General features: G+C 44.5%; 2 protein-coding genes across 2 annotated transcripts; one reads left to right on the top strand and one right to left on the bottom strand.

Moving 5' to 3' along the window:
- The first annotated feature begins 9,884 nt into the window (after positions 1-9,884).
- LRRC38 (leucine rich repeat containing 38) lies at positions 9,885-67,079 on the top strand. Its single transcript, XM_077250246.1, has 2 exons — positions 9,885-10,631; positions 64,874-67,079. Exons 1-2 carry the CDS (start codon positions 10,004-10,006, stop codon positions 65,113-65,115), a joined length of 870 nt encoding a protein of 289 aa, XP_077106361.1. The 5' UTR covers positions 9,885-10,003; the 3' UTR covers positions 65,116-67,079.
- Positions 67,080-73,460: 6,381 nt separating this feature from the next.
- On the bottom strand, positions 73,461-89,184 carry LOC143768860 (cysteine-rich motor neuron 1 protein-like). The gene is made up of 4 exons (XM_077257484.1): positions 88,832-89,184; positions 87,245-87,424; positions 74,478-74,615; positions 73,461-74,169 (listed from the first exon to the last, which is right to left on the bottom strand). Exons 1-4 carry the CDS (start codon positions 89,115-89,117, stop codon positions 73,928-73,930), a joined length of 846 nt encoding a protein of 281 aa, XP_077113599.1. The 5' UTR covers positions 89,118-89,184; the 3' UTR covers positions 73,461-73,927.
- Positions 89,185-116,698: the final 27,514 nt, after the last annotated feature.

A 116,698-nucleotide genomic window follows, 5' to 3' on the forward strand; every position in this document is an offset into this window, starting at 1 on the left:
CTTTACCTCTGGGTGGCTCAGGAGTTCGGCGCTGGTATGGATGTTCAGGGATTGGCTTCTCGTGTGGATCAACTTGCTGCTAGAGTACAGGCTATTTCTGATTATATCGTTCAAACTCCGGTTTTAGAGCCTAGAATTCCAACTCCTGATTTGTTTCTTGGGGACAGGTCCAAATTTTTGAGCTTTAAAAATAACTGTAAACTGTTTTTTGCTCTGAAACCCCGTTCCTCTGGTGATCCCATCCAGCAGGTTAAAATTGTTATATCTTTGCTGCGTGGTGACCCCCAGGATTGGGCATTTGCCCTGGAACCTGGGAATCCGGCGTTGCTTAATGTAGACACCTTTTTTCAGGCGCTTGGGTTATTGTATGATGAACCTAGTTCAGTCGATCATGCTGAGAAGACCTTGTTGGCCCTGTGTCAGGGTCAAGAAGCGGAAGAATCATATTGCCAGAAGTTTAGAAAATGGTCTGTACTGACTAAATGGAATGAGGATGCCTTGGCGGCAATTTTCAGAAAGGGTCTTTCTGAATCCGTTAAAGATGTTATGGTGGGGTTCCCCACGCCTGCTGGTCTGAGTGATTCTATGTCTCTGGCCATTCAGATTGATCGGCGCTTGCGTGAGCGCAGAGTTGTGCACACTATGGCATTGTCTTCCGAGCGGAGTCCTGAGCCTATGCAGTGTGATAGGATTGTGTCTAGAGCTGAACGACAAGCATTCAGACGTCAGAATAGGTTGTGCTTTTACTGCGGCGATTCTGCTCATGTTATTTCTGATTGCCCTAAGCGTACCAAGAGAATCGCTTGTTCTGTTACCATCAGTACTGTACAACCTAAATTTCTGTTATCTGTGACCCTGATCTGCTCATTATCGTCATTTTCTGTCATGGCATTTGTGGATTCAGGCGCCGCTCTAAACTTAATGGACTTAGAATTTGCCAGACGTTGTGGTTTCCCCTTGCAGCCTTTGCAGAGTCTTATTCCTTTGAGGGGCATTGATGCTACACCGTTGGCTAAAAATAAACCTCAGTTTTGGACACAGCTGACCATGTGCATGGCGCCAGCCCATCAGGAAGATTGTCGTTTTCTGGTGTTGCATAATTTGCATGATGCTATTGTGCTGGGTTTCCCATGGTTACAGATGCATAATCCGGTGTTAGATTGGAAATCTATGTCTGTGACTAGTTGGGGTTGTCAGGGGGTTCATGGTGACGTTCCTTTGATGTCAATTGCCTCCTCCTCCTCTTCTGAAATTCCTGAGTTTTTGTCAGATTTCCAGGATGTATTCAATGAGCCCAAGTCCAGTTCCCTTCCACCGCATAGGGACTGTGATTGTGCTATTGACTTGATTCCAGGCTGTAAGTTCCCTAAGGGCCGACTTTTCAACCTGTCTGTGCCAGAACATACCGCCATGTGGAGCTATGTTAAGGAGTCCTTGGAGAATGGCCATATTCGGCCATCTTCTTCACTATTGGGAGCAGGTTTTTTTTTGTTGCCAAAAAAGATGGTTCCTTGAGACCCTGTATTGATTATCGCCTTTTGAATAAGATCACGGTCAAATTCCAATACCCTTTGCCTTTGCTTTCTGATCTGTTTGCTAGGATTAAGGGGGCTAGTTGGTTTACTAAGATTGACCTTCGAGGGGCATATAATCTTGTTCATATTAAGCAGGGTGACGAATGGAAAACTGCGTTTAATACGCCCGAAGGTCATTTTGAATACCTTGTGATGCCATTCGGACTCTCTAATGCTCCATCTGTGTTTCAGTCCTTCATGCATGATATATTTCGGAATTATCTTGATAAATTCATGATTGTATATTTGGATGATATTTTGATTTTTCAGATGATTGGGAGTCTCATGTGAAACAAGTCAGGATGGTATTTCAGATCCTTCGTGATAATGCCTTGTTTGTGAAGGGGTCTAAGTGCCTCTTTGGAGTTCAGAAGATTTCTTTTTTGGGCTTCATTTTTTCTCCCTCATCTATAGAAATGGATCCGGTTAAGGTTCAGGCCATTCATGATTGGATCCAGCCCACATCCGTGAAGAGCCTTCAGAAATTTTTGGGCTTTGCTAATTTTTATCGCCGTTTCATTGCCAACTTCTCCAGTGTGGTTAAACCCCTGACCGATTTGACGAAGAAAGGCGCTGATGTGACGAATTGGCCCTCTGCGGCTGTTTCTGCCTTTCCGGAGCTTAAACGCCGATTTACTTCTGCCCCTGTGTTGCGTCAGCCGGATGTTTCTCTTCCTTTTCAGGTTGAGGTTGACGCTTCTGAGATTGGGGCAGGGGCCGTTTTGTCTCAGAGGAATTCTGATGGTTCCTTGATGAAACCGTGTGCCTTCTTTTCTCGAAAGTTTTCTCCTGCGGAACACAATTATGATGTCGGCAATCGTGAGTTGTTGGCTATGAAGTGGGCATTTGAGGAGTGGCGACATTAGCTTGAGGGGGCCAAGCACCGTATTGTGGTCTTGACCGATCATAAGAATCTGATTTACCTCGAGTCTGCCAAACGGCTGAATCCTAGACAGGCCCGATGGTCCCTGTTTTTCTCCCGTTTTGATTTTGTGGTCTCGTATCTTCCGGGTTCTAAGAATGTTAAGGCTGATGCCCTCTCTAGGAGCTTTTTGCCTGATTCTCCTGGGGTCCTTGAGCCGGTCGGCATTCTGAAGGAAGGGGTGATTCTTTCTGCCATCTCCCCTGATTGACGACGTGTTCTTCAGGAATTTCAGGCTGATAAACCTGACCGCTGTCCAGTGGGGAAACTGTTTGTTCCTGACAGATGGACTAGTAAAGTGATTTCGGAGGTTCATTGTTCTGTGTTGGCTGGTCATCCTGGGATTTTTGGAACCAGAGATTTGGTTGGTAGGTCCTTTTGGTGGCCTTCTTTGTCACGGGATGTGCGTTCTTTTGTGCAGTCCTGTGGGACTTGTGCGCGGGCCAAGCCTTGCTGTTCCCGCGCTAGTGGGTTGCTTTTGCCTTTGCCGGTCCCTGAGAGGCCTTGGACGCATATTTCTATGGATTTTATTTCGGATCTTCCGGTTTCCCAGAGGATGTCGGTTATCTGGGTGGTTTGTGACCGGTTTTCTAAGATGGTTCATTTGGTACCTTTGCCTAAGTTGCCTTCCTCTTCTGATTTGGTTCCGTTGTTTTTTCAGCATGTGGTTCGTTTGCATGGCATTCCGGAGAATATTGTGTCCGATAGAGGTTTCCAGTTTGTTTCTAGGTTTTGGCGGGCCTTTTGTGCTAGGCTGGGCATTGATTTGTCTTTTTCTTCCGCTTTTCATCCTCAGACAAATGGCCAAACCGAGCGAACTAATCAGACTTTGGAAACTTATTTGAGATGCTTTGTGTCTGCTGATCAGGACGATTGGGTGGCTTTCTTGCCATTGGCCGAGTTTGCCCTTAATAATCGGGCTAGTTCTGCTTCCTTGGTTTCACCCTTCTTTTGTAACTCTGATTTTCATCCTCGTTTTTCTTCGGGGCAGGTTGAGCCTTCTGATTGTCCTGGGGTGGACTCTGTGGTTGACAGGTTGCAGCAAATTTGGGCTCATGTTGTGGACAATTTGGTGTTGTCTCAGGAGGGGGCTCAGCGTTTTGCTAACCGTCGTCGGTGTGTTGGTTCCCGGCTTCGGGTTGGGAATTTGGTCTGGTTGTCTTCCCGTTATGTTCCTATGAAGGTTTCTTCCCCTAAGTTTAAGCCTCGGTTTATTGGTCCTTATAGGATTTCTGAGATTATCAATCCAGTGTCTTTTCGTTTGGCCCTTCCAGCCTCTTTTTCCATCCATAATGTTTTTCATAGATCTTTGTTGCGGAAATATGTGGTGCCCGTTGTTCCCTCTGTTGATCCTCCTGCCCCGATGTTGATTGATTGGGAGTTGGAGTATGTGGTTGAGAAGATTTTGGATTCTCGTTTTTCGAGGCGGAAGCTTCAGTATCTTGTCAAATGGAAGGGTTATATCCAGGAGGATAATTCTTGGGTTGTTGCCTCCGATGTTCATGCTGAGGATTTGGTTCGTGCCTTTCATTTGGCTCGTCCGGATCAGCCTGGGGGCTCTGGTGAGGGTTCGGTGACCCCTCCTCAAGGGGGGGGTAATGTTGGGAATTCTGCTCTTGGGCTCCCTCCGGTGGTTATAAGTGGTAGTGCTGCTGTCTCTGGATCGCAGCATTCATCAGGTGTGTCAAATTTTTGCAATCCTGACTGGGCTATTTAGCGTTGCTTGACCCTTTAGTTAGTGCCAGTTGTCCATTGTTCCTGGAGGATTCACATCCTTGCCTGCTCTCTCCTGCTTTGCTGTTCCTTTCAACAAAGATAAGTTCTGGCCTTGATTTTTTGCTGTCCACATGCTGTGGCCTTATTGTTCAGTTCTTTTCCATGTTTTTGTCTTGTCCAGCTTGGTCTGAATAAGGATTTGTTTAGCCAAGCTGGTATCTCTGGAGATGCAGATATACCCTCCATATCTTTAGTTAGCTGTGGAGATTTTTGTATTTTCTGTGGTGGATATTTTCTAGTGTTTTAATACTGACCGCATAGTACTCTGTCCTATCCTTTCTATTTAGCTAGAAGTGGCCTCCTTTGCTAAATTCTGATTTCAGTCTGTGTATGTTTTTTCCCTCTCCTCTCACAGTCAATATTTGTGGGGGGCTGGCTATCCTTTGGGAATTTTCTCTGAGGCAAGATAGTTTTCCCTTTTCTATCTCTAGGGGTAATTAGTCCTCCGGCTGTGTCGAGATGTCTAGGGAGTGATAGGTACATTCCATGGCTACTTCTAGTTGCGGTGTTAAGTTCAGGGTCTGTGGTCAGTACAGGTACCACCTTCTCCAGAGTACGTCTCATGCTGCTCTTAGGCCACCAGATCATAACAGTTGTCACCTGAGAACCGGTGTCCAACAGAGCGTTCATGGGAATACCGTCGATCACAATGGGGAGAACAGGTCGTCCTCCAATATATTTGGCTCTCCAATTTTACGGGCCAGGTCATCCTACTCCTGAGGGTCAGCCCTCTGCCCCAGGGGTTGCTTGTTTAAATGACAGTACCTTGCAAGGTGGCCCACCTGGTGGCAGCGGCGGCAGATGGGTCGTCCGTCTTGATGAAAGCGATCTTCGTCTCTGCCTCTGGTCGGCGGAATCCTCCTCTGTCTCCGCCAGGGGACATCCTCCGGTCTGGAAGCGAGCTTGATCTTTTCTTTGGGGGCCTCCTGTAGAGACTGTACGGTCCGGGCTAAGGCAGCAACGCTCTTAGTCAGTTCTTGCATCTGGAGGCGTAGTCCTGCAGGGGAATCGTCTTCCAGGGTCTGGGCATCGGCCTCGGCGGGAAACTGGAGTATCCGGCGCCACCTCCTGGTGGTACGTGAGAGCTTGCCGCCTGGGAAGTACTGCACGGCCGGGCTGTCGCTCCTGCAGCACTTGGATGGCTTTGTCCTTAAATTGTGCAAAGGTCAGGTCAGGGTTCTGCATGGCCAGGAGGTGCAGTTGGGCCCTTTGGTGACTGCACAGGAGCCCCTCAATGAACCGCTCCTTCAAGAGTTTATCCTCATCTTGCATGCTGTTTGGATCATTCTGCTTGATGGCCCGCAGTGCCTCCTGGAGATTAAGGGCATAGTCCCGTAAGCTATCCTGCGGCCTCTGCTTGCACCCATAAAACGTCAATTTAATTTCTGTGGCGGTGCGGGTGTCAAAGGTGGCTTTGAGCTTTGCAAAGACCTGCTGCGCAGTTCTCTTATCCGCAGCGGGCCAGGACTTCACTTCTCTCAGAGCCGCTCCAAACAGTTGGCCCGTTACCATGTGAACTTTCTGAGGCTCTGTCAAGGGATAAAACTCAAGCAGGCTGCAGATCCCTTCTTTAAAGTCAGTTAATGTATGCGATTCTCCAGAGTATCGTGGGAGCCAGGCAGCTCCAGGTATATATGGCATGGAGAAGGGCATTATGGCCGCTGTAGCTGCGGCGGTGTCTGGCTGGCTGATGGGAGCGGCAAGCTCTGCGGGACCCGGCGGTGGTACAAGGCCTGAGGCTGCGCCTATTGCGGGGCCTGGGGGCGCTTCTGAGTCTGCGGCTGCGAGCGCCGCCACCTCCCCTCCGGGATCGGACATGGCCGCTCTCCCCCTCCGCTAACCTGGTGGAAGTCGGGGGGTTCCTTTCCGTAATCAACACCCGCCCTCTTGCTTCGCTCTCCTTTCGGCTGACTCCGCCCACGAAGCTACGGCTCCTCCCCTCGCGCTCCACGCGGCGTGGCAATGGCGGATTTTGGCGGTAAATAGCAATACACAGTCTTTGCAATAAATCACTATTCAAGCACAATTCAGTCACAGTTCCAAGGCACACATGACCTGATTCTCAGGCCTAAGTAGATCCTGTTCGTGACGCCAAGTTTGGAGCGGCCCCCAAACGCAGGGCAGCGGGTTACTCGGTACCGGGTCCCTCGGTCTCGGTTCTAGGGGTGTCACGGTGGCCCGACCCAGTCCGTGGCCCTGCTAAGGGGCGCCCAAATAAAGGTGTAGGTGAGAGTTTGTCAAGTGTTCGTGACGCCACCTGTGGTATTCGGTCAGGGTGACCGACGCTGCTAGGGGTCCGCTGGGGTGATGGAATGGCAGCTAGATGTTGTAACTTCCCAACTTGAGGTTGAAGAGATAAATAAATGCTAAGCTGTACGTACTTAGGATGATACTGCCAGATAGACGGATTGCTTAAAATTGTATGCAATAGTGGGGTGGGAGTGTGTGAAGCAAAAATACTGAATGGGGGTAAGGTGGGAACCCCTAGTTTGAAGTCTACTGCTTTGGCTGTCATTATACCGGTAATGGGTGCTCTGGGTGACATGATTGTGGAGATGGCAAGAGCTGGACATCAAATTTGGAGGGGGTTCTGGATGTGGTTTGCAATGCCCTTTCACAGAGCTGAATCAGGCTCTCATGGTACAAAAGGTTGGGGATCACTGATCTAGAAGATCATTTGTGAGGTCAGGCAGTGATGTTGGTGGAGAGGCCGGGCTCACGATTGTCATTCAAGTTCATCTCAACGATGTTGGGTTGGATTGAGGTCCAGGTTTTATGTGGATGGTCTCGTTGTTACCACCAAATGTCCCCAACCATTTTTTTATGAACCTTGCTTTGAGCACAGGGACACAGTCACATTGAACAGAAAAGTGCCTTCCACAAATGTTCCCACAAAATTGAAAGCTACAATGTTCCAAAATGTTTTGGTGTTCTCAAACTTTCAGATCTCCTTTTCCTTGGAATTAAGGAACGTAGCCCGACTCCTGAAGATCAACCACATAACATTATGCCTCTTCACAAAACTGTACAGCGGGCACAATGCAGTCAGGCAGGTACAATTCTCCTGTCATTCACTAAACCCAGACTCATTCGAGTCACTGCGGTTCCTTCCACTTCTCAATAATATCAGTCACAGGTTATGGGGGAAGATTTTGGAGGGAAGAAATGTCAGGAACAGACTTGTTATACCTGTAGGTCCTACAAGAGGATCACATTGGTATCGGTGAGCTGTTTACCACCAGACATTGTGTCATGTTAATAAAGACAGGCGACATGGCAGAGGACCAGATGACACACACCGGTGGCGAGGGGCCAGATTTCTACACCGGGAGGTGAGGGACTGGATGTTATGCACTTGGTGGCGAAGGGTCGCATGTTATACACTGGGTGGCGAGGGGCCGGATGTTATACACAGGGGGCAAGAGTCTGGAAATTATACACCAGGGGTGAGAGACCAGATGTTATACACTGGGTCACTGGGTGGTGAGGGACCAGATGTTATACACCGGGGGGCTGGATGTTATACACTGGGGCGAGGGACCAGATGTTATATACGAGGGGTGAGGAGCTGGGTGTTATGCACTCGGTGGCGATGGGTCGGATGTTATACACCAGGGGGCAAGGGGCCAGATGCTCTACACAGGGGGGCAAGAGGCCGGATGTTATACACTGGGTGGTGAAGGGCCGGATGGTATACACAGGGGTGAGAGGAGCCAGATGTTATACACCGAGGGGGCAAGGTGTCAGATGTTAGACACCGGGGGGGGGGGGGGGGGGGAAGGCCAGATGTTATACACAGGGGGATGAGAGGCCTGATGTTATACACTGGGGGTGAGGAGCCAGATGCAATCCACTGAGAGCTCTAGAGCTTCTGATTCTATTGTATTAGTGACAACAAGTTTCAACTACAGGCAGCCATTTTGGAGGAACTGTGGCTATTTTGTCACCCAGTCTCAGAAGACGCACCATACAGGCAAAACAATATACTCTGTGCTTAGTTGAATTAGAGATCACATGGCAACCTCCATGTCGGCTAGAAGTGCAAACTCCTCATTGAGTTTCCTTTCAATTAAATTGCGTCATCTGTCAACTCTAATGTCTGTAGGTTAGAAACAGGAGAAAGGCGAAAGTGAAGTAACACATAGTCGCAAGATCCGAATGCAAACAAGGTTTATTTAAAGTATGAAAACCCCGAGACACATCAGTTTGTGATGGAGCTGTATACAGAAAAGGCATGGAGAATTTAAAGCAAAGTAATTTGCTAATTGAGTTGTCAGCTCAGAGTTTTTCATTTAATACATTGTGATGAATGCAAATTTTAATCTAGGTTTACAAATTGTAGACATTCTTTTAAGCCGGTGCTGATAAATACGTTCAAGATGTTTTTGGGTTTTTTTTCCAGCGTTTACTGACCACCAGCCGGTAACATGTGGTAGTCATTAAATAGCTTGTATCCACTGGCCAACACGCCTTTAGAGGCAAATTAAACGATCTCGTATACTAGACCGCTCTGTGTGAATAGACTGCCATGGTTCTCGGCAGCGCAACTCCTGTTTACACAGTGCAATGTGCTGCTGAGAACGATGATCTTTTGGGCAAAGCAAAAGATCATTTCACCCAATGAACGATCATTTTGCTCATTCATTGGGTGATCGGCAACAATTTAAACTGCCCAATTGTCATAACACCTAGGGACTGTCGTTCACGATAATCGTGCAGTGTAAAAGGACCTTAAGTTTCCTTGAATCATGCTGTATATTTAGCTCTGCATATTCCAGTACCAATGCTGTGTTTGATATTCTAAGAAATCTCATGCTTGTGCTTCCGAGAACATCAGCAGGACAAACTGATGGGAGTCCGGATGCTACCGATTTCATGCCACTTTATGCTTTGCAAAGGGTGGAAATTTATGGCAAATTTCGAGGTGGAATTTTCACTATGGAAGGTTCTTGTGTCCCCATACCTTAAGAAAAAAGATCCTCCAATCTTTGATATAGACCATCTGTCAGCACCACAACAAGCAATAGCCCCAAGTCTGTTCTCGCGCACTAGTCAAGTAACAGTATGTGAAGTTGGGGTTGTTTGGGTGATTCCAGATGAACTTAGGGGGTAAAACATCAGATATAAAAAATACCTGTGGTCACACCGCCTCCCATCCATCGCAGTATCACGTCCTTCTTCTGCGGTACACCGCTGACCTCAAACAACATAGCGGAAAAGGTGCCGTTGTTATTCTACAATAGAGATGTCAATAACCAAATCCAATTATTTTCCACCCATTAATGATCATTTTCCGAACCCTGGGAGCTACGGATCTGTTCCGAGTCGCATCTTATAAATTATCAAGGCTTTGCTGTGTGATTCGTTTTATCACTTTTCTTCTTTAATTGCTTCGTACAAAGAACAATGTCACCACAGGTGATCAAATGATGCGAATGTGGACTTGTGGCGAGAAGAAAAGGATCCTTGGAACATGAGCAGAAGCGTGCAAGGAGGAGAGCTGGTCAGCAGCGAAGCACAGACTCAGGCTGCATTTCGACAATAGTGGAGATACATTTTCCATGCATAGAACATTCCCACTGTTTGTTTCCCCTCCCCCAAGTCTGCTGCTATCTGATCTATGATGATATGTGATCTCTAGGATACACTCACACACAAGTACCGGGCATTGCTGCTCAGCTATGCACCATGTCTCTGTCTTAGTACCACTCTCTGCTTTAAATCCTTTACAATGCTGCCATGCTTCCATTTCTGCATTTCACCTCTTTTTTGCTTCTGTTGTCTGCTCGTTTTGCCTCTAGGTCTTCTTTGCCCTTCTGTTTGTGTATGTTTGGACTATCACACAATAGACTGCAGGGACCAAGGACTTCCAAGCCTTCCCAACCTCTTTCCCTTGGATATAAGGAAACTCGTAGCAGCCAACAACCACATACAATCGATCCCGGGGGATCTTTTCTTATTTTACGCAGATCTGATCTATCTGGATCTCCGGAACAACTCATTGACCTCGTTGGAAGAGGGCACCTTCAGCAGCTCCACCAGGCTGGTGTTCCTGGATTTAAGTTACAATAATCTGACGCAGCTCGACGCTGGGATTTTTAAATCTGCGGAGAAACTGATAAAGTTAAGTCTGGGGAACAACAATCTTTCGGAGGTCCACGAAGATGCCTTCGAAAACTTGGAGTCTCTACAAGTCTTGGAACTGAATGACAATAACTTACAAAGTTTAAGTGTCAGTGCACTGGAATCCTTGCCATCGCTTCGGACTATCCGCTTAGAGGGGAACCCCTGGGCATGTGACTGTGAATTTGCCAACCTCTTTTTTTGGATTGATGAAAATTCTAATAAACTACAAAAAGGTGGGTGAAAAATATTTAGATTATTTATACTCATCATCATCGGTCTCGCTGTCTTCCAACGATGGGGTCCTAGGCTCAAATCCCACCAGGGACAACACCTGCATGGAGTTTTGTATGTTCTCCCATCTCCTCCAAAAATCATACTGATAAAATTAACTTTTTCTGACATTCATCCTAGTGTGGGAGTGATAGTACTGCAGAATAGGTGGGTGCTGTATAACTATGCAGAATAAAAATGGCTAGTTGTTACATAGTTATTGTTGAAAAAAGACACATGTCTATCAAGTTCTACCGAAGGATGGGAAAGGGTTAAGGAAAAGGGCACACGTGCTACCACAATGCATGTACCAGACCACCCTCCAAAAAACTAATCTTTCCCTCTTATCCCAATTTTGGATCCACTAGACCAAACATTCAGAAAATAACTTTCCACACTTACAGAAGAATGTAAGAAAATTCAAAACGTCCAACAATGTCATGACAATAAAGGTGGCTCCATCTGGTAGAGATGACCATTTTTATTATTTAATTAACATAGTTAAAGGATTATGTTACTCCATATTTATGTGAACTACTCTGATTATCTCATAAAGGACATCCACGGTCAAACTATAAATTTCCGTAATTATCAAAAGAAGCATATCCAAATGTCATGGCACGTCAACTACAAAAGTGATAGACATCGATTTAATGAAGCTAGAGAAAGGGATTACAACCAAAACCAAAAATGAAGGGGAACCAAGTTCTGGGTTTCACAAGAGAGGTAGCACAAGACGAGTCCCCTTCATAAAATTCTGCAAGAGTTGTGGAAATCCGGGATGAAGGCATAAACTAATTATTTTGAACTTCATGTTTGATTAATTATTACGAGTCTCTAGGTTGGGGAAAACATTTGGTAAGTAGTGTTGAGCATTCCGATACTGCAAGTATCGGGTATCGGCCGATACTTGCTGTATCGGAATTCCGATACCGAGATCCGATATTTTTGTGGTATCGGGTATCGGTATCGAAACAACATTAATGTAAAAATGTGTAAAAGAAAGAATTAAAATAAAAAATATTGCTATACTCACCTCTCCGACGCAGCCTGCACCTTACCGAGGGAAGCGGCAGCGTTCTTTGTTTAAAATTCGCGCTTTTCTTTCCTTTACTGAAGTCCCGGCTTGTGATTGGTCGCGTGCCGACCATGTGGCCGGGACGCAACCAATCACAGCAAGCCGTGACGTAATTTCAGGTCCTTCAGGATTTTAAAATTACGTTCCGGCGTTGTGATTGGTTGCGTCGCAGTCACAAGGGCAACGCAACCAATCACAGCAAGCCGTGACGTAATTTCAGGTCCTTAAGGATTTTAAAATTACGTCCCGGCTTTGTGATTGGTTGCGTCGCAGTCACATGGGAGACGCAACCAATCACAAGCCGTGACGTCACGGGAGGCTGGACACGCGCGCATTTTAAAATGGGCGCGTGTCCAGCCTCCCGTGACGTCCCGGCTTGTGATTGGTTGCGTCGCGATCAACCAATCACAAGCCGGGAGGCTGGACACGCGCGCATTTTAAAATTTTAAAATGCGCGCGTGTCCAGCCTCCCGGCTTGTGATTGGTTGACCGCGACGCAACCAATCACAAGCCGGGACGTCACGGGAGGCTGGACACGCGCCCATTTTAAAATGCGCGCGTGTCCAGCCTCCCGTGACGTCACGGCTTGTGATTGGTTGCGTCTCCCATGTGACTGCGACGCAACCAATCACAAAGCCGGGACGTAATTTTAAAATCCTTAAGGACCTGAAATTACGTCACGGCTTGCTGTGATTGGTTGCGTTGCCCATGTGACTGCGACGCAACCAATCACAACGCCGGAACGTAATTTTAAAATCCTGAAGGACCTGAAATTACGTCACGGCTTGCTGTGATTGGTTGCGTCCCGGCCACATGGTCGGCACGCGACCAATCACAAGCCGGGACTTCAGTAAAGGAAAGAAAAGCGCGAATTTTAAACAAAGAACGCTGCCGCTTCCCTCGGTAAGGTGCAGGCTGCGTCGGAGAGGTGAGTATAGCAATATTTTTTATTTTAATTCTTTCTTTTACACATTAATATGGTTCCCAGGGCCTGAAGGAGAGTTTCCTCTCCTTCAGACCCTGGGAACCATCAGGAATACCGTCCGATACATGAGTCCCATTGACTTGTATTGGTATCGGGTATCGGTATCGGATTGGATCCGATACTTTGCCGGTATCGGCCGATACTTTCCGATACCGATACTTTCAAGTATCGGACGGTATCGCTCAACACTATTGGTAAGGTGTCCATCCTCACTTATCTTACTTTTATAAATAATTGGCAAACCATTATCATAAATATCTCGATTAAAAAAAGATATGAGCTCACTGATCTCAGATACCCCGAAACAAGATGTTTGCCATGCTCCATCTGCAAAAAAGTGTCCATACCATTAAAACAGTCCACAATGCTAGAGTGCCAGGAGCCATGAGGAGAGGAATCCCAACTCTGGTTAGCAGTGAGGTAGTGCCGAGGTAGTGCTTTCAGGCCTTAATGACCTGGCTGAAAGGGATTATATTTTTTTTTCTTTTCCACGTGTCATTTTTAAAATGAAAAATATACATATACATGAGCAGCACTGTGGCTCAGTGGTTAGCACAGTACTATGTATAGGGCAAAACTGTGGCTCAGTGGTTAGCACTGTACTATGTATAGGGTAGCACAATGGCTTAGTGGTTAGCACTGTACTATGTATAGTGCAGCATGGTGGCTCAGTGGTTAGCACTAACTATATATAGGGCAGAACAGTGGCTCAGTGGTTAGCACTGTATTATATATAGGGCAGCACAGTGGCTCAGTGGTTAGCACTGTACTATATATACGGCAGCACGGTAGCTTTGCGGCACTGAAGTCCTGGATTAAAATCCTACCAATGACAACACCTGCTTGTATGTTATCCCCATGTTTGCTTGGGTTTCCCACAGGTTTTGCGGTTTCCTCCCACATTCCAAAGACATACTGATAGGGAATCTAGATTGTGAGCCCCAATGGGGACAGTGATGACAATGTATGTATAGTTCAGAAGAAATGAATGGTGATTCGTAAGTAAAATAAATTATAAATTCATTACATATGTACAGTGGCATGTAAAAGTTTGGGCACCCCTGGTCAAAATTACTGTTTTTGTGAACAGATAAGCAAGTTAAAGATGAATTCATCTCTAAAATGCCTAAAGTTAAAGATGATGCATTTCCTTTGTATTTTAGGCAGAAAATATATATTGTCGTTTTTTACATTTCAAAATTTATAAAACGGACAATGGGCCAATACAAAAGTGTGGGCACCCTGGGAGATTTGTGTGCTCAGATATTTTTGACCAAGGTTTTAGACCTTAATTAGCCTGTTAAAGTTATGGCTTGTTCACTATCATCGTTAGGAAAGGCCAGGTGATGCAAATTTCACAGCTTTATAAAAACCCAGCCTCCTCTAACTTGGTGCCAAAAAATAGCAGCCCTGGGTTCTTCTAAGCAGCTGCCTAGCACTAGGCGAATGAGGTGGAGGCCTACAAAGCAGGAGAAGGCTATAAAATAGCAAAGAGTTTTCAAGTTGCCCTTTCCTCAGTTCGAAATGTAATTAAGAAATGGCAGCTAACAGGAACAGTGGAGGTCAAGATAAGGTCTGGAAGACCAAGCAAAATTTTAGTGATAGCTGCTCATAGGATTGCTATAGAGGCAAATCAGAATCCCTGCTTGACTGCAAAAGACCTTCAGAAAGATTTAGCAGACTCTGGAGATGTCTGGAATTGACTTTCAGGATTGCTACTTCATATAGGTGGCACTAGAGTTCTAGTCTATTTCCTCTCTGAAGAGACAATCTGGAGATGTGGTACATTGTTTTTCTGTCCAGAGACACCTGCACAAATATGGCCTTCATGGAAGAGTCATCAGAAGAAAATCTCTCCTGTATTCTCACCATAAATTTCTGCATCAGAAGTATAAAAAATAACATCTAAACAAGCCTGATGCTTTTTGCAAACAAGTCCTGTGGACTGATGAGGTTAAAATAGAACTCTATGGCCACATTTATCCAAGGTACCGTATGTGTGGAGAAAAATTGGCACAGAATTTCAGGAGAAGAACATCTGGACAACCATTAAGCATGGGGGTGCATCAATCATGCTTTGGGGTTGTGTTGCAGCCAATGTCACGGCGAACATTTCACTGGTAGAGGGAAGAATGGATTCAATGAAATTTCTAAAAATTCTTGATGCAAACATAACACCATCTGTAGAAAAGCTGAAGATGAAAAGAGGATGGCTTCTACAAATGGATAATGATCCGAAACACACGTCAAAATTCACAATAGACAACCTCAAAAGGCGCAAGCTGAAGGTTTTACAATGGCCCTCACAGTCCCCTGATCTGAACATCATTGAAACTCTTAGACCTCAAAATAGCAGAAGATGCAAGACGACCCAGGAATCTCACAGAACTGGGAGTATTGAAAGACTCTTGTTTGGCTACAAAAAGCATTTACAAGATGTGATACTTGCAAATGAGGGTGCTACTAAGTACTAACCATGCAGGGTGCCCTAACTTTTGCATCGGCCCATTTTCCTTTTTGTAATTCTTAAAGTGTAAAAAATGATTATATATTTTTTTTGCGTACAATACAAAGGAAATGTGTCATCTTTAACTTTAGGCCTTTTAGAGATCATTTCATCTTCAACTTGCTTAACTGTTCACAATTACAGTAATTTTGAACAGGGGTGCTCAAACTTTTACATGCCACTGTATCACAAAAAATCTACAAATATTAGTTACCTACATGACCTTATACTTAAAAGTGTATTTTTACCCGAAAGATTGGAGCCTCAGTTACATGGGAAAACAGATCAGTACAGAGACACAAGTCAATAGTATACTGGATCTGATCTGGGTCTAGTACTCTTCAGCTCTGCTTTTTCTGGTGATCATGTGGTTGTCGGGACCAATAAAGCCGGAGACATTTCCAATGCTTATATTCATTACATAGTGTTCATTGAGAGCTATGTATCTGGCAAAAGAGAAGACAGAACCAGTTATAAACTGCTTCTGATTGCCCCTTGGGGTCACCCTAGCTTGCGAGTTTTAATCCCACTCAGTAGACTACAAGGGCGAGGGATTAAAGCACCATCAATTTTATCAATCTGTTTCATGTACCGACAGGAGAGATGATAAATCTATGATCACTGGTTATCTGGTTAGTGAGAACCCCACTGGTCTAAAGTTCTCTGTATGAATGAAGCTGTAGTGAGCATGTGCAACAACTACGTCCATATATGGAGGTGAGCAATGGCCGCACATGCTCACTACTGGTGCTTTCATACACAGGGAACCCTGTTGGTTTTCCAGAGATCAGACCTCCGGCAATCGAACCTCCAGTGATGACACGTTTTTCACCTATCCAGTGTATACTGTATGTGGTCTATTGGACATCCCCTTTAGCAACCATGAGATTTGCCACTTGGCTCCCATATAAGTGTTGAGAATTAGGTCCAGATACTGGAGGCATGAGAATTGTTTTTACATTAGACATTAATCACTTTCCTTTTGTTCCATTTTTACAATCCTAACCCATCTCTGGGTAATTAATTTACACTACAAAGACAAGTAGCTCGATGCTCAACGTCCTTGTACTTTGAAAATAGAATGAAAGGAGGACAAGGTGACGGTGCGAGTCTCGCTGTAGTCTGTGATACCTTTCTACCATGGTGGATCACGATGTTAACATTTGTCAATTTAGGACAGATTTGCAGAGTAGTATGCCAAAATGTCTATAGCCACCTTGCACATAACATGCTCGGATATCCTAACTACATGTTGTACCAAAGCCTTGGACGATTTGATTTGTGGGATTCACATACTATCTTGGTTCTGGACTAGATGGTGACTTGATAGAGTCGTTTAATTAATTATCGACAGTACAGACCAAAAGTTTGTACACACCTTCTCATTTAAAGATTTTTCTGTATTTTCATGACTATGAAAATTGTAAATTCACACTGAAGGCATCAAAACTATGAATGAACACATGTGGAATTATATACAATTGTTATTAATTGTTAATACAATAATTATACTAACAAAAAAGTGTGAAACAACTGAAATTATGTGTTATATTCTAGGTTCTTCAAAGTAGCCACCTTTTGCTTTGATGACTGCTTTGCACACTCTTGGCATTCTCTTGATGAGCTTCAAGAGGTAGTCACTGGAAATGGTCTTCCAACAATCTTGAAGGAGTTCCCAGAGATCCTTAGCACTTGTTGGCCCTTTTGCCTTCACTCTGCGGTCCAGCTCACCCCAAACTATCTCGCATCAAAGCAAAAGGTGGCTACTAGGGTTGAGCGACTTTTATTTTTATAGGATCGGGTCGGGTTTCACGAAACCCGACTTTCTCAAAAGTCGGGTCAAGTGAAATCGGCCGATCCTATAAAAAAGTCGGGGTTGGGGTCGGCCGAAACACGAAACTCAATGCAGTGCAATGGGATACTATGGTTCCCAGGGTCTGAAGGAGAGGAAACTCTCCTTCAGGCACTGGGATCCATATTAATGTGTAAAATAAAGAATTAAAATAAAAAATATTGATATACTCACTGTTGTGAATTTGGATTCTGGGCTCCCCCGGTGGCTACTGGTGGAATTGAACTGGTGTCTTCATCTTCTCTGTTCACCTGTTCCCATCAAGATGTGGGAGTCGCTATATAACCTTGCTGCTCTGTTAGTTGCTTGCCGGTCAACAATGTTATCAGAAGCCTCTCTGTGCTTGTTCCTGCTCCTAGACAACTACTAGATAAGTTGGACTCTTGTCCATGTTTGTTTTTGCATTTTTGTTCCAGTTCACAGCTGAAGTTTCGTTACTGTGTCTGGAAAGCTCTTGTGAACAGGAATTGCCACTCTGGTGTTATGAGTTAATGCCAGAGTTTTAAAGTAATTTCTGGATGGTGTTTTTGATAGGCTTTTCAGCTGACCATGAAAGTGTCCTTTCTGTCTTCTGCTATGTAGTAAGTGGACCTCAAATTTGCTAAACCTATTTTCATACTACGTTTGTTATTTCATCTCAACTCACCGCCAATACATGTGGGGGGCCTCTGTCTCCTTTCGGGGTATTTCTCTAGAGGTGAGCTAGGACTAATATTTTCCTCTGCTAGTTTTATTTAGTCCTCCGGCTGGTGCTGGGCATCTAGAATCAACGTAGGCATGCTACCCGGCCACTGCTAGTTGTGCGTTAGGTTTAGTTCATGGTCAGCTCAGTTCCCATCTTCCAAGAGCTAGTTCCTATATATGCTTATGCTATGTTCTCTTGCCATTGAGATCATGACAGTTTGACCGGCCTTCAAAGTGTTAATTGTTTGGGCTGAAGCAGGAGAAAAAGAAGTGTTGAAGGGAAATTTTTTTTTTTTTTTTTTTTTTTTCCCCCCCCCAGAGTTTTGCTGCCTAGCCCTTAATTGCTGTCTAGCTGCTTCTTACCTCCTCTTAACCCTTGAATGGCTCTGTGTCCACCTGTTTGTAATGGATCTTCAGAGTATAACTGCAGGTTTGAATAATCTCGCCACGAAGGTACAAAATTTGCAAGATTTTGTTTGTCATGCACCTGTATCTGAGCCGAGAATTCCTTTGCCGGAATTTTTCTCGGGGAATAGATCCGGGTTTCAGAATTTTCGAAATAATTGCAAATTATTTTTGTCCCTGAAATCTCGCTCTGCCGGAGACCCTGCACAGCAGGTCAGGATTGTGATTTCCTTGCTCCGGGGCGACCCTCAAGACTGGGCTTTTTCATTGACACCAGGGGATCCTGCGTTGCTCAATGTGGATGCGTTTTTTCTGGCCTTGGGGTTGCTTTATGACGAACCTCATTTGGAGCTTCAGGCAGAAAAAACTTTGATGTCCCTATCTCAGGGGCAAGATGAAGCGGAAATTTACTGCCAAAGATTCCGTAAATGGTCTGTGCTTACTCAGTGGAATGAGTGCGCCCTGGCGGCGACTTTCAGAGAGGGTCTCTCTGATGCCATTAAGGATGTTATGGTGGGGTTCCCTGTGCCTGCGGGTCTGAATGAGTCCATGACAATGGCTATTCAGATCGATAGGCGTTTGCGGGAGCGCAAACCAGTGCACCATCTGGCGGTGTCCACTGAGAAGTCGCCAGAGAGTATGCAGTGTGATAGAATTCTGTCCCGAAGCGAGCGGCAGAATTTTAGACGGAAAAATGGGTTGTGTTTCTATTGTGGTGATTCTACTCATGTTATATCAGCATGCTCTAAGCGCACTAAAAAGCTTGGTAAATCTGTTTCCATTTGCACCTTACCGTCTAAATTTATTCTATCTGTGACCCTGATTTGCTCTTTGTCATCTATTACCACGGACGCCTATGTCGACTCTGGCGCCGCTTTGAGTCTTATGGATTGGTCCTTTGCCAAACACTGTGGGTATGATTTAGAGCCTTTGGAGACTCCTATTCCTCTGAAGGGGATTGACTCCACCCCATTGGCTAATAATAAACCACAATACTGGACACAAGTAACTATGCGTATTAATCCGGATCACCAGGAGATTATTCGCTTTCTGGTGCTGTATAATCTACATGATGATTTGGTACTAGGATTGCCTTGGCTGCAATCTCACAACCCAGTCCTCGACTGGAGAGCTATGTCTGTGTTGAGCTGGGGATGTAAGGGGGCTCATGGGGATGTACCTGTGGTTTCCATTTCATCATCCATTCCCTCTGAAATTCCTGAGTTCCTGTCTGACTATCGTGACGTCTTTGAAGAATCCAAGCTTGGTTCGTTACCTCCGCACCGAGAGTGCGATTGTGCCATAGATTTAATCCCGGGTAGTAAATACCCAAAGGGTCGTTTATTTAATCTGTCTGTGCCTGAACATGCTGCTATGCGAGAATATATAAAGGAGTCCTTGGAAAAGGGACATATTCGTCCATCGTCATCTCCCTTAGGAGCCGTTTTTTTCTTTGTGTCAAAAAAAGACGGCTCTTTGAGACCATGTATTGATTATCGGCTTTTGAATAAAATCACTGTTAAATATCAATACCCATTGCCGTTGCTGACTGATTTGTTTGCTCGCATAAAGGGGGCCAAGTGGTTCTCTAAGATTGACCTTCGTGGGGCGTATAATTTGGTGCGAATCAGGCAGGGGGATGAGTGGAAAACCGCATTTAATACGCCCGAGGGCCACTTTGAGTATTTAGTGATGCCTTTTGGTCTTTCTAATGCTCCGTCAGTTTTCCAGTCCTTTATGCATGATATTTTTCGCGATTATTTGGATAAATTTATGATTGTGTATCTGGATGATATTCTGATTTTTTCGGATGACTGGGACTCTCATGTCCAGCAAGTCAGGAGGGTTTTTCAGGTTTTGCGGTCTAATTCTTTGTGTGTGAAGGGTTCTAAGTGTGTTTTTGGGGTACAGAGGATTTCCTTTTTGGGATATATTTTTTCCCCCTCTTCCATTGAAATGGATCCTGTCAAGGTTCAAGCTATTTGTGATTGGACGCAGCCCTCTTCTCTTAAGAGTCTTCAGAAATTTTTGGGCTTTGCTAACTTTTATCGTCGATTTATTGCTGGTTTTTCGGATATTGCTAAACCATTGACCGATTTGACTAAGAAGGGTGCTGATGTTGCTGATTGGTCCCCTGATGCTGTGGAGGCCTTTCGGGAGCTTAAGCGCCGTTTTTCCTCTGCCCCTGTGTTGCGTCAGCCTGATGTTGCTCTACCTTTTCAGGTTGAGGTCGACGCTTCTGAGATCGGAGCTGGGGCAGTGTTGTCGCAGAAAAGTTCTGACTGCTCCGTGATGAGGCCTTGTGCCTTCTTTTCCCGTAAATTTTCGCCCACTGAGCGGAATTATGATGTTGGGAATCGGGAGCTTTTGGCCATGAAGTGGGCTTTTGAGGAGTGGCGCCATTGGCTTGAGGGGGCCAGACATCAGGTGGTGGTATTGACTGACCACAAAAATTTGATTTATCTTGAGACCGCCAGGCGCCTGAATCCTAGACAGGCGCGCTGGTCATTATTTTTCTCTCGGTTTAATTTTGTGGTGTCGTACCTACCGGGTTCTAAGAATGTTAAGGCGGATGCCCTTTCTAGGAGTTTTGAGCCTGACTCGCCTGGTAACTCTGAGCCCACAGGTATCCTTAAGGATGGAGTGGTATTGTCAGCCGTTTCTCCAGACCTGCGGCGGGCCTTGCAGGAGTTTCAGGCGGATAGACCTGATCGTTGCCCACCTGATAAACTGTTTGTTCCTGATGATTGGACCAGTAGAGTCATCTCTGAGGTTCATTCTTCTGCGTTGGCAGGTCATCCTGGCATTTTTGGTACCAGGGATTTGGTGGCAAGGTCCTTCTGGTGGCCTTCCCTGTCACGAGATGTGCGAGGCTTTGAGCAGTCTTGTGACGTTTGTGCTCGGGCCAAGCCTTGTTGTTCTCGGGCTAGTGGATTATTGTTGCCCTTGCCTATTCCTAAGAGGCCTTGGACGCACATCTCGATGGATTTTATTTCAGATCTGCCTGTTTCTCAGAAGATGTCTGTCATCTGGGTGGTGTGTGACCGTTTTTCTAAGATGGTCCATTTGGTTCCTCTGCCCAAGTTACCTTCTTCTTCCGAGTTGGTTCCTCTGTTTTTTCAAAATGTTGTTCGTTTGCATGGTATTCCTGAGAATATCGTTTCTGACAGAGGGACCCAATTCGTGTCTAGATTTTGGCGGGCATTCTGTGCTAGGATGGGCATAGATTTATCTTTTTCGTCCGCTTTCCATCCTCAGACGAATGGCCAGACCGAGCGGATTAATCAGACCCTGGAGACATATCTGAGGTGTTTTGTGTCTGCTGACCAGGATGATTGGGTTGCTTTTTTGCCATTGGCGGAGTTCGCTCTCAATAATCGGGCCAGCTCTGCCACTTTGGTGTCCCCGTTTTTCTGTAATTCGGGGTTTCATCCTCGATTTTCCTCTGGTCAGGTGGAATCTTCGGATTGTCCTGGAGTGGATGCTGTGGTGGAGAGATTGCATCAGATCTGGGGGCAGGTGGTGGACAATTTGAGGTTGTCCCAGGAGAAGACTCAGCTTTTTGCCAACCGCCACCGTCGTGTTGGTCCTCGGCTTTCTGTTGGGGATTTGGTGTGGTTGTCTTCTCGTTTTGTCCCTATGAGGGTCTCTTCTCCTAAGTTTAAGCCTCGGTTTATCGGCCCGTATAAGATATTGGAGATTCTTAACCCTGTTTCCTTCCGTTTGGACCTCCCTGCATCCTTTTCTATTCATAACGTTTTTCATCGGTCATTATTGCGCAGGTATGAGGTACCGGTTGTGCCTTCCGTTGAGCCTCCTGCTCCGGTGTTGGTTGAGGGTGAGTTGGAGTACATTGTGGAGAAGGTCTTGGACTCTCGTGTTTCCAGACGGAGACTCCAGTATCTGGTCAAGTGGAAGGGATACGGCCAGGAGGATAATTCTTGGGTGAATGCATCTGATGTTCATGCCTCCGATCTGGTTCGTGCCTTTCATAGGGCCCATCCTGATCGCCCTGGTGGTTCTGGTGAGGGTTCGGTGCCCCCTCCTTGAGGGGGGGGTACTGTTGTGAATTTGGATTCTGGGCTCCCCCGGTGGCTACTGGTGGAATTGAACTGGTGTCTTCATCTTCTCTGTTCACCTGTTCCCATCAAGATGTGGGAGTCGCTATATAACCTTGCTGCTCTGTTAGTTGCTTGCCGGTCAACAATGTTATCAGAAGCCTCTCTGTGCTTGTTCCTGCTCCTAGACAACTACTAGATAAGTTGGACTCTTGTCCATGTTTGTTTTTGCATTTTTGTTCCAGTTCACAGCTGAAGTTTCGTTACTGTGTCTGGAAAGCTCTTGTGAACAGGAATTGCCACTCTGGTGTTATGAGTTAATGCCAGAGTTTTAAAGTAATTTCTGGATGGTGTTTTTGATAGGCTTTTCAGCTGACCATGAAAGTGTCCTTTCTGTCTTCTGCTATGTAGTAAGTGGACCTCAAATTTGCTAAACCTATTTTCATACTACGTTTGTTATTTCATCTCAACTCACCGCCAATACATGTGGGGGGCCTCTGTCTCCTTTCGGGGTATTTCTCTAGAGGTGAGCTAGGACTAATATTTTCCTCTGCTAGTTTTATTTAGTCCTCCGGCTGGTGCTGGGCATCTAGAATCAACGTAGGCATGCTACCCGGCCACTGCTAGTTGTGCGTTAGGTTTAGTTCATGGTCAGCTCAGTTCCCATCTTCCAAGAGCTAGTTCCTATATATGCTTATGCTATGTTCTCTTGCCATTGAGATCATGACAACTCACCCTCGGACGCGCCCTGGTACTAACCGGCAGTCCGGCAGCCTTCCTTCCTAAGAATGAGCGCGTGAATGACCTGCGGTGACGTCGCGGCTTGTGATTGGTCGCGAGCGGTCACATGGACAAGCCGCGACGTCATCTAAGGTCCTTCACGCGCTCATTCTTAGGAAGGAAGGCTGCCGGAAAGAAGCAGGGCGCGTCCGAGGGTGAGTATATTCCTATTAGGTATATACTCACCCTCGGAGGTGCCCTGCTTCTTTCCGGCAGCCTTCCTTCCTAAGAATGAGCGCGTGAAGGACCTTAGATGACGTCGCGGCTTGTCCATGTGATCGCTCACGACCAATCACAAGCCTCGATGTCACCGCAGGTCATTCACGCGCTCATTCTTAGGAAGGAAGGCTGCCAGTTAGTACCAGGGCGCGTCCGAGGGTGAGTATATCAATATTTTTTATTTTGATTCTTTATTTAACACTTAAATATGGATTCCGATACCGATTCCCGATATCGCAAACATATCGGAACTCGGTATCGGAATTCCGATACCAGATTCAGAAGATCGCCGAGCTCATGGCCGACCCCACACAGGGGTCGGGTCGGGTTTCATGAAACCCGACTTTGTCAAAAGTCGGCGACTTCTGAAATTGGCCGACCCGTTTCGCTCAACCCTAGTGGCTACTTTGCAGAACCTAGAATAAAAGACATATTTTCAGTTGTTTCACACTTTTTTGTTAAGTATATAATTCCAAATGTGTTAACATAGTTTTGATGCCTTCAGTGTAAATTTACATTTTTCATAGTCATGAAAATACAGAAAAATCTTTAAATGAGAAGGTGTGTCCAAACTTTTGGTCTGTATTGTATGTTAATGATAACCTTATGTTCAACTGAATATTCTTATTCCATAAGTAAAGGCTCGGCGTGCCGGCCAAGCTCCGGAGACATGTGCTAGAGGAGATGAAGGAACACTTAAGTCCTTCTAAGTACAGTGTAGTCAGATGTTCCTACTCATCAGCAAAGTTCCTTTTGCTTACGGAGAGTAATTACGGGGCTGTCATCTGTAGTCATAACCTTGGCTGGGACATGTGTGATGACTATGCATAGAATATACTGATATCGAAGCAAACGGCTCATTATTCGCTATGCTCCATCTGCAAATCGCTAGTATAAGATGATCATCTGTCGTTCTATGTCGTGAAGGAGTTGAAATACAGCTATGGAAGCAAACTCTCTCCTCTGTAGTTATTACAGGCAGATGATGGCTGGTATGAAGTAGGCTCAACTCTTGAGACTGCTTCATACCTTCTGAAAATGTACAGCATAGGTTATTAAGGAGTTAATATCAGCATCCCTAAAATACGAAAGTTCAACCATATTCTAAGGTATGTGTGAGCAATGAATATAGCAATTCTGAATTGCCTCACTGCCATATAAACTATAAATATGACATTAAGGTACAGTGTGATCAAATTGTGTGAGTCCATCTGCTGACAACCAGGTCGGCGCCCGTAGGGGACAATCTACAGTACAGACATAGGAGGTCTGCTCGGCCATTATGGAGGCAGTTCATTATCCCATATGTACACCTGCAAAAAAATTTAACAAACAGCGCACACAAAAAGCGGTTGTGTTTATTTGCTGACGAAGAGGGAAGCTAACCCTCGAAACGCGTAGGCAGCTTGTCTCCATCGCGCACCCGTCCCTGCTCTGTGTGACGTCACATCAGTCCCGCCCCCAATTCGTCACCGCGTCCTCAGCGTTGCTTCCAGCCGGGGCACGCGAGGCGCTGGTGTTCTCCCGCGCTCCTACTAGAACGCGACTCTTCAGGCAAACCCCTGGCACTGCCCGTACCACCAATTGCCGAGCGGTATCAGCACTACAGTTATCAATACACACACCGGATCACTCACCCACTGCAGGAGAAGCGCTTATTCCAGAAAGTACAGGGTGAGTGACGGATAGTTTTATTATTACCATTATTAATATCGCTGTTACTGCTGACTCTAAGGCTCTAGGGCAGTTTGTTCACACTACCACTTTATCACTCTCCTTACCAGCATCGGCTCACCAGATTGCGGCAAGCAAGCACTCCAGGTGCAGCCGCCAGAGCTTTATTGAAGCAAGTCACTTTTTAACCTGTGGAAGGACAAACACCAAAATCCACCTAAGAATATCTTGAGTGCAGTTTATACATTCTCACACAATAAGTAAGTGTATATACACATTATCCGTGATTGGCCATCTGCGCGATCCTGATAATATTATTATTTTTACTGACTCTATGATATTCTTTTTAGTAAAATACTACACTCAGGTGCAACCTCTCCCCTAAAGAAATAGATGGTTCCTATACATAAACTGACCTTTTAACAAGTAAGTAAGTTTTTGCTTTTTTTTTACCTTGGGTAAGCGCAGTGGTTCATATTATCTTATTAATTCCAGCATTCTGGGGTATAGTGAATGCAATAATATGTCATCCTTGGTGGTCTAAGCTATTAATTCCAGCATCCCTGGGAGTCTGGGGGATAGTGAATGCAATAATATATCATCTTTGGTGATTAAAAATATTAATTCCATAATCCCTGGTGTCCTGGGGGATAGTGAATGCAGTAATATATCATCCTTGGTAATCTAAAGTAGTAATTCCAACATCCCTGGTGGTCTGGGGGATACTGAATGCTATAATACATCATCCCTGGTGGTCTACATTATTAATTCCAGCATCCCTTGGAGTCTGGGGGACAGTGAATGCAATAATATATTATCTTTGGTGATTTAAAAAATTAATTCCAACATCCCTGGTGGGCTGGGAGATAGCAAATGCAGTAATACATCATCCTGGTGGTCTAGGATAGTGAATGCAATATTGCATTATCATTGGTGGTCTTAAGGTATTAATTACAGCATCCCTGGATGTCAGGGGGATAGTGAGTGAAATAATACATTATCATTGGTGATCTAAGGTATTTATTCCAGCATCCCTGGTAGCCTGGGGGATAGTGAATGCAATAATACATTATTCTTATTCATCTAAGGTACTAATTCCAACATCCCTTGGGGTCTGAGGAATAGTGAATGCAATAATGCATAATCTTTGGACGTCTAAGGTATTAATTCCAGCATCCCTGGAGGTCTGGGAAACAATGAATGCAATAATACATCATTTTTGGTGATCTAAGGTATTAATTTCAGCATCCCAAGTGGTCTGAGTATAATGAATGCAATAATACATAATCCTTGTGAGCGAAGGTACTAATTCCAGTATCCCTGGTGGTCTGTGGGATAGTGAATGCAACAATACATCATCCTTGGTGGTCTAAGGTATTTATTTCAGCATCCCTGGTGGTCTGGGGATAAAGAATGCATTAATACATAATCCTTAGTGATCTAAGGTACCGTATTTATTCCAGCATCCCTGGTGGTGTGGTGGTAGTGAATGCATTAACACAACAAGGATGAATGTCAACCTAACATCCAATTTGATATCCACCTCCACAGACTTCAGGTCTGAGCTTTCTTAAACCTGACATGTGTCTTCTAAGTCCAAGTTTGTCACTTTCCACCACTCGTGTCTTACAATGTGCTATCATTGGTTTGCCATGGGGATTCAGGTAAACCTCTTTAACAGCTAAAATCCAACTCTGCTATATTTGTAACTACATTTTTTCTCATTTTCACAGCGTGTTATAGAAAAGCAGCTGCAATAATCATTTTTGTGCTTGTACAGGAATGGGTCAGCCATCTGTCTCAGCCATGGATATATAAATCAGCAAAGCCAAGGGTTGCGGGATGGAAAATCATTACATTCCTGACGTATTATTACCCCTTTAAGTAACAGCCACCTTTGTATATAGATCCCAATTATATTATCCAATTATCTGAATGAAATTCCCAAGATTGAATGCCCAATAGTTACAAGTTGTATAAATCCCATCTCCCAGTGTCAGCCCACCGACCCTCACACAGGCCCCGTGATGGATGGATGTCCACCGACTCACTGGACATATTAATTAAACCAATGTTAATCACGTCCTTTAATGCTTCTATTCCTTGACAAACCACTGAGAACATTTTTGCTGTTACTTAAAAATGATTTATTTACTTTTCTGTTGCTTAAAGGGGGTCTTTCACTGGATTTTTAAATGTTAAACTGAGTCCCTACTCCGATTTCCACTGATCCACTGATTCTGGAACAGTTTTTCTTTTTCATCTGTGACCTTCCATTCTAAAGTTATGCCCCTTGGTAATAAAGAAGCAAACTTTCCCTTATAGCACAGAAGGTCTCTGTTCTGCATTTGCTTTTCCTCTGACAATGACCAATCACAACATAGAGAAATTCTGTGGTATACGCCCACTTTGCTAAACAGGAAAATTTGCACCATTATTACTGAGGGGTGTAACTTTGGAACGGAAGGTCACAGAAGAAAAAGAAAAAACTGTTTCGGAATCAGTAGAGCAGCGGAGATTTTTTTTTAAAGAAAATGATTCCCATCGTCAATAAAATTAGAAAAAAACTGAAACATTACTTCCATGTTTCAGACCAACGGGGGAGAATGGGAGCAGAAATGTTAGAGCAATGGGAATTTAAAATTTTTAGAATAACTTTTTTAATTTACTTGAATGAACACCCCCTACTTTCCAAGCAAATTTAGTCTTAATAATGGAGACCCCCTTTTAAGTCAATGTACGGTATGTCCCACCAGAACACCATTTTGGTTATTCTCAATGGGTCCCAAATTTTGTGTTAATCAATGTATAAATATTTCTTTAACTTAAGCACCTTTACACACAGTGTACTTTTAATGGGTTAAATTGCTATGATCAGAGGTATCTGCAGCAGTTACCAGTGGGTGCTGTGTAAATTAATGGGCACCTCCCGGGTATGGAGCAGAAGTAGCTTAAGAGACCGCTCCATGCAACTTCTCAGGCCGGGTGCAGAACTTTTTGGCACTGTGCACTTTACAACTCATGGGCTGCATAGCAGCGCTACAGTCTGCCACCTTTTGCAATGCACTACTGGTCTTTATTAATGGTAATATTCCCCATTTCATTATGTTCACAATTTTTTGCCGACACATAGCCCCCCACGATCATCCTCTATCACCTTCGTATATAAAGACTTCATGCATCCAGAATAACACGGCTTCATTTGCTGTGTAGTAGCCGCTGTTGAGAGCTGCAGATCAGCTCCTATACAAGATCTTCATTCACTCTTTACACCCAGCCATCAACAGAGCTAATAACAGGTGATTGTGGGGGGTGCCATTTATCGGACCCCCAATCTGGTATTGATGATCTATTCTAAGGAAAACTCATCTTTACCTTCATAATATCTCTGACTTGATTTGACATCTGTGTCAATGCCTGTCTCCTCTATTGCCAGGCGTTGCTGCACCTTTGTTGCGGGCAATGCGGGACAATAACGCTATGTAATTCACTGGAACTTCTGGTACTATCCAGGCAGGGAGAATGAGGGTTTAACTTTAGTGTCATATCAGTATTCACTGCCTGCTATTAGCCACCCATTTATACTCCTGAATCTCTTAGTCCTCTGCCAGTTATAAGCACAACTTGACCTGGTTCACATCCCATTTTCAGACTCCACCTTGCTAAGTTGATTCCTGTTGTTTGACCTCGGCCATTACTTTTAGCACTCTTTTACCTGACAGTCCTGCACCGAATATCAATGGTACTGACATCGTTTCATGACCATCCTATGCCAGCCCTATTACGGGGACCCAAAACAGGGGTTCCAGATCCCTGTGGAGGGGATAAAAGGTTAAGGCCGGACATTGGCGGACACAGACAGAAAAGGGTCCCTGTGCAAAGAGAATATATAGGGCCTTTACAGCCCAAGAACTCCCAAAAATGCAAAAATGAACCTGCTTTGGAGGCATAAATGGACCCAATTACCTCTTAGGTTGCACCTATGATATGTCAGCCTCAGTGGCCGGGGCAACCCCTCTACTCTGGTAGACAGAGTGCAAGTCTGTAAAAGTTCTATTTATTAAGAACAGCCAATCACAGAGTCCCCGAGGCGTGACACTTGATAAATGACATAATTCTGCCATGTTGAAGCCACCACTAGAGGGAGCTCTCCGCAATGTGGATTTATGCAGCGAGTGCCACATTAAGTGTTACAGCAAGCAGTAGGCATCAGTGCCAAGTTCTCTCTCATCCGGTGCTCCATTGTTGTAAACTGCTTCTTCAGTAGGTACATACAATAGACAGAGGCCTTTATCTGAACGTCTATATGTTGCAGATACTGATTATTCCTGTGTTTTCCTCCATGGGAACTGTCTGTTTTTCCAAAGAAACATTTATAGTAGATGCCATGAAATTCTGGAGCTAAATCGCCATTTAACTATACAAAAAAGATTCTCCGCATCGCCTTGGGTATAGCGAGCGCTCTGTGTTTCATATTCTGCTGGTGCAGACTTAAGACCCCTGTGAGAGATCAATTGCATGCAAAGTTCCGCTGAGCTGCAGTTGCCGTGGAAACTGTCAAGGAGATGTGACAAGTTTTATGTTGCTAAATCTTTTGATACATTGTTATTGCATGGTCCCTAATAAAGTGTCGGCTACAGAGGGGGAAACAAATAATCAAACTCTGGGAACAGTTTTAGGTTATGAAATATTTAATTATATCTATTTGGTTTGTTTTTTTTCTCCATAAAATATTCATCAGAGACACATGTAAGCATCTGTGCGGCCGCGAAGAACGCCAGACTTAAAGGGCTTGTTCATGTTCCATTCTGTCGTGTTTATTAGGAGGAGGATTGTGATCATCAGTTACATGGTTATTTAGGTAAAGGCAGGCGACCATTAATGCTTGTCTGTTTCAGATCTTAAGCTGACCATGCACATTAAGTCTAAGGATGTGAGGAGACTTAAAGGCCACGTAATGCTCCCTTGGAATTTAAATATGCAAATAGCCTTTTCAGAGAGGAAGAGGAAAGGAATTATTTTGTATGTATCAATCCTAAAAGTCAATATCGACCCTTTAATGAATCTAGGATAAGAAGCCAAACCAGAAACTAAATTTCACAGACACGTAACAATCAGAGAAAAACACGTCTGCAAATGTTGCGTGTGGTTTGGCTTCATATAGTAAGTCATGTGACAAGGCTCGTTAAAGGGTCAATATTGACTTTTAGGATTGCTACCTTCAATAGGTGGTGCTTGAGTTCCAGTCCTCTTCCTCTCTGAAAAGGCTACTTGCACATTTAAGTGTGCATTGTATGGCTGATAAGTCTCCTTCACCATTAAGGTACCGTTACACTAAACGACTTACAAACGATCACGACCAGCAATGCGATCGTTGGTAAGTCGTTGTGTGGTCGCTGGGGAGCTGTCACACAGACAGCTCTCTCCAGCGACCAACGATCAGGGGAACGACTTCGGCATCGTTGAAACTGTCTTCAACTATGCCGAAGTCCCCCTGCAGCACCCGGGTAACCAGGGTAAACATCGGGTTACTAAGCGCAGGGCCGCGCTTAGTAACCCGATATTTACCCTGGTTACCATTGTAAAAGTAAAAAAAAAACACTACATACTCTGATGTCTGTCATGTCCCCCGCCGGCGGCTTCCCTGCACTGAATGTGTCAGCGCCAGCCGGCCGTAAAGCAGAGCACAGCGGTGACTTTTTTTTTAACTTTTACAATGGTAACCAGGGTAAATATCGGGTTACTAAGTGCGGCCCTGCGCTTAGTAACCCGATATTTACCCTGGTTACAAGTGAACACATCGCTGGATCGGTGTCACACACACCGATCCAGCGATGTCAGCGGGTGATCAGCGACGAAATAAAGTTCTGACCTTCTAGCTCCGACCAACGATATCACAGCGGGATCCAGATCGCTGCTGCGTGTCAAACACAACGAGATCGCTATCCAGGGCGCTGCAACGTCACGGATCGTCGTCGTTCTCGCTGCAAAGTCTCTTAGTGTGAAGGTACCCAATGTGTATGGCAGCTTAATGTCTTAAAGAGATGAGCATTAATAGATGCCTGCCTTTACCTAAAACACCTTCCTTTCTACTCAATCTGCATAAACATTACATAACTGTCAGCCAAACGATCATACGACTGATCGCTATCTCTCGTGCTTCCCCCATACAGAGAAATGCTTTGCCAAACAGTCCTGTGATCTCTAAGCGCTTGGACCCAATGTTATTCATCCGTTTTTATACATGAACCGAATCTCTACTTGAAAAAAAAAATCACAACAAGCATTATTCTCCTCCGCATTTCGGATGAGACTTTTCTATTCAAGTCTATGGATGCCCCCCCCCCCCCCCCAAAAAAAAAAAAAAAAAAATTGGATCCCATAAAGATCAACCATATAGCATCCAGATTTTACAGATACATTGAAATTTTTTAATGTAGGAAACTGTATTTTGTCCTCTTAATGATAATAAATGTTGATGTAAAAAAAAAAATGGATGCAATATGGATGACATTGTGATTTTTTATTTTATGTATTCAGCCGAGTCATACCCTTGGATACTCTGTATGCCAGTTCTCACCATGCTTCCCTGTTTTCTATGACTTCTTTCATTTGTTCGATGTTCATTTCTGTGTAATTTTTATTGTATCCAGGCAATGAGCCTTTGATGTCCCATTTTTGCCAATAACCATTCCGAGTAGCATCTACTTATCTAATGAATTTGCCCTCATCACATGTCCAAAAGAGGTCCTTTTCTGTCTGGGGATCTCGCCTTCCAGGGACAACTCTGAGCTTATATGATCTTTGTTGGTGATCCTAGCTGTCCACGGGGTTTGTAGAAGTCTCCTCCAGTACCACGGCACAAAGTCATACACTTTATATGTTAGCATGGGGGACACAATAGTCGTGATCCGTCTTTGGCGCAGTTTGAGACACCCTTCCACTTCCATATTTGGACCATGCTCATCATGGTGCTTGATCTGTTGTCAAACTGCCACAGTCATTAATGAGTAACCCAAGAAAACGAAGCTGTCAACCTCTTCTACTTCTTCATTGTTGATCCTTATTTGGACTTCCTCGTTGGCGATAGTCATGATTTTGGACTCGTTGATGCTCAGGTAAAGTCACATCTTCTCACTTTCAGCTTCAGGATTATTTTTTTTTCAGGTCATTGTCGCTCTCTGCCAACAGTGTTGTATCATCTGCCTATCTCCGATCACTGTTGGTTCTTTTGCCTATTTTCAACACAACACTTGAATGATTGAAGTCCAACCTCCGTGTGACTACTTTTGCATAGAGATTGAAAAGAGAAGGAGGAGAACACATCCTTGATTTGTGCTATTTATTGATCTTGGACAGTTCTGTAAAACTCCATACCTGTCTCACACTGTAGCTTCTCGATCGTCGTAGAGTAACCGGAATAACCTAACCAGTTGTGCCGGCAGTCCTACCTCACTCAGGGCTTTCAAAAGCTTATCGTCCTCAGCACAGTCCAAAGCCTTGATATAATCAATGAAGCACAGGAAGAGATGTTTCTGGTACTCCTTCTTCTTCTGTATTATCCATGCGAGGTTTGTGATCTGACCAAGGATCCCCCGCCCTTTTGGAATCTAGTTGAGGCATCAAGGATAATAATATACATGAAAAATCGTTCACTTTTTCTGGATTTTTTATGCGCTTGTGTGAACTTAGCTTAAGAGAAAGCAAGTGCCAAAGTCATCTTATCTCCACACCACACAAGCAGGTTGGCTGTTAAAATTGAGGCCATATTATGGTTCAGCTTTGGCTGATATGGGACCATACCGTGGTTCTGTTCATCTTTAGACTTTAGGAAAATCTGGAAGAAAAATTAGGGTACATGCATCATAGTATGAATGTGCAGCGCCCCAGAGTCCTGGTCGTTGCAGTAATGTCGCTCTGCCGCTAAGGGGGGTGATGTTACGTCTGATTGCACTAAAGGAGTTCACCTGACCAGGTATCACTCACATTACACTTCACACTCCGGCCACCAGGGGGAGTGGTTCTATCTAGTAGGCCACTCCTCACACTCTGGTAAAACTGGGGGTTGGACAGGAAGACAGAGAGAAGTAACCGGGAAGAGCTAGTGAGAGGACCTGTCAGGGATGGGATCCTGGCAGACTCCTAAGAATAGCACAAACCAGTGAGCAACGGGGACACAGCAAAGAAGTGATAGAACCAGAAGGAGTCGTGCTGTAAGATCGAGGCAACATCCTTCTGAGGGGCAACAGTCAGTGGCCGGAACGCCGAGCAAGTAAGAGACTACAAGTATTACTTCAAACCACGGCCAGACAGCCAATTATAGGTTGGCTGTCTCACTAAAACACCTAAGCAGACAACGGAGGCAGCTGTGGGAGAGGGGCGACTCTAGAGTCCCGGAAGAACTCCAGGCCTACCCCGTCATACGGGTGCGTCCTACCATATCACCTGGGGGACGGAGAGAACGAACATCAGAGACAGACAGAAGCAGTTGTGAGGACTATCCCGGGGTGCTCAGCAGGGAAGGACTACAACACACAAGCGCTAGAAGGTAGACACTGATTCCCACCTGTGAAGGGGACTCCTGATGTGCCTTCGGACCGGCCGGTCTCAGACAGCCCGGTTAACAGTGCCCTGGATTGGACACCTGAAGCCTTCAGTAAAGAGGTAAAGAGACTGCAACCTGGTGTCCTCGTTATTTACTGCACCGCACCACCACCACCATCCACATCTATTATTGTACGCCCCTCAGCAGGGTCACGGACCGGGTCTAGCCACCGTGACAACCCCAGAGCAGAGACTCAGAGGCCCGGTACCGGGTACCCCTCGGCCCTGCGGCAGTGGGGGCGCTACAACTTGGCGTCACGAACAGGATCTACTTAAGCCTGAAGAATCAGGTCATGTGTGCCTTGGAACTGTGATTTACTGTGCTTGGAACTACTGTGACTTATTGCAAGGACTGTGTATTGTCATTTACCGCCAAAATTCGCCATTGCCGCGCACGGAAGGAGGAGCCTTAGCTTCGTGGGCGGAACCGGCCAAAAGAAGCGCGGAACGGAAAAGCGCGGTAAGGCGCCAATCCCGGAAGAGGAACTCCGACCTCCAGCAGGTTAGTGGGAGGAAGGGACAGCCATGTCCGAGTCGGGAGGAGAGGAGGTGGCGGCCGCAGCCGTGGATGCAGGGGCACCTCCGGTCCCCGCAGCGGGCGAAGCCGCGGCCCTAATACCACCACTGGCAGCCCCGGAGCCCGTTGCCCCCATCAGCCAGTCGGACACCGCCGCTACCGCAAAGGCTATAATGCCCTTCTCTATGCCATACCTGCCCGGGGCGGCCTGGCTCCCACGATACTCCGGGGATTCACATACATTCACTGACTTTAAAGAAGGGATCTGCAGCCTGCTCGAGTTCTATCCCCTGACAGAGCCTCAGAAGGTTCATCTGATAACAAACCAACTCTTTGGGGCGGCTCTGAGAGAAATGAAATCCTGGCCCGCCGCGGATAAGGGAACTGCACAGCAGGTTTTTGCAAAGCTTAAAGCCACCTTTGATACCCGCACTGCTACCGAAATTAAACTGACTTTCTATGGGTGCAAGCAGAGGCCGCAGGATAGCTTACGGGATTATGCCCTTAATCTTCAGGAGGCGATACGGGCCATTAAGCAGAGTGACCCTGACAGCATGCAGGATGAGGATAAACTCCTGAAGGAGCGGTTCATTGAGGGGCTCCTGTGCAGCCACCAAAGGGGTCAACTGCACTTCCTGGCCATGCAAAATCCAGACTTGACTTTTGCGCAATTCAAGGATAAAGCTATCCAGGCATGGCAGGAGCGACAGCCTAGCCGTGCAGCACCTCCTAGGCGTCCCGCTCTCACATACCACCAGGAGGTGGCGTCGGATGTTCCAGTCGCCGCCGAGGCCGATGCCCAGAGCCAAGAAGACGACTCCCCTGCAGGACTTCGCCTCCAGATGCAGGAGCTGACCAAGAGCGTTGCTGCCCTGGCCCGGACGGTGCAGTCCCTACAGGAGGCCCCCAAGGAGAAGATCCAGCTGGCCTCCCGACCGGAGGATGTTCCTTGGATGCGACAGAGGAGGACTCCGCCGACCAGAGGCCGGTCCAACGATCGCTTCCATGAGGATGGACGACCCATCTGCCGCCGCTGTCATCAGGTGGGCCACCTTGCAAGGTACTGTCCTTTAAACGAGCAACCCCTGGGGCAAAGGGCCAACCCCCAGGAATAGGACGGTCAGGCCCACAGCATTGGAGAGCCAAATACATTGGAGGGCGACCAGTTCTTCCTGTAGTGGTTGACGGCATCCCCCTGAATGCTTTGCTGGACACCGGTTCTCAGGTGATGACTATGCCTTATGTACTCTATAAACGGTATTGGGAGGACACCGATATTACTCGTGGCCCCGATGACGATTTCACCATAATAGCCAGTAATGGTCAGCCATTGCCACAAGTGGGGTATAAAGAGGCCACTATCAAAGTGGGGCGGGTGGAATTGAAAGCTCAGGGGATTGTGATTGTTGATATTGACCGCCGAGAATGTAATCCCATGATGACTATCGGTACCAATGTTATAGAAAATTGTCTTGCAGAAATTATTGTTTTGTTGCAACAGGTAGCCGAAACCGCTGGCCACAGCGAACAACGTGCCCTGCAAAAAGAAATCAGAGCTCTGATGTAGAGACAGCAGGTAGAGCTGACTGGTGGTAAGATTGGCCGTGTCACTGTGAGTGATTCAAACCCCATTGCGATACCCCCAGGAGTGAAATGTTAATATGGTGTCGGGCAGCCATAGGCCTCAGGGGAAAGGACTACCAGGCCTTGGTAGAACCCGTGTATTCAGACAATAGGCCTACTATTCTGACAGCCCGAGGGGTGGTCGACGTGCGCCAGGGGAGGGTGCCCGTACGTGTCCTCAATTGTGGGGAGGAAGAGGTTCATCTCACCAAGTATGCCACGCTCGCCAAACTGTTCACTGTCAACAATAGTGTGATAAGGACACCTGAACCCTTGGTCCCGTCAAACGTGGCGGAGGACAACGGTTCTGCAGGGCACACAAAAGATTGGTGTCGGGAATTGCATGTGGGCACTGACTCTACCCCATCCCATCAAAAACAAGGGGCTTACAGGGTGGTTCACGAGTACGAGCGGGTATTTAGCAAACACCCCTTAGATTTTGGACAGGTGAAAGGGATCCAACACCATATCCCCACGGGAGATCACCGGCCCATAAAAGAGAGATACCGCCCTGTACCCCCAGCTCATTACCAGTGTGCCAAGGACATGTTGCGAGAAATGAAGGAGGCTGGGGTGGTGAGAGACAGTTGTAGCCCCTGGGCAGCTCCATTAGTCCTGGTTAAAAAGAAGGATGGTACAATGAGGATGTGTGTTGATTATAGACAGTTGAATCGCATTACACATAAGGACGCATACCCACTGCCCAGGATAGAGGAGTCTCTGGCTGCCTTAAAATCTGCTAACTACTTCTCTACCTTAGATCTCACCAGTGGGTACTGGCAGGTTCCCGTGGCGGAGGCGGACAAAGAGAAGACGGCCTTCACGACACCGATGGGTCTCTGCGAATTCAACTACATGCCCTTTGGATTGTGCAATGCCCCGGGGACGTTCCAGAGGATGATGGAGTGCTGTCTGGGACACAAGAACTTTGAAACCGTGCTGCTGTATTTGGATGATGTCATTGTCTTCTCTAAGACCTACGAAGACCATTTGAAACACCTGGCTGAGGTGTTTGAAGCCCTGTCCAACTTTGGCTTAAAGGTGAAACCGTCCAAATGTCATCTGCTGAAACCTAAAGTGCAGTACCTGGGCCATGTGGTGAGCGCTGAAGGAGTGGCCCCAGACCCCGACGAGGTCACGGTGATCCAGGATTGGCCGAAGCCCAGCAACCTCCACGAAGTCCGTCAATTCCTCGGGCTGGTAGGCTATTACCGGAGGTTCATTAAGGACTTCACCAAGAAGGCCGCGCCCTTGCAAGACCTGTTGGTGGGGCAATCAAAGAAGACCAAAGGGAAGAACACTCCATTCGATTGGAACGAGGGGCTGGAAGGGTCCTTCACTTGCTTGAAGTCGGCACTGACGGGAGAAGAGGTACTGGCCTACCCCGAATACGACCAACCGTTTGTGCTGTACACGGATGCCAGCAATGTAGGATTGGGAGCCGTGCTGTCCCAGGTCCAGAAGGGCAAGGAGAGGGTAATCGCTTACGCCAGCAGGAAACTTCGTCCCACAGAAAGGAACCCTGACAACTACAGTTCCTTTAAGCTGGAATTCCTTGCCATCGTCTGGGCCGTGACAGAGAGGTTCAAACACTACCTGGCCTCAGCGAAGTTCACTGTCTTCACGGATAACAATCCGTTAACACATCTGGACACCGCCAAGCTCGGGGCCTTGGAACAGCGGTGGATGGCCCGGCTGTCCAACTACAACTTCACCATCAAGTACCGGGCAGGACACAAGAATGCAAATGCTGATGCCTTGTCTCGAATGCCCAATTTGCCAGAAGCAGAGGAAGACCCGGAGGCACTTGAAGAGGTGGAGCTACCTGCATTCCATCGCCCTAAAGCCACTCAGAACGCCCATCATGTGAGGAACAGGCACAAAAACCAACCGGGTGCCACGCTGAACCCCCTGCCCCACCATGGGTGGGCGGAAACCCAGGATGGTGACCCCGCGGTCCGTCGGGTGAAAGAGCTCTTGACGCAGGCAGGGTTGCATCCCGGCCCAGATGATCCACAAGAGACCCAACAGCTGTGGAAGGGGAGAAGCAAACTGTTTATCCATGATGGCAAGCTGTGCAGGAGAAGCATTGATCCACGTACTCATGAATTGGTGTGGCAGATAGTGGTGCCAAGGCGAGATGCGCCCATGGTTCTGGGAGCCTACCACGATGGAGCCGGTCACTTCGGATGGAGGAAGCTAGAGAGGCTGCTCCGAGGGAGGTTCTATTGGATTGGCATGAAGAGAGCCATTGAGAAGTGGTGTCGGGAGTGCGGTCCATGTAGCCTACGCCGGAAGGACCGTGACAGCCAACGGGCTCCCCTGCGGCCTATCATCACCAAACGGCCGCTCGAACTGGTCGCGCTGGATCATGTGAAGCTGACACCTAGCCGGTCAGGCTATATCTACGCTCTTACCATCGTAGATCACTACTCCAGATTTTTGGTGGTTGTACCTGTCAAGGATCTAACGGCCAGGACTGCCGCCAAGGCCTTCCAGCAGTACTTTTGTAGGCCCCATGGCTACCCGGAGAAGGTACTGACCGATCAGGGACCAGCCTTCGAAGCAGAAGTGTTCCAAGAGTTCTGCCAACTGTACGGGTGTAAGAAGATCAGAACCACACCGTACCATCCTCAAACCAATGGGATGTGCGAAAAGATGAACTAAGTGGTGACTGACTTATTGAAGACCTTGCCCGTAGAGGAACGGAACCTGTGGCCGACAAAGTTGCCTGACTTGGTGGATATATACAATCACATCCCAGTAAATTCTACCAACTGCACTCCAGCGTACCTAATGCGAGGAAGGTCTAGCCAGTTACCCGTTGATTTGGACATGGGAGTCCTAGTCCCCGAAGATACCTCACCGGATGCAGATTGGGATGTAGAAAGGCAGCAAAGGTACCGCAAGGTACAGGAGAAAAGCAAAAGCAAGAAAGGGACTACAACCAGCACGCTCCTGCGATTCCCCTGTCACCTGGTGAGCAAGTACTCAAATGAAAGAGGAGACTACACAAGCTCGATGACCAATGGGAAGCGGAACCGTATACCATCCTGCCATCCGATTTCGACAACACGAAGGTCTGTCTCATCAGCAAGGACAGAGGGGAGACCTCAACGGCGATATCCAGGGATCACCTTAAGGTCTGCCCTGATAAGTTGAGAGAGAGGGAAACGGCTCCAGGAATCTCCCCACCTGAAGAAAAGGAGAAGATGATCCACACTGTCCTTGGTGACTTTCCCCAGTCCTGGACTCAGATAAATCAGGCCATCGTGGTACCTGTTCTAACGTTCCAACAGCCGGACCCACCAGAAACAATGGTGGTACCAGATCATCCGGCCCCGCAGCCTCAGCCAGCTCAGCAGATCCAATCTGAAGATGCCATGCCAACCGCTGAACCGGCAAGTCTTCCCTCTGCTATCGGCGAATCTGTCGTACCCACTGTTGGTAGCAGCAGCCCTGAGAGCTCTAGCCTGCCAGTGCTACCCAGACTCACTAGAAGTGTAGCCAGAAGACAGTGCACTACACCAGCGGTAGCAAGCATAGCGGGCCCGGTTAGGTCAATAGCGACCACTGCGCTGCGAAGGTCCACACGCAGCACTCAGAATCAAACTCCCCTCCGCTACAAAACTTGGAGGTATTAATGAGGGCTGCTATTTAGTTGAAAATGTTTGTGTGCATATCTTCTGTTACAGGTTTTAAAAATGGACAGCGGAGTAATGGACAGTGAATTGCTCCAAAAACTTCTAAAAGGGGACCCCTTTGTTTACCCGGGGTCCCCGCTGTTTCAACCACTGAACTGAGAGTCATAAACTGTGCATGACCTAACCTTTGCAACGTTCAAGAAGTCCTCACCTCCCATAAGGGAGAGCACTGTTATGTTTAATTGTTTATAACCTTTCAAATTGTTGTGTGTTTCCTGTTAACATGTATTGTTGTTCTTGTTTTCCCAGTCCGGGAGTACTGGATTTAACCGGGGGGGAGTGCAGCGCCCCAGAGTCCTGGTCGTTGCAGTAATGTCGCTCTGCCGCTAAGGGGGGTGATGTTATGTCTGATTGCACTAAAGGAGTTCACCTGACCAGGTATCACTCACATTACACTTCACACTCCGGCCACCAGGGGGAGTGGTTCTATCTAGTAGGCCACTCCTCACACTCTGGTAAAACTGGGGGTTGGACAGGAAGACAGAGAGAAGTAACTGGGAAGAGCTAGTGAGAGGACCTGTCAGGGATGGGATCCTGGCAGACTCCTAAGAATAGCACAAACCAGTGAGCAACGGGGACACAGCAACGAAGTGATAGAACCAGAAGGAGTCGTGCTGTAAGATCGAGGCAACATCCTTCTGAGGGGCAACAGTCGGTGGCCGGAACGCCGAGCAAGTAAGAGACTACAAGTATTACTTCAAACCACGGCCGGACAGCCAATTATAGGTTGGCTGTCTCACTAAAACACCTAAGCAGACAACGGAGGCAGCTGTGGGAGAGGGGCGACTCTAGAGTCCCGGAAGAACTCCAGGCCTACCCCGTCATACGGGTGCGTCCTACCATATCACCTGGGGGACAGAGAGAACGAACATCAGAGACAGACAGAAGCAGTTGTGAGGACTATCCCGGGGTGCTCAGCAGGGAAGGACTACAACACACAAGCGCTAGAAGGTAGACGCTGATTCCCACCTGTGAAGGGGACTCCTGATGTGCCTTCGGACCGGCCGGTCTCAGACAGCCCGGTTAACAGTGCCCTGGATTGGACACCTGAAGCCTTCAGTAAAGAGGTAAAGAGACTGCAACCTGGTGTCCTCGTTATTTACTGCACCGCACCACCACCACCATCCACATCTATTATTGTACGCCCCTCAGCAGGGTCACGGACTGGGTCTAGCCACCGTGACAACCCCAGAGCAGAGACTCAGAGGCCCGGTACAGGGGACCCCTCGGCCCTGCGGCAGTGGGGGCGCTACAACTGTTTTCTTCCCTACACGGGTATAACTAAACAGTCTTGCCAAGGCTGCTTTTACAGAACCCCAAAAGTCAATATCCCCACTGGCTTATCAATGACAGCAACATCATCACCACTCCCCAGTTTCCCCTGTTCATCATCATCAGCCCCCGGTGACATCAACTTTTCTCTGCCACTTGTCACTTCTCCATCCCAACTTCTAATCATGCATTTAGAGAAATAGATAATCAGCAGACGCGCGTTTGCAGGAATACCTGTTCATGATAATCTTACCATATACTCATGCTAGTGATCACTCGAAGAACAAGCTCGAAAATGGCACGTCTAAATGCCCTATCTCTCGTTCTCCTTTCCTCTCTGATCATTACCATCGGTGAGGACCTTCTAGAGCAGACACAGTTTGTGGTGCTGTAAAGAGGAGATTGTGTCAGAGAGGACCTGGCCATCCCATTGTGCTCAGATTTTCTTCGATTATTGCATAAGGAGATGGTGAAATGCTAACTACTGAGGGGCCCTGCACACTTACTGAGCACTGAGGAGGAAATTTGTTTTTCTTGCTTGACTAATGTTTTGGACATCAGTGCTTCAAAAATAGAAAAGGTGGCACTCACCATCCATTAAAAATGTCCTTATTTTAGCATTAATGCTGGAGACAAAGCTGGATGTGCTGTGGATGACGTCCGTTTTGAGTGTAACAATGCTTCTACAGGTCCCAAACATTTCAGACCCTCACAGTTGGCATTTAACCATGTCGTCCTTAGGTTATAGGCAGAGAACATCAGAGCAATGCACCGTGAGTTTCTATTGTCCTGCCATTGTGCACACTGTAATAATGTGCTGCTGTAGCAAGACTGTTTTTTGCTGTCTAGCATCCCAGGAACCACTACAGCCGCAAGCCATGTAGCAGCTGACATAGCCATACTTATATCCCTGCTCCCCAAAAAGTAATGCTCATTGAGGTATCTTACATTTGTACGGAGAGCCAGGGGCATAACTATAGCTGCAAGGGTTGCAATCACATCAGGTCCTTGAGCCTAGGGGCCCAAAAGGTCCCTTTGGTCCATATATAAAGACTATTGATATTTAAGACCTGACGAAGGATTCTAAATCCGAAACGTGCATTGGGGTGCGCATTGTTTGGATCCTGGTGATGCCATAAAAAGGTACAGGTACTCCCATATATTTCTGGACTATCGGATTTTTGCACTCAGCACTTTATTTTGTTCAGTATTTTGCACATTGCACATAGCACTGTTGCACAGGTTTATAACCCACGTGTTTTACTGTGGGGAATATATCTTAAGCTCAATATTTTAATTATTGTAATAATTTTAATCATACACTGTTTATTTTATTTTTTCCATCACGTGTGATACACAATAATTCATAGTCCTGAATGAGAGCCCTGAGATTAACCCTTCCTTATGTGGTACACCCTATGCCTATTTTTTGTATATATCGGTGAATAATCTATTTATATATATATGTCACCTATTATATTGTTTTTATATTTTCCAACATGTGCACATGAAATATGCTATTACCAGCTTAAATAAAGTAATTTTAAAATATATAACCGTGCCATCAATTCCTTGGTATTTTGGTCTTAAACTCTGGTGGTTGGTACCTGTTAGTTATGTGAGTGGCCCCCACTCAAATTCTTTTGTTTGCACTGAGGTTCACTTTTAGAAAAATTGTTCTTTTAACACATTTATTTATATTGTAATGATATATTGAATTTTTCACTCCCTAAGTGCTAACAAATTTCTTGCCATATTTAAGACCTGCAATAATCGGGGGCCCACCAGCTGCAAGTTACGCCACTGCGTAGAGTGGGCCATCAAGGCCGATCATGCTCTTCCCAGGAAGATCTGGGAAATAGGTTCTTCCTCTTTGATGTTAGGAGTGGGGCAGGCCCCAGAATTTTTAGTAAAAAAAGGAGAGTTATGGAAATGAGTGGAAACTATTTGATATTGGTGGCAAAATCAGATACAATTTGGGGGACACTAAAGTTTTTGTTACCTAACCTCATCTCTTCTCTTTAATGGACCAAAGGGACTCATTAATTACAGGGTACTGTGCACAAAAGGCAGTGCCATGTGTATGACCCCTTAACCTTGTTTAAATTCCGGTATTGATTACTGCCTCTTGCGGTATAGCATTTCGAGCTTTGACTACTCTTACTGCAATGATAATGTTTCCTCCGTACATAAACGATGTTCCCTAGTCTCTTCTTGGGATGAATAATGTGTATATACACTGCTCAAAAAATGTAAGGAGAAAACCAAAATACCACATTCACGATATCACTGAATGAAATATTTCAGTTGAAAATCTTTATTCATTACATAGTAGAATGCATTGAGAACAATAAAACATAAAAATGATCAATGTAAATCAAAATTAATATCCCTTGGAGGTCTGGATTGGGAATGATACTCAAAATCATAATGAAAAATCAAATTACAGGCTAATCTATACCTCAAGACAAGGAAATGATGCTCAGTAGTATGTGTGGTCTCCACGTGCCTGTATGACCTCCCTAAAATGCCTGGGCATGCTCCTGATAAGGTGAAAGATGTTCTCCTGAGGGATATGCTCACAGACCTGGATTAAAACATCAGTCAACTCCTGGACAGTCGGTGGTGCAACATGGCATTAGTGGAAGGAGCAAGAAATGATGTCCCAGATGTGCTCTATTGTATTCAGGTCTAGGGAACGGGCGGGCCAGTCCATAGCATCAATGCCTTCTTCATGCAGGAACTGCTGACACACCTCAGCCACATGAGACCAAGCATTTTCATCCATCAGAAGGAACCCAGGGCCCTGTGCTCCTGCATATGGTCTCACAATGGGTCTCAGGATCTCATCCCGGTTCTTAATGGCAGTCAGGGTACTTCAGGCTAGGACATGGAGGGCTGTGTCACCCTCCAAAGAAATGCCTCCCCATACCATTACTGACCCACTGCCAAGCCGGTCATACTGGAGGATATTGCAGGCAGCACAACGTTCTCCACTACGTCTCCAGACTCTGTCATGTCTGTCACATGTGCTCAGTGTTAACCTACTCTCATCCTTGAAGAGCACAGAGCGTCAATGTGACATCTGCCAATCTTGATGTTCTTTGGCAAATTCCAATCGCCCTGCATGGTGTTGGGCTGTAAGCATAACACCCACTTGTAGACATTGGGCCATCATACCACCCTCATGGAGTCTGTCTCTGACAGTTTGAGAAGACACATGGATGTTAGTGGCCTGCTTGAGGTCATTTTTCAGGGATCTGACACTGCTCCTCCTGTTCCTCTTTGCACAAAGGGGAGGTAGTGGTCCTGCTGCTGGGTGTTTGCCCTCCTATGGCCCCTTCCACGTCTCCTGGTGTACTGACCTGTCTCCTGGTATCTGTTCCATGTTCTGGACACTGCGCTGACAGACACAGCTACCCTTCTTGCCACAACTCACATTGATGTGCCATCCTGGATGACCTGCATTACCTGAGAAACTTCTGTTGGTTGTAGACATCTCCTCACGCTACCTCTAGGAATGAGAGCAATGACAAAATGCAGATTTGGTCACCCTTGATCTATTTGGTCATGAAGTATATTATATATCATAGGAAGGCAGGGGCAGAGGGCACTTGGCACTCAGTTTTGAGGGCCCCATAATGTAACAATATCTTAGTTTCTCTCAACCTAAATATTGTGATGGGTGGAGAAGAAAGTTAGTTGAGTTATGCAAAATCACACTTCAATTTTAGTTCAGAGTTGTGTTAAACGGCCTGTCCTGTTATTTCTTTTAATAGGTCTCCAGCAGCAGAACAAGCCACTTTGTAAATTTTTGAGGAGATCCCATTTTGGAGCTAAGGCTGGAGGTCTGATGATCCCACAAAGCCCTGCTTGCATATCACTCTGTTGAGGTCACGTCAACAGGTCTAATGGTATACTGCCACAGCAGCACTGAACCATTGATGGGAAGTCAGCAAAGATGGACCTCCTCTTTGAGCATGATTGACATGGCATTCCGGCACATGCTCCTAACTAGAGAAGACTTACAATGTTGTCCCCATTCATAATGTACTGGCACAGCTTGGTACCTGTGTAATGTGGACAGCGCAGGATTAGCTTGCAAACCACGGGAGGATATGCTGAGGAAAGACTCCCATACCAGCTACTAGGTGTTTCATTTCTGGTTCACTTGCTGCTACTGCCTGTTGTCAAGTGTAATCTATCCATAGCAGCAGAGGCAGCGACACAGATTCCAGGAACTGTGGATGGGTCTTTGTTTCTTTGTTCCTGCTCTCCTGTCTGTCAAACTCCATACATAGAGCTGGTCATAGATGAGCTGTCACTCGTGCATTACCTCATTAAGCATGTAATTAGTTTTATAAAATAAAAGTACTACTATATACTGTAATTGTACCCAATGCAGCCACATGTAGGTACCAAGTCTGATTTCTACTTCAAAATGTAAAAGATTTGATCAACCCTCCTTGATTGAAAGCTATGTATTAGTCAATATTGTCTGCAGGGGTGGCCATACTGAATGGTATTGATGGAGACCTAAAACCAATAGTTTTGCAAAGACCTACTCTATACATGACATCCAGGACTGGCACCATGTGCCCTCCAGAAGAGAAAATCTTGAGGGTCCTCCTCCATCTATCTAGAACATGTACATGTCCACTAGTAGTCACATTGTAATCAATGTATTTTCAATAAGATCTAACAGGGTAATGGAAGATCATCCTAGCAGTCATGGATCCTAGTGGTGATTGCTCCAAAGTCACCTCAAAACGGACTGGTCATCTGCTGGATTTTGTGAGATTGTAGGGTCAGGAGCACCTGGGCAGGGTCCTTGCAGGATCTTCTCGTACTATTCCGGGACTGTGCAACCCTGATGACAACCTCATACACCACGATACTAAATGCTGTGTATCTCAAGCTCCGAAAACACATTTTAAGGTAAAATAATCAGAGGTCAAACTTGAAATCAGATGCAGGAAAAGACGTAGAAACAACAGAAGCCGAATCCTATGTGCAGCCTCGTACCTCAATTATCCCCCATAAACGGTCTTCTGTAATACAATTGTGGTTTATAATGACATTACATTTATATCTGCTCTGTGACATAGAGAAATTGTGGGAAAGATCATTTTCGAGCAATGAGTTGTTATTATGTCATTTTATACTGGAAAATTATTAATATTTAGTATATGGAGCAAGTGACTCCCACCCATGATGAGAAGGGTCCTTGTGTTTGTTTCCGCGCCTGGTGGTATTATTTGGGCACTTTATGATGGTTTTAATAGGCAGGATGGTATTGTTAGGATGATGTGTTATATTATTACAGGATAATTGTCACGTCCTCGGATACTTACCTGCCTTCTCCCATCTCTCGGCGCGCTCCCGACTCGGTCCCTCGCCGCTTCTCCTCTGTCTTTTCCGGGTCTCGGTTCGTTGTATCCTCGCGACCTGGTGGCTCCTCCCCAATTTGGCGGCGCCCATCGAGTATATCTTCCCGGCATCTTCCTAGGTAAGACACCTGTGCTTCTTAGGGTATTTCTTTGCATTATCCTCAGGCCCCTCTTTGTCTCTTCCGTTCCAGCCCTGTGTTCCAGCCGTTCCAGTCCTGTGTCTCTGCCGTGCCTGCCCTGTGTCCCAGCCGTTCCAGTCCTGTGTCTCTCCCATGCCTGCCCAGAGTCTCTCCCGTACCTGCCTCGTGTCACTACTGTTCCTTCCTTGTACCACTGCCGTGCTCACCCTGTGTCTCTGCCATATCTGTCCTGTGTCACTGCTGTGCCACACCTGTGCCTCAACCGTACCAGTCAGGCATCAAGTCTTGTCTCTCAGTTCTCCCTGCTTGTATCCAATACCTTTGGTCCTCTGTCTCTTTCCCTCTCCTCCTTGTAGTCGCCCCTTTGGCTCTAGCAGTTGTGTCTCCATCCCCCTTGGGCCTGCTCCTAGCGCTCCCTGTATAGGGGGTGGTTCCATCTGGTCCGCTCGCCCTCGGGGGCTCTAGAGCCACGACCCAGAGGGTCCACTCTCGGGTTCTTCCAGAATCCTAATAATAATATATTGTATGCACTATATAGCAACATTGTTTGGGCAATATGTTTTATTTCTGCTGCTTGAGCATTGCATATTAATATACATCCAGTGTCTTACAGGAACATTCTATCTATCTATCTATCTATCTATCTATCTATCTATCTATCTATCTATCTATCTATCTATGTATCTGTCTATCTACAGTAGCTTGCGAAAGTACTCACCCCCTTTTCATTTTTTTGTCTTGCTACCTTTCAACCTGGAATTTCAATGTTTTTTTTTGGAGGGTTGGATCAGTTCATGTAAAGAACATGCCTACAGCTGTGAACATTTGGTTTCTTTTTATGGTGAAGCAAACAACAATTTTGGACAAAATAACTGAAAATTTCTGCGTGCATAACTATTCAACCCCCAGTACTTTGTAGAGCCTCATTTTGCATCAATTACAGCTGCAAGTCACTTTGGATAAGTCTCTATGAGGTTTCCACATCTTGCCACTGGGATTTTTGTCTATTTCTCAAGACAAAACTGTTTCAGCTCCTTCAGGTTAGATGGTTTCCTTTGGTGAACAGTAATCTTCAAGTCTGACCACAGATTGGGATTAAGGTCTGGACAATGAGTATGCCACTCCAAAACATTTACAGGTTTCCCCTTATAGCACTCGAGTTTTGTGTTAGCAGAATGCGTTGGGTCATTGTTTTGTTGCAAGGTGAACCCCCATCCCAGTTTCAAATGACAGACTGAAACAGATTTTACTGAAGCATGCCTCTGTATTTCGCACCATCCATCTTCCCCCTCAACTCGGACCATTTTCCCTGTCTCCACAGCTTGATGCTGCCACCATGTTTCACTGTGGGGATGGTGTTCTTGGGGTGATGATCTGTGTTGTTTGGGGCCAAACATAGAGTTTACCTTGCACACGTAGGTTCCATTTTGGTCTCACACAGCACCTTCCTCCTTACATTTGGGGAGTTTCCCACATGTGATTTGGCAAACTCAAAATGAGTGTAACAATTTTTGTGTGTAAGTAAAGGCTTTTTTCTGCTCACTCTTCCATAAAGGCCACCTCCATGGAGTGTACGCCTTATTGAGGTCATATGGGCACATACTCCCTCCTTGCCCCGGCTGAGAATTTTGGTGGGCGCCTTCTCTTGGCAGGTTTGTTGTGGTAATAACATGTTCTTTACATTTGATGATAATGGATTTGATGGTGCTCCGGGGATCATCAGAGATTGGGATATTTTCTTATAACCCCATCCTGACTTGTACTTCTCAACAACTTTGACCATGACTTGTTTGGAGATCTCCTTGGTCTTCATGGTGCTGTTTGGAGATCTCCTTGGTCTTCATGGTGATGTTTGGAGATCTCCTTAGTCTTCATGGTGTTGTTTGGTGATCTCCTTGGTCTTCATGGTGTTTGGTTAGTGGAGACTCTTGTTAATTGTGTTGCAGCTAGTGTTGAGCGATACCGTCCGATACTTGAAAGTATCAGTATCGGAAAGTATCGGCCGATACCGGCAAAGTATCGGATCCAATCCGATACCGATACCCGATACCAATACAAGTCAATGGGACTCAAGTATCGGACGGTATTCCTGATGGTTCCCAGGGTCTGAAGGAGAGGAAACTCTCCTTCAGGCCCTGGGAACCATATAAATGTGTAAAAGAAAGAATTAAAATAAAAAATATCGCTATACTCACCTGTCCGACGCAGCCGGGACCTCAGCGAGGGAACCGGCAGCGTTGTTTGTTTAAAATTCGCGCTTTTACTTGGTTACGTGAATTCCCGGCTTGTGATTGGTCAGGGCGGCCATGTTGCCGGGACGCGGACCAATCACAGCAAGCCGTGACGAAATTACGTCACGGCTTGCTGTGATTGGTCCGCGTCCCGGCAACATGGCCGCCATTAACCAATCACAAGCCGTGACGTCACGGGAGGCTGGACTTGCGCACTTTTTAAAAAACGCGCGTGTCCAGCCTCCCGTGACGTCACGGCTTGTGATTGGTTAATGGCGGCCATGTTGCCGGGACGCGGACCAATCACAGCAAGCCGTGACGTAATTTCGTCACGGCTTACTGTGATTGGTCCGCGTCCCGGCAACATGGCGCCGTGACCAATCATAAGCCGGGACGTCACTGGAGGCTGGACACGCGCGTTTTTTAAAAAGTGCGCAAGTCCAGCCTCCCGTGACGTCACGGCTTGTGATTGGTTAATGGCGGCCATGTTGCCGGGACGCGGACCAATCACAGCAAGCCGTGACGTAATTTCGTCACGGCTTGCTGTGATTGGTCCGCGTCCCGGCAACATGGCCGCCCTGACCAATCACAAGCCGGGAATTCACGTAACCAAGTAAAAGCGCGAATTTTAAACAAACAACGCTGCCGGTTCCTTCGCTGAGGTCCAGGCTGCGTCGGACAGGTGAGTATAGCGATATTTTTTATTTTAATTCTTTCTTTTACACATTTTTACATTAATGTTGTTTCGATACCGATACCCGATATCACAAAAATATCGGATCTCGGTATCGGAAATTCCGATACAGCAAGTATCGGCCGATACCCGATACTTGCAGCATCGGAATGCTCAACACTAGTTGCAGCCTCTGTGGCCTTTCAGAAAAGGTAAAGTGTATATAGTGACAGATGTGTGACCCTTATATTGCACACAGAGGGACGTCCTGTCACTAAGCATGGGACTAATGAAGGGAATTGCTAACTCCAGGAATCTATCTATCTATCTATCTATCTATCTATCTATCTATCTATCTATCTATCTATCTATCTATCTATCTATCTATCTATCTATCTATCTATCTCCTATATATCCTGTTTATAATTTTTCATCTATCTATTTATCCATCTATATCGCTCTTCTAAATATTTATCTTTTTTTCCTATCTCACACCTATCATTTAATTTTCCTTTTTAATTTGTATTTTTATGACTATTTTTGCTGGACATTATAACTTATATTTATTTTCTCTTTTATTTTTGATAATATCAGAACCATTGGACGTTTCATATTAATTCATAAATATTTTATAGTAAATCGCTCTTCAAATATTTATTACAGTCCCCGTAAAGTTCGCCGATTTTTTTTTTCTGTATTATTTTCATGGGTATTCCTTGCATACACAAATACTCCAAGGTGGAAATTGCACCTGGTTAGCACATACGTCCTCAGGTTGTGTGTCTGTTATTGGATCTCAGCCCGATTCAGGCAGTGGAGATGACCTGCAGTACCTGACACAACCCATTGGCAGGGGTGGCGCTGTTTTTGGAACATTTATGCTAATATTTCTCTAATTCTGAACAACTTTTTTCATGAGTTTTTAAATGACATTCATCATTCTTATGCCGTCACAGTCGGCGTACCTGAGTCCCAGGTAGAGCGGAGCAGATTTGTATATAGTGTGGATGAAGGAGAAAAACAGACTTGGTCAGAACTACAGGTCTGGAGATTGCTGCAGGGAATGGAGGCCAGACTGGTGAATTATTGATGCTGGACATGGCTGTTCTGTCACATCTCGAGGAACTTTGACTTCTTTTATTTAATTACACCGCTGTTCTCGCACCATCAGGGAGCGGAATATATATAGAAAATTTTCCTGTACTGTACATTACACATCTCTGCAGGCATCAAGAATTTTTAATATAAAATATCAATCATTACATAAAATATAGGCGGATCAGACACTTAACCCTGCCGTACTGTTCACGTCCATCTGACCCCCCCAAAAAAGTTTGCGAAGCTGCAGATTATTTATTATGAGGATCTGCAAATTGTTTTGGGGTGAGTTTGTTTATGGGTAGGTGTTGCTATTATGAGTGTTGTTTTTTTTTTTTATTCTTAGTAACCCGATGTTTACCCTGGTTACCAGCGTAAAAGTAAAAAAAACAAACAGTACATACTCACCTGCGCGTCCCCCAGCGTCTGCTTCCTGACACTGACTGAGCTCCGGCCCTAACAGCACAGCGGTGACGTCACCGCTGTGCTTTCACTTTCACTTTAGGGCCGGCGCTCAGTAAGTGTCAGGAAGCAGAGGCTGGGGGACGCGCAGGTGAGTATGTACTGTTTGTTTTTTTTACTTTTACGCTGGTAACCAGGGTAAACATCGGGTTACTAAGCGCGGCCCTGCGCTTGGTAACCCGATGTTTACCCTGGTTACCAGTGTAAAACATCGCTGGTATCGTTGCTTTTGCTTTCAAACACAACGATACACAGCGATCGGACGACCAAATAAAGTTCTGGACTTTATTCAGCGACCAGCGATATCACAGCAGGATCCTGATCGCTGCTGCGTGTCAAACGAAACGATATCGCTAGCCAGGACGCTGCAACGTCACGGATCACTAGCGATGTCGTTTCGTGTGAAGGTACCTTTAAACAACACAATGTAATTCCAAGTCAATCACACCTCTGTGAGATAAACCTGTCTAGTTGTGATGCAACACCGATTGTGAATCAATTTCTCCTGCTGTTTTGTAAATGGAACAGATAACAGGTAGAAATGATAGGCAATTAGCAAGGCAAGCCCTATAAGGGAGATGTTCTGCAAGGGGTGACCACAGACCATTTCTCTGTTCTCATCCTTTTTGGCTGTTGTTTTAGTCACTTTTGCATTTTGTAATTGCTCTCACCTCTAGAGGTACTGTACAGTAGCATGAGGCGGGGTCTACAACCCACATAACCCCAGACGAAGCAGTGGGCGAAACGCGCGTAGGGGCGTGTGTCGGCATCATGGAGAGGGAGAAGGGTAAGATCTGGATATGAGACTAAGTGTTCTCCCTGCATTTTGTGAATATTGGGTCATTGGACCGTTGAATAGGCTTTGTTTAGCAATGCAGTGCAGGAGTGGACCTCTCTAATGATAGGAACAGTCAGATGAACTAAAATTAGTGGTTACCTAGTATTGGTATTCATGTGATTGTACCCTTGTTTCCTCCCTCTCCATTATGTGATACGTAGCGTGTTCCTTTTGGTGCACCTGTACCCAATATTTGAAGCACTCTGTAGCATAATATATTCTTTACATGTATTTATGGATTTTTGTTGTATGTCTAGTGTATAATTCAATAAATTTATATTTTTTATGAGCTTGTTTATACTTCATTTTTTGAGGTTGTCATCTATATAGGAAGTATCTCAGGGTATTACCCTAATTGGTTTTTGGTGATCCTGTTAGGATCGATTTGTGATTATGGTTTCTGGACCTGGGTCATTGTTTCTAAGTGGCTCATGTAGTGCAGCTCATCCAGGATGGCACATCATTGCGAGCTGTGGCAAGAAGGGTAGCTGTGTCTGTCAGCGCAGTGTCCAGAGCATGGAGCAGATACCAGGAGACAGGCCAGTACACCAGGAGACGTGGAGGAGGCCGTAGGAAGGCAACAACCTTGTGGAAACTTCACACTAGACCTCAAGCGGCTTGGATTGTGGCCTCTCCACTCTTCCTCCAAACTCTTGGAACTTGATTTCCAAGGTCTAGTATGAAGTTTCCACAATCAGTGATGGTTTGGGGAGCCATGTCATCTGCTGGTGTAGGTCCACTGTATGTTATCAAGACCAAAGTCAGCGCAGGTGTCAACCAGGAAATTTTAGAGCTCTTCATGCTTCCCTCTGCCGACAAGCTTTTTGGAGATGGAAATGTCATTCTCCAGCAGGACTTGGCACCTGTCCACACTGCCAAAAGTCCCAATACCTGCTTTATAAACAATGGTATCACTGTGCTTGTTTGCGCTCTTAACCACTAATCCGGTCTTTCTAAGAAATGCTAATTCACATAAGTCACAGACCAGACACATGTATACCGCTGACCTTTCCTCGGTTTCTAAGAATCCGTCATCTGGGAGCAAGTACAAAATCCAATCCCAGGTAAGGAGAAACCCACGTTTCTCACATTTCCCTTTACAATTATAGGTAGACATCTGAGGAAGTAGAAAATCTTAGCACCTACTGTAGTCGTGTGCAGTGTCCCCTTTCCTGCAAGTCAATATTTTACACTGGTCCTCTCCTTGAAGTTGTTAAAAATGTAGTTGTTAGCCCTATCACTTCCAGGTAGAGTTGGATGACGACCAATATGGCTGTCAATGGAGCAGATCCATTTATGTTATGGTTCTCAATGGCAAGAGAACATAGCCCAGCAAACATAAGTACTAGCTCTTGGAAGGATGGAAACTAAACTGACCATGAACTAAACCTGCCGCACAACTAACAGTAGCCGGGTAGCGTTGCCTACGTTTTTTATCCCTAGACGCCCAGCGCCGGCCGGAGGACTAACTAATCCTGGCAGAGGAAAATATAGTCCTGGCTCACCTCTAGAGAAGTTTCCCCGATAGGCAGACAGAGGCCCCCACATATATTGGCGGTGATTTTAGATGAAATGACAAACGTAGTATGAAAATAGGTTTAGCAAAATTGAGGTCCGCTTACTAGATAGCAGGAAGACAGAAAGGGCACTTTCATGGTCAGCTGAAAACCCTATCAAAATACCATCCTGAAATTACTTTAAGACTCTAGTATTAACTCATAACATCAGAGTGGCAATTTCAGATCACAAGAGCTTTCCAGACACAGAAAAGAAACTACAGCTGTGAACTGGAACAAAATGCAAAAACAAACGAGGACTAAGGTCCAACTTAGCTGGGAGTTGTCTAGCAGCAGGAACATGCACAGAAAGGCTTCTGATTACAATGTTGACCGGCATGGAAGTGACAGAGGAGCAAGGTTAAATAGCGACTCCCACATCCTGATGGAAACAGGTGAACAGAGGGGATGATGCACACCAGTTCAATTCCACCAGTGGCCACCGGGGGAGCCCAAAATCCAATTTCACAACAGTACCCCCCCCTCAAGGAGGGGGCACCGAACCCTCACCAGAACCACCAGGGCGATCAGGATGAGCCCTATGAAAGGCACGGACCAGATCGGAGGCATGAACATCAGAGGCAGTCACCCAAGAATTATCCTCCTGACCGTATCCCTTCCATTTGACCAGATACTGGAGTTTCCGTCTGGAAACACGGGAGTCCAAGATTTTTTCCACAACGTACTCCAACTCGCCCTCAACCAACACCGGAGCAGGAGGCTCAACGGAAGGCACAACCGGTACCTCATACCTGCGCAACAATGACCGATGAAAAACATTATGAATAGAAAAAGATGCAGGGAGGTCCAAACGGAAGGACACAGGGTTAAGAATCTCCAATATCTTGTACGGGCCGATGAACCGAGGCTTAAACTTAGGAGAAGAAACCCTCATAGGGACAAAACGAGAAGACAACCACACCAAGTCCCCAACACAAAGCCGAGGACCAACCCGACGCCGGCGGTTGGCAAAAAGCTGAGTCTTCTCCTGGGACAACTTCAAATTGTCCACTACCTGCCCCCAAATCTGATGCAACCTCTCCACCACAGCATCCACTCCAGGACAATCCGAAGATTCCACCTGACCAGAAGAAAATCGAGGATGAAACCCCGAATTACAGAAAAAAGGAGACACCAAGGTGGCAGAGCTGGCCCGATTATTGAGGGCAAACTCCGCTAAAGGCAAAAAAGCAACCCAATCATCCTGATCTGCAGACACAAAACACCTCAAATATGTCTCCAAGGTCTGATTCGTCCGCTCGGTCTGGCCATTAGTCTGAGGATGGAAAGCAGACGAGAAAGACAAATCTATGCCCATCCTAGCACAGAATGCTCGCCAAAATCTAGACACGAACTGGGTTCCTCTGTCAGAAACGATATTCTCCGGAATACCATGCAAACGGACCACATTTTGAAAAAACAGAGGAACCAACTCGGAAGAAGAAGGCAACTTAGGCAGGGGAACCAAATGGACCATCTTAGAGAAACGGTCACACACCACCCAGATGACAGACATCTTCTGAGAAACAGGAAGATCCGAAATAAAATCCATCGAGATGTGCGTCCAGGGCCTCTTCGGGATAGGCAAGGGCAACAACAATCCACTAGCCCGAGAACAACAAGGCTTGGCCCGAGCACAAATGTCACAAGACTGCACAAAGCCTCGCACATCTCGAGACAGGGAAGGCCACCAGAAGGACCTTGCCACCAAATCCCTGGTACCAAAGATTCCAGGATGACCTGTCAACGCAGAAGAATGAACCTCAGAAATGACTTTACTGGTCCAATCATCAGGAACAAACAGTCTACCAGGTGGGCAACGATCAGGTCTATCCGCCTGAAACTCCTGCAAGGCCCGCCGCAGGTCTGGAGAAACGGCAGACAATATCACTCCATCCTTAAGGATACCTGTAGGTTCAGAGTTACCAGGGGAGTCAGGCTCAAAACTCCTAGAAAGGGCATCCGCCTTAACATTCTTAGAACCCGGCAGGTAGGACACCACAAAATTAAACCGAGAGAAAAACAACGACCAGCGCGCCTGTCTAGGATTCAGGCGTCTGGCGGACTCAAGATAAATTAGATTTTTTGTGGTCAGTCAATACCACCACCTGATGTCTAGCCCCCTCAAGCCAATGACGCCACTCCTCAAAAGCCCACTTCATGGCCAAAAGCTCCCGATTCCCAACATCATAATTCCGCTCGGCGGGCGAAAATTTACGCGAGAAAAAGGCACAAGGTCTCATCACGGAACAATCGGAACTTCTCTGCGACAAAACTGCCCCAGCTCCGATTTCAGAAGCGTCGACCTCAACCTGAAAAGGAAGAGCAACATCAGGCTGACGCAACACAGGGGCGGAAGAAAAGCGGCGCTTAAGCTCCCGAAAGGCCTCCACAGCAGCAGGGGACCAATCAGCAACATCAGCACCCTTCTTAGTCAAATCAGTCAATGGTTTAACAACATCAGAAAAACCAGCAATAAATCGACGATAAAAGTTAGCAAAGCCCAAAAATTTCTGAAGACTCTTAAGAGAAGAGGGTTGCGTCCAATCACAAATAGCCTGAACCTTGACAGGATCCATCTCGATGGAAGAGGGGGAAAAAATATATCCCAAAAAGGAAATCTTTTGAACCCCAAAAACGCATTTAGAACCCTTCACACACAAGGAATTAGACCGCAAAACCTGAAAAACCCTCCTGACCTGCTGGACATGAGAGTCCCAGTCATCCGAAAAAATCAAAATATCATCCAGATACACAATCATAAATTTATCCAAATAATCACGGAAAATGTCATGCATAAAGGACTGAAAGACTGAAGGGGCATTTGAAAGACCAAAAGGCATCACCAAATACTCAAAGTGGCCCTCGGGCGTATTAAATGCGGTCTTCCACTCATCCCCCTGCTTAATTCGCACCAAATTATACGCCCCACGGAGATCTATCTTAGAGAACCACTTGGCCCCCTTTATGCGAGCAAACAAATCAGTCAGCAGTGGCAACGGATATTGATATTTAACCGTGATTTTATTCAAAAGCCGATAATCAATACACGGTCTCAAAGAGCCATCTTTCTTAGCTACAAAGAAAAAACCGGCTCCTAAGGGAGATGATGAAGGACGAATATGTCCCTTTTCCAAGGACTCCTTTATATATTCTCGCATAGCAGCATGTTCAGGCACAGACAGATTAAATAAACGACCCTTAGGGTATTTACTACCCGGAATAAAATCTATGGCACAATCGCACTCCCGGTGCGGAGGTAATGAACCAAGCTTAGGTTCTTCAAAAACGTCACGAAATTCAGTCAAGAATTCAGGAATCTCAGAGGGAATAGATGATGAAATGGAAACCACAGGTACGTCCCCATGCGTCCCCTTACATCCCCAGCTTAACACAGACATAGCTTTCCAGTCAAGGACTGGGTTATGAGATTGCAGCCATGGCAATCCAAGCACCAACACATCATGCAGGTTATACAGCACAAGAAAGCGAATAATCTCCTGATGATCCGGATTAATCCGCATAGTTACTTGTGTCCAGTATTGTGGTTTATTACTAGCCAATGGGGTGGAGTCAATCCCCTTCAGGGGTATAGGAGTTTCAAGAGGCTCCAAATGATACCCACAGCGTTTGGCAAAGGACCAATCCATAAGACTCAAAGCGGCACCAGAGTCGACATAGGCACCCGCGGTAATAGATGACAAAGAACAAATCAGGGTCACAGATAGAATAAACTTAGACTGTAAAGTGCCAATTGAAACAGACTTATCAAGCTTCTTAGTACGCTTAGAGCATGCTGATATAACATGAGTTGAATCACCGCAATAGAAGCACAACCCATTTTTTCGTCTTAAATTCTGCCGTTCACTTCTGGACAGAATTCTATCACATTGCATATTCTCTGGCGTCTTCTCAGTAGACACCGCCAAATGGTGCACAGGTTTGCGCTCCCGCAGACGCCTATCGATCTGGATAGCCATTGTCATGGACTCATTCAGACCCGCAGGCACAGGGAACCCCACCATAACATCCTTAATGGCATCAGAGAGACCCTCTCTGAAATTCGCCGCCAGGGCGCACTCATTCCACTGAGTAAGTACAGCCCATTTACGGAATTTCTGGCAGTATATTTCAGCTTCGTCTTGCCCCTGAGATAGGGACATCAAGGCCTTTTCCGCCTGAAGCTCTAACTGAGGTTCCTCATAAAGCAACCCCAAGGCCAGAAAAAACGCATCCACATTGAGCAACGCAGGATCCCCTGGAGCCAATGCAAAAGCCCAATCCTGAGGGTCGCCCCGGAGCAAGGAAATCACAATCCTGACCTGCTGAGCAGGATCTCCAGCAGAGCGAGATTTCAGGGACAAAAACAACTTGCAATTATTTTTAAAATTTTGAAAGCAAGATCTATTCCCCGAGAAAAATTCAGGCAAAGGAATTCTAGGTTCAGATATAGGAACATGAACAACAAAATCTTGTAAATTTTGAACTTTCGTGGTGAGATTATTCAAACCTGCAGCTAAACTCTGAATATCCATTTTAAACAGGTGAACACAGAGCCATTCCAGGATTAGAAGGAGAGAGAGAGAGAGAAAGGCTGCAATATAGGCAGACTTGCAAGAGATTCAATTACAAGCACACTCAGAACTGAAGGGAAGGGGAAAAAAAAAAAAAAAAAAAAATCTTCAGCAGACTTCTCTTTTCTCTCCTTTCTCTGTCAATTAATTTAACCCTTTGGGGCCGGTCAAACTGTTATGGTTCTCAATGGCAAGAGAACATAGCCCAGCAAACATAAGTACTAGCTCTTGGAAGGATGGAAACTAAACTGACCATGAACTAAACCTGCCGCACAACTAACAGTAGCCGGGTAGCGTTGCCTACGTTTTTTATCCCTAGACGCCCAGCGCCGGCCGGAGGACTAACTAATCCTGGCAGAGGAAAATATAGTCCTGGCTCACCTCTAGAGAAGTTTCCCCGATAGGCAGACAGAGGCCCCCACATATAGTGGCGGTGATTTTAGATGAAATGACAAACGTAGTATGAAAATAGGTTTAGCAAAATTGAGGTCCGCTTACTAGATAGCAGGAAGACAGAAAGGGCACTTTCATGGTCAGCTGAAAACCCTATCAAAATACCATCCTGAAATTACTTTAAGACTCTAGTATTAACTCATAACATCAGAGTGGCAATTTCAGATCACAAGAGCTTTCCAGACACAGAAACGAAACTACAGCTGTGAACTGGAACAAAATGCAAAAACAAACGAGGACTAAGGTCCAACTTAGCTGGGAGTTGTCTAGCAGCAGGAACATGCACAGAAAGGCTTCTGATTACAATGTTGACCGGCATGGAAGTGACAGAGGAGCAAGGTTAAATAGCGACTCCCACATCCTGATGGAAACAGGTGAACAGAGGGGATGATGCACACCAGTTCAATTCCACCAGTGGCCACCGGGGGAGCCCAAAATCCAATTTCACAACACATTTATGCCCTGCAGCGTTAGGTATAAAAGTTGACACTTAAAGGGATTGTCCACTTCTAATTTAGCTTTTTACTACTGCTTCAGATGCCTCCTGGCTTCCTCTACCAATAGGAGTCTTCAGATGACCACTGCAGCCAATCAACAACTGTTGATTGGCTACACCAATCACATTCCATTTGAGCCGAAAAAAAGCTTAGGAGTCTTTTTTTTCCATTTTATGACCACTGTAGGCCCGTTTTTTTTCTTTTAACGTAGTGAAAAACTCAATTTAAGGAGACAACCAATCAAACATGGACAACATCACTAAAGGTCTTTTAGATTACTGCGTCTCCAAGAATAGACGAGATGGTGGTAAAAATGAGAACTAAATAAAGATGTAAATGATAAAAGTCTGTCTGCCTTCAGCCACCACTAGAGGGCACTAATGATTTAGTATTGAGTTCAATGCATGAACAGTAGCATGATCCAAAGCGCCCTCTGGTGGTGGCTACAGCAGACTGTTATATATCAGTGAAAATGAATCAGTGAAATGATGTTATCCGTGAAAATGATTAGGTCTGTACAGAAATGAAATGTACGTTAATCTTTCTTATCAGATACATTTTTTTCTCCTCATTTGAGCCACATCTCCTCCATCCTCTATGTACCAAACTCATCATTTACTATGAAAAACTGCCCAAATCTGTTTTGATTAAGACAATCTGTCTTGTGAGACTGAGGGATCAGACTACAGCTGTCTATTAAAGTCTGGAGAATTGGGGAAAGAGAAGGTGTAACAATCAATGTCTCCTTATCTGAGGAAAATGGCATCAGTGTTTGACAGAGAGGAAAAGAAACAGTTTCTCTACCTTCTCCAGTCTGTCAATCCATGAACATCGGATCGCACTCGAGTGTCATCCGAGTGCTTCCAATTTTTTTCACAACCCATAGACTTGCATTGTTGATTTTGATCTGACACTCAGATCAAAATCGAACATGTCTCTGATTTTTTTCTACTGACCACTTGGTCCATTGAAAAAAATCGGCCCCAGAGAATATCACAGGTAGGAATATAAACCATGGACAGCACTCTTAATTGGCCTTGTACACGAGCCCTAAGAGGCAGAGAAATGCACTGATATAGAGCTGCTGTTTTCTAGAAAGTGTTTTATCTCCACCTCGATGCTTGATTCACAGTTACACTGCTCAGTACTTTTGTATCATGTTCTCCATGCTGCTGTATCTCAACATATGCTACATAGAGACAAAAAAGTGAGCAGGAATGTCTCATGTATCTGTGTATAGGTGACATCATAGCAGCAAGTCTCCTTCCACCAGCTCAGAGACAACTGAAAAGTAACAGAAGAAACGGCAAAGTGTAAAACTGGGGATAAATGCAGGATACAAGTCATATAATGACCAGAAGGTATTATTCCTCCTGTACACCCATGACAATGTATTCTGAGAAGTCTCCTGAAATGACGGCTACACTTTAAGACTTTTGGGCTTCTTTAGGATTGAGGTTTGAGAAAGTCGCTGCTGAGCTGTCAGTAAATTGTAGAGGGCATGTCGCAGGAGAACAGAGGACAATCCCCCCCCGGGAAGCTGTGTTACACTTTCCTCACGTTTCTCTGCATCCATTTATAAATAGTCATTAAATGATGATGAAGCCGAATAGAATCAGCGCCGAGTCACACAATCCCCGGATCCCCGGCTCTACGTCGCCGTGAGTATTAATCAGGAATGTGGTTTGTGATCCCCATCCCTGTGTTATACAGATGCCAATAAATCCATTATTCCAGAATCCTTCAGCTGTAGACACTAATTCCCTTATATCAGATATCGGGATCGATCCTGCTGCCAAAGAAATTCTAGCATGGAGAATCGGGTGATAATTAAAGGACACAATCCATGTGTCATACACCGCCCCAAAGGTCCCGCATTAGGAAAACACATGTTAAAAAAAATGTGTCTTCAGAAAATTAACTTTTGCATAAATCGGGATTTTGTGTTATTTATGCGCAGCACAAGAAATCTGGAGCCAGTCAGACGTCTCACTGACGGTATTGCATGATGGATAAGTATCTGCCTGTATTTCTCAGCATTGAGGACACAGTAGAGGGTCACTGGGGCTATTTTACAATCCTACTCCTTGTCCTTTCAGTAAGAGTTTTCAGCAGGTTCGTTATCATCAGAGGCAGGAATGCAATGATACAATAGCACCTCTGTGCACAGCTGATAATAAGATAAGAGTTTTCACCAGGTTCATTATCATGAATCTCAGAGCAGAATTTTATTAAATAGAGTCATTTTAATGATAATTAATTCATGAAAACCTCGAGGGGCATCCCGAGGAAGCACTACTAGCGAAACGCGCGTCGGGGCCTCTGTCCACGTCTGGTTAGTAGGTTGGTATTACTCTATATTCATTATTTGTCCCATATCTCTGATTTCTTTTGTTATATGCATGTTTCTATGCTAAAGGGTGTAATTTGTGGCTGTAGATTCTACACATGTTCTTATTGAGCTAGTTGTGGCTCCCTGTATTATATTGTATGGACTTGATTTTTTCACTCCATATCGCACTTGCGTATGTTTGCGAGTCTACATCTAATTCCTTATCAACCTGCCACTGCCTTAATATCTTCTTATATACAATTCTTTGAACAACATTAGAGGGACATTCTTTAGTCATTATGACTGCAGTAATTGTATTCTAACTCCGCCGTGGTATCTAGGTGTCACTATCCCTGTCATTAATCTTTTTTATGATTTTTTTTCATGAATTATTTATTATTAAAATGACTCTATTTAATAAAAATCTGCTCTGAGATTCATTTTTTTTGTTTTGGGTAATACTTCATTTTTGATGTGATAGAGCTATCATATATTTTTTTCTGGTTTAATTCATTATCATCAGAGACAGGAATGTAATGACACATTAACACCTTTATGCACAGCTGATAACACAGGCAGTAAGAGTTTTCACCAGGTTCACTATCATCAGAGGCAGTAATGCAATGACACAATAGCACCTTTATGCACAGCTGATAACACAGGCAGTAAGAGTTTTCACCAGGTTCACTATCATCAGAGGCAGGAATGCAATGACACAATAACACACCTACACACAGCTGATAACACAGACAGTAAGAGTTTTCAGCATGCTCATTATCATCAGAGGCAGGAATGCAATGACACAATAACACCCCTATACACAGCTGATAACACAGACAGTAAGAGTTTTCAGCAGGCTCATTATCAGCAGAGGCAGGATTACAATGACAGGTAACACCTCTATTCTCAGCTGATTACACAGGATTCACCTATTACAATAGCTGATATCACATCTCCCCTGCTCCTCCTCCATTCACAATGACCCTTGCACACGCGCAATAGATGCGTCAATATAAAAGATAGGGTCAGAGTATGATCATTGCTGCTAATGTACATGTGGATTTCCTGAAGCAGCAGGAAGTTTCAGTCTAGACTAGCCCTAGAGGCCAGTGTGAAAAGTATAAGATTTCCCATTTTTATTATTAATACAGATTGTGATATGAAAAACAATTGTCAAAAATGGCAAAAATAAAAAAGAAATAATGAATGAATTTAGCACAAAGAACTGATTGAAACAAGAGGTCATTTTCTGAAGACACATTCCCTTTTATGTAACAAACATTATCTATAGGACTAGCAGTCTAGCAGTCTGTACAGTGGTTTTTTGTGGGTGATAAATCTTCTTTAAAGGATTGAATCAGGATTTTGATTCAGGAATCAGGATTTTTTTGCTAACTACTTGCTTGTTCTACCCAGCGCCGGAACAGAATGGTTATTGACCGCTCCTGCCGACGATTCAGCTGCTCACCATCACCAGAGCAGCTCTTCCAGGGTTTTCTGTTGACAGGATGTGACAGCTGACGTCATGCTGATTGACAGCTGGCTCCCTGCAGTTCAGCAATGGGGAGTCGACTGTCAATCAGCATGACGTCAGCAGAGCAGAAAAGAAGCAGCTGCTTCTCCCAGCTCTTTCTAATGTCTCATGGATGGATCATGACCACTGCAGTCAATCACTTGATGGAAAAGAAAGCCAGTAGACCATCAGTGGGCATTAACAGCAGTACAGAGGTCTGGCGGAGGTCCGGTAGGTAAATATCATTTGTTCTATCATTTTAGAACATATATGGGTTCCTTTTTAAACTAATAAAAGCTTCACCCCTTTAAAAGGAACTTTCATTAGGTTTTTACTTATGGAAATAGTGGCATGGCAGTGTAGCCGCTTGGCCCCCAATAAAAACGATGCCTTATTTGTAAAGATCCGATGTGCCAGGCGGGAGATATAAAGTGTAGAAGTCATATTCAAATCAGGCTGGAAGTGCCCAGGGGGCGTGCCAGTGCACTTTGAAAAAGCAGAGTAAGAGTATTGACACGCCCCCTGTGCACTTCCAGCCTGATTTGAATAAGTCTTCTACATTTTATATCTCCCGTCTGGCACATCGGATCTTTACAAATAAGGTATCATTTTTCTCTGGGGGCAAGTGGCTACGCAGCCATACCACTACTTCCATTTCTAAAAATGTGCAGACAAGTTCCCTTTGAAGCCGTGTCCACTCTGCATCATGGCTTCTTTTATAACAGAAGGCACAACGCTCTGACATGTCTACTGCACGATGGATACTGACACAGCTCAATATCCCGAAGAATTATAATGTGGAACGTTGAGTTCTGCAGAGATGTCACTGACAGAAAAAGAAGCTGCAAATGTGAACAGAGGCTTGGGGTGTGTTCACACAATGGATTTTACAGTGTCAGCGCTGTGCATGAGATTTTATAAAATGGCTGTTTATGCTGCGGATATTAACACTTGGTAATGCAAAAGGTGAAGTCTGTGGATTTTCACTGCTGTATCCCCACACTTGAATGTGGAGATTAATGCTTTGAATTTCCTCCGAAATAAGTCCCATGTGACTCTCACAGATGCAATGGGGCCACCGCCATACTCTTCTTTCCTTACTCTCCTACCTAAAAGTGACCTCTGGTGGTGGAAGGACAGTACTGCACTTTATGATGGTCATGTAAGGATATACTGCCAAACAGAACACCCTGAGAAATGTGAAAGATGATGAATATTAAGTACATTTTTCGAGACGAAAACTCATGAAAAAGGTGACATTAAGTTAGGTATCATATTGTAAATTAATGGCCATAAATGCTAATATATATATGTGTGTGTATATATATATATATATATATATATATATATATATATATATATATATATATATATATATATATATATATATATATATATATATATATATATATATATATATATATATATATATATAAATATACAGTATATATATATATATATATATATATATATATATATATATATATATATATATATATACCATAGTTGCGTATTGATTCCTTCAGATATCTCAGTACCCATCAGCGAATATTCATCATCCTATTACACACATTCTGCATACTCAGCTGGTATTTTGACGTATGGCCTTGGACCTTGTGGGTTGTGTGCTGTCTCGTGTTTGCCCGTTGGGTTTTAAAGACGACCTTGTCATAAATAAGTCATTTTTCTTATCTGGTGTAAATGCCGCCGTTCTCCTGAATCCAATGTTGTGTCTCTTTTGTTTCTACCCCTCTCCGTTCCTGAGATATGGCCCTTTCTTCCCTCTCGATAAATCTAAGTCTTGTTAGACAAGTGGGAGTGGTCACCATAATGACTTCCTGAAAGAATTTGATGACCTGCCCAATTGTATAACAAGACTAGAATTATATGTCGGAAACAGTGGATGTATCTTGGGAACGGAGAGGCGCAGGAACAAAAGAGAAACATCGCCGGATTCAGGAGAACAGCGGCATTTACACCAGGGTGAAAAAATAAAAATACACATTTATGGGTTTTTTTAAAGAGATAGGTGATAGGACCTAGTGACGCACCTGATTTGTGCCACATTAAGCAAGTATATTATGCATATGAGAATGTGGCAAACATTGTGTGCACCAAACATAGACGTAGGCTCTTATATACCTGACGGAAGGCAGGAGAGTGTCCTTTTACCCTACTTTCTTGTGATCTTTGCCATCTCAGGAGTCAGATACCTTACACAGAGCAGCAACCAGATTATATTTGTTTTATAGCAATAGCGCCACTATTGTCCACTGGCTGTGTCTGGTATTGCAGTGTGACTGTAATCACTTACATGGGAATAAACAGCTTTACAAGGCACTAAACAGCTTTACAAGGCACAGCCATTAGATGAGAGTGGTGCTGTTTTGGGAAAAAAATTAATTTTTTTTTCCTAATCTTTTACAATTCTGCATATATTAAGGTAAATTTAACCGTTTCCTCCCCTTTTTTCTCCACTTTTCTCAGGTGTCGAAGAAATTCAGTGCACATTAGAGGATCGGAAAGTCTTCCTTCACGAGCTGTCAGACATCAGCTTCAGCGAATGCAAGTTCACCTTATCGCTGACTGATTTTTTAATCATTATCTTTTCTGGAGTCGCTGTATCCATTGCTGCCATTTTTTCAAGCTTCTTCTTGGCTACCACTGTGCACTGTTTCCAAAGGTGTGCCCCGAGCAAGGATGAGGATGAGGACGATGACGATTACTAATAACCTGGCGATGACCTGGACTTTACCTTGTTGGACCACAAACATCCACAATGGGTCACTGGTTGTATAGGGTGAATTTTCTCCATTTCAGAATGACAGGACTGGTTACCTAGGAGGTCTACGTAGAAGGTAACTCCACCCGAAAATACATAAAAGACCAACTATTTTGTTTCTGGTGATGAAAATCTCCAACGGGGTCTAAAAGTGTTCACGCACTTTACGGAGCATCATGGGCCTCTTCAGTTTGGGATGATGCCAACTACTTGAAATGTCTTCATGGCATGTAGGAACATTTTTTAAGATGGATTTCCCCTTTAGTTCCTTAAGGAGAAACCATATTTCAGTGTTAAACGCCAACTCGAATGGCTAAGAAGAACCCTGTTTTGCGACGATGAGGTACAAGAACCCAAAACAGACCTGTCCAGAGATAGTCTACGCTCTTCAACTGACCTTGGTATATCGAATATAGGTTGTGGTTCCAACATCATCTATGGCCAGATAATAAAAGTATATAAGATAGGTGCCCAAACCTCTGGTACCACCACCATTTCTGAGAAGGAGATGCTCAAAATCATGTCCTCTTACTCGTGATCTTATTTAACTCCATGGAAAAGGGTAATGCTTTATGGGTTATCGAAAAGGCCAGAACATGTGGGCTAATAAGTTCTGGAAGTGCTTCCTGGATCTGATTTACACACAAGCATAACCCTTTCCTTAAAAAAAGGGTTTGTGCACATGAGATCCTTTCCAGGCAAACCTGCCAAGTTTTGTCTTTGGAGTGGAAAACACCTGAAGAACGGTCTGCTCACTTCTTTTAGCCATCTGGCTTCTTTGGCAACCTGAAGCCTTTAAAAAATGCTCAAAAGCCTGAATGGATGAATAGCAAGCCATTTGTACAAACAAAATGCATATGTTCATTCTTTTGAGCTTTTTTGGGGGAACATTTAAAGATGTGTCTCAAATTGGAAATCAAACAGGTAGGTGGCACACCCAGTGAGATATAGTTTTGAGAAGGGTCCTAGTTCTTCTGGATCCAAACAGTGAGCTCCTGTAGGCCAATAATAGACAGAGTGAAAAACAGCACACCTAAAGGCACTTGGAGATGCTTCAAATTAGGATTTATTGTCAGTATTTCACATCCATTGGTTAGAACGTGGTAAGTACAGTATTATGCTAACGTTTCGGGTGAAGACCCTTCATCAGACGTATAGGCTATGTTCAATGGTGGGCCACCAGAAAAAAACGTTGTGTGAATATACCCCAATGGAAACCTGCCTGTAGCCCGGCCGAAAAAAGCCCTTAAAAAACGTCAAAATGAACGAACATATGCACAGCCATGTCAAAACTATTGTTGTGTCTTTTTTCACTTTTTTTTAACTGCTTCAGTCTTCGAAAGCCGTGAAGCAGCCAAAAGTAGTGACCCGACCATTCTTCAGGTGGCTTCCACGAAGAAGCCCGAGCTAACCTATATGTGACATGAATAACAAAAAAAGTCACAACAAAAAAAGTCACAACAACGTCTCAAGAAGCGCCAGAGAAGAAGTTTCAGGAAAAGGAAAAGTTTTCCTGAAGTTTCCTCTGCTTCAAACAACGATGTGGGCTCACGGCGCCGGCATCTGACGGATGTCATGTGCACATTCACTAAGACTGGATTTTCACATGGCGGTAGTGGGGCTGTAGTGTCCCACACGCGGGACAAGCTGATATAAAGCAGCAATTCACAGTAAACCATGCACTTTCCTCCGCAGAGATCTACCGCCTCACTTCCACTATGTGAAAACACAGCTGTAACATTACGACTGTTAATCCTTCTGCAATAGGGGTTTAGCCTGTGACTACTTTCTCGGAAATATGCAACTGAGGAACCTTCCAAATCACTTCCATTGTGCTTACTGTTCTTACTGTAGTTCTTCTGATAAAATCATTGCCGACTTCCCAATTAATAAAATCATTTTTTCATTCTTATATTAGTCCAAAGCTTCCCCCAGATTCGTCTCTAGTGCCCTGCCAGTGCAGTGCATATTATGTGATTTCATCCATCTCTTTGAACGTTTAGGTCATTATTTATATCTTATAATATGAAAAAAATACAAGAGATTCCTGCAATGGCTTTGCTTCAATGAGAAATCCCAAATTTTAATTCATGGATAATTAGCGAGTGACAGCCCCATAACTAACTCATCATTTATTTTTCACCTTCCACATTATTCATCTTTTACTAATAAAGATGCCAGCTGACTGTTAAAGGGGTCTTCTGTGAATAAACTATTGGTGGTCATCAATGTTTGATGAGTCCGATGTCCGGATGTTCAATATGAGGGAGCAGGTGAATGAGGATGAACTGCAGCGTCAGGGTCAGCCGCTGTGCTTCTAACATTTATTCTAATGATCAATGGATGTTAAACCCCACCGATCAGACAATGAGGGACTTTCCTCATAATAGGTATTGATATTTTAATGCCCCCCAAAAATCCTTTTCAGAATGCAGCCATTAAAGACAAGAATTGTCTTCCTTTTTACAAGATCCAGGTAGTCATAGTTGATCTGATCCATCAAGGTCCATTATGACCAGTTTTATTACTTTTTTTTGCTATTGACTTTTGATGGTTCTGTCCAGTTTTTCTTTACTAACAGTCAAAAAGAACCGACCCCCAACACAAGAAGTGATAAAGGATTTGTGCCAAACTCTATAGTTATCCCTTATTATCCATATGATAGGGGATAACCTAATGATCGCTGGGGGGTGCACCCATGTGGACCCCCTTTGGTTCCCTGAGCTGATCAGAGGTGGAGCGTGCGTACCTACACTACATTGTTGTTCTATGGGACTGTCTGAGATAGCCGAGAACAGAGCTTGGCTATCTCCAGTAGTCCCATGTGAGATCCTATGGATCGGGGATACCGTTAAAACTTGGCACAACCCCTTTAAAGGGAATGTGTTGTCAGATAATGACCTATCGAGTTTTTGCCTTCAATGCGATTTTTAAAAAATGTTGGCAAAATTTCACACTAGCCACTATGGTTGCAGGAAGAGTTTTCAACATTTTCATTATCATCAGAGGCAGGATGACAATGACAGGTAACACCTCTATACACAGTTGATAACACAGGATCCACCACGCACCGCTCATTAGATGCCTCAATACAAAAGATATCTCTGTTCATTGTGGCTAATGTGAATTTCCTGAAACAACAGCAACTATTAATCTAAAAAAGCCCTGGAGGCCAGCATGAAAATTGCAAGAATTCTAATTTTATTAAAAATAATCTGACATGGAATACGTATATAAATATATATATATATATATATATATATATATATATATATATATATATATTTGTTTTCTTTGCTATTTCTTTTTGTGTGTATATATATATATGTATATATATATATATATAGATATATATCATTATATCATTAAGAACTATATATATAATATATCTAAAAATAACATTAACAAATATTTAAAAATAATGTATTTAACACACTCACAAAAAATATTTAAAAATTAACCATCGTTTTAATTTTGATTTCATAAATCATTAGTAAATAAAAAACGTTGTCACATAACTTAACTGAGAAATTGGCTCTTTTCACTCTCAATTTTTGGGTAAAATCTGTGAAGTCTGTTTTCCGTGAAGACAGATTTTCCCATTATTGAGATAGAAAATGACAGTTGGTGCTTATAATATTCTATGGAGAGGGAAGAGGAGGAGCTAAAGGAAGACACAGACATTCTCCTCCAAGTTCTCGTGAACCAACGGTTACACTTAGGACATTTTCTGATGACACATTCCCTTTATCTGAGCCTCGCTTAGCTGAAGGCAAAATCTCCACTTGTAATTTTGGGATGTTCCTCAAAATGATGTCCTGGCCTCATCGTCGCATTTTCCTACAGACGTCATCAAGCATAAATGGGAGCAGTGGGAGAACAATATGAGCTTATGGTTGTGGCCAGTCGTCACCAGCCGTTCACCGATCCTATGGGGAATATCGAAAATACTTTTACAGAAAAGCCCAGATATCCTCCATATATTTAAAGAATGCCTGTCTCCATTCTGCTATGAAATAATCAGCGGATTTAAAGGTGTTGCCTTTATTTCCAAAACCAGAGCCACTCTTGTGAAAGGGCATATACCCTATAGTAAGTAAATAAGCAAACAGTAATAGTTGATGTATATAATATAGGGTACTTGGTTAACGTTATTTTGATCAAATCAGATCTCTTGCTGTGCACTGATGAAGGGCAGTATCCCGAAACACATGTCTGCAAATTGAAATTCTCATCAGGCTTTTATCCTAAGTCATATTGCAAGGCTCGTTAAAAGGTCGATATTGACTTTTAGGATGGCTGCTGTCAGTAGGTGGCGCTAGAGTTCTAGTCCTCCATCTCTCTGAAGAGACAATTTGCAGATCAAAAAGTCCATCCCACCGTGAAGAGGTATACCTAATCGGGACGGCCCTATCCTGTTTGTAGTATTAACCTTAATTTAATCAGCCGGCTTCAATATGAATAAGGGCAGAGCAGGACTGAGGCCGACTGTGCAGCCACCTGTCCGTGGGAAGTTATGTAGATGAAATACCTTCCTCAAAAAGTAAAAGAAACTACAGCAAAACCAAGGAAATGAGCCGGAGCATAAGTTGGTATATGTGTAATGTGTAAGAGCACATTCACACTGTGGTCATTTCACAGACAAAACACAAGAAAAAAAACAAAACAAAATGAGCACTTACCCTATAGTAACTTATGGTTCTGGCTTGTTTCTTTGGTTTTGCAATACCGGGCACAGCCTAAAGACAAGAGTGGCGCTGTTTCCTGTCCTTTTTATTTTTCTAATCTCAGACAGCTCCTTTAATTAGATTTCCGTGAATGAGCATATTAATACTGATTAATATCAAAGTGCAAATAAAATCATTACACCGATATTAATTGTAAGCTTATTGAATACATAAGTATTAACTCCCTATTACTGTGATCGTCAATAAGATTAATTAGTGAATGGAGTCAAATTAGCCTGTGATAAGTGACGAGTCAATTTAAAGGGGTTGTCCTTGTTTAATTTTTTTTTTTTTTTCTTACTTAACTGGGGTTAAAAATAATTTTTGCAATTGGGTTTCATTAAAACATGTTGCACTGTTTGGCTTTTGCAGGCTTTTTGCTTTCTTGCGTCATTCAACTTTGTTGTTGTCAATGGTCTTAAATCAGCTGAGAGAAGCTCGGAAAAAGACATATTACCAACTCTCCCGTCAGCACGAGATCACTGATAGAATCTCGTAAACTCATTCTGCAGCCAGCATTATATACACACAGAAACTATAGAAGCTAAAAGGGTGCAACATTTTTAATAAAATCCAAAACTTATTTTTCGCCCCAAATACATGTATTTAAGAAAAAAAAATTCACAAAGGTGAACAAACCCTTTTTCAATGGTAAAAAATAAACTAGAGTGTACCCCTGAACAGTGTAAGGACACTCAAAGGACAAATTTTGCAGCAGCATGCAAATGAGAATAGACCATTAGGCTGGGGCTACACGGCGACTTTGGCCCCAATACCTGTTGTGTGGGCAAAGTTTGATAGGTGTCGCTGCTATGTGGCGGCACGATACAAGTGAATGGGGTCGTCTTGTGACCCCGAGGATACTGCAACGATGACAAGAAGTCCGATGTGGTTGGCATTTTTGCAACTTGTTTGTCACTGTCACAGTGCCCTTGGGGTTGCAATGCGACCCTAGTCACTTTTATTATACTGTAATGAAGCAGCAACATATAGCAGAGTTTTGCTGTCCAACAAGTGTCACAACCAAATTCGCAGTGTAGCTACAGTCTTAAAGTTTCAGAGTGTACCGCAATGAGCTGTGGGCCCATGTACAGGTCTGTTGGATCAGGGTCTAGAATCTGTCTCTTCATCCTTGGGCTCTATGTAAGTTGATGCTCCAAAAGGATGAATCATGAATATATGGGCGAATAGTTTTATAGAGGGCGATCTATTCAAAGACTCTCATTCTGGCAAATCTGACCCCTCTTATTGGTTGGCCTTTAATAATAAAAATTAATAATACATGATAGAGACTCTATCTCTAACCCAAGCCATAACTCTACATCTAACCCAAGTCATAACCCTAATCCCATGCCTAACTCTATACATAGCCCTAGCACTAACCATGGCTCTAACTCGAACCTTAACCATGGCCGTAAATCTACCCCTAAACCCTGAACTAAACATAGCCATAACTCCAGCCCTCTACCGAGGCCTGACTCTACCCATTGCCCTAGCACTAACCATAGCTCTAACCCGAACCTTAACCATAGCTCTAAATCAACCCCCAACCCCAACACTAAACATAGCCATAACTCCAGCCAGAATCTCAGGCTTACCTCTACCCATTGTCCTAGAAATAACCATAGCTCTAACCCTAGCCCTAACCGTATCCGTAACCACAGCCCTAATCCCAGACCTAACCATAGACTTTATCATAGCACTAACCATTGCCCTAACCGCAGTCCTAACCCCAGGCCTAACTCTACCCATTGCCCTAGAACTAACCATAGCTCTAACCTCAGCCCTAACTACATCCATAACCCGAGCCACAACCATAGCTCTAACCCCCAGCTAACCATAGCCCTAACCCCAGATCTAAGCATAGCTTTAACCCTAGGACTAACCGCAGCCCTAACCCTACCCCTAACCCCAGAACTAAACATAGCCCTAATTCCAGCCCCAGCTCTACCTTTAACTCGAGCCCAAAGAATAACCCTAACCTTAGTTCATAGAGTACCATCCATCTAGACTTACAACCCAATGGGCATGAATATTTATGCATTCAATTAATTTCTATTTCATGTTTATCATAATGTAAATCACTTTATGGAGATTTGTTTGTCAGTAAAGAACCATTTCCTGTTGATTTTTGTAAAAAAAAAAAAGCCTCATTACATCTCTGGTGAATCAATGAGGTTACTCAAGAGTAACGTAAAGTCCAAGGGGAGGGCGTAGATTTTTTTTTATAGACAATGAATGTCTATTTCTAAGGGAAACAAGTGGCGTCAGGTTTTCTTTGAAGAACTTGTCTATTACTCTCGTGCCATGTGTGAGATATTTAAACAATATTTATATATGAGAAATGTTTTGTACTACGACCCCCAGTATTTTATTCCCCTGTTGTGTTATCCACGTGTTGTATATGTTTATATTGCACAATGCAATCTTGTGTGATTGTCGTTCTCTGTATTTATTACTTCTGGGGTCACAAATATGTTGTACATATTTGTCTGACTTAATTTAATAAAATCATTGTCTGTTCTGTGTATGTTGTGGTGACTTTCTTGTGTATTGTGTATTATATATTTAATTTACAATTTCCCATTTTCCTAAATTTCTGTTCCATCAAATTAGATTCCATGTATCTGATTTTATTTACAAATCTAACATACCATGAAATAAGTATAGGGATTGTCCAAGATTAGAAAAATATTTTTTTTTTCAAAACAGTGCCACTTCTGTCCATAGGTCATATCTGGTATTACACTGTAATTACATTTAAAGAGAGTGTATCACAAATGTATTATTTTTTCTTTTTTTATATAAACACTATCATACTATTTAATTTTATAATGTATAATAATATTATATTTGCAGATGAAAGTAAGCAAGGTAATCAACAAAAGGGAGGATAATTTACCGTATATACTCAACTATAAGCCAACCCGAGTATAAGCCGACCCCCCTAATTTTGCCACAAAAAACTGGGAAAACTTAATGACTCGAGTATAAGCCTAGGGTGGGAAATGCAGCAGCTACTGGTAAATTTAAAAAATAAAAATAGGTACCAATAAAAGTAAAATTAATTGAGACATCAGTAGGTTAAGTGTTTTTGAATATCCATATTGAATCATAAAATGCTCCATACAAAATACGTCCCATATAATGCTCCATATAAAACATATATGCCCCATATAATGCTGCACAAAGGTTAATAATGGCCCCATAAGATGCTCCATAGATTATGCCCCATATGCTGCGATTAAAATAAAAAAATCACATACTCACCTCTCGTCGCTCAGGCCCGGCACTTGCGATATTCACCTGTCCTCCTCTGACTGTTCAGGCAGAGAGCGCACACTAACTACGATGTTATGAGGATGTCACACCTCACAACTTAGCCATAGAAATAGAGCGAAAAAATTCATAAAACACTGAAAAGAAATGTATTTGTTCGCAAAGAACTTGATTTGAACTTGCTCAATACTGCGACGTCGATTCTCCACTGATCAATCCGCTCACCTCTGCTCCGCAGTGCTTGCCATTTGTAAAGAAGCAGTTAACTGCAAATCAAATTTTTCATGAATTTTCAACAAAGCTGATGAATTTTTATTTAGAAAAGATTCGCTCATCTCTACTGTTAATGCTTCTACTCATTGACAGCTTCCAGGGGAATAAGTAAGAAACTGAAACACAAACTATATTAGAAAGCTGCAGAACTTTGTATCATATAATTATTAAAGTTTTATTGACTTGTAGAAAACCTTACAGATCATTGAATATATCTGAAAGCTAAGAGGTGATGACAAAGGGTGGTCATGATGTGTGACCCAAGGGTCTAACATGCGGATTACCCATCATTCCAGTGAAGGTCTGGGTTGGAGGACACACAGATGACCTTGTATGAATGCCAAAAATTAATTATGGTGCAGGCTTGTACAATGCTAAAGACATTCTATTATGTAAGCATTTCATGTATTCTAATTCTTTGCTCTCCTTATATTTCTGGACCCGCCCAGGAGGAGCCCCACATGTGTCCTTTTTCTCGGTTTATAACAAACACAGGAATTTATCGCAGCATCTTCCAGGGATACCATCTGATTCCCAAGCCATCACTTTTCTTCTTCCGTCCGGACACTTGGAGTTGCATAAATTGAAGTTGCACGTGCACTTGCTGGGTATAGTTGGACAGCACTGCCCATAAGGAGTATGGGGTTTTGTGGCCACAGAATCACGTGGACACTTCAGTGGCTCTTCTCCAGGACAGGTCACATTGGCACACAGCCTCTCTCCTGTAACAGAACAGATGTAATTATGTCCTAACTAACCCCTAACATTTCAAAAATTCATAGTTGGTCTTATAATAACCAAAATTATAGATACTGCCCATAGTGACCAACCCAATCCCCATCTTGTTTTGCAAATTTGGGAGTGAAAATTTTGACCTGATTGATACTGTCGGTAATTACCCCATTAAACGATTAGAGAGCCTCCATGAGAAGGTACAGAAGCGTCCTTCTTACTTGACCATCCGTCGTAGGGTAATATAGACCCATACTTTGCATGAGTATGTACCTCAGGTAGAGAAGTAAAATCATACTTATCACTTTGTGGCAACTCTTTTCATCCTTGTATTCAAATTTACGGTCACATACGCCACGTTCACATTTACATTCGCCGTCCACAAGGTCGCAGCCATAGCTGGTGCAGCGATATACAAACAAATGATCATAATCGGCTAAAATAAAAAAAAGAGGAAATAAAACACATCATATATAAAAATTGGTTTTATACCCCCTATTCTTTTTGGAGCAGAAGAATCACACAAGAACAGTCATGCCTTCTCGTCATCGGGGGGATTTGCTTATTTTTGAGTTTTTAAAAAAATCATTTGTTAGACGTTTTGGATTATACGGCATCTGCGTGTGATGATGTAACCTCTTTCTTCTTGTGTTCAATACTCTTCCCCTGTGTCATTTCTCATTATTACACATAACAATTTATGGACATCTGTGGTTTGATTTCTTTGCCCGTTTTGGATTAGATGGGTTGTTTCTGACATCTGGTGAGAATTTCATGTCAATAGCGCCGTTAGAAATATATTTACTTAGAATATTGATGGCGTGCTCATTACTTATTCCACCTGCTGTATTTATTTGCATTATATTACAAAAATGAGTACACCCCTGACATTTTTTTAAATATTCTATTTTATCTTTTCACGGGACAACATTGAAGATATGATGCTGAGCACGTGCACTCAACTTCTTTGGTCGACCATGGTGAGGCCGGTTCTGAGTGGTACCTGTCTTGTTACACCGCTGTATGGTCTTGGCCACCAAGCTGCAGCTCAGTGTCAGGGTGTTGACAATCTACTTATAGCCTCAGCCATCTTTATGTAGAGCAACAATTCTTTTCTTCAGATCCTCAGAGCGTTCTTTGTCATGAGGAGACATGTTGAACTTCCCATGACCAGTATTAGAGCGTGTGAAAGCGATAACCCAAATGTAACACACTTTCTCCCCATTCACACCTGAGACCTTGTAACACTAATGAGTCACATGACACCGGGGAGCGAAAATGGCTAATTTGGCAATTTCCGTCTAGTGGTATACTCAATTTTTGATGTCAGCGGTTTAGACATTAATGGCTGTGTGTTGAGTAATTTAAAGGGCACTCCAAAATTTGCACTTTTATACAATCTGTACACTGACAGTTTTTCATTGTATCAAAGTGTCAGATCTTTAGTCTTGTCCCATGAAAAGATATAATAAAATATTTACAAAAATGTCAGGGGTGTACTAACTTTTGTGATATACTGTATAGACAGAAAACTGAATGTCCCGTATTAAGCCCAAGAAGGATGAGATCCAAACTGACATCTTGTGTAGCAGTGAACGCATAGAAGTACAATATATTTTAATTATTGATCAACAGGGACTGGATAAAAAAAAAACCTGAGCAAGTAATAATTGAGTATCAGGCTCACACTTGTAAGTAATGGACAGTATGCAAATATAGTGTCTCGTATATGCTGTTGACAAGGATTAGGGTATGGACACCTAGAGTCTTTTGACGCTAGTCAGTTTTGTGAACACACCCTTGAAGGTATGTCCATTTTCAGGTGGATTCCGCCTGGAATCTAGCTAAAAAAAAAAGCCGCCACTAGGGTTGAGCGACTTTCATTTTTTTAAGATCGAGTAGGGTTTTGGGAAACCCGATTTTGTCCAGAGTCGAGTCGAGTGCAGTCGGCCGATTATCGCTAAAAGTCGGGGATCGACCGAAACACGAAACCCAATGCAAGTCAATGGGGAAGCATAGTCGGCAGTGAGTGGAGGCCAGGAAAACACCTACAGTGCCCATTTTAATGCCAAAAACATCCATTCTTGTTTCTGAAGCTTGTCAATCTTAATTAACTTTATAATAATAGTTGGGCATAGGGAATTGGGGGTCATTTGGCAAAAGTTGTGGGGGGAGTAGGGCCGGCTCAAGTTTTTCGTGGGCCCAGGAAATGCGGACTACGTCACGGCGGTGTTGCAGGGAAAGGTAATTATTTAAAAGTTGCAAGTGCTGTGATCCTGAGCAAGCAGGGGGGGGGCCCACTCGTTCGCATTGCCACTGGCACAGGGCCCCTCAAAGTACGGCGGTGTGTTTGCATGGCGGGGGCGCCTCCCACCAGCAGCGACACTTTTGCGTACTCTGAGGGGCCCTGTGCCAGTGACGTCGCCAACGAGTATGCCCCCCCACCTGATGAAGGAACCTGCACTTTCATCTGCACCTTCCTCTTTGTCCCTGTGTAAGGTGGTATAACATGCGGGAAGGGGAACCTTACTTTCAGCAGGGACAGATTCTGGCTGTGTAGAGTACAAGGGGAATGTAGTGGTCTCGGTCAATGTACCAGCAGACTCATTTAGCAGTGGCTGGGCAATGGGCAGGATGAGGAGGAAACAGATATAGGGCCAAAGAATAAAGTAGGCTACATGCAGTTCAAAATTGGTAACAGGACTAAACAGGCGGCATTGCTTTGTTCAGTGGAGTAGCAAACCCAAGAGCAGCAGACACTGTTTCAAGGGCCTAACCACACTAGTAGGCCAAATGCAGTTTAATATCTGATAGTATAGGGCGAAAGCCAGAATGTGGAAGCTCAGCTTTGTTCAGTTGAGGACAACACCAGGGAGGGGCAGACACCTTTAGTAGGCCGGAAAAGCCTATTGCATTTTTTAAAATGGTAATTTGGAGCAGAAGGTTGAAGCTCAGCTTTATTTAGTTGAGGGCAACACCAGGGAGGGGCAGAAGCCGTTAGTAGGCCCTAACCACCATTTTTTTTTTAAAACCACTTAATGAGAGCCGGAAGGTTGAAGCTCAGCTTTATTTAGTTGAGGACAACACCAGGGAGGGGCAGAAGCCGTTAGTAGGCCCTAACCACCATTTTTTTTTTTTAAAACCACATAATGAGAGCCGGAAGGTTGAAGCTCAGCTTTATTTAGTTGAGGACAACACCAGGGAGGGGCAGAAGCCGTTAGTAGGCCCTAACCACCTTTTTTTTTTTAAAACCACATAATGAGAGCCGGAAGGTTGAAGCTCAGCTTTATTTAGTTGAGGACAACACCAGGGAGGGGCAGAAGCCGTTAGTAGGCCCTAACCACCTTTTTTTTTTTTAAAACCACATAATGAGAGCCGGAAGGTTGAAGCTCAGCTTTATTTAGTTGAGGACAACACCAGGGAGGGGCAGAAGCCGTTAGTAGGCCCTAACCACCATTTTTTTTTTTAAAACCACATAATGAGAGCCGGAAGGTTGAAGCTCAGCTTTATTTAGTTGAGGACAACACCAGGGAGGGGCAGAAGCCGTTAGTAGGCCCTAACCACCTTTTTTTTTTTTAAAACCACATAATGAGAGCCGGAAGGTTGAAGCTCAGCTTTATTTAGTTGAGGACAACACCAGGGAGGGGCACACAGACAGACTCCTTTAGTAGGCCTGAAAAGCCTATTGCATTTTTCAAAATGGTAATTTGGAGCAGAAGGTTGAAGCTCAGCTTTATTTAGTTGAGGGCAACACCAGGGAGGGGCAGAAGCCGTTAGTAGGCCCTAACCAAAGTTGAAGGCCAAATGCAGTTTAATTTCTGATACTATAGGCCGAAAGCCAGAAGGTGGAAGTTCCGATTTAGACAGTGGAGCACAATTTGAATTAGGGACTGCAGACAGACTTAGTAGGCTGTCCCCTGTGGACCATGCATCCACCACATTAACCCATTGCGCCGTAATGGACACGTAATCTTCCGTGGCCATGCCTACAGGTCCATGCGTCTGTTGTCAGGTGCACCTTTGTACTCACAGATTGCCAGAGTGCATGGACAATGCGGTCTTCTACATGCTGGTGGAGGGTTGGGATGGCTTTTCTCGCAAAAGAAGTGTCGACTGGTTAGCTTGTAGCGTGGTACAGCGTAGTCCATCATGGCCTTATTAATAGTAAATAAAATATATAACTAGGCTCTATGAACTTTTAAATAGGTTCCAGGGGTACACGGGCAGCATTGGTGTGGTCAGTGGAGGAGTATTGCAAGTAGGGGCTGCAGACAGGCTATCAAAGGCCTAAAATAACAAACAGTAGGCAGTCATGGCAGTTTTACATCGGTTACATGGATACACAGGCAGGCACTCCAGGCAGCATTGTGGTCAGTGGAGGAGTATTGCAAGTAGGGGCCGCAGACAGGCTATCAAAGGCCTAAAATAACAAACAATAGGCTCATTGCAGTTTTACAGCGGTTACATGGATAGACGGGCAGGCAGCTTGGTGGTGGTGAGTGGAGGAGTATTTAAAGTAGGGACCGCAGACAGGCTTCAAAGGCCTAACATAAGAAAATGGGCTGGCTGTAGGCACTTTATAATTGGTTCCAGGGGTACACGGGCAGCAGTGGTCTGGTCAGTGGAGGAGTATTTAAAGTAGGGACCGCAGACAGGCTATCAAAGGCCTAACATAACAAACAATAGGCTCATGATGGCAGTTTCACAGCGGTTACATGGATACACGGGCAGGCAGCTTGGTGGTGAGTGGAGGAGTATTTAAAGTAGGGACCGCAGACAGGCTATCAAAGGCCTAAAATAACAAACAATAGGCTCATGGCAGTTTCACAGCGGTTACATGGATACACGGGCAGGCAGCTTGGTGGTGGTGAGTGGAGGAGTATTTAAAGTAGGGACCGCAGACAGGCTTCAAAGGCCTAACATAAGAAAATGGGCTGGCTGTAGGCACTTTATAATTGGTTCCAGGGGTACACGGGCAGCAGTGGTCTGGTCAGTGGAGGAGTATTTAAAGTAGGGACCGCAGACAGGCTTCAAAGGCCTAACATAAGAAAATGGGCTGGCTGTAGGCACTTTATAATTGGTTCCAGGGGTACACGGGCAGCAGTGGTCTGGTCAGTGGAGGAGTATTTAAAGTAGGGACCGCAGACAGGCTATCAAAGGCCTAACATAACAAACAATAGGCTCATGGCAGTTTCACAGCGGTTACATGGATACACGGGCAGGCAGCTTGGTGGTCAGTGGAGGAGTATTTAAAGTAGGGACCGCAGACAGGCTATCAAAGGCCTAAAATAACAAACAATAGGCTCATGGCAGTTTTACAGCGGTTACATGGATACACAGGCAGCTTGGTGGTGAGTGGAGGAGTAGTGCAAGGAGTGTCTGTCCCAGTACTCCCAAAATATAAATAGATGTTAATGTCTCGCAAAACAACCAAAACAAAAAAAAAAGGTGGCATACTTAGGTACAGGGGTGGGCTCATCTACTGAGTTTCTGACATTGTAATTTGGCAGTAACTATTTAATGGTGCCAATATAGGACACAGACACAGACTACTTTAAGTTGCATCATAGATGTCTACAAATTTGTATTGTCAGTGCCAGACATTGAATGATGTCAGCGAATAGACTAAAGATTGGTGGAGCTGTGCGACATAATTTTGCACGTGGTAGAGCACATTTTGAGCTGGGGTAGGGGGGAACTCTCTTGAGGCCGGCGGGACCGCCCCAGGGCCCCTCATGTTACAACGGTGTGTCTGACGTTGGGTGCGCACCACCACCGCCAGAGACACTACATTGTACTATGAGGGACCCAGTAGCAATGCCGTCAACCAAAAGCGAGCACACCCACCTCTTCAGACAAACAGCAGTCTCACGGGTGCTTGCGCCAAGTCGCGATACCACGGCCCCGTGTGGGGAGTTTTGCCATTTAGGGAGGTGTAAACATGTCGTATGCTGTACAATCAGCTGCAGCAAATTAGACATTAGAAAAGTAATTCACAGGCAAGAGCTTTTCATAGGAAAGCTAGGTGTCGGCCGGGCAAGGTGGGGCAAAAGATTTCGAAATCCAGTTGTGGTTCATTTTAATGAATGTTAGATCGTCAACATTTTGGGTAGCCAGACGAGTCCTTTTTTCGGTTAATATTGAACCTGCAGCACTGAATACTCTTTCTGATAGGACACTTGCTGCCGGGCAAGCAAGCTCCTGCAATGCATATTCTGCCAATTCTGGCCAGGTGTCTAATTTGGAGGCCCAGTAATCAAATGGGAATGACGGTTGAGGGAGAACATCGATAAGGGATGAAAAATAGTTAGTAACCATACTGGACAAATGTTGTCTCCTGTCACTTTCAATTGATGCAGCAGTACCTGTCCTGTCTGCGGTCATAGCAAAATCACTCCACAACCTGGTCAGAAAACCCCTCTGTCCAACGCCACTTCTGATGTGTGCACCCCTAACACTCCTAGTCTGCTGCCCCCTGGAGCTTGTGTGAGAACGATCACGTGCGCTGTGTGCTGGGAATGCCTGAAGCAAACGGTCAACAAGAGTTGATTGTTTGGTTGCTAATATTAGTTCCAAGTTCTCATGTGGCATAATATTTTGCAATTTGCCTTTATAGCGTGGATCAAGGAGGCAGGCCAACCAGTAATCGTCATCGTTCATCATTTTCGTAATGCGTGTGTCCCTTTTTAGGATACGTAAGGCATAATCCGCCATGTGGGCCAAAGTTCCAGTTGTCAAATCTCCGGTTGTGATTGGTTGAGGGGCAGTTGCAGGCAAATCTACGTCACTTGTGTCCCTCAAAAAACCAGAACCCGGCCGTGACACGCAACCAATTTCCTGTGCCCCCGTGAAAGTTTCCGCATTAAAAATATACTCATCCCCATCATCCTCCTCGTCCTCCACCTCCTCTTCGCCCGCTACCTCGTCCTGTACACTGCCCTGACCAGACAATGGCTGACTGTCATCAAGGCTTCCCTCTTCCTCTGGTGCAGACGCCTGCTCCTTTATGTGCGTCAAACTTTGCATCAGCAGACGCATTAGGGGGATGCTCATGCTTATTACGGCGTTGTCTGCACTAACCAGCCGTGTGCATTCCTCAAAACACTGAAGGACTTGACACATGTCTTGTATCTTCGACCACTGCACACCTGACAACTCCATGTCTGCCATCCTACTGCCTGCCCGTGTATCCTCCCACAAATAAATAACAGCACGCCTCTGTTCGCACAGTCTCTGAAGCATGTGCAGTGTTGAGTTCCACCTTGTTGCAACGTCTATGATTAGGCGATGCTGGGGAAGGTTCAAAGACCGCTGATAGGTCTGCATACGGCTGGCGTGTACAGGCGAACGTCGGATATGTGAGCAAAGTGCACGCACTTTGAGGAGCAGGTCGGAGAACCCAGGATAAGTTTTCAATAAGCACTGCACCACCAGGTTTAAGGTGTGAGCCAGGCAAGGAATGTGTTTCAGTTGGGAAAGGGAGATGGCAGCCATGAAATTCCTTCCGTTATCACTCACTACCTTGCCTGCCTCAAGATCTACTGTGCCCAGCCACGACTGCGTTTCTTGTTGCAAGAACTCGGACAGAACTTCCGCGGTGTGTCTGTTGTCGCCCAAACACTTCATAGCCAATACAGCCTGCTGACGCTTGGCAGTAGCTGGCCCATAATGGGACAACTGGTGTGCAACAGTGTCATCTGCCGATGGAGTGGTTGGCCGACTGCGTTCTGTGGAAGAGCTGTAGCTTCTGCAGGAGGACGAGGAGGAGGAGGAGGGGGTGCGAACGCCTACAGCCAACTGTTTCCTAGACCGTGGGCTAGGCACAACTGTCCCTAAATTGATGTCGCCTGTGGACCCTGCATCCACCACATTCACCCAGTGTGCCGTGATGGACACATAACGTCCCTGGCCATGCCTACTGGTCCATGCATCTGTAGTCAGGTGCACCTTTGTACTCACAGATTGCCTAAGTGCATGGACGATGCGCTGTTTAACATGCTGGTGCAGGGCTGGGATGGCTTTTCTGGAAAAAAAGTGTCGACTAGGTAGCTCGTATCGTGGTTCAGCGTACTCCATCAGGGCTTTAAAAGCTTCGCTTTCAACTAAACGGTAGGGCATCATCTCTAACGAGATTAGTCTAGCTATGTGGGCGTTAAAACCCTGTGTACGCGGATGCGAGGATAAGTACTTCCTTTTTCTAACCAGAGTCTCATGTAGGGTGAGCTGGACTGGAGAGCAGGAGATCGTGGAACTTTCGGGTGTGCCGGTGTACATGGCAGACTGAGAGACGGTTGGAGACGGTATTGTTTCCGCCGGTGCCCTAGATGCAATATTTCCTCCTACTAAACTGGTGATTCCCTGACCCTGACTGCTTTTGGCTGGCAAAGAAACCTGCACAGATACTGCCGGTGGTGCGGAAAATGGTGGCCTTACAGTGACGGAAGGGATGTTGCGTTGCTGACTAGCTTCATTGGCCGAGGGTGCTACAACCTTAAGGGACGTTTGGTAGTTAGTCCAGGCTTGAAAATGCATGGTGGTTAAGTGTCTATGCATGCAACTAGTATTTAGACTTTTCAGATTCTGACCTCTGCTTAAGCTAGTTGAACATTTTTGACAGATGACTTTGCGCTGATCAGTTGGATGTTGTTTAAAAAAATGCCAGACTGCACTCTTCCTAGACTCGGATCCCTTTTCAGGGATTGCAGACTGAGCTTTAACCGGATGGCCACGCTGTCCTCCAACAGGTTTTGGCTTTGACACGCGTTTTGGGCCAGATACGGGCCCGGCAGATGGAACCTGTTGCGATGTTGATGCCTGCTGCGGCCCCTCCTCCACCTCCGCTTCTGAACTACTGCCGCCTGCACCCTGTTCCCCCAATGGCTGCCAATCGGGGTCAATAACTGGGTCATCTATTACCTCCTCTTCGAGCTCGTGTGCAACTTCGTCTGTGTCACTGTGTCGGTCGGTGGTATAGCGTTCGTGGCGGGGCAACATAGTCTCATCAGGGTCTGATTGTGGATCTGTACCCTGAGAGGGCAATGTGGTGGTCTGAGTCAAAGGAGCAGCATAGTACTCTGGCTGTGGCTGTGCATCAGTGCACTCCATGTCAGAATCTACTTGTAATGGGCATGGCCTGTTAAATGTTTCACTTTCTAAGCCAGGGACGGTATGTGTAAAGAGCTCCATGGAGTGACCCGTTGTGTCGCCTGCTGCATCCTTCTCTCTTGTTGTAGTTTTTGCTGAGGAGGACAAGGAAGCGACTTGTCCCTGACCGTGAACATCCACAAGCGACGCGCTGCTTTTACATTTACCAGTTTCGGAAGAGGAGGCAAAAGAGCTAGAGGCTGAGTCTGCAATGTAAGCCAAAACTTGCTGTTGCTGCTCAGCCTTTAAAAGCGGTTTTCCTACTCCCAGAAAAGAGAGCGTTCGAGGCCTTGTGTAGCCTGACGACGAAACTGGCTCCACAGCTCCAGACTTAGGTGGAATATTTTTATCCCCACGACCACCTGATGCTCCACTACCACTACCATCATTACCAGCTGACAATGAACGCCCACGACGACCTCTTGCACCAGACTTCCTCATTGTTTAAAAATCGTAACCAAACTAACTTTATTTGTTGCTGTCAAACAACTTACACGGTGAGCTATAACTTCAGTATGATTTCAATATCCCTTAACAGGTTGGTGAGACCACAAGGAAAATCAGGCACAATGTTACACACTCTGTTTTCTGTGACACCAAATCACAGAGATGACACACACGCAGGACTGTCACTCAAGCACTAATGTCAATATTAATCTCCCACCTAATTTATTTTTTTTTTTTTCTCTGTGAGACTTTAGAAACCAAATAATATTTAAAAAAAAAACAAAAAAACAAGGCTTTCTATGGCCCACTGAATGAGAGATGGCACGCACAGGAGTGGCACACAAGCCCTGACTGAGGCCAATATTTTTCTCCCACTGATTGATGTAGTGTTTTTGTGTTGAGGTTGATTTTAAAACACAAATGAAGGAAAAAAATAAAAAGGCTTTCTATGGCCCACAATTAGAGAGAGAGGTGGCACACCCAGGAGTCAAGACTGGCACACAAGCTGAAATGGCAATATTACTCTCCCACTGTTTTTTTATGTATTTTTTTTTTATTTTCAGGGAGACTTTAGAAACCAAATAATATTTAAAAAAAAAACAAAAAACAAGGCTTTCTATGGCCCACTGAATGAGAGGGACAGAGGTGGCACACCCAGGAGTCAAGACTGGCACACAAGCTGAAATGGCAATATTACTCTCCCACTGTTTTTTTATGTATTTTTTTTTTTTATTTTCAGGGAGACTTTAGAAACCAAATAATATTAAAAAAACCAAAAAATAAATAGGCTTTCTATGGCCCACTGAATGAAAGGGAGAGAGGTGGCACACCCAGGAGTCAAGACTGGCACACAAGCTGAAAGGGCAATATTACTCTCCCACTGTTTTTTTATGTATTTTTTGTTTTTTCAGGGAGACTTTAGAAACCCAATAATATTTAAAAAAAAAAATAAATAGGCTTTCTATGGCCCACTGAATGAGAGGGAGAGAGGTGGCACACCCAGGAGTCAAGACTGGCACACAAGCTGAAAGGGCAATATTATTCTCCCACTGTTTTTTTAGGTTTTTTTTTTTTTTTTCAGGGAGAATTAGAAACCAAATAATATTAAAAAAAAAAAAAAAAAATAGGCTTGCTATAGCCCACTGAATGAGAGATAGCACACACAGCAGTGGCACACAAGCCCTGACTGAGGCCAATATTTTTCTCCCACTGATTGATGTACTGTTTTTGTGTTGAGGTAGATTTTAGAACACAAATCACGGAAAAAATAAATAGGCTTTCTATGGCCCACTCAGTGAGAGATGGCACACACAGGGATGGCACTGTAGCAGAAATGCCAATCTTAATCTCCCACAAAAAAAAAAAACAAAAAAAAAAAAAAAACTGTCCTACAATTACTATCTCCCTGCAGTAATGTAAGCCAGGTATGGCAGGCAGCAATAGGAGTGGACTGATGCACAAATTAAATAAAAAGTGTGGAAAAACAGAAAAGATAGCTGTGCAGAAAGGAAGGAACAAGAGGATATGTGCTTTGAAAAAAGCAGTTGGTTTCCACAGTGGCGTACACACAGCAATACAGCTATCACGGAGCCTTCTAGGGCAGCCCAATGAGCTACAGCGCTGAGGGGAAAAAAAAAAAAAAATAGCTTCCACAGTCCCTGCACACCGAAGGTGGTGTTGGACAGTGGAAATCGCTGCAGCACAAGCGGTTTGGTGGTTAGTGGACCCTGCCTAACGCTCTCCCTGCTTCTGATGAAGCGGCAGCAACCTGTCCCTAAGCTCAGATCAGCAGCAGTAAGATGGCGGTCGGCGGGAACGCCCCTTTATAGCCCCTGTGACGCCGCAGACAGCAAGCCAATCACTGCAATGCCCTTCTCTAAGATGGTGGGGACCAGGATCTATGTCATCACGCTGCCCACACTCTGCGTTCACCTTCATTGGCTGAGAAATGGCGCTTTTCGCGTCATTGAAACGCGACTTTGGCGCGAAAGTCGCGTACCGCATGGCCGACAAGCACAGGGGTCGGATCGGGTTTCATGAGACGCCGACTTAGCCAAAAGTCGGCGACTTTTGAAAATGATCGACCCGTTTCGCTCAACCCTAGCCGCCACAGTGCCCCGTAAAATGAACATAATGCACAACCATGTCAAAAAGACATTGCTGTGCACCAGTTCCATCTAGTGTCACTATTTTTAACCACTTCTGGGTTTGTAAACCTTAAAGTAGTCTAAAGGAGTGACACGTTCATTCTCCAGGCAGCTTCCGCTAGGAAAGGAAGTGTCCCGCTCTCTATACTTGAAAGGCAACAAAACTGCCGACGAATCCATCTTGTCACTATTTTTAACCACTTCTGGGTTCGGAAACCTTTAATGCATCCTGTCACCCCCAAAATCAAGGTGAGCTAAGCCCACTGGCATCAGGGGCTTATCTACATCTGTAATGCTGTAGATAAGCCCCCGATGTATCCTGAAAGATGAGAAAAAGAGGTTAGATTATACTCACCCAGGGGGCGGCCCCGCTGCGGTCCGGTCCGATGGGCGTCGCGGTCTGGTCCGGGGCCTCCCATCTTCTTGTGATGACGTCCTCTTCTGGTCTTCACGCTGCGGCTCCGGCACAGGTGTACTTTGTCTGCCCTGTTGAGGGCAGAACAAAGTACTGCAGTGCGCAGGCGCCGGGAAAGGTCAGAGAGGCCCGGCGCCTGCGCACTGCAGTACTTTGCTCTGCCCTCAACAGGGCAGACAAAGTACGCCTGCTCCAGAGCTGCGGCAAGAAGACAAGAAGAGGACGTCATCGTATGAAGATGGGAGGCCCCGGACCGCGCCGCCCATCGGACAAGAACAGAACCGGAACCGCCCCCAGGTGAGTATAATCTAACCTGTTTTTCTCATCTTTCAGGTTACATCGGGGGCTTATCTACAGCATTCCAGAATGCTGTTGATAAGCCCCTGATGCCGGTGGGCTTAGCTCACCTTGATTTTGGGGGCAACAGGTTCCCTTTAAAGTGGTCAAAAAGAGTGACACATTCATGCTCCAGGCAGCTTCCGCTAGGAAAGGAAGTGTCCCGCTCTCTATACTTGAAAGGCAGAAAATCTGCCGACGAATCCGCTGCAGGAAAACGAACCTGGTGACGCACTTACAGCTTCTCAGACTCACGCTGTATTTCCAATCAAGTAGCACCTTCCCCCCAGGCTGATGGACAGGTCGTTTGCTCTGGTACACTGGTCACTGACCTGTCAATCAGCCGGTGGAGGGTTTCGCTAATTAGGAAATACAGCGTGAAGCTAAGAAGCTGTAAGTGCGTCATCACGCAACAATTCACTTCCAGACTGAGCTTCAAAACACAATTTTTCAGAGCTGAAACAGAACTTTGGGATCATAAAAAGGATTGATTAGTTTATATTTTAAAAGGATACACAATCATATAAATCATTCGGGAGGTAAAAGTTGATGATGGGTTCCCCTTAATAAACTTACGTGTATCATATTTGGGATCACAATATAGAGGGTCGTATTTGGACATGCTGAAGTCTGGTATGCATGTACGCTTAGTGATACAGTCACACATCCCCATGACTTTATAGCAACCAGACTGCTCCGGACAGTTCTCATCATCATCTTCAAAGTAAGCTGTTGATCTTCCGTAAGCAGGCATATCTGTAGCAGAGAAAAATAAGAAGGAATGATTTGGATGTACATTGCACATATTCAGTACTGTGCAAAAGTTTAGACAGGTAGAAAAAATACTGCAAAGCAAGAATGCTGTCAAAAATAGAAGTGTTAATAGTTTATTCTTTATCAATTAACAAAATGCAAAGTGATGAACAGAAGAGAAATCTAAGTCACATCAATACTTGGTGTGACCCAACCTTTGTCCTCAAACCAGCATCAATCTCCTCGGGACACTTACTCAAAATGGGGTACTTTGTAGGATTATAGTCAGGAGGAGTATGACTAACCAATTATACCAGACAGGGAATAATGACACTCATTTCATGTGTAATTAACTGAAACAGAAACAGCTGTGTAGGGGTGATGAACAGACAACGTCTGCTACAAAGGTGAGGTTGTGGAAGACAGTTTCATATTACACGTTATACACAATAGCAAGACTGAGCACAGCAACAAGATACAAGGCAGATATACTATAGCTCCCAACCATCCCAGATTTGGGGGGAATGTCCTGCAACAATCCCTGGCAAAAATTATGGAATCACCGGCCTTGGAGGATGTTCATTCAGTTGTTTAATTTTGAATAAAAAAAGCAGATCACAAACATGGCACAAAACTAAAGTCATTTCAAATGGCAACTTTCTGGCTTTAAGAGACGCTAAAAGAAATCAAGAACAAAGAATGTGGTAGTCAGTAATGGTTACTTTTTTTAACCAAGCATAGGGAAAAAATTATGGAATCTATCAATTCTGAGGGAAAAAATTATGGAATCATGAAAAACAAACAATCAAAAAAACACTCCAAAACATCACTAGTATTTTGTTGCACCACCTCTTGCTTTTATAACAGCTTGCAGTCTCTGAGGCATGGACTTAATGAGTGTCAGTACTCATCAATCTGGCTCCAACTTTCTCTGATTGCTGTTGCCAGATCAGCTTTGGAGCCTTGTCATGAACTATTTTCTTCAACTTCCACCAAAGATTGCAATTTGAAATGACTTTAGTTTTGTGCCATGTCTGTGATCTGCTTTATTCTGCAAAATTAAACAACTGAATGACCATCCTCCAAGGCCGGTCATCTTCATTTCTCCGTATCTCATTCTCCCCATTACCAACAGACACCATGACTATAGAAACAAGAGCCTTGTAGATTTGGTGTAGTTAAGACAATAGAGGGAACATCAGTTGGGAAATGTTCAAATTGTCCACAGCGCCTCACATGGTCTTCGGAGTCACTACAGCTACTGGATGAGGGTCCGAAACACAACGTGTTACCTCTATTGTCTGAGAATTCCCTAGAAGAAGAGGGTGCCCCCTAGATACCTCGTAGACATCTACTCCCTTCTCTATATGTTCTTGTTACTTGTCTACTACTCCATTACAATAATTTTACCTTTGCAGACTCCTATGTTGGGGATTTCCACCAGTCCCGTGCCATTGATCGCTGCACATTTATAGCGATTCTCACAATAGCCATATTCCCAGTCCGAGCCTCCACAGATCTCTCCTTCTTGCTTGGCACAATGTCGACAGCACCCACATGGATCTATGGCTTCCCTTCCAGGGCAGGGCGTTATCATTGGTGGACATTGTCTTTCGTGGCATGCTGTGCAGTTGTAGGCCGACTCTGCCGGCTGGCAAAAGGATGAAAAAAGAAATACCAAAAAGAAAAGCAGCATTGTCACTGACTTGTTCTGGAGCTTGGTTTTTCTGCTGATGGGAAGCTTCTCTGTCTTGACTTCACTAGTAAAATGTTTGGCCTGAAGAAGCCTTTAAAACCTAAAAAAGTATCATTGCACAATAGTTGGCACAGTAAGAACCACGGGGGACACTGACCTGACCAAATACAAACAAAAAGGAACAAAGTGCAGCCACTAATCTGTGTTTTACTAATTATTCCCAGGACCTATCTCATGATATTCTCTGTACTATGTATTTTTTTAATATATAGGAAATATTAAAATAAACTTTCCCTCCAAATAACGTTTTCCAGGGCACAGATTAATCCTCATCCAGCAACGTGGTTCAGATTTATTAGAAAGTTTGATATTAAGTTGCATCATGTTCATCCAATGCATGGAAGAGAAGGATGTGATTGAAGGGGAGAAGTATGGATAAACATTTTAGAGATTTGCTCCTTCCTACACTCCTAGAAGAAGGCAAAATAAAATAATGCATGAACCAAAAAAAGGCAAATTTTGCCTCCTGATCCCGAGTGTCAATCAGACTGGATCGACATTCCGAGCAAGAATCCTAAACATTTACATAAGTGATGAAGCTTTTTTTTAAACCATTGAGTGTTCCCGTTGTGCCCGGCTCCTGAGGTCTTCTGTTCCACAGATTAACACAACTCATGCTGAAGATGTATTGGAGATTGAAGCTCTTTTCTCCAAACAGAAGGTTCAGTGGTTATGGAAAGTATTCAGACCCCTTTAAAATTTTCACTCGTTGTTTCATTGCCTCCATTTGGTAAATTCAAAAAAGTTCATTTTTTTCTCATTAATGTGCACTCTGCACCCCATCTTGATTGAAAAAAAAGACAGAAATGTAGTAATTTTTGCAAATTTATTAAAAAAGAAAAACTGAAATATCACATGGTCATAAGTATTCAGACCCTTTGCTCAGACACTCATACTTAAGTCACATGCTGTCCATTTCCTTGTGATCCTCCTCGAGATGGTTCTACTCCTTCATTGGAGTCCAGCTGAATTGGGAAAACAACGTCTGTAGAAGCCAAATGGTGCAACATTTTTTTATGAGATCCAAGAATTATCTTTAGCTCCAAATCCATGCATTTAAATTAAAAAAAGGTCCCAAAAGTGAACAATCTCTTTAAAATTTTGGATCACTCTTTTACTTTAGCCATATTTCTAACATGAAATCAAACATCAAAGACAACAAATCCCCTAGCCGGTCCAGGTATTTGATGTGTTATTTCTCAAGCCCATCTGATGTAACTAGTGAAGTCCTATCAGCTGCTGGAGACAAGTGTTTGCTCTTTTGAGGGATTTAGTTCAGGTGGTTGAAGGATTCTGAGACTGCTAAGAGTTAGGCCGGCCTCACACTCAGCGTATGTAAATACGGTCCGTTTTTTACGGCCGTAATACGCAGAAAAGTCCCCAAAATAGTGGTCCGTATGTCATCCATAGGCAGGGTGTGTCAGCGTATTTTGCGCATGGCATCCTCCGTATGTAATCTGTATGGCATCCGTACTGCGATATTTTCTCGCAGGCTTGCAAAACCGACATCTAATGGATTTATGTGCTCAAATGTTCGTTAAAACATATATACAGTATATATATATATATATATATATATATATATATATATATGTCATTGAGACACATATATATATATTCTGTATTTATATTTAATTCAGCGCGATATATGTGAAAAGCCGGTAATTCAATTGCCGGCTTTTCATTTCTCCTTCCCAAACCCGACATGATATGAGACATGGTTTACATACAGTAAACCATCTCATATCCCCTTTTTTTTTGCATATTCCACAGTACTAATGTTAGTAGTGAGTATGTGCAAAATTTGGGCGCTGTAGCTGCTAAAATAAAGGGTTAAATGGCTGAAAAAATTGGCGTGGGCTCTCGCGCAGTTTTCTCCGCCTGAGTGGTAAAGCCAGTGACTGAGGGCAGATATTAATAGCCAGGAGAGGGTCCATGGTTATTGGCCCCCCCTGGCTACAAACATCTGCCCCCAGCCACCCCAGAAAAGGCACATCTGGAAGATGTGCCTATTCTGGCACTTGACCACTCTCTTCTCACTCCCGTGTAGCGGTGGGATATGGGGTAATGAAGGGTTAATGTCACCTTGCTTGTAAGGTGACATTAAGCCACATTAATAATGGAGAGGTGTCAATTATGTCACCTATCCATTATTAATCCAATTGTATGAAAGGGTTAAAAAAACACACACATTATTAAAAAGTATTTTAATGAAATAAACACACAGGTTGTTTTAATATTTTATTGCTCTCTCAATCCACCTGAGGACCCTCTCTCTGCAAAATAATAAACCAACAATATACATACCTTCTGTTGATCTGTCACGTCCCACGAAGTAAATCCATCTGAAGGGGTTAAATCATTTTACAGGCAGGAGCTGTGCTAAAGCACTCACTCGTGCCTGTAAACCCCGGGTGCTGAAAGGAAAGCTGGGTTATCTGTAGTTACCTTGAGTCGCGGTGAGGCGCCCCCTGCTGGATGAACTCATATGAACTCGAGCGTGGGAACTTTTCCAAGGCTCCAGTTCATGAGGACATCCAGCAGAGGGCGACTCAATGTAAGTACAGATCACTCTGCTTTCCTTTCAGCACCCGGGGTTTACAGGCACGAGCGAGTGCTTTAGCCCAGCTCCTGCCTGTAAAATGATTTAACCCCTTCAGATGGATTTACACGCTACACGGGAGTGGGAAGAGAGTGGCCAAGTGCCAGAATAGGCGCATCTTCCAGATGTGCCTTTTCTGGGGTGGCTGGGGGCAGATGTTTGTAGCCAGGGGGGGGGCAATAACCATGGACCCTCTCCTGGCTATTAGTATCTGCCGTCAGTCACTGGCTTTACCACTCTGGCAGAGAAAATTGCGCGGGAGCCCACGCCAATTTTTTCCGCCATTTAACCCTTTATTTTAGCAGCTACAGCGCCCAAATTTTGCACATACACACTACTAACATTAGTAGTGTGGAATATGCAAAAAAAAAGGGGATATGAGATGGTTTACTGTATGTAAACCATGTCTCATATCCTGTCGGGTTTGTGAAGGAGAAATGAAAAGCCGGCAATTGAATTACCGGCTTTTCACTAACACCGCTGCGTATTTCTCGCAAGTCACACTGCTGGTCCATGTGGAATCCATATTTTTCTCGCCCCCATAGACTTTCATTGGCTATTTTTTTGCGCAATACGGTGACAAACGCAGCATGCTGCGATTTTCTACAGCTGTACAAGACCGTATATTACGGATGCGTAATATACGGCTGATAGGAGCTGGGCCATAGAGATTCATTGGGCCGTGTGTAATGCGAATTTTACGGACGTAGTTTATGCGCTCATACTTCCTTAAAACTCGCCAGTGTGACGCCGGCCTTAGACATCAGCACATTTTTCATAGTAATATGTCTGTATAAAAGCTTGTCTCCCAATAAAAATTATATATATTTTTTTTTAAATGTACCAGTTATGAGAAATCTAATGTAGAAGCCATATGCAAATCCAACTGGAAGTGTACTAGAGGCGCCTCAATGCACTTGGATAGCTTCTTCTAAGACATGCCCCAGTGCACTTACCAAGTAATTTGCATATGGTTTTTACATTACATTTCTTACAACTGGCACATCAGATCTCTGCAAAAAAAAGTCACTTTCATTGTGGAACAAGCATCTATACAGCCATACTACTACTCAAAAATGTAAAAAACTTCTGTTTCGTTTAATTATATAGTGCTGGTGACCACTAATGATGTGTAAAATAGTAATAATCATAGTCATTTTCAGGTTAGTTAAAATCTGTTAGAATCTGATAGCAGAACGATTTGTAACCTGCAAATTGTGCACATTGTCATTAAGATATAGTATGAATCTGTAGGGCTGGTTCACATGATGCATTTTTGATGCTGAAAAAAGTAGCATTCTACACTACCAGCAAAGTGAATGAGATTTCTAAAACTTCATGCACAGGCTGCTGTTTTTTTTTCCTTACAAACATGAACATTAAAGTGTTTTTTTTTAAATCTGCAGTATATGAATGGGGGAAAAAAATGAAAGTAAAAACACATATATTTTCTGCAGTGTTTTTCCTGTCAACACTCGGTTCTTACAATGTCGGATTGTCACCTCTTCAGTCTTCTGTACCTAAGTCCAAAAGCTGGTGATTGAGAAAAGCTGACGCTCACCCAATAATGAGTGATGAAAAATCTGCTGAAAATAGTAATATAATGTTTCCATAGTGTTAACAAAGTATTTACTCTTGTTGTTAAACTGAGCCAAGTTTACGCATGATCAGGGGTGCCAACTTGACTTTTTATTTTTTCTGGACAGCTTATCAAAAAATCACAGACATACAAAGTTTTTTATGGACACATTGGAAAACCATAGTAAATGATTATGATTATAAGTGATCCATGTCTACAGGGTGATCAATGAGTGGAACAGGCGGCCACGAGAGGTGGTGAGTTCCCCTTCAATGGAAGTCTTCAAACAGAGGCTGGACAGACATCTGTCTGAGATGGGTTAGTGAATCCTGCATTGAGCAGTGGGTAGGAAATGATGACCCTGGAGGTCCCTTCCAACTCTAACATTCTATGATACAGCCCAGAATTCTGATATGTAGACATCAGTTGCATTCACAGAAAATTGTAACATGATAATTAGAGTCCAAAATAACCTTCAGCTTAAAAAAAAAAAATCACAGACGCTTACATTTTTTACGGACAGGGCAAAAAAGTGCCTTATTTTCATGGACTGTCCTGGAATTTCTAGCCAATTGGCAACTCAGCCCTTTAAGTTTTATTAACACTTAGAAAACCTTTCAGATGATTGAATTTGTCTGAGAGACACAACAAGGTAACCAGACAGGTCAGTCATGATGTGTGACCTAAAGGTATATGCAAATTGCCTCTTCAGAGATGAAGAGGACTAGAACTCTAGCACCACTTATTGGAAGTTGCGATCCTAAAGGTCAAGGCTTGCCATAGGACTTAGGATAAAAGCCCAAACAACAATTTCAATTTGCAGAAACGGGTCATCCTCGTTTAGATGCTGCAGCAGCTGACCCGTAGAAGAGCTATACCAGCTGTCGTCATAGCCTGCACACTACTATCTTCACACACACCTGAGCCATGAAGGTTTTATTATGTGACTGAATAAAGGACAAATCATTTTAAGGATTGGTGAGTGCTGCCTTCTCTTCTTTGTCATATGGACTGCATGTCAATGGCTGGAAACAAAGAGAAACTTGTAATTAACTCATGAAAGAACAAAGTTACATTAAAACCAAGCACACCATAGTTTTTCTTGTGAAATTCTCAATAAGTTTGATGTGTTACATGACCCTCTTCCCATTGGAAAAAATAAAGTTAGATCTAAAATGGCCGACCTCAAAATGGCCGCCATGGTCACCACCCATCTTGAAAAGTTTTCCCCTCCCATACACTATAGGACATAGTACTCTATTCTATAGGAGATTCTACTCCAAGTTCTCCTGAACCGACAGTTACACTTTTAACAATACACATTTTCTGATGACACATTCCCTTTATGTGAGCTTCGCTTAGCTGAAGGCAAAATTTCCACTTGTAATTTTGGGATGTTCTTCAAAATTAGGTCCCTGCCTCATCGTCACATTATCCTACAGACATCGTCAAGAATAAATGGGAGCAGTGGGAGAACAATATGAGCTTATGGTTGTGGCCAGTCGTCACCAGCCGCTCACCGGTCCTTTGGGGAATATCGAAAATACTTTTACAGAAAAGCCCAGATATTCTCCATATATGTAAAGAACGCCTGTCTCCATTGTGCTATGAAATAAACAGTAAATTTAAAGGTGTTGCCTTTATTTCCAAAACCGGAGCCACTCTTGTGAAAGGGCAAATACCCTATAGTAAGTAAATAAGTGAATAGTAATAGTTGATGTAAATAATATAGGGTACTTGGTTAACACCATTTTGATCAAACCAGATCTCTTGCTGTGCACTGATGAAGGGCAGTATCCCGAAACCTGTGTCTGCAAATTGAAATTCTCATTTGGCTTTTATCCTAAGTAATATTGCAAGGCTCGTTAAAAGGTTGATATTGACTTTTATGATCACTGCTTCCAATATGTGCCACTAGAATTCTAGTCCTCTTCTGCTCTGAAGAGACAATTTGCAGATAAAAAAGTGCAAAGTCCATCCCACGGTGACAAGGTATAGCTAATTGGGATGGTCCTATCCTGTTTGTAGTATTAAAACATTACCTTCAGGATATGTGCACACGTCAGGATTTCTTGCAGAAATTTTCCTGCCAGAAATCCGCAAGCGTTTTTTTTTTTGCCTTTTTTGCGCATTTTTTGTGCGGTTTTTTTGCGGATTTTATGCGGATTTTTTGCATTTTTTCCCTGACACTCCAATTTCATGGGAAATCCGCAAAAAATCCGCAAAAATAATGAACATGTTGCTTCTTTTTCTGGAATGCGTTTTTTTTGCGGAAAAAAATGAACATTTGCACAAAAAATGCGGAATGCATTCTAAATGATAGGATGCATAATGTATGCGTTTTTTATGCGGTATTATAGCGTTTTTATTGGGGAAATCCACAAAAAAACGCAAAAAATCCAGAAGAAATCCTGACGTGTGCACATACCCTTAATCAGCCAACCTCAAACCTCAATGTGAATAAGGGCAGCGCAGGACAGAGGCGGACTGTGCAGCCACCTGTCGGTGGGAAGTTATATAGATGAACTGCCTTGCTCAAAACGTACAAGAAACTTCAGCAAAACCAAAGAAATGAGCCGGAGCGTAAGTTGGTATACGTGTAATGTGCAGGAGCACGTTCACACTGTGGTCATTTCACATGCAAAACCCAAGAAAAAAACTAAATGAGCACATACCATGTAGTAACTTATGATTCCGTCTGGTTTCTTTGGTTTTGCAATACCGGGCACAGCCTATAGACAAGAGTGGCGCTGTTTTCTGTCCTTTTTATTTTTCTAATCTCAGACATTTCCACGAATGAGCATATTAATACTGATTAATATCAAAGTGCAAATAAAGTCATTACACCAAGATTAATTGTAAGCTTACTGAATGCATAAGTATTAACTCCCTATTATTGTGATCGTCAATAAGATTAACTAGTGAATGGAGTTAAATTAACCTTTAATGAGTGAAAGAGTCAATTTAAAGGGGTTTTCCACTTTTATTTATTTTGATTTTTACTTAAATGGTGTTTAAAATAATTTTTGCAATTGGGTTTCATTAAAAACATGTTGTACTCTTTCGCTTTTAAAACAGGCTTTTTTATTTCTTCCTCGTTCAACTTTGCTGTTGTCGATGGTCTTCCTTGGAACATTTTTAATAAAATCCCAAAATTATGTTTAGCCCCAAATACACGTATTTAAGAAAAAAAAATGTTCCCAAAGATGAGCCTTTTTAAACGGAAAAAATGATCTAGAGTGTACGCCTGAATAGTGTAAGGACAATCAACGGACAAATTCTGCGGGAACATGTGAATGAGAATAGACCATTAGGCTGGGGCTACACGGTGACTTTGGCCCCAATACCTGTTGCGTGGCCAAAATTTGATAGGTGTTGCTGATACGTGGCAGCATGATAAAAGTGAATGGGGTCGTCTTGTGACCCCGAGGATACTGCAACCATGACAAGTAAGTCACTAGCACTCCGATGCGTTTGGCATTTTTGCGACTTGTTCGTTGCTGTCACAGTGCACTTGGGGTCCCAATGCGACCCCATTCCCTTGTGTTATACTGCGATGAAGCAGCAACAGCAACATATAGCGGACTTTTGCAATGCAAATGTCGCAATAAAGGCCTCGTGTAGCCACAGCCTTAACGTTTTCGCGTGCCGAAATGAGTTGTGGGCCTATCTACAAGTCTATTGGATCAGGGTCTAGATTCTATCTCTTCATCCTTGGGCTCCATCTAAGTTGATACTCCAAAAAGATGAATCATGAATATGAGGGTGGATAGTTTTTATAGAGGGCGATCTATTCAAAGAGTCACACTCATTCTCGCAAATCTGACCCATCTTATTGGTTGGCCTTTTGTAATAAAAATTAATAATACTTGATATAGACCCTAGCTCTAACTCCAGCCCTAACTCTACTCTTAACCCAAGCCATAACCATAACCCTAACCCCAGCCCTAACCTCAGGCCTAACTCTCCCCAGAGCCCTAGCACTAACCATAGCTCTAACCCCAGCCCTATCTCTACAACTCTACCCATAACCCAAGCTCTAACCATAGCTCTAACCTCAGCTGTAACTCTATCCATAACCCGAGCCCTAACCATAGCTCTGACCTCAGCCCTAACTGTACCCATAACCCAAGCACTAACCATAGCTCTAATGCAGCACCCCCACTGTCGCAGGGCCGAGGGGTACCCGGTACCGGGCCTCTGAGTCTCTGTTCTGGGGTTGTCATGGTGGGTAGACCCGGTCCGTGACCCTGCTGAGGGGCGCCCAAATAATAGATGTGGATGGTGGTGGTAGTGCGGTGCAGTGCCGGTCGCAGTAAATAACGAGGACACCAGGTTGCAGTCTCTTTACCTCTTTACTGAAGGCTTCAGGGTCCTCAGTCCGGAATACGGTTAACCAGGCTGCGCAAGTCCGGCCGGTCCGATGGCACCTCCAGAGTTCCCTTTGCAGGTGGAAATCTGTGCCTACCTTCTAGCGCTTGTGTGTTGCGGTCCTCCCCTGCTGTGCTTACGGGATAGTCCCCACAACTGTTGTGTCTGTTTCTCGTGTTCCCTCACAACTGTATTATGATGTTCTTCTTCGTCCCCCAGATGATATGGCTAGGACGCACCCGTATGACGGGTAGGCTCGGAGCTCTTCCTGGACCCTAGTGTCGCCCTTCTCCTAGTATGCCCCCCATGTCTTCATAGGTGATTGGTGTGAGACAGCCCGCCTATAGCTGACTGTCCTGCCGTAGGTTTGAAGTATTGCTTGGAGCCTGATACTTCCTCGGCGTTCCGGCCACCGGCTATGCGCCTCAATAGGATGCTGCCTTGTCTTACAGCATGACTCCTACTGGTATTCTCCTTGTTGCGTTGATCTCGTTTCTCACTCAGCACAATGAACCTCGCTTCTTGTCCTTTCTTGGGGTACCGCCGCTATATCGTGCAGGCGCGGTCCCGTAACGTTCCCTCAGTTCGCTAGGCCTCTGTCAGGATCCCACCCCTGACAGGGACCACCTGAATCTTCCCCTGCAACACCCTCTGCCACAGGATGTTGCCTGGTTCCAACCCAGTCAGCTTCTGTCTAACTTTCTGCCTAACCCCCAGTTTTACCAGATTGTGAGGAGTGGCCTAATACATAGAACCCTTAGCTCCCCCTGGAGGCCAGACTGTGAAGTGTATTGGTGACTGTGATACCTGGTCAGAAGAACTCCTTCAGTGCCATCAGACGTACCATAGCCCCCCTTAGCGGCGGAGCTCCAGTACTGCAACGACCAGGACTCTGGGGCGCTGCACTAACCTCAACCCTAACTCTACCCATAACCCGTGCCCTAACCATAGCTCTAACCCTAGCCCTAGGCCCCTAACCATATCCATAATCCCCACCCTAACAATAGCCCTTACCCCAGACCTAACCATATCCTTGATCCTAGTACTAACAGTAGCCCTAACAGCAGCACTAACCCCAGCCCTAACCATAGACCTAACCTGAACCTTAACCATAGCCCTATCTCTAGCCCTAACCCCAGCACTAAACATAGCCATAACTCTTGCCCTAACCCCAAGCTTAACTCTACCAATTGTCCTAGCACTAACCATAGCTCTAACCTCAGTCCTAACTCTACCCATAGTGCGAGCCATAACCATATCTCAAACCCTAAGCATATCTGTAACCCCAACCTAACCAAAGCCCTAAGCCCAGCCCTAACCATAGCCCTAACCCAAACCTTAACCATAGACGTATCTCTACCTTTAACCCTAGCACTAAACATAGCCCTAATTCCTGCCCTAGCTCTACCTATTTCCCTAGCACTAACCATAGCTCTAAACTCAGCCCTAACCCAAACCTTAACCAAAGCTGTAACTCTACCCCTAACCCCAGCACTAAACATAGCCCTTATTCCAGCCCCAGCTCTACCTTTAACCAGAGCCCAAAACATAACCCTAACCCTAGTTCATAGAGTACCATCCATCTAGACTTACAACCCAATGGGCATGAATATTTATGCATTCAATTAATTTCTATTTCATGTTTATCATAATGTAAATGACTTTATGGCGATTTGTTTGTCAGTAAAGAACAATTTCCTGGTGAAGCAATGACGTTACTCAACAATAACGTAAAGTCCAAGGGGAGGGCGTAGATTTTTTTTTATAGACAATGAATGTCTATTTCTAAGGGAAACAAGTGGCGTCAGGTTTTCTTTGAAGAACTTGTCTATTACTCTTGTGCCATGTGTGAGATATTTAAACAATATTTATATATGAGAAATGTTTTGTACTACGACCCCCAGTATTTTATTCCCCTGTTGTGTTATCCACGTGTTGTATATGTTTATATTGCACAATGCAATCTTGTGTGATTTTCGTTCTCTGTATTTATTACTTCTGGGGTCACAAATATGTTGTACATATTTGTCTGACTTAATTTAATAAAATCATTGTCTGTTCTGTGTATGTTGTGGTGAGTTTCTTGTGCATCAATCATATATACAGTACAGATCAAAAGTTTGGACACACCTTCTCATTTAAAGATTTTTCTGTATTTTCATTACTATGAAAATTGTACATTCACACTGAAGGCATCAAAACTATGAATTAACACATGTGGAATTATATACTAAACAAAAAAGTGTGAAACAGCTGAAAACATGTCTTATATTCTAGGTTCTTCAAAGTAGCCACCTTTTGCTTTGATGACTGCTTTGCACACTCTTGGCATTCTCTTGATGAGCTTCAAAAGTTAGTCACCAGGAATGGCCTTCCAACAATCTTGACGGAGTTCCCAGAGATGCTTAGCACTTGTTGGCCCTTTTGCCTTCACTCTGCGGTCCAGCTCACTCCAAACCATCTCGAATTGGTTCAGGTCTTGTGAATGTGGAGACCAAGTCATCTGGCGTAGCACCCCATCACTCTCCTTCTTGGTCAAATAGCCCTTACACAGCCAGGAGGTGTGTTTGGGGTCATTGTTCTGTTGAAAAATAAATGATGGTCCAACTAAACTCAAACCGGATGGAATAGCATACCGCTGCAAGATGCTGTGGTAGCCATGCTGGTTCAGTATGCCTTCAATTATGAATACATCACCAACAGTGTCACCAGCAAAACACCCACACACCACCACACCTCCTCCTCCATGCTTCACGGTGGGAGCCAGGCATGTAGAGTCCATCCGTTCACCTTTTTTGCGTCACACAAAGACACGGTGGTTGGAACCAAAGATCTCAAATTTGGACTCATCAGACCAAAGCACAGATTTCCACTGGTGTAATGTCCATTCCTTGTGTTCTTTAGCCCAAACAAGTCTCTTCTGCTTGTTGCCTGTTCTTAGCAGTGGTTTCCTAGCAGCTATTTTACCATGAAGGCCTGCTGTACAAAGTCTCCTCTTAACAGTTGTTGTAGAGATGTGTCTGCTGCTAAAACTGTGTGGCATTGACCTGGTCTCTAATCTGAGCTGCTGTTAACCTGCGATTTCTGAGGCTGGTGACTCGGATAAACTTATCCTCAGAAGGAGAGGTGACTCTTGGTCTTCCTTTCCTGGGGAGGTCCTCATGTGAGCCAGTTTCTTTGTAGCGCTTGATGGTTTTTGCCACTGCACTTGTGGACACTTTCAAAGTTTTCCCAATTTTTCGCACTGACTGACCTTCATTTCTTAAAGTAATGATGGCCACTCGTTTTTCTTTATTTAGCTGCTTTTTTCTTGTCATAATACAAATTCTAACAGTCTATTCAGTAGGACTATTAGCTGTGTATCCACCAGACTTCTGCACAACACAACTGATGGTCCCAACCCCATTTATAAGGCAAGAAATCCCACTTATTAAACCTGACAGGGCACACCTGTGAAGGGAAAACCATTCCCGGTGACTACCTCTTGAAGCTCATCAAGAGAATGCCAAGAGTGTGCAAAGCAGTCATCAAAGCAAAAGGTGGCTACTTTGAATAACCTAGAATATAAGACATATTTTCAGGTGTTTTACACTTTTTTCTTAAGTATATAATTCTACATGTGTTAATTCATAGTTTTGATGCCTTCAGTGTGAATGTACAATTTTCATAGTAATAAAAATACAGAAAAATCTTTAAATGAGAAGGTGTGTCCAAACTTTTGGTCTGTACTGTATGTATATCATTCTTTATAAACATTATCATAATATTTATTTTTTGTAATGTATAGTATTATATTTGAATATGAAGGTAAGCAAAGTAATCAACAAAGAGGAGGATAATTTAATATTATGGAGAGATTTAGGTAAGGTGGAGACTTGGACTGAGACAAAGCAATTGAAGTTTAACGTAGATAAACGTAAGTTCATACATTTATGCAGAGAAAATAAACCGTACAATTACGTACAAAATGGTAAAACCCCGAGTAAAATTGTGACTGCAACAGAAGGTGTTTGGGTGCGCAATAAAGTCAATTTCAGTGATCAGTGATAGGCAGCTGCTGCCAAAGCAAATAGAATCATGGGATGCATTAGAAAAGGCATATATGCTCATGACAAGAAAATGTTTTTGCCTCTATACAAGTCACTAGTGTGGCCACTGTGTAAAATGTTATAGAAAGTTGTATAAAAACAGAGGCAGGGAATGCAGCAGCCCCATGTTGTGGTGAATCTGGATAATGAGAGGAACTGAACAGTGCCAGGCAGCTGCTGCCAAGGCAAATACAATCATTGGATTTGCCCATGGCAAGAACTAGTGCGGCCACATTTAGAATACTGTGCACTATTGTATTAAAAAAAACGTATAAAAGCAGAGGCCATTTTGCAGTGAATCTGGATAGTGAAAGGATGTCACACCTCACAACTTAGCCATAGAAATAGAGGGAAAAAGCCATAAAACACTGAAAAAAATGTACAGTATTTGTTCGCAAATCATTTGAACTTGCTGGGTACTGCAAAGTCAATCCACACATCTCTACTCTGCAGTTATTGCCATTTATAGACAAGCAGTTAACTGCAAATCCAAATTTTCATCAATTTTCATCAAAGCTGATGAATTTAAATTTAGAAAAAAATCGCTCATCGCTAAGGTTAATGTTTCTACTCATTGACAGTTTCCAGGGCAATAAGTAAGAAATTGAAACCCAAACTATATTAGAAAGCTGCAGAACTTTGTATCATATAATTATTAAAGTTTTATTGACATGTAGAAACCCTTACAAATCATTGACTATATCTGAAAGCTAAGAGGTGGTCACAAAGGGTGGTCATGATGTGTGACCCAAGGGTCTAGCATGTGGATTACCCATTGTTCTAGTGAAGGCGGGGGTTGGAGGACACACACATGGCCTTGTATGAATGCCAAAAATTAATTATGATGCTGGCTTGTACAATGTTAAAGACATTATATTATGTAAGCATTTGATGTACTCTATTTCTTTGCTCTCCCTATTTCTAGACCCGCCCAGGAGGGGCCCCACATGTGTCCCTTTTCTCGATTTAGGTCAGACACAGAAATTGGCAATGGCTTCTACAATGCTAAAGCCATGATATAATCAGAGAAGCCTCACATGTTTTATGGAAATTTGGTCTGGATAAATCTATCCCTGTGTGTGCTGCGGCCGTTCCTAATTAGACTGAGTATTTTGAGCGCTCAAGAATGAGACTGCACACCACTGTGACAATAACATTCCACCAATACTGATGATTTATTGTACATACATGGTTTTATAATTGCATATAGAAAGGAGGTTGTTATGGGTGGTTAGTTAATTATCATATTGTCTAGCTCCTCTGTTATTGGTTATCTAAATATATATGGAATATTGTGATTAATGCACATATGAATGCTGATTAAGCAACTAAAGTGTAGCTGTCTGCATCTAGGACAAAGTTGAGACATCTGATCATCACTTAATACATCTGGTGCTGTTCCGCTTTTGGCTGGAAATCCCCGAACAGTCTGTCTGGCTTATATCAGTTTATGTCAGCCATTTTAAGCAATTGATTATAGTGTATATATTAGCAGTGGATATAGGAGTATATATACAAGTGAGATCTATATGATATATATTTCCATCACAATCCCCCCTTAGATATCACTTGCCCTAATACTAGCCTCCTGTCCCAAAGAGCTGCAACTATTTTATGCTGCCGGTGAGCTGACGCATGCCTAGCGCATACAACCCCCTCCGTACAGACTTTTCGTAAATGGGCAGTCAGGAGATCTGTCCCTTACGGGGGTTCGTTGCAATCAGTCTCTTAGTCAACAGCATGTGTAGTCAGCGGTGTGTATTCTTTATCAGGTAGGTCATCTATCCGGTCAGGCAGGGCATCCACAACATCATTCTGGCTTGGGTGTCATCCTCTGGTAGGGGAGCTTTCTTACAATGCGATGAGTGGATCCAAGTGGATCTTCCCTCCAGCTTCACAGAGGTTGGTGTCATCAGCGGCACTTGGACAGGACCATCAAATCTGGGATCGAGTGGTGTTCTGTTTACAAGCTTTTTCACCAACACCCAAACTCCTGGCTTCAGGGAGTGTGTACTGGACACTGAATCTGGATCTGGCAATGAAGAAAAAAACTTGAGAATGGATATTAGCAAGTTTCTTGGTGAGCTTAATTACATAAGCAGACAAAGTATCATATTGCATAGTCAGCTGCTGAGGGAAGAATACCCCTAACCTGGGACTAGACCCAAACAAAATTTCATATGGTAACAGCTTTTCTGGACCTCTGGGAGTGTGCCTAACACTAAGTAGTGTGATTGGGAGTGTCTCCTGCCATGGTTTGTTTGTCTCTTGGGCAACTTTCAACATCCTGTTCTTAAGAGTCCCATTCAGTCTTTTTACTTTCTCATTACTCTGGGGATTGTAGGGAGTGTGTAGGCCTAAATCTGACCCTACTGCTGACCAGATTTCCCGTGTGAGATTTGCTGTGAATGCGGGTCCCTGGTCACTCTCTATCACTTCTGGGACCCCATATCTGCATACTATCACTGAGAGTAGCTTCTTTGCCGTAGTCTTTGCTGACTGGTTCTTCACTGGGAAAATTTCTGGCCATCCTGAGAACACGTCCACGACCACAAGGGCATATTCGAATCCCCCACTTGGCGGCATCTGGATGTGGTGTATCTGGATGCTCTGGAAGGGGTACAGTGGTCTGGCAAGATGATGTGTGGGAACTTTCCCCATTCTCCCAGGGTTGCATTTCCCGCAGGTCAAACAGCTGCTAGTGAACTTGGCTGTTAGGTTGGAGATCCCTGGAGCGAACCAGTAAGCACCAATCAGATCATTCATATGTGTCTTTGATCTCTGTGTGGGCCCATGTGGCCACTGGACCACCATAGGGTACATGCTTCGGGGTAAACAGGGTTTGTAGTCCATTGTGTATACCCTTCCTTCTTCATGTGTTGCTCCCTTCCGCATCCAGCATTCCTTCTTGTCCTTTTGGGGCTTGCTCTTGCAGCTTTTTGAGCAGATCCCAGGACGTCATGTGGTCAGGTTTCTTGTCTTCAGTCGTCATGTAGTAGCCGTCCGGCTCTAGGACCTCTCCCACTTCTCCATATTGTCTTCCTTTGGCTGCTTCTTTGGCTGCCATATCCACCATGTTATTACCCCGTGCCTCTACTGTGTTCCGTTTTCCATGTGCTTTGACCTTTGGAGTGCGTGCAGCAAGTCCTTGATGGCTCCATGATGCTACACGCTTGTTCGGCTTGCTGTGATGAAGTCCCTTGCAGCCCAGATGGGTCAAAAGTCGTGTGCTATGCCATGCGAGTACCTTGAATCAGTATATATGTTCACAGTCTTGTCTTCTGCCATCTGGTAGGCCTTCGTCAGCGCTATCAGCTCTGCTTCCTGGGCTGACAGACTAGGCGGCAGACTTCTGGACCACAGGATCTCTTGATTGCTGGTCACTGCACATCCCGTGTGGAATCTTCCTTCATCATCTGCAAATCTGGAGCCATCCACATAGAGGATCAACTCTGGGTTGGTCAGTGGCTCTTCTGCCACCTTGGGTAGTCCTGCTGTTTCCTGTTGCATGATTCTGAAGCAATAATGGTCATCTGTCCAGATTTTGATCAGAATTTTGATCTGAAGGTCCATATCTGTATCCCCCCTTGGGAGTGGGAGTAGAGTGGATGGGTTGAGGACTGTGCATCTGGATATGGTGACATTGTCGGGCAGGAGTAGAAAGCACTAGAGGCAAAGATGCCTGGCGGTGGAGAGATGTTTTTGCTGGGTTAGGTTGAGGATTGCTGATGCTGCTCTCATGCAGGAGGGGCTCCCCTTGCAACTGGATCCAAGCGAGCTGAAAAGTAGCCTAAAGGTCTCTGCTTTCCCCCCGAAGCTGCGTCAGGACTCCAGTAGCAAGGACTTCTTTTTCCATTAGGTATAGACGGAATTGCTTCTCGTAGTCAGGTAGGCCTAATGCTGGCACTGAGACTACAGAGCCTTTTAACTTCTTGAACGAACTGAAGGCTGCATCTGTCAGGAGGAATGGGGTTACATTGACGCAGTCATACAGAGGCTGCATTAGGACTGAGGCATCAGGGATCCAGGCTCTGCAATACGAACCTAGACCAAAGAAGGCCTGTAGCACCTTTGTAGTTGTTGGAGGAACCATCTCCTGCACTGTGGTCTTCCGGTCATCTGTCAGGTGTTTCATCTGGTAAGCAATACAGTATCCCTGGAACGTAACTCGCTTCAGACACCACTGGACTTTGTTCTTTGAGACCTTGCAGTGCTGCTCCACCAGGTAGAGTAGGAGAGACAAGGAATGGGCTTTACACGTGCCAAAGTCAACTGCACAAAGGAGTAGATCGTCCACGTATTGTAGCAGGGTTACTTCTGCATGTTCTGTGACCCAGTTGGTGAGGAGTGTGGACATTGCTTTGGTGAACTGTGAAGGGCTGTTCTGGGCCCGCTATGGCATCACTGGTCATGTGTGCTGTGCCCCCTGATGTGTGAAGGCAAACAGGAACTGGTCATCCGGATGAAGGGGAACATTGAAGAAAGCATTAGCCAGGTCGATCACTGTGAACACTGTTGCTGTGGAAGGCACACTTGAGAGCAGAGTGTGCGGATTCGGCACAATTGGGGTTTCAAATACTGTAGTGTCATTCACAGCTCTTAGGTCATGCTCCATTCTGAACTTGGCTGGTTCTCCTTTTACAGTCTTTTTCTTGACAGGGAAAAGTGGGGTATTGCAAGGAGACGTGCAGGGGATAGCGACCCCTATTTCCAGGAACACCTTCAATTGGTCTGACACAGCTTGACTCTGGTCAATGGACAGGGGATACTGGGCCTTACGAGGATATGGAGTGCCTGGCTTGAGTGATACCCGCACTGGGGCAACTTGAGGTTTTCCCACGTCCTGGGGTCCCTTAGACCATAGACTTTCTGGTACTACATCCAGTACCTCCTTGGGTAGGCCTCCGTCGGTTGTTTGAGGTTCTTGTAGGGCCGCCAGCATGAATCTTCTTGGGTCAGGGATGAAGAAAGTGTCACAGTCCCATTGTAATAATTATAGGGGATAACTCAGGAGACTCTTTGCATGGAACAAGACAACTACAGGACACAGTTTTATAAGTGGTAAAGTCTATATTATCACACGGTGATTCACACAGGTGCAGAGAGAAACTCAAGTCCACAACACTTGGTGTAAATAATAAACGCAGCTTAACAGTCTATAGGGAACTTCAGAGGAAAATGCAATCACGCAGAAAGTCTATGAAGCACAATTATTCTTGAGGATATCTGACACGAATAAGTCCTAAATAAGTCTAGTTCAAACACAGATAGATATGCTTATAAGGCAGTTCAAGCAATGTCTTATCTCAACCAGGAAGGCCTGGGTGATAATCTCAGGTTTAAGCAGAAGAGCAACAGCTTACATGTCCAGCAAATGCAGATGGAAGTAAACACGAGCAGCAGATGAAGGAGGATTACTGGAAACTGGTGTATGCAGCAGGAGCTCAGAGCAGAGTAGCAGGATGACCACACAGGTTCACAGGAGCAGGTATATAGCCAGGGAGCCACCAGGGTCAGGAGCTGGATGCAAGGCAGAATACTCTAGCACAGACTGAAGGTTGGGGTTGAGTTTTATAGCAGGAAGACACAGTGCACATGAGACCAAAGATGCCATCTTGGAAAAGGGCAGTAATGCACAAAAGGTAATAAAAAATGTTCAGAGTCCTGACACCCATCTTCCTGGAACACTGTGGTCGCCTTCAGCTTCTGCAGTAGGTTTGCTCCCAGCAGATTGAGTGACAGGTCCCTGACACCACAAACTGGGACAGGATAAAGTGTCCTGGCTGAGTGCACATGCTCAGAGGCTTTGTAAGCTGAGAATGTCTGATTTGACCATCAATGCCCATGCGAGACAGAGGATGCTGATAGGCAGGTGGGATCGGGGAGTTCCACAGGTCTCATCACACTTCTGGCTGCACCAGTGTGCAGAAGAAAAGATCTGATAACGCCATCCACTTTCAGGGTAATTTGAGGTATTGGTCCTGCAGATGGGGTTTTACATGTCAGGAGCGTAGTGTCTTGCGGATCTGGCTTGCCCCTGTCTTATGGGCGGAGATCTTCACTGATTTCTGTACTTCTTCCTTGACCTGTTCCTCTGGGCAGGGTCTTGGGCTGCGGTGGTGCTCTGCACTGGTTCTGGAAATGGCCAAACTTGCCACAGTTGTAACACTTGCCACTTCTTCTGTCTTTGTAGGGTGGTTGCGCTTCCAGGTTAGTGGTCACCATGAGAAGGGCCATCTTCTGCACTCCTGGTTGGGACTCAATCCCTTTGGCTACTGTGGACAACGGCATGATGGGCACTGTAGCAACAGCGGGGTCTGGCCTGCTGATTGAAGCTGCGGGCCCTGCGGGGCCTGGTAAAAAGATGGGGCCTGCAGGTGCGTTCGTGGCAAGGCCCGGGGGTGCCATGAGACCGGCGGCTGCATCCAACCCGAGGTCTTGGGGCATTACAGGGGCTGCGGCTGCATCTGCCACCACTTCTTCCCCCTGGTATGACATAGCTTCTCCTCTTTCCTAACCTTATTGAGGTTGCTGTCTCCACTCCGGAGTCTGCAGCGGTTCTTCTGGTGTGTCGCTCGGCACTTTGCAGCGTCTTCACTTCTGACTCCCAGCGTTCTCAGCAGCGCGGCACCCGTTTCCTTATTCGCGCTCTTCCAGCTGGCTCCTGTTGTGAATTCCCTTCTCGGACTCCCTCCTGTGGTCATGAATGGTACTTTGGTTAGTTCTGCTCTTGGACTCCCTCTGGTGGCTTCGAGCGGAACTGCTGGTCACTGAGGTTGGCTTTATCAGCTGCTCTCGTTTATTGCTATGCTGGCTTCCCTATTTAACTCCACTCAGATCGTTACTTCTTGCCAGCTGTCAATGTCTTAGTACTGGTTCAGATCTCTCTTGGACTTCTCTGAGGACCTGTCTACTCCAGCAGAAGCTAAGTCCTTGCTTGTTCAATTGTTGTTACTGCTTCTTGAAAATATTTCTTAGTACTGCTAATTTCTAGTCCAGCCTGCTATCATGATATTCCCTTGCTAGCTGGAAGCTCTGGGGGTGCAGAGTGGCACCTCCTCACCGTGAGTCGGTGTGGGGGACTTTTTGCATACTCTGCGTGGTTTTTTGTAGTTTTTTGTGCTGACTGCATAGCTCTCTTTTCTATCCTCTGACTATTTAGTGAAGTCTGGCCTCCTTTGCTAAAATCTGTTTCATTCCTGCATTTGTGACTTTCCTCTTAACTCACAGTCAATATATGTGGGGGGCTGCCTTTAGCTTTGGGGAATTTCTCTGAGGCAAGATAAGGCTTCTATTTCTATCTTTAGGGGTAGTTAGCTCTTAGGCTGTGAAGAGGCATCTAGGGAGAGTTAGGTACGCTCCACGGCTATTTCTAGTGTGTGTGATAGGAGTAGGGTTTGCGGTCAGCAGAGTTCCCACTTCCCCAGAGCTAGTCCCGATTTCAAGTTTACTCATCAGGTCATTCCGGGTGCTCCTAACCACCAGGTCCATAACAGTACAGCTGGCCCACAAAGTGTTAATGCATCTCAAAAGAGGGATAAGAGAAGTTCTGAACCCATTTTTTTTTCTTTGCAGTGTGTTTTGTCTCTCTGTTCCCCTTAACCTCTGGGTGGTTCAGGACTCAGGTGTAGATATGGATATTCAAGGTCTGTCCTCTTGTGTTGATCAACTCGCTGCAAGGGTACAGAGCATTCAAGATTATGTAGTTCAGAATCCTATGTTAGAGCCTAGAATTCCAATTCCTGATTTGTTTTCTGGGGATAGATCTAAGTTTCTGAATTTCAAAAATAATTGCAGACTGTTTCTTGCTTTGAAACCCCGCTCCTCTGGTGACCCCATTCAGCAAGTGAAAATTGTTATTTCTTTGTTGCGTGGTGATCCGCAAGACTGGGCATTCTCCCTTGCGCCAGGAGATCCTGCATTGCTTAATGTAGATGCGTTTTTTCTGGCGCTTGGATTGCTTTATGACGAACCGAATTCAGTGGATCAGGCAGAGAAAATCTTGCTGGCTTTGTGTCAGGGTCAGGATGAAGCGGAGGTATATTGTCAGAAGTTTAGAAAATGGTCTGTGCTTACTCAATGGAATGAGTGTGCCCTGGCAGCAATTTTTAGAAAGGGTATTTCTGAAGCCCTTAAGGATGTTATGGTGGGGTTCCCCATGCCTGCTGGTCTGAATGAATCAATGTCCTTGGCCATTCAAATTGATCGGCGTTTGCGCGAGCGCAAGGTTGAGCACCATTTGGCGGTGTCCTCTGAGCAGAGGCCTGAGCTTATGCAATGTGATAGAACTTTGACCAGAACTGAACGGCAAGAACACAGACATCAGAATGGGCTGTGTTTTTACTGTGGTGACCCCACTCATGCTATCTCTGATTGTACTAAGCGCACTAAGCGGTTCGCTAGGTCTGTCACCATTGGTACTGTACAACCTAAATTTCTTTTGTCTGTTACTCTGATTTCCTCTTTGTCATCCTACTCGGTTATGGCATTTGTGGATTCAGGCGCTGCCCTGAATTTGATGGACTTGGAGTTTGCCAGGCGCTGTGGTTTTTTCTTGGAGCCTTTGCAGTATCCTATTCCATTAAGGGGAATTAATGCCACGCCGTTGGCCAAGAATAAACCTTAGTACTGGACTCGGTTGACCATGTGCATGGCTCCTGCACATCGGGAAGATATTCGCTTTCTGGTGTTGCATAATTTGCATGATGTGGTCGTGTTGGGTTTGCCATGGCTACAGGTTCATAATCCAGTATTGGACTGGAAATCAATGTCTGTGTCTAGTTGGGGTTGCCAAGGGGTACATGGCGATGTTCCTTTGGTGTCAATTTCTTCTTCCACTCCTTCTGAAGTCCCTGAGTTTCTGTCGGATTACCAGGATGTATTTGATGAGCCCAAATCCAGTGTCCTACCCCCTCGTAGTATTTGTGATTGTGCTATAAATTTGATTCCTGGTAGTAAGTTTCCTAAGGGCCGACTTTTCAATTTATCTGTGCCAGAGCACGCCGCTATGCGGAGTTATATAAAGGAGTCCTTGGAGAAAGGGCATATTCGCCCGTCTTCATCACCGTTGGGAGCAGGGTTCTTTTTTGTGGCCAAGAAGGATGGTTCTCTGAGACCCTGTATAGATTACTGCCTTCTCAATAAAATCACGGTCAAATTTCGTACCCTTTGCCTCTGCTGTCTGATTTGTTTGCTCGGATTAAGGGGGCTAATTGGTTCACCAAGATAGATCTTCGAGGGGCGTATTACCTTGTGCGTATTAAACAGGGCGATGAATGGAAAACAGCATTTAATACGCCCGAGGGCCATTTTGAGTACCTGGTAATGCCATTCGGGCTTTCAAATGCTCCATCTGTGTTTCAGTCCTTTATGCATGACATCTTCCGAAAGTATCTGGATAGATTCATGATTGTATATTTGGATGATATTTTGGTCTTTTCGGATGATTGGGAGTCTCATGTGAAACAGGTCAGAATGGTATTCCAGGTCCTTCGTGCTAATTCCTTGTTTGTGAAGGGGTCTAAATGTCTCTTCGGAGTTCAGAAGGTTTCCTTTTTGGGCTTCATTTTTTCCCCTTCTACTATCGAGATGATCCTGTTAAAGTTCAGGTCATTTATGATTGGATTCAACCTACATCTGTGAAGAGCCTCCAGAAATTCCTGGGCTTTGCTAATTTTTACCGTCGCTTCATCGCTAATTTTTCTAGTGTGGTTAAACCTTTGACTGATTTGACAAAGAAAGGTGTTGATGTGGTGAATTGGACCTCTGCGGCCGTTGAGGCTTTTCAGGAACTGAAACGTCGTTTTTCTTTGGCCCCTGTGTTGCGTCAGCCAGATGTTTCGCTCCCTTTTCAGGTCGAGGTTGATGCTTCTGAGATTGGAGGGCTGTTTTGTCTCAAAGAAGTTCTGATGGTGTTATTTGTATTTGAACTTGAAATAAAAATTTATTGAAACAAAAAAAAGAAGTTCTGATGGCTCTGTGATGAAGCCATGTGCCTTCTTTTCTAGAAAGTTTTCGCCTGCTGAGCGTAATTATGATGTTGGCAATCGGGAGCTGCTGGCCATGAAGTGGGCATTCGAGGAGTGGCGACATTGGCTTGAGGGAGCCAAGCACCGCGTGGTGGTCTTGACGGATCACAAAAATCTGACTTATCTCGAGTCTGCCAAGCGGTTGAATCCTAGACAGGCTCAATGGTCGCTGTTTTTCTCCCGCTTCGATTTTGTGGTCTCATACCTTCCAGGTTCTAAGAATGTGAAGGCGGATGCCCTTTCTAGGAGTTTTGTGCCTGATTCTCCGGGAGTCCCAGAGCCGGCTGGTATTCTCAAAGAGGGGGTAATTCTGTCTGCCATCTCCCCTGATTTGCGGCGGGTGCTGCAGGAGTTTCAGGCTGATAGACCTGACCGTTGCCCAGCGGAGAAACTGTTTGTCCCTGATAGGTGGACTAGCAGAGTTATTTCGGAGGTTCATTGCTCAGTGTTGGCCGGTCATCCTGGGATTTTTGGTACCAGAGATTTGGTGGCTAGGTCCTTTTGGTGGCCTTCCTTGTCACGGGATGTGCGTTCTTTTGTGCAGTCCAGTGGGACTTGTGCTCGGGCTAAGCCCTGCTGTTCTCGTGCCAGTGGGTTGCTTTTGCCCTTGCCAGTCCCGAAAAGGCCTTGGACGCATGTTTCCATGGATTTTATTTCAGATCTTCCTGTCTCTCAAAGGATGTCTGTCATCTGGGTGGTTTGTGATCGCTTTTCTAAGATGGTCCATTTGGTACCCTTGCCTAAATTGCCTTCCTCCTCTGATTTGGTGCCATTATTTTTTCAACATGTGGTTCGTTTGCATGGCATTCCGGAGAACATTGTGTCGGACAGAGGTTCCCACTTTGCCTCTAGGTTTTGGCGGTCCTTTTGTGCTAAGATGGGCATTGATTTGTCTTTTTCTTCGGCTTTCCATCCTCAAACAAATGGCCAAACCGAACGAACCAACCAGACTTTGGAAACCTATCTGAGATGCTTTGTTTCTGCTGATCAGGATGATTGGGTAACCTTCTTGCCATTGGCTGAGTTCGCCCTTAATAATCAGGCTAGTTCTGCTACTTTGGTTTCGCCTTTTTTCTGCAATTCTGGTTTTCATCCTCGTTTTTCTTCGGGGCAGGTTGAGCCTTCTGACTGTCCTGGTGTGGATTCTGTGGTGGACAGGTTGCAGCAAATTTGGACCCACGTAGTGGACAATCTGACGTTGTCCCAGGAGAAGGCTCAACGTTTCGCTAACCGCCGTCGTTGTGTTGGTCCCCGACTTCGTGTTGGGGATTTGGTTTGGTTGTCTTCTCGTTATGTTCCTATGAAGGTTTCTTCTCCTAAGTTTAAGCCTCGTTTCATTGGTCCTTATAAGATTTCTGAAATTCTCAACCCTGTGTCATTTCGTTTGGTCCTTCCAGCTTCTTTTGCCATCCATAATGTGTTCCATAGGTCGTTGTTGCGGAGGTACGTGGCGCCTATGGTTCCCTCCGTTGATCCTCCGGCTCCGGTGTTGGTTGAGGGGGAGTTGGAGTATGTGGTGGAAAAAATTTTGGATTCTCGTATTTCGAGATGGAAGCTTCAGTGCCTGGTTAAGTGGAAGGGCTATGGTCAGGAGGATAATTCCTGGGTTGTTGCCTCCGATGTCCATGCTGCCGATTTAGTTTGTGCCTTTCATTTGGCTCATCCTGATCGGTCTGGGGGCCCTGGTGAGGGTTCGGTGACCCCTCCTCAAGGGGGGGTACTGTTGTGAATTCCGTTCTCGGACTCCCTCCTGTGGTCATGAATGGTACTTTGGTTAGTTCTGCTCTTGGACTCCCTCTGGTGGCTTCGAGCGGAACTGCTGGTCACTGAGGTTGGCTTTATCAGCTGCTCTCGCTTATTGCTATGCTGGCTTCCCTATTTAACTCCACTCAGATCGTTACTTCTTGCCAGCTGTCAATGTCTTAGTACTGGTTCAGATCTCTCTTGGACTTCTCTGAGGACCTGTCTACTCCAGCAGAAGCTAAGTCCTTGCTTGTTCAATTGTTGTTACTGCTTCTTGAAAATATTTCTTAGTACTGCTAATTTCTAGTCCAGCCTGCTATCATGATATTCCCTTGCTAGCTGGAAGCTCTGGGGGTGCAGAGTGGCACCTACTCACCGTGAGTCGGTGTGGGGGACTTTTTGCATACTCTGCGTGGTTTTTTGTAGTTTTTTGTGCTGACCGCATAGCTCTCTTTTCTATCCTCTGACTATTTAGTGAAGTCTGGCCTCCTTTGCTAAAATCTGATTCATTCCTGCGTTTGTGACTTTCCTCTTAACTCACAGTCAATATATGTGGGGGGCTGCCTTTACCTTTGGGGAATTTCTCTGAGGCAAGGTAAGGCTTCTATTTCTATCTTTAGGGGTAGTTAGCTCTTAGGCTGTGAAGAGGCGTCTAGGGAGAGTTAGGTACGCTCCACGGCTATTTCTAGTGTGTGTGATAGGAGTAGGGTTTGCGGTCAGCAGAGTTCCCACTTCCCCAGAGCTAGTCCCGATTTCAAGTTTACTCATCAGGTCATTCCGGGTGCTCCTAACCACCAGGTCCATAACAGGCTCCACCATGAAGGTACACCTCTTCTTCCCTTGCGCTCTTCGTGGCGCTATAATGGCAGCAGTTTTGGCGGCAAATGGAAATAAACAGTCTCTTAGTTGCCCATGACCCGTTTTTCTGGGTCAGTCCACTGTATTTCCATCACGACCTGTACTTGGGCCTAGCCACTATCAGTGGTTTCCTGATTGGCTGCCTCACTCCATGCACAAAGGCCTGTGCCAACATTTGCCTGTGTATCTGGTCATGAATGGTGAAGCCCAAGTCTTGGAATACTTGCATTACTCTGCCATGAAACATCTTTACAGACTCTGTCTTGTCTTGGCTTATGTCATGTAAGCTGAGGGCTTGTCCTGCCAATCTGTCTTTGACCCACTCTGTGAGCTGTTCAAATAGCTGTGGCCCTGACTCCCAAGCGTGTACATCTAAGGGTATGTTTCCACGTTCAGGAAACGCTGTGTGTTTGACTCTGCGTTGAGCCGCAGCGTCCAGATGTTACAGCATAGAGGAGGGGATTTCCTGAAATCCCGTTACCACTATGCATTAAAAGACGCATGCGGCATACCCGCAGAAATGGACATGCGGCGCAATTTTAAAAACGTAGCATGTCCTTGCATTGCTGAAACAACGCTAGAATACCGTAAGTGACCTGCCAGTGACCTCAGATGCAGATTTGGTCAGGATTTTACTTGTGATAATAACGTGTGCTGGGATCATACACTGGCTGATTTTGGACTTAGAAGTTGCCTTTTTGTGTGAAGATGTCTCCCCCTTGCTGAAGCATAGGCTTATAGTTCTACGTTGGTGTGAATGTAGGCAGCTCTGACCATTGCTGAAGTTGTACATTATCAGGTGATGGTGATGTCAGTCCTCCCCCTTCTGCACCCAGGGCTGAGCTGGGGGTTGCATACTGCATTGTGTGTAGGGGAATTTTCACCTTCTTCCTCCGATATCGCAACTGGCAATGGCTAGACTGTGCCTGCAAGCACTGAATACAGAGGCACCACACTAGTTGAATTGGGCGTTGGCCCAGCCGGTAAAGAAGAAGAAGAAGAAGAAGAGTGTGTAAAAGGAGGAGGTAGCTGTGGCAGAGAAGAAAGAGGAGGAGGAGAGAGGTGTGGGGCAGAAAGAGAGGTGTGGTGCAGAAAGAGAGGTGTGGTGCAGAGAGAGAAGGTGTGGAGATGGGTGTGGAGAAGGAAGAGCAGGAGGAGATAGGTGTGGTGGGGGAGTGAAGAAGGAGGAGAGAAGGAGGAGAGAAAAAGGGTGAGTGAAGAAGGAGGAAAGAGGTGTGGTGAAGATGTAGAAGGAGGAGAGGAAAGAGAGAGTGAAGAAGGAGGAGAGAAAGAGTGACAGAGAAAGAGGAGGATAGAGAAGAGAATTCCTCCCCCCTCTGTGCAGTCTGAGAGGGCATGGTTGGAACAATGATGCCTTCTCCCTGTAGGGAGGGATGGGATGTGCCACATACTGTGCAAAAAACTCCCTATTCCATGGATTCTGTTGAGAGCAGACTGCACATGTCTAATATCTCACGTCCCCGGATGGAGAGGCGCTGATGGCTTAATACCTTTCCCCATCTTAAACATATAAAAATCACTTCCTGATTTGCTCACATATCTTTATGTACCTCCTAAATGATGGAGGTTTGCTGCTACTTTATACCAGGTATTAGCATTCAGCAATTTAACATCAGCTAACTTCCCTTATTTTCCTTTCTCAACACACCATTCTGCAGCTTGAATTCTGCCATTCTGATGGATTTCACACCTTTTAAAATTCTTCACATACTTAACACCTTCCTGTTCTGCCACTATCTGGGGGGGGGGCGTTTTTTCTTCAGGAAGTAAAAGACCCTCCTGTTGCTTAGCCACCTTATTCCCCATGGCAAAAACAAAAATAAAAAGCAAACAAAAAGGGAAAAAAAAACAACAACAAAAAACTTCAAATAGATTGGTATATAAATAAAGAAAAAAGAAATGAAAAAACTGCAAAAAAGTTGGTATGAAAAGATTGGTATAAAAAAAACAAAAAAAGAAAAGAAAAACTTTCAAAAAAGTTGGTACAAGAAGTTGATATAAAAAGGAAAAGAAAACCGTCAAAAACTTGGTAGAAAAACAAAAAACTTAAAATTTTGATACAGAAGGAAAAACTTCAAAGGGTAAAAAGTTAAAACGGCTTTTTTAACACTTTATCTGTGCTCAAATGCAGTCACACACACACACACTTCCCCTTTCTTATGCTGCTGTATCCAAATTCACTGAAATCATATATCTAAAAACAAGTAGCTCACAGCAATTTACAGATACCA

The sequence above is a fragment of the Ranitomeya variabilis genome, chromosome 4, assembly GCF_051348905.1.
Source record: "Ranitomeya variabilis isolate aRanVar5 chromosome 4, aRanVar5.hap1, whole genome shotgun sequence".
Taxonomy (NCBI): Eukaryota; Metazoa; Chordata; class Amphibia; order Anura; family Dendrobatidae; genus Ranitomeya; species Ranitomeya variabilis.

What these genes read in the sequence shown, in the direction of transcription:
- LRRC38 (XM_077250246.1), top strand. Translation starts at nt 10,004, where the DNA reads ATGCTGCCATGCTTCCATTTCTGCATTTCACCTCTTTTTTGCTTCTGT. An exon ending in TTCTAATAAACTACAAAAAG is followed by an intron (nt 10,632 to 64,873) that starts GTGGGTGAAAAA and finishes CACTTTTCTCAG; the next exon opens with GTGTCGAAGAAATTCAGTGC.
- LOC143768860 (XM_077257484.1), bottom strand. Translation starts at nt 89,117, where the DNA reads ATGCTGCTTTTCTTTTTGGTATTTCTTTTTTCATCCTTTTGCCAGCCG. An exon ending in CAACATAGGAGTCTGCAAAG is followed by an intron (nt 87,425 to 88,831) that starts GTAAAATTATTG and finishes TCTCTGCTACAG; the next exon opens with ATATGCCTGCTTACGGAAGA. An exon ending in TGATCCCAAATATGATACAC is followed by an intron (nt 74,616 to 87,244) that starts GTAAGTTTATTA and finishes TTTTTATTTTAG; the next exon opens with CCGATTATGATCATTTGTTT.